Source organism: Pseudochaenichthys georgianus, chromosome 4 (genome assembly GCF_902827115.2).
Source record: "Pseudochaenichthys georgianus chromosome 4, fPseGeo1.2, whole genome shotgun sequence".
NCBI classification, from domain to species: domain Eukaryota; kingdom Metazoa; phylum Chordata; class Actinopteri; order Perciformes; family Channichthyidae; genus Pseudochaenichthys; species Pseudochaenichthys georgianus.
Genome location: NC_047506.1, coordinates 29,089,172 through 29,233,350, shown reverse-complemented (window position 1 = coordinate 29,233,350; position 144,179 = coordinate 29,089,172). Strand labels below are relative to the sequence as shown.

Here is a 144,179-nt window from a genome sequence, read left to right as displayed (position 1 = left end):
TGGACCACACTAAACCGTCTACGAACTGGGGTCGGTCGCTTCAAAACATCAATGAAGAAGTGGGGCCTGGCAGACAGTGCTGCATGCGAGTGCCGTGACCCTGAACAGACTGCCGAACATATAATAACCACCTGCCCTTTATATAGACCACCCTCGGAAGCCAGTCTCTTCGACGTAGGACCAAAGATGCGGGCAAGGCTACACAACACCGAGTTCGACCTCTGACGTTACACGAAAGAAGAAGAAGAAGAAGAAGAAGAAGAAGAAGAAGAAGAAGAAGAAGAAGAAGAAGAAGAAGAAGAAGAAGAAGAAATCAGTCGCATTGACCTTAAGACACATTTTGAGTTGTATAGTTGGAAAGAGGATATTCCAGGGATTGCTGGTTGTACTCCAAATATTAAGCAAAATATGTCAAATTATATAATGACTGTCACAGAGTCATAATTTTGAGAAAAAGGCCTTCAATGTTTCCTCTTCTCTGGAATCCATTGATGTGATTGATTATTAGCGGAGCAAATTATCAAAATAGTCCGGAGGGAAAATATTTTCGTTTGGATTACTGGTCTGGGGGTTGTATTTGTCCTCTGAATTTGCCGAAACAAGTTTAATATTCTGAAAGCCAAGACTTTGTTTATTTGAAATCAGATGAAAAGAAACTGTAACATACCCTGTTATCTATGAATACTATACGCCTTACATTCATAATTTCAGCCGAGGGAGGGGGAGCTGCGCTGAGGAACAGAGCTGTCATCTTCCCTTTACAAGCTTCAAAAATGTATTTATCCTGTGATTTTAGAAATAAAAGTTTCATATTCTGAAAGCCAAGACTTTGTTTATTTAAAATCAAACAAAACACCCGAACCCCGAAAAACTATTTATTTATTTTTTGGGCCTGGGCCCACCCACATGCACGTCTGGCCCACCCACAGCCAATCAGCGCTTCATAGCGCAGAGCCGGGAAGCCCAGAAGGAAGTGCCACAAACTGCAGTTCATCTAGTGGCCGACAGGGGATGGATGCAAAAAGGAGCAATTCCCATAGACCCCCATGTTAAAATGGCCAACTTTACAGCAGAAATAAACATGTTTCTAGCCTGGATCCAATAAAACTTATTCTGGATATAGTTAGATTCCACCTTCATGACAATGGAATAGGGAGTGCATTTTTTTACCGTGAGTTTTTATAGTAAGTAAAGTAACTTTTGCCGTGAGTGAATGAAAGTATTATTTCTTCTTGAGGTCTGCAGTTTAGCGTGTACACATTTGCTGAATATGAAAACACTCAGTGTGCCCACTGTGCGACTGTCAAGTATAAACAACCTGTGGCCCCCGATATATGTTGTATGTATTATTGCTATAGTGTCGCCAACTCCGTTTCTAACATGCAAAAAGACAGCAAAATGCGTCTGATTATTTTTAGCATTTTAGATCTTTCCAATCCAGACAAGAGATTTCTCCCCCGTCTGTGTGCGAGGGGGAGGGGCAGTTTACACACACGCAGCTGCTACATGCAGCAACATACACACACGGAGGAGATGGCGGAGAGAACGCGCTCCGAGGTGTGGTTAAACTATAGCTGTGTCGATGTGGACAATACTCGTTACCAAAAGTGGAATAAGAGTTTAGCATGTAAGGGCGGTAACACGAGCAATTTGTCTAAACATTTAGCAAAAGTGCTCCACATTCAGACGGAGAAATGCACCGGGTTCGACTGTCTTTCTAGTAGCTCTGTAGCCCCATCCACGAGTAACGTTTCCACGTCAGGTATGTTATGTATGCTAGCAGCAACACACCGAGTTAACTACATTATACAAACATGGGTTAATGATTAGAGGTAACTGAGTTATTTATTTTGTTAAAGTTTCAGCTATTCTGTTTACAGTTCTGTCATCACATTATTTAATACGACTTGTTAAAACATTGTTGTTTCTTTTGATGTGAAATATTATGTATTTAATTGAAATAAAAAGCAATGTTAGTTTTGTTCACAATTTGTTTAGTTAGTTTACCTTATTTTTTTCTCCAAAAGAACCGATAAAAGTAATGTTAAAGGACCGGATCGATAAGACATAGACATACTTTATTGTCATTTCAACAAGACACAGAGTGTACTATTAAAACGACATTTCGTTGTACTGGCTTACAGGAACAGGACAATATAAAAACTTGCTAAAATTGTACATATAAATAAATAATAGTAACGTGGTGCTGATAAAAATTAAAGATAAAGTGTGCGTTTCAAATATAAAGACTTACTATACATATAAATAAAATAGACATACTATATAACATATGTGCTCTTTACACAGCGTAATGTAATCTTTATGTTACTGGTCTACTTGCTGTTCAGCAGTCTGATGGCTTGGGGGAAAAAGCTATTGCATAATCTGGCTGTTTTGCTCTTAATGCTGCGGAACCTCTTGCCGGAGTGCAGCAGGGAGAACAGCGCATGGTGAGGATGAGTGGGGTCTTTAAAAATGTTCTGGGCTTTTGTCAGGCAGCGTTTCTGAGCGGTGTCTCTGATGGGAGGGAGATAAACTCTGATGATCTTCTCTGCTGTCCTGACCACTCTCTGCAGAGACTTCCAGTCTTTGGCGTTGCAGTCTCTCGACCAGATGGAGAGGCCGCCGTGCCTATGTTTTTTGTTTTCACTGCTTATTTATGCTTATGTTCTATTAGTGCATTACAAAATCATTAATGAAGCTTCAGCTCAGACCCCACGCTTAATATGTCTCCCCCTGGCCCACCTACATTTCTCCAGGCCCACCCACACAATAATTCCTGGCTACGCCACTGGTCGTGGCTGAACCTTTCACTGTGGTCCTGCCTGACTCTCATCATACTACTTCTCTGATGGCTCCCACAGGATTGTTGACATCCTCCTGGATTCATCTTGTTATTATAGACACATGCATTTCCAAACATTTGGACTACCTATGTTGTAAATGTATGTGACGAAGGTAACTTCGTCACTGTGGACTTGTATATTGCACATGTCTTTTATTTTGAAAAGTGTTCCCCCTCCCTTTCTTTCTGTTACTCCTGATTATGTTCACCTGGTGCCCTGTGTTGTCTCCTCCCCCCCCCAGCTGTGTCTAATTGCTCCCCCCCCCCACCTGTGTCTAATTGCTGATTAGTGGGTGTGCATTTAGGCTCTGTGTTTCCTGTTTGGTGAAGGCTGGTAGTGTAGGTGAGATCCTTGTGGCTGGTGACTGTGTTCACCTGGGCAACAATATTGAGGCTGTGTATCCTGTACCACAGCGATGAATATATGCCCACACCGGGTTATATTTTAATTCTCTGCCTCTGCCTCCTTGCTTGGTCGGGCCGCTCAACGGTCACCCTCACAATGTATTATCTTTTCAATTTACACACAGCATCTATTGCACGTCTGTCCATCCTGGGAGAGGGATCCCTCCTCTGTTGCCCTCCTCGAGGTTTCTTCCATTTTTCCCCATTAACTATGGGGTTTCTTCTGAAGTTTTTCCTTGTACGATGAGAGGGTCCAAGGACAGAGGGTGTCGTATTGTCATATTGATATTCTGTACAAACTGTGATGTCCACTGAGACAAATGTAACATTTGTGATATTGGGCTATAAGTAAACATTGATTTATTGAGTATTATCTTATATAGCATGACACAATCAATTCTGTGCTTAGGATACTTTCTCTTGTCAAAGTTTGATAACTAATATATGCTACTGATGCTTTGAATGCTGTGGTCGTTGATATAAAGGATTTATCTTACTCCATTTATCTTACTCCATTTTGTTATCTGTTATTTTTTAGCTGTCTGCAACATATTTCCATGGCAACTATGAACTCAACCATGGTTACGCTTTGGCATCTTAAACACTTAATTAAGGATATTGGACATTTGTAAAGACATTTGTTGAAGGTGTGTGACAGGACAATGATGTCATCCATAGGTCTAATACAACCCGGCGCCTACACTCGTACTTTGTTTCTCTCTTCATAAAAGATCACAATATTTCCTGCACTAGTTAGTATGTTGGTACACAACATAACTCGGGATATGCTAAATTGTCTAGTATACAGTAGATGCAATTAGCAGGATTACTGGTCTGAAAAAGTCTTCAAATGTAATTAGTAAGGGTTCAGTGTTTAGTCTGACCAGTCTAAATCCCAAATTGGACATACTTAGCATCTGGAAATAAACAAAGCTCCTAGCATTCATCTTTGTTAATGTCTTGAGCAGAAACATTCTCTGAATGGTGTGCAGATTCAGGAAAGATGTCAGAGAGCAATCTTTTCAAGAGAGACATCAGAAAGCAAACAAGTTAATGGACACACATTGCATAGCACTACAAAACTTACAATACAAACTTTTATGCTTTTCTTGATGTCTCTTGTAGAGTTGTACATTGTGTTCCATAAAGTGTGAATGGCTCTGTTCAAATGAAGATAAATCATAACGTTTCAGTGTCATCCTGCCTGAACACATGCTCAAGGAAATGCTTTAAATCACCACAGCAGGATGTAAATTCACCCTCCTCAAAGTATTCATTTAAAGACTCAAACATTCGGCATTTCGTCAGAAACAAGCAGCCAACCAGTGGAACATGCTGTGCATTGTGGTAGGTGGATGAAGGCAGAACAGCGTCAGCTTGTCATTGTTTATTACCCTTCTAATTTTGTTTTGCTCACTGTAGAATAAGCGTCTCTTGCATGGCCTTGCTTTTGTTTTCAAGAAGGTGAACTTATGCTGTGGAGTAAGCTCTATCAATCAATTGACAGTAAAAAGCTGTTCAATGTCTCTTAATGGGAAAAACAGAAGAAGCAATTACGAAGTTGCACAATGGCGAAGAACTTAATGGAAAAAGTGTTTTCACTAAAAGCAACCTTGTTTTCCAAAGAAATGAGGCACATGTGTTTACATATGTCAGTGTGATAATGTGAGCAGGTTTTTATTATTATTGACAAGGAACAACAATACTTTAAAGGTGGAGGGGTATGGAGATGGTTGTCCTCAGATCTTCCTGGGCCCCCCTCCGGGAAAACAGAAAAAAAACATCTACACAGGCAAAACCATTGTGTGATCATCGCTTTTAAAAAAACTGTCATCATTCTGAAGATTAGTCAAGCAGATTTAGAGCCTCTTAGAATATGCTTTAGAGGGAGCAAAGCACAGCAGTGACAGATGCCTTCATGCCTTTTCCCATCAGGCCCTGTTTTAAATTGTTAACAATGAAAAGTGCCAAAGGTTGATTTCAGGGTGTTTATGTTGTTATGGATTCCAGCTTCAATGAGGTTTATGTGAACCCGATTTCTGCATGTGATGTGCAAACATAAGCGGGATTGGGCTCTAGGCTTGATTTCCTTTTGTCATCTCTCATCTCTGATCCCTGAACTCAGCGTCTGTGCAGCCTCCACCTTCTGAATTTCTCCACAAGTTTTTTCCAGCAACAGCAACAACACAGGCGAAAGATTAAAAAACATAATTGCAGCTTTTAAGATATTTGAAGTAAAACCCAGAGAGATCTCTATGCAAAACTAATTGAAATAAGTTGATTCCAAAAGCACACACTGAGAGTATATTTTCTTTGCATTCTTAGAGAGTGAAGGTGAGGGCGGGGAAATATTCTTCAAACGCTGTTGCTGAATGTGTCTGTATTTGAGAGTCGGCACAGCAGAACTCGCTTGGAAAGGGAAATAATTGGCTGCACTGAGCAAAGGCATACATGTCAGTCTTCCTCGGTGCTGCCATGGATGGGATAACGCATATGAGTTGTGTATCTTTCAACACTGGCTCTCTTTAGATGTGTTTATTTGCAATACATAACCTGTTTAAATGAAGGTCCATAAGCAAATAGATATACTTTTCTACTTTGTCACGCTGTAACTCAACAACTTTTCCTTTTGATAAATGCCTATCCTTGTTTATGTGTGTCTCCTAATGGTTGCTCATTGTTGTGATTCACACTTCTGCCATTAGCATTTATGACTTATGATTCAATGCCTCAGAGAAGACTTTAGAATAGCAATGCAAGAAAGGAGCTTGAGTTAGAAATTGACAGATTGCAGTATGTTATTCCCTGTTGGTGAAGAGTTTTCCTTACTTGCTTCATCTGAGGTTGTTTCATGTGGTTCTAACTTTAGGGGAGAACATATTTTTAATAAAAGCAGAACAGGAAGTCTCTGAGTGAATGTGTACATTCTGTATAAGCTCAAGGCTCTCGTTTTGCTCTTACAAAGACGAAAGACAAATGGGCGCACATTAGTTTTCAATAATGTTATTTCTTCTGTTTTTACAGAATCTTAAATAATGAATTTTACCAGCTTTCTCCTTTTTGCTGGCTCATTTTCAGGGGATACCGTATTTTACCTACCTAAAAAATATGAATACAAAGTATGATAACAAGGGGTATTTAAGCATAAATAAAGATATGCCCCCATAAGTGCTGAATTTATTATTTTTAAGCATACTTCTCATCGCTCCTCAGTGACAGTTCCTCCTCTTTTAATGCCCAGTGGCTTTCCACAGCTTGTCAGATTGTCATATAGAAAGTACCCAGAGCAGCAGCAGCAGGACAGGAAGACACTAATAAGGTGACAAAATACAGAGCCAAGCATTTTCTAGGGGTAAAATGCTGCCACCATGATTTCATATAGAAAAAAAATTAATGTGCTGCTCTGCTGCAATCCTGAATCTTATCTGTCCTCTCAGAATTGTTCAATAGTTATTGCCACCAAAAACGTGCAGATTTCTCCAGGCCCTTTAGAAGGAAAAATAACTCATGTGATATGTTCTCTATTTGCAGCTAATGCATAATGATTCAGAAAAATGCTGGCACAGTAATTCTCATCTTTTCATGACCAATGGATTTTTGCATTGGTTTATTTCAGGAAAGTGATGACAAATTAGCATCCTCAGCTATACAGATAACTGCTCATAAATAGTATACAAATAACCAGATCCATATGGTGTCTAAAACGTGCAAACATATAATAAGAAACTTGTGAAAGTAACTTTAAAGTCGAAATTCTCCTGGCCAATGATAAAGCCGATGTTATAAACGGAAATGTTTAATTGCTGCATCTTGAAACTTGACGTCAATTAAGACACCCCGGGAGACAGTTGTTTTGAAACGTGTTCACCAGAACAGAAATGACGCGTCCGGGCCAACACATAGAAGTAACAGATTTTCTTTTTTTTTAACCGCTCCATTGTGCTAATGAACCTGTTTTCACTGTCAGCTCCGTATCCACGGGAGAATCATTTCTAAAACTGCACTCGCTCATCAGCGCTTTATGGACTTCAACCCCGCAGCTGTCAGTTTGATGCACAACAGTCTCCAGCTTGGCATTGGAAACATAAACACTAAGCAGTTTAATAGTCTCTGTAATATATGTATTTGCAATAACAAGCACCCTAGGATTAACTTGCATTACAGAGGACAGTGAACCAACTTTTATTCTAACAGGCCTTTGGTTTGAGGTAGAGCCTATTTAACTGACTAACAGGTTGGCATATATTGTTCCAAAGTGTGAAGATATCCGCTCATTTCTTTTATATATATTCAAACCTGGTGGAGCATTCTCAGACTACCCCTGTTCTCCATCATGTAGAATGGATGTGTAATACCCAGAGTAGATTGACCAGTCTTGGGGTGTTTGGCTGAATCCTAAGCCTGTCATAGATAAGAAACAATTTATTTGGAAAGTCTGGGTGTATAGGGGCAACTTTTCTTGAGGGACCTCTATGAGGGCGATCATTGTATGTTATTAAGCTAAAAACATCAATTTAATCTTCAAATGTTCTAATCAAATGTTTCAAACTTTTCCACAAAGTATTGAATGTACAGCCAGTGTGTTGTTATGCATGTTTCCTTTCATTTATCTTGGTTATTAGGTTTAGGATTTGTTACTTTTGCAATCATCACATTTCCATATTAGAATGGTGCTGCTTGAATTAAAAGGGACAACACGCCTTTGGCTTCCCAGAAATGTATGATGCAGTGGAGCATGATACCAATTGGTGTGCTATGCATGAATTCTTAAGGGAAAACTTGGTTAAAGGCTATGTGAAACACCTGCACAGCCTCCTGCACCATCTATTATATACTAGAAAGTCTCAGGTGGGCTATTCTCGATTGGTCGAGATCATTAGTTTAGCTTGAGCCCCTATCTCTACATACTGTAGACTTAACAGTTATCTCACAAGGGACTCCCACCTGCAGTCCTGTGCATCGCTTCTCCCACTGTGTGCCTTCCAATCATCCTTTACCTTACTGCTGCTGCCTTTCTCTCCATCTCTATTCCATGTCATCAGCTTTGTTTTGCTATGTTTTTATCCTCAATGTTCCACCAACTCTCCCTTCCTTTCTCATCCTCTCCACCCACATTCACTCTGTCCATTTGTTCTCCTCTCTATCATCTGTGCCTCTCCTGTACACCCCTCCTCCCTGCTTCTTTTCTAACCCATCTACTATTTTCTCCTGTCCTCTCCGCCTTAACAGAGCCCCACATTATCACCCTCCTGCTTCTATTAGGGCTAGCCTGTCAGCCCCAAGCCTTAGTTAATCACTCAGGCAGCCAGGCAGCTCACTGCTAGCTCCCTGGACACTAATAGCAAGACAAGCAAAGAGCCAAAGAGGGGGGCGGGCGGACTCATTAGGAATACAGGTATTTAAGGAAATGGTCCATTTCAAATCAAAAGATAATTTGCGTCCCGCTCAAATAAAGGCTTTTGTGAGACAAAAAGTTATAATAGGTCAGCTCACATGTGAAGTGGTTACTGCTGGCTACGCCTGGCTGTTGACATTATCAATTTGATGCCTGATAAATACTTCAAGTGTACAAATGGCCGATTTTATCCCCAAAGGGAGGTTAGGTTTGCTATCCGAAGGCGTTTTTTTATGCTGACTCAATGGGGCTATGCTGATGGGGCAAGACTGGATACAGTTGAAATATGACCTCCATATGCCCATTGACATTAATTCAAATTAAGAAAAGGTTGCTCTCAAGCCTCTGAGGTAATCAATGTCTTTCAACAAATATTTGTTTGCATGGCTAAATCAAGACTCATAGCTCAGGCAAACTAAGGTGAATGACAACACTTTTGATCAAATAAGACTTTTTTGTATTACTTTTGTCTTACATAACCCTAACCCTACTTTTCGTGGATTCATTATTTACGTTTATGGTTGAACACTAACACCTGAACTTCAATACATTGGACAGGTGTAAGGTGAGACCATTACCACTTTGAACAAAGAAGAAACAAAACACAGCTCTTCCAAAATAAATAGAATAACTAGTAATCAAAGATAAAGTAATGTCAACACATTAATCACAATAATAATCTTCACAAGTTTGAAATACGAGCATTTTGAGGGAGATAAAACGAATACATCTGTGTTGGTGTAATAAAGTACTGCACACCTAATTTGTAAGGGAAATCTTAGTTTTTTCTTTGTTTTGGTTTTACTTTTTCATAACAACATTTCTGAATTATTGGCCTGAAGTCCATCAATATTCCAACACTAAGCATCTACTAAGCTCCTTTCAAGGAAAGCCTCTGCAATTCCCCTCTGTATAATGTGCCAATTTTAGCAAATGTAAGATACTGTTGTGTACCTGATCCTGGGCCAGAAAAAAATAAAAGGAAAAATAGCCTATCAGTATATTCATTGTGTGCCATGTGGGCAATAAGCCGGAGGAATCTCATGTTCATGCTGTGTGGGACGAGAAGCATTGATGCCTGAAGAACATTTTCAGCAAAGGGGCCAGACGAGCAACTTAGTCCCCTCTGAGAGTCAGGTAACCTAATGACATCCTTACAGCAGCTGACTAAAGAGAAACTTGGGAGATAAAGAGAATGAAATGTGACATTATTCTGTCAGTTACTTGTGGTGCTGCTCATCAACAGTAACACTAGTTCTCCCTGCCTACAGTAAAGGTGATGACATACAGAGAGAAAAACCGGGAACTTTTCACCAAAATAACCCAAGATTTGAAAACTGTCACTGTTGACATATACATTTGGATGTTATTAAGGAGAGTGGAGGTTATTGTATCCACCCCATGCATTCTAAAAATGTGTCCATTATCAATTAACAGTGTGAGTAAGTGAAAAAAGAAAGAAAAAAGAGCAGTACAGTGGGTACAGAGGAGGTGGACCTGTCACCATGTTGACATCCCTGCTATTAGAGGAACATTCTCAGGTGCAGTGGCTGGCAGTCTCCAGTGTTTACCGAAGAGCATCATTAGCCAGCCGTCTCACAGCCTTAAAATGTCATATATCCACAGTAATGAACTGTGAGAGCACGTACCATTCCCAAACCTCCCCACAGCAGCGCCCACATTAATCCAAGTGTTCAAACTCTGCAACTCGAGTCCCTCCACTCATTAACAGTGGCAGATATCAAGATAGGAATAATGAGAAAGTGCCCGCAAGTCAGGATATATTAAAGAAATTGAAAGAGCAAGGGAGAGAGAGAGTGAGAGAATAAATCCTGTCATAAATGGAAAAATACCCCGGAGGAATGGCATGGACGGCATGGATGACAAACAGCTGGATTCATTTTGTTTGGAGACGGTGACAGATTCTTTTAGAAACATAATCATAGGAATGTAGTACTCACGGTCGCAGAACAAAATGATGCCGCCCATAATAAAAATGCTTTCATACATAGTTTGTTTGTAAAGAAAGTCCGTAATATTCAGCTATAGATGCTACGGGGTGAAATACAGTTGTTTCTAGAAAATAAGAATACAAGGCAAGGCAAGTTTTTTTATATAGCACATTTCAACACAAGGCAATTCAAAGTACTTTACAAAAATGAAAGACATTAATAGCATTTAAGAAACATTATGAAATTATATATAAAAACACTCATTTAAAAGCAAAGATACATGAATCACAGTTACAGTGCAGTGTGAGATACACACATCTGAACGAACCCCCCTTTGGAAAATTATAATCTGACCCCATGGTACCTTTTAGTTTTCGCCGAAACTATTCCTACAAGGTTGTATACAACTCTATTTCCATGTCCTGGCACAATAATAAAGTGAGTATGAAAATCAAGTTCTACGGAAAGCAACATTTATTTTATAGCACGTCATTCCGGATGGAAGCACATTGTGCTGCACTATGCTGAACGTACAGCAAAAGTTGTAGCTGCTAACATTACAAGGCTAGAATAAAAGACGAGACATATGAGATGTAAACATAATTAAAACTTGCAAATATGTGCAATGGAATTAAAACCATTAACAAAGGGGAATACAATTAAACCAAATTATATTAGTAACTCATCACAGAGGTATAGTAATAAGCAATAACAAAAGTAATATTAAACTTAAATCATTGATTATACAACAACAGTTGACCAAAATAATATTAAGAAAACCAATAAAAAAGGTTAATAAAATAACTTATGTTCAGCAAACCACATCAAGCTAAAGGCACAGTTTAAAGGAATGTTTCTACTTTAGTTTTAAGAGACCCTTAGTGTTCAATGTGCTCCATCGTGTCTGAGCGCACCAAACGAGATTGGTTTGGATGTTCCAGCAGCTTGAAGCATAAAAAGCTAAGGGCAGTTTCACCAATTATAGTTGGGACCCAGGGAATAACCAGATGGCCTGTTCCAGTTTACCTGAGGGGTCTAGCCGGTTCATAGCTGACAAGCATGTCGGAGAGATATAGCTGGACCATGTAGGGGCGAAAAACACAACATTTGTAAATCAATTCTAAAACGCTCTGGAAGCCGGTGTGACAACCTCATCAAAGGTGTTGTATTCCCGTTTTGTATAGATAACATATCAGTGTTTCAGAGTACCTGCAGAAGATTGAGATTTGTTTTTCACAATCCCCAGCATGTTTGAGTTGATTGAAATTACAATTTGATTATTTATTTAGCACTTTTCTTACTTATTATAAATAATAGACTGGTGGGATGCTAATGCGAGATGATTAATATGGCTCTTGGTTATGATTACACACACATTTCTAACTTAACTTTTGCTCACCAAATAGAAAGATTGTTTATTCATAGGTTGACATTATTTATACACTAATTTTGAAAATGTAAACGGTTTGAGGTCATCATAGGTATCAGGATGATATATGGTTTTATTTCAGAGCATCAGACTGTCAAGAATAAATGCCACTCTGCACATCTCTTCTTCAAGAAAGTATCACATTCATGTCACATTGAGACATTGTGAATTGAATGAAGAGTAAACATATATAATGTCACAAATGCTATTATGCTCATCTGACAGATATCATAAAATACAGAGGAATAACAAAACAAACGGACAGCTGATGCGATGTGCCACACGTCATATTTAATCAATCTCTTTAACAGTCCTTTTCTCACCTCCTTTGCTTACATCTCCTGTGTGTGGGAAGAAAATCCAAGGAAGCAAATGAATCAAGGATATACGAATATGGGAATGTTTTTAGTGTATGTGTTCAGATCAGCTGCTGAATGATCTCAGAACTAACAAGGTCTTTATTTGACCAAATCACCCTCCTCTTTTGGCTAGTCATTTATGCTTCTTAAGTTTATACATAAAGCCCCAGGATACTCTGATTTGTGTTGTTTGCTGGTAAAAATAAATGGTTCCCACAAAAATATTGTATTAGTTCAGGAACATCCTGCATTTACTCAGTCCCAGCCATGATGAAAATGATACAAATATACAATTATCTGACTCTGAAGGACTATAGACAAACAAATTAGCCGTAGTCAGGTCTTTAAATGAAGTTCAATGTTCGGTGTAACGCGTAGCCTGAAACCTAGGTAATGGTTGGGAATAGTTTTTGGAAATGTGTTTATTTGGAAAAATGAATATCTAAACTGCAGGAAAGGCTGCCACTGTCAACATTTCTGTTCTATGTGAATGATTGATTAGAAAACCAGTCAATTTTTTAAAGTTGTATTATTGAGTTATATGGTAATCTCCCAGAAAAATATAATGTTAATATAATTGATATTGTCCATGAAGGCCCTCTTTCCAGGATACATGGCAACACTCTCACAAGAATGTTATGAGAAAACTGGAGTGTATACAAAGTATGTTTGGATTTTGTTTTCCAACTGATTGGGAATGACAGCAACTACTTATGCAGACCATGTTTTCATCTAATCTAGACTCCAATCAGTCTATCTCCTCACACTGACAACTTGTTCATCTTATCTCCTCGACACTCAATCTCCTGTGTCTCAGGAGGATGGGGAAAAAGATTTAGACTAATTTACATCCAGGACAGCGTTCAATCAGTTGGCTTGTTTTGATCAGCTTGCTGAATTATTGTGATTTGCGAATGCAATACATCCCTGAACGTGGCTTCAAGTGAAAGTGAAACATAAGAGTTTTGGGGCTTTAGAGACATTTTTGAGTTTTTGATACACACCAATACTAAATGATGCCCTTATTTGTTGCCATGACACTCAATTTGGCTGGGTATATGAGCAAGTGTTGTGTGATTTTACCTTGAGATGACATTTTTTGGAAAGTCACAGTGGCTGGGCTCTCTCTTGTTCTAAATTCACTCCATCCCACGGACAGATGCCCAATAATGCGTTTGCCAGTCAGGCAGCATGCACCACATTACTCAGTCCACTTGCTGCAGTAAGACTGTACACACGGAATTTTCAAAAATGCTATCTACAGAAATACAAGTGTATAGCAGCAATGAATGATTGAGATGATTAAAGACAGAGTGTGGAGGCCAAGAGGAAGCAGGACATTGGGATTTTGAAATGGGGCTGATTACTGATTAGGGCTAGCTGGGAGTGAAAATTGCAACCCTTTTAAAATATCCAAACATTAATACAAACATGATTTTGTAAAAGAAAAATGTACTCGTTGAAATAATAGAACTAGAATGCTGGCAGTTTAGGACATATCTGAGGTAGACTGAAACTCACATTATGTTAAAGTGGCTTAGGGCTATCAATAAATAAATGTTTGGAATGTCTAGATTTCCCCCCGAAAATAATTTTGTAAATGGCTATTCTCTTTTTGATCTGCAAGTATTTTATCCATTCATAACCAGAGATGGCAAAAGTACACACATCCTTTACTTTGTAGAAGTACAGATACTCGTGTTTAAAAATACTCTGGTTAAAGTAGAAGTACTGACTAAACGTATTTACTCAAGTAAAAGTAAAGAAGTATGGGCTTCGAAATGTACTTAAGTAAAACAATACCCATAACTTGCTCCCTTACTGACGCAGTTTGAAAATAAGGTGCCGCAGTTGCTTCCTGTTCAGAGGAAGATGGGAATAGACCGAATAGACTCGAGCCAAGTTCTCATTGGTGCCTCTTCTTTATAGAAGACCAGGAAATGATGGATAGACGGATCGTGGCACGCAATGATTCAAAATAATAATGATCACTCACGCCACCAAACACAGATTACAACTAAAGTAACGAGCCTGTTTTGAAAATGTAAGAAGTAGAAAGTACAGGTATTTGTGTTAAAAATGTAAGAAGTAAAAGTAAAATGTCATCAGAAAAATAAGTAGTGGAGTAAAGTACTGATACCAGCAAAATGTACTTAGTAACAAAGTATTTGTACTCCACTACTTCCCACCTCTGTTCATAACACAGGAATAAATACATGTCTTTTTATTTTAGGTTTGAACATTCTTTTATTTTTTAGACTTCAATGCATGATTTGCCAATGCAGGTAAAACATTTGAACCTTTTTCATTATATGCCACCACAGCTCCGTTAGTTAGCCATCAGCTCTGATTGCTCCCTGGCCTGCGGGGGAGCTGCAGACTCGTACTTGGCGGAAGTGGGCAGGTGCAGGAAGAGGCCTTGATAATTGGCTGGCTAGTGTGGCTCGGTCCTCCGGTGGGGCTGGGCTCTGACTCCTGAGGAAGACACACAAAGCTACTGCATCAAAAATTGAGGTTGGCAACCTCCTTGCACGTCTGGGCGATTTTTCAAATGAGCATTTCTCGGGCCCCAGAGGAGACCATGGTGCTCCTGCTACAGTATCATAAGCAATTGAAATAGAAATGGACACAAAATACTTTTTTGCTGGCATGCATAATTAGGTTTGGCAAGAGGGCAATCTGTGATGTTGAGAAGGGCGGATGATAAGAGAGCGGGACGTGTTTTATTTTCTAAAGGAATGAGGTTAGTATATTTTTGTTGTTGTAGTTTTTTATTCTGAGCCTCACATGTCTGTTTTCAGAAGAGATCAGAGAAATGGTACTCAAGTTCTAAAAACAACTGCAAGGGCTCTGTTATGTGTCCTGCTCCCAATGACAGAGCTTTCAAAGACCCAAGCAGAAATAGCGTCATTTTCACATCAGAGCTTTAAAACCTCTTTGAAAAGTTTGATAAATGTTATGCTAAACATCTGAGCTTTCAGCTTTCTTTAATCAAACGCAAATATAATGACACATGTTCATTATTTAAAGACGCAGTGATTTTTGTTTACATTAAAAGTCGAGCAAGATTTATTAAATTGTTGAGAAATGTGACTGCTGGAAAGTGGGTTTGACATCAAGCATGGAGACTTTGCCTCTTTCAACCACACCTGGCTCACCACACTGCGAAAAGAGGTTGAGAAAAAGAAAGAAAAGATGAAACAATTAGATGTCAAATAAAAAATGTATGCCTACTGAGAAAGAAGACACACAATTAACACCCAACAACTTGGTTGTTAACTGAAGTTCTTGACAGACGGAAACCAAAACTATGTGCTAAAAGGTTCAGGGTTCTTCATACTCCTTGGAGTTAATTCAAATGTTATGTGGTCTATAAATGCAAACATAACTTTCACTTCAGTACAGCTTTAAAGGACACCAAGGATGAACTCAGCATTGCTGAAACTATAGGGTTTGCAGTTGGTAATTCTCAAAGCTTTCTTATCTTTCTACTCCATTATCCCAAATATTTTATTCACTTCAGGGCTTTTCTGAAATCTGATGATGTGAGGATAAAATACTTGCCCTCGATCGAGTTTTAAGCCTTCATCACGCTTGAACAGAACTTGGCAGTTGATTGAGGGACAAATTTGCATTTGGCCGAGCAAATCACTATTTTTATAGACCCCCTTTCGCAATTACATATTCTCTATGTTAATGTTACTTTAATAAAGAATTAGTTCTTTATGTGCTCCGATGCTCGCAGTCCATTAATTTAGTTTTATTGCCTCTAAATTATATTCACTTACCCCCTCTAGCAAAGAAGCACATTGTGCATAAAAATAACTTATAACCCTAAACATTTGTTCTCAAAATATGCAGTTCAAGTACACTGTAGGTAGGCCAATTGAATATCAATAACCTTCACAACTCCTTCATGTTTCAGACGCTTATTGTGATATGAACAACATTACTCTGCCCCTCTCTTTAGATTTAAGAGGACATTGTGTCCCACCTCCTACTTTGTTTCTAAGGGAATGTTTTCTCTGAGGATCGGGCATAGAGATGATGATAACATTATCACCTTCACCCACCATATTCTCTTCAGATGACGCTCTTTCACTTTCATCCTTTCACATTATGTTTTAGTGCTACTATTAAGGCATTATGAGCATGCATGAGTGTTTTCTTTCTCTTGGAGAAAAAAAGACTAAGACGCCCTGGGTCACTTTGGGAATTGTGTCTGATTGCAGCTTGTGTGGTGAACTATGAAGTACATTTTCAAAGAGCCGTGCAGATTGCTCTGTGGGGAACTGTGGCTAGGACTAGGCTGAGGAGAAACAACACAATGCTGAACAATAAAAGCAATGCAGCACATGCTGATTGCGGAACTATTTTGACTCTCAAATCGCAGAACATCTGTCTCTTGAGGAGGCAAATGGTTCTACTTTTGGCTCATCATGCAAACTAAAAATGTACCCACTGTTTTGTTGTACTAAGATGTAGAAGTAAATATTTCATTTAATGACAAAGAAGCTAGAAATAATTCATTATAAAAACAGAGGAGATCTAATTATCAACATTTTTGCTATGAATTTAAGAAGTGGACGCTGTCACATTGTTAGTCAATGTTTTTTAAGCATTGAGTCTGGCAATTTGGCAGTCCTTAGCTTAGAAGGGACACAAATGTTTAGCCTTTATATCGCAGAATAACTTTTAAGGTGACTCAAAGGTTACATTCAACTTCCATGAAATGAAAACACGCTGTGATATGGTTAATCTTGTCAGACGAATACACCGAACGCACCCATCACAAGTTAGCCATTAGTTATTTGCTCATTTACTCAAAATATAAAATAAACAACATGCTGTGCGATCGAGATGATTAACCTTTCAGTAACATGTTTGCAGAGGTAAAACACTTTGGAAAAGTAAGGTCACTTTCTCTTGTAATACATTTTGCCACCAGAACAGTTGCACCGTGCTGGCTATTAGAGGCACTTCCGCTTGGCATCTTTTGATTCTCGCATATTGACAAGATCCACTCATTAAACGCCTTCAAGACAGCACAACTAAAGCAACTAAAAAAACTCCCCAGGGGCCTCATTTATAAAGGGATATATGCACAAAAAATGGCGTACGCCAGTTTCTACGCAATGTTTGCGATTTATAAAATATTAACTTGACGGGACCTCCACGCAAACTCTAACCCATGCGTACGCACTAAGCACAACAACGGGATGGACAAGAAACTGCGTCACCGCGTTGGCAGAAGGAAGAATGGGTGGAATATGTGGAAATAATACCATAAATAAAATTACCTCTCATTTATCATATATGAAGAATTCATTTTCAAACATTGATTAAAGCCAATCTTAAAATGATTTAACGAACGCCTGTTTGCGACTCCTCAGTGCACACAAAAACATAACTTGGAGAAATAAATAAATACGGATATGTTATTTAAAACCACCTCGAAATGTTGTGTTAATGTTATGAAATGTTTTCTCATAAATGATGCGGTAAGCAGAAGGACAGAATTACGTCTAAACTGACGACGTTTTGCATTTCTATAGGTTGTAGATACGAGCATGGTTTTATATCACGTTTAATCGTGTTTTATGCAGTTTGTCAATACTGTGGTAAATTGTACAGCTGATATAACACAACACATTGTATTTCCTTTAACTGGTGGATATAGGGTTGCTGCGGGGGGGGGGTTGAGACGCACAGGCTGCAGTGGAGACGCTGCGCACAGCTGATCGACAGCTGGAACACAAACCACCAAATACAAAAACATAATTCAGATCCAGTCGTCATGACTCCACACCGGGGGGATTCCCCGATCACTTCTAACAGTCTCTCATCAAGGGGGGGTCTCCTGTCCCCGGTACAAACACACTGCCTGAGGAAGGCTATGTGTATGTTTTTTGTCATTAACCTTTTTCGGGCCATTTATTTATTTATTTTGGTGACGATCCGACCTGCTGCTACTCTGGTTCAAACTGCATCCACCAAACAATATGATTTATCTCGACCTCCCCAAAATAACCCAAATCTGACACGGTGTGAGATGTCTTTTTTAGCTGTTCTGTCGTCATTTCCTGCTATCTTCTTCATAAAGTCAGTCAGAATGAATGAATGAATGGGCGTTTCTTTGACTATTTATAGGCAAATATGGGCGTTACGTGAAGCCCGCAAAAGCTGCACCGCATTTCGAGTCGGTTGTGATTTATAAAGGGAAACTGGCGTAGGAAGTGCTGTACGCACTTACTCGCCGGTGCGCAATGTTTGGTGAATCGGAAAATGTCTGTACCTATTTTTTGGATTTCTACTACGTAAACAACCTTCCCACGTGAATCCTACGCACGGCGTTATAAATGAGGCCCCTGGGAAGGATTTGGTGTTGGTTTTTAATTTGGGAAGAGTTGCATGTTAACCGCAGCCAATGTGATTATTATATTTGTTTACTCATCATGGTGAGTAGAATTGTGTATAGCTTTTAGTGCTCTTAAGCTAGTGAGATGATGGAAATAGACACATTCTAAAAACCATATCTTGGATCACCGTTCATGCTTTTCCCACAGCCCAAAGCACTTTTTTCATTACATGCCACCAAATCTCTGCTAGCCTAATAAGGTTGAGCTGAAAATGTGCTTTGATTGCTCACTGGTCTGGGGCCTCATTTATAACGCCGTGCGTAGTAGAAATCCAAAAAATAGGTACAGAAATGTTCCAACATTTTCCGATTCACCAAACATTGCGCACCGGCGAGGAAAGTGCGTACAGCATTTCCTACGCCAGTTTCCCTTTATAAATCACAACCGACTCGAAATGCGGTGCAGCTTTTGCGGGCTTCACATAACGCCCATATTTGCCTATAAATAGTCAAAGAAACGCCCATTCATTCATTCATTCTGACTGACTTTATGAAGAAGATCGCAGGAAATGAGGACACAACAGCTCGTCTCAAAAAAGACATCTCACACCGTGTCAGATTTTGGTTATTTTGGGGAGGTCGAGATAAATCATATTGTTTAGTGGATGCAGTTTGAACCAGAGTAGCAGCCTGGAGGTCGGATCGTCACCAAAATAAATAAATAAATGGTCCGAAAAAGGTTAATGACAAAAACAATACACATAGCCTTTCTCAGGCAGTGTGTTTGTACCGGGGACAGGAGACACCCCCTTGATGAGAAACTGTAAGAAGTGAACGGAGAATCCCCCCGGTGTGGAGTCGTGACGACTGGATCTGAATTATGTTTTTGTATTTGGTGGTTTGTGTTCCAGCTGTCGATCAGCTGTGCGCAGCGTCTCCACTGCAGCCTGTGCGTCTCAACCCCCCCCCGCAGCAACCCTATATCCACCAGTTAAAGGAAATACAACTAATGTGTTGTTATATTAGCTGTACAATTTACCACATATGGTGTTCTTAGTTTCCATACCTCCTGTGTTTTACGAGCGACTTATCAAGTCTTGGCAAACGGCATAAAACACGATTAAACATGATAGTATATAAAACCTATAGAAATGCAAAATGGCGTCAGTTTAGACATAATTATGTCCTTCTGCTTACTGCATCATTTATGAGAAAACATTTCATAACATTAACACATCATAGGCTATTCGAGGTGGTTTAATAACATTTCCGTATTTATTTATTTCTCCAAGTTATGTTTTTGTGTGCACTGAGGAGTCGCAAACAGGCGTTTGATTAATCATTTTAAGATTGGCTTTCATGTTTGAAAATGAATTCTTCATATATGATAAATGAGAGGTAACATTTTATTAATGGTATTATTTCCACATATTTCTCTCCATTCTTCCTTCTGCCAACGGTGTCGCAGTTTCTGGTCTCTCCCGTTTTTGTGCTTAGTGCGTACGCATGGGTTAGAGTTTGCGTGGAGGACCGCACATTTTCCCGTCAAGTTAGTATTTTATAAATCGCAAACATTGCGTAGAAACTGGCGTACGCCATCTTTTGAGCGTATATCCCTTTATAAATGAGGACCCTGGAGTGGAGCTTCACATGGGAATGTTATCTAATCTTGGCAATAGTTTTACTCTACTAATTTTTCTTCATTGATTTTTTTAATTTATTTCAATGTATTGCTTTGAGCGTATACAGAATGTTCTACTTGTGGCATTTATTTAAGAGCATGCCTTGTATGTGGCTTGGTTATATTTTTATGACAAAACAATCCCTTGAATAAATCAACATTTTCATTTATTTTAACCTTGCAGGAAATAAAACCTTGAACAGTTATTACATTAAAATATGTTCCAATATTGACACTGCCTTGATCAGCATTTGCTTTGAATTACATTTCTGTTCATTTGAAACGAAAGAGATGAATGTTTTGGCAATAAATATAAATGATTCTGTTTTCTGTGTTACGGTGAGTGAAGCAGGCAGGACCCAAATGCAGAAAAAACTGAAAATACCTTTATTTCAAGGATATGGCAGACGGACAGTCAGAACACTCCCTGGTGAACACAGTCACAGACAAACGACGAACCAACACTGAACACAGGAAGAGACGATACTAAATACAGGGAGGGGTAATCACAAGACGAGAAACAGCCAGGCAGGGGAGGAAAAACACAAGGGCCACAGGTGAACACAATCAGACAACTAGACACACCAGGGAAACTAATGACAGGAGGAAAAACACAGGGAAAAGGACCAGACAAAATACCAAGAGGAAAACATGACAGGGAGAACAGAAAAACACCCAAAACAAGACATACAAAACGTGACATAACACAATAATCGTAACAGAACCCCCGCCTCAAGGGACCGATTCCAGACGTCCCTAAAACACCAAAACAGTCCAATAAACGTAAAAAACCCCCAAAAAAACCAATGTCCAGCAGGGTGGACCCGGAAGGGATCACGGGCGGACGGATCGGGGGCAAGGCAGAGTCCAAGGTGGGGCGAAGGCCACAGCGGGCAAACTCAGGGGGCCGAGCATGAGGGTGAAGGCAGCGGCAGGAAGAGTCAGGGGGCGCCGAGGGCGAAGACCGCGGCTCTCAGGGGGCCGGGCTCGAGGTTGAAGACTGCGGCTCTCAGGGGGCCGTGCTCGAGGGCGAAGACCAGACAGCTCCGGAGGCCGGACAGGACCCGGTGTCGGCCGAACAGGAACCGGAGCCGGCGGGGCAGGCCTCGGCAGGATCCCCCACGGAAGAGGACCAGGAGTTGGCAGGACCCCCGGCGAGACAGGTGATGGCGGGGCCTCCAACGGAACAGGACAAGGGGTTGGCAGGACCCCCGGCAGAAGAGTTGTCAGTGGTACCCCCAGCGGGACTGGACATGGAGCTGGCAGGACCCCCGGCAGAAGAGTAGTTGGCGAGACCCCCAACGGGACAGGACATAGGGTTGGCAGGACCCCCGGCAGGAGAGTAGTCGGCGGGACCTCCAACGGCACAGGACATAGGGTTGGCAGGACCCCCGGCAGAAGAGTAGTCGGCGGGACCCCCAACGGGACAGGACATAGGGTTGGCAGGACCCCCGGCAGGAGAGTAGTCGGCGGGACCTCCAACGGGACTGGACATGGGGTTGGCAGGACCCCCGGCAGGAGAGTAGTCGGCGGGACCCCCAACGGGACAGGACATGGAGTTGGCAGGACCCCCGGCAGGAAATTAGTTGGCGGGACCCCCAACGGGACAGGACATAGGGGTGGCAGGACCCCCAGCAGAACCTCCAACGGCACTTCAGTAGGGACTTGAGTAGGAACTTGAGTAGGGACTGGAGAGGGAACTCGAGAGGGGACTCGAGAGGAAACTGGAGAGGGAACTTGAGAGGGGACTAGAGAGGGGACTAAAGAAGGGACTAGAGAAGGGACTAAAGGAGGGACTAGAGAGGGGACTAAAGAAGGGACTAGAGAAGGGCCTTGGGAAGTGACTAGAGAGGGGACTAAAGAAGGGACTAGAGAAGGGACTAAAGAAGGAACTTGGGAAGGGACTAGAGGAGGGACTAGAGAGGGGACTAGAGGAGGGACTAGAGGAGGGACCATGGCTGCTGGGGCCGGAACCAGGGCCGGAACCATGGCTTCTGGGGCTGGGAACCTGGCTGCTGGGGCCGGTACCGGAGCCGGAACCATGGCTGCTGGGGCTAGGACCGGAGCCGGAACCATGGCTGCCGGTGCTGGAATCCTGGCCTTGCGTTTCCTTCCATGCTGCCTTGAAGACTTGTGTAAACAGGTTTGACCTCAAAGCTACCGAAAATGTCCTCCACCCACTCGGGAAGTAACTCCTTTAACCAGGGCCTTGAGGTTACTTATTGGTGTGCCGTTGAGATAATTGACTGCCTCTCTTCACTACTGGAGGCATATCGACAGTCGTTTTTAAAGCACATTAGGTTGTACGTCACCTCGTACAGGCTGTCTGCTGGGTCCATCTTTTGGTTGGTTGGTTCTGCTACGGTGAGTGAAGCAGGCAGGACCCAAATGCAGAAAAAACTATAGGTTACTTATGTAACACCAGATTTCAGAGTACCATGAAGTGAGATGTCTCACTATGGGATGCGCCTCATCGCGGAGCAAACAGAAGCATCAATCTCATTACGCCAATCCTGATTGGCTGGTGATCTTGACGTCAACGTCAGGGAATCACACCCTATAAGTAGCTTGCGCCACGACGCATGCGTCATGTTATGGAAATCTGGCTCCCAAACACGGCTCTGGAGAGTATAAAACAAATAAATGGTGAATCAAGCAAAGCTGTCTTTTGGTTATTTATTTGAAGCTTCAAATACACGACATAATAACATATTGTCACCGGTCGGGCAGAGTATGGAAAGTCTGCCCGAGAGTGCGCAGAACAATGGAAAAGCAAAGGTTATATAGAAAAGGAGTGGGAAAGAGAACAATCTGGGTTCACACAGTCAGATTGTTGATGAGACACCCAGTGGCCTTGAGTAGATAGCATAACGGAACTTTGTGTGACTGTGTATGAGTCTCCCAGTCTGCTGAAACAGCTGTGGCCTTGCAGAGACTGGGAAACTCATAAGAGAATATAATAGAATAATAATGGTAAAAGCACAACAAGAGGAAATAAGAAGCATTTGGTTTAAACATATGAAAGATATAATAAGGATAATAATAAAAATGATAATAATAAAATTTTCCACTACATTCCCCCCTTTTGATCATACTTGATCAATAGAAAAAACAAATGATAGGATAGACTGATATAACACATCAATGAATACACTCCATCGCTGGTTTAAGTAAACACATCACAAATATATCATAGAAAACTGGCTGTTTTTGTGGAGGACAGACTCCAATATAATGTAAGCATAAGAGAGGAGATACACACATGATTATATTGATGAATCGGAATCAGACTCTTCTGATTCTAGCTGATCTATCTCACTGTGGCGCAAAGGATTGTCTTGTAATGGAATAGTAGTATACTGAACGAAAGCTGAGGACACCATGCTGGAAACGCACTTCTTCAGTATTGGGATAATCAAACAGGTACAACTGATTAATAGGCCAAAAATGATCGCCAGGGGTGTAACTATACTAGCCAGCCATGCTTTCCACCCGCCTGATGTAAGCCAGGCCCACCAGTCCCAGCCCCCTGCGTTGGATATGTCATCAGCTTTCATGTCAGCTAACAGGTTGTTAAGATGCAGCACGGTGTCAGTGATGTTCTTGGTGGCGTCGGGAATGTAAGTGCAACAGGAGTCACCGATCACATGACACAGGCCACCCTTTGAGGCGAACCTAGAGGCTATTATGAATGGGGTCAAAGCCTGGAAGCCTTGCGTCCTCTCCTAAGTGAGGTTCTCTAGCCGGACGTGTAAGGTATCTATTTTATGGGCATTGTTTACTGTACCCCACCATGGGAACAGGCCACCCATGAATTTAGCTCCAGCGGACGTCATATCTCTTTTTACCTTGTGGTGGTCGGGGTGTTGGAACTCTGGGTAATGATGTGTCGTGTGCATTAAGGACGTGAGTACAGTGACTGCTGGATTCAAATCCACTAGAGTGCATGTCCCTATCCAAAGGGGAGCCAGAACTTGATAGAGCTTGTTGCCGCACAACCAAACGTAATCTTCTGGCGCGCTAAACCCAGAATCACTGGGCCACGCCAGTTGGAGGGAAATATGTTTAACATCAGGGAATGCTACGTTAGAAAGGATTCTCTCAGGGGCACCAGATATGTGACAATACGAGATTTTGTGAGCACCGTCACCGCATGTGTTCCGTAGGATGCGAGTACAACCAGTAGTAGTGCCTAGGAAAAAATAATGTGGTGTAAGAGACGTTTTGTGGTAAACTCTCTGGATGCAGAGGTTTTGTTTCATCCCTCTCAAATGACTGGGGTGCACATGGCGGGTTGGTACTTTGCGTATGTGGTGTCAAGCGTGGATGCACGCAAAGAGGAGTCAGATCGATTGCTGCATGGTGGGGGAAGCTGCCTAGCATAATGCCACCCGGTTACGCTGTCTTCATCCTTGATGGGCTTTGTCAGAGCCATAAACGCGCAGAGGTGTTCAACCTGGGTCAGAGAGCGCGGACGAACTGGCACGGACATTGATGAGTCCTGGGGGAAAAGAGTGCATGCATAACATGACCCATTTTGTCCTGCGGCCTGCAAGAATGATCTCAGAGTGTGCCACCAGACGTTACCGGTGATCCCATTACTGGTCTGACCCACATCAATGTTGCTATGGTCGTTATCGCCTATGTATAGATTAAATGTAGATGTACCTATGGATGTCAACAGTGGCGTCAAAGGTTGCTTACGCTTTTCCGGGGTCTGAGTTTTGGGCGCGATGTCTATGTAAAATGTGCCACACGGGTCGGCGCCGGATACATACATACAGACAACAAAATAACCCTTGTCTGATATCTGGGCAGCCTGTAGTTGCAACAGGATAACGGGGCTCGATGAATTGACCTTGGAGATAGACAATCTCCCTTTGATGTTTGTTTTGTCGTCCCATAAGGTATAACCCCAATCGGTGTGCGCGGTGGTCCATAAAACAAAAGTCCAGCCCCCCGAGCAGTGAGTGGCGGTGTAACTGTCACTCTCGACATAGCAAATGTAGGCGTCTGCCCCCCCCCAGTTTCTTAGGGTCGGGGCAATGCATGTAGTTGCACGGGTCTAACTGCACTGTGCTATCTTCCCCATCCCTTAGAGTAATGTTACCAATCCCTGTCTTGACCAGCCCCTCGACCCATGTGGTTCGCCCTGCTTTCCCCCGCCCCTCGACCCATATGGTTCGCCCTCCTTTCCCCATGAACCTCTTAGATACCTCGATTTTGGCTGACATGCTGTATGCTGACCCTGGATACATAAAATATAGGACTAGTCCTAACACAACTATCATGGCAAGTATGCAGAGGAACCATTTTATGATTGTCCAGGCTCTCCAGTAGCATTCACATTGCTCACGGTTGCGTTGTCGTCTCTCCAGGCGAGCCCTCATCACGAGGGGGAAATGTTCCATGGAGTGTGTGTGTGTATTCTCTCGGTCGATTTCGTGACCCGGACCGTCAGACTTCGCACACTGATAACACAAACGAGGAACCAGAGAGCATATGGAACCGCTCAGCTGGCACTCGCTCGTGACACCTTGTGTGTAGTGTGTTTTGGTGTATGTAGTGCAAGTGTGGTGCTGGTGGTGACTAGGACACGTCACTTGCTGTCATCTGTTGGTGACTCGGACACGTCACTTGTTGTCATCTGTTGGTGACTTGGACACGTCACTTGTTGTCATCTGTTGGTGACTTGGACATGTCACTTGTTGTCATCTGTTGGTGACTTGGATATGTCACTTGTTGTCATCTGTTTCTATCGTTTCTCCTTTCCTGTGACCACGACCTTGCAGTGGCTGGCGTGGACCCATGTAGCTCTCTCGGCGACCTTGACCGCTGTCTGGGTGACGAGAAGCACCTGGTAGGGACCTTGCCAACGATTGGATTTCCAGCTCTTTCTCCGGAAATCCTTGACCAGCACGAAGTCGCCCGGTTGAAGGCGGTGAAGCGGACCAGTGGCAGGGGTAGGCAAGGCTGCGGCTACCTGACGTCGGGTGGATGATAGGTTAACACAATATGACAACATAGCATCCTCACACAAAGTTGTGGAGGGAAGAGGAAATCCTGGAGCCTTGAGTCCAATCTGTGGAGGTGCCCCAAAAAGGATTTCAAATGGGCTGAGTTGACTCCGTGTTCTTTTCCGCATCCTCATGTACATCAGCACAATGGGCAGAGCTTGTGTCCATGACAGATCTGTGTCTGCACAGCATTTTGCTAGTTTGTTTTTGATTGTGCCGTTCTCTCTTTCCACCCCACCCCCACTCTGTGGGTGATAAGCACAATGCTTTCTGATGTCCATGCCCATGTATTCTCCTATCTGCGTAATGGCCTCATTAGCAAAATGTGAACCGTTGTCACTAGAAATTTTGTCTGGTAGTCCCCATCTAGGAATGATTTCCCTCAGTAATGCCTTTGCCACAGCATTTGCTGTCTGTGCTTTTACTGGGAAAGCTTCAACCCATTTGGACCACATGTCGACCACCACTAAGCAGTGCTTCTTCCCCTCTGATGGGCTAAGCTCAATGAAATCCAGCATTAGGTGCTCAAATGGCCTGGTGGGAGGTGGATGTGCTCCGGGTCCTGTAACCTTTACTGGTCTACCAGAATTTTGCATGATGCAGATTAGGCATGCTTCACAGTGCTTTTGAGCTGTTACTGTGAATCCCCTTGTGAACCACTCCTGATTTATAGACTCTAACATCCCCCCTTTTGACACATGATCCCACCCATGTGTCAACTTAGCGAAATGAGGGAAAAAATGTCTTTGGGCCAACCCAGATGCTGGATTTTAGGTCAAAAACAGCCCCAGCAGCCTTCCATTGAGCCTTCTCAACTGGCGTAGCTAGCTGCTGCATGGAAGTCAGTGATGACATTTTGTCAGTAAAGGAGGAGACAGGGATTTTAACAAATGAGTGTGCGTGAGGTGCGAGAGGAATCAGGCCTTTGCGGCTGAGTCAGCAGACGCATTTCCTAGGGAAACTGGGTCTGTACTGCTTGCGTGTGCGGCACATTTACAGACTGCAACCTCAGATGGGAGCAGAATGGCGTCTAGTAAGCCTGCAACCAGCACATGGTTAAGTACTGGTTTGCCATCAGATTTAAGAAATTGTCTACACTTCCAAATAGCCCCAAAATCGTGTACTACCCCGAAAGCATATCGTGAGTCAGTGTAAATAGTCACGGTTTTGCCTTCTGCAAACGTGCAGGCTTCAGTTAGTGCGATGAGCTCTGCTGCCTGTGCTGAGAGGTGGCATGGAAGCGGTCCAGAACGGAGAACAGCAGAATCTGAAACAACAGGAAAAAAAACAAAAAAAAACAACAAAAAAACAAACAAATAAATTAGTGCCCCCTTGGTCGCGAGAGGCAGACCCATCAACATACAAAATGAGGTCAGCGTTGGTCAGAGGAACGTCTTTTAAGTCCAAACAATAAAAACCTGTCTGTCTTTAAGTCCGGTCTAGGTGTGCACACAATGGAAATTACGTCAACTGTCTTCAGGCAATATTCAAACTAAATGAAGTCTCTCCTTTTGAAACATCATGTGTTGAAATAAACACCTGCAGTTCAAAAAAAATAAAAAATGAATTGCCTAATATTTTTGTTGTGGAATCAATTAATTTCTTTCTTTAAAGGCAAAAACATGAAAAAGCTAAGAGAAAAACCCTATTGAATACAATATTATTTGGAGCAACTTAATTTATAAATAGTTGTCAACTTAAAAACATGTGTTCATGTTCAACATGTGGTAATTAAGTACATACAATTTAAGATTATATTTAAATAATACGGTAAAACAAGTTGGAACTTTGGAGTAATCAACTTAAAAACTTGTGTTTATGCTACCAATTATTAAGTGAGTGGTAATTGAAAACACCTCTGATTGTAGAGGAAAAGCCTTCTCCCCTAACCCAAATAACTTTGTTGCTTTAACAACATTTCAATAGAAGTTGTCTTAACTCAATAACCATCGATGCAACCTATTGCCTTGATTTTCTTTGTTAAGCCAAGGCATTTGTTGTTAGAGTGTACGTAGACTGGGCCTCCCATATAACCTGGCTGAGCCGATATAAAAACCAATCAGCAAATAACTTTTCAATACATTATTGATTACTATTTTTGAGGTACTTTTAGGTTGGAAGTGAACATAAGTCATAGGTACATGGTGTACTTTTCCTTCACTACATGTATGTAATACCTTTAGTTACTTCACAGATGTGGATGAATGATGTGAAATATAATCAAGTGTTGAATCAGACTTTAGTTCCACCTGGAGTAAATCCACAAGCTACTCTGCAGAATAAAAAGCCATTCAAAGTAGCTGCACCTTCACCAGCTTTGAGAACACTTTCATGATCAATCATTATAAAACATATCATATATATTATTCTGAAATGGACCAATCTGCACAACGACTACTTTTACTGTCTTTACTTTCACTATATTTTTATAATACTTTTCTACTTTTACTTGAAGAACATTTTGAATGCAGGACTTTTACTGTAACACTCTGGTATTTCTACTTTTACTCAAGTACAAGATCTGAGTACTTATTCCTTTACTCAAGTACAATATCTGAGTACTTCTAATTTCACTACAATATCTGAGTACTTATTCCACTTCTGGTAGTGTATTAGTCTGAATTGTAGCTACAAAATCACACAGAGCTGCATAAAAATAGAATAATATGTACACGTGTGTACAATGATTTGTAGGTAATTTTGACTACTCAAGACACCTCACTTATACATCTTCAAAGTATTGGCTTTCAGAATATTAAACTTGTTTCGGCAAATTCAGATGATAAATACAACTTTGAAGCTTGTAACGGCATAATTACAAGCAGAGAACGGACTAATGTAACGTCACAGCAAGCATAACAACAGCCGTGTGTTATGAACACATACGCAAGAATGACATCATCTGTTGCTTAGTGACTTTTTTAACATTTAGTCTTAACACAAACGTGTGAATGTGTAAGGTTTACCATTATATTCAAATGTGAACAAAAATTGACTGTCTTTGTGTACCGGAACACTGAAAAATGCATTTGAGACATCTATGGCAGTAAATATGTTGCAGAGGCTGGAACTTTTGGAGTAATCAGATAAGAATTCCGGACGAGCGTGCATGCACAGCTGCATTTACATCGTAAATCCTGGACAAATCTCCACTCGTCAGGAGGTTTGTCTCTGATCTTTTTGACAGGAAACACTGGAATCGTTACACGGAATAATGACCCCTTGTTTAAGCAGAGAGGTAAACACTGGCCATCAACAGCTTCACGTTTCAATGGGTACGGTACGTGAACGTGGACATTAACCCTACGTCATATCTGTGAGCTGCCCAGAGTGAGTATGGCACATCTGAAAGCGCGGCAGGAAGCTCAGAGATATGAGAATTACCTTATCCTCAACCAACAGCAATGTGCGCAGAACGGCTACGTTCGTGCACATTTTCCTTTGATACAGGTCACGTGACATAGAGTACATGACATATTCTGTGTGTGTAGGTGCCCAATCAGTGACTGACTCCCAATCCTTAACGATTGGACCCAAATCCCTCCATCTATCAGTGGGGCCCCCTGGCTAGTGAAATGTGTGGACCGCCCCTGGGATTTGACACAGCTGGTTGTGTCTTGTGTGTGTGTGAGTCTAACAGAGATAGTGCTACCCAGCGAATTCCAATACATTTTTTAAATATGAGCTCATCATTCACACATTCTAACAGTAAAACTCTCATCATAGCATTTACACGGATCTTTCAACCCCGTTAGCAGTACAATGCAAAATGAGAAGTTTCCACACAGCAGGTGGAAAACCACGTTGACCAGTCAAACGCAACAACTCCTGAAAATCAGGATATGTCAGCAGCCCATTGATACACATTCACCAGTTCTTTATCATCAAATGACACTTTTTGAACCATCGTAGGAGATGGCTGTCGGACTTTAAGACCCTCATTTGTGGAAAAATGAGGTCCAAGCCGAACCGGAGAACCAGATCTCTGCCCAGTAAATGTATTGGGCAGGCAGATGATAAAATAACTGTTTTTTACTGATGTGGGAAATGGATTACTGTCAACACCGTTATCTCCACTCTGAAGTGGTACAGAAACTTCTCCTTTTCATAAACCCAGCATATGAATAAATCTATCACTACATTTGCATTCAGGCAAATCTACCCTTTTTTTTACCACAGAATGTGTAGCCCCAGAATCAACCAAAAATGTGTGGGACATTTCTTAACGCAAACATTCACTGTCATATTTCAAATATGTACCCTTTTTAATTACAGACATGTCCTCTAATTCTTCTAATTTCTCAATAGCATGTATGATGCGTGTGTGTGTGTGTGTGTGTGTGTCACTTCCCTGGTTAGATGCTGCTTGGCATGGGGTCCGTCTCCCCCGACCGAATTCCTTCCTCCTCCACTCCCTCCCTCGACTGTTAGTTTGAAGAATTGTCTTTGTTGTGGTCCGATTTATCCGATCAAAAGTTATTTTTCTTCTTCTCGTGTGGGCATTCAGCGAACCGATGACCCGTCTGTCCGCAGTTAAAACAGCGATTGTAGTTATTGCTCCGGCCTCGGAAACCCCCTTGTCTGCCCCGGCCATCACTTTGGGTCCAGGTGGTTGTAATAGCCTGGACCATGGTCAGCTGGCCAGGGAAAGCAGGGCATGTAGTTATTCCTTTTTGGAGGTGTTCTTTTCTGTAGAGTTCAGCTTTCTTCGCGTCTCTTTTCTTTTTCTCTCTCTTGTCATGGATCTTTTTCAGTCCTGCTTCTTCTTCTTCATTTTCTTTTCTCTGTCTCTCTTCGTCTCTGCTCCCTGTCTGTGTGTCTTGCTGCGCAGCTGCTCCAGCGGCGGCTGGTATGTTGACCTCTGGTCCAGCAGCAGCAGCCCCTCCAGGAGCCTCCACAGCAGGTAGCAGACGGGGGGAGGAAGGGGGGAATGGGGAACTTAGGTGAGGGAGAGGGTCCCGCACGCCTGAAACCAGAGGATAAAGGGAAGCATGTGATTTATATTCTGGAGGAAACACAAAACACTTTTTATCTTTCTTTTCAGTCTTATCCTCAGCCTGTATCTTTTTTATTGCCGCGGCCAATTGCCTTTCACGGCACTCTGCTTCATCCTCCCAGTATTTTAAACACTTTCTATGAGTGTCCAGTCTCTCTAAATCTTTTACTTTAATTTTACTCTTCTTCTTCATTCCATCTTCACACTCTTGTAATTTATCCCTTAGGTTTTTGATTTTTAATTTACTCAAAGAACCTCCCTTAGGAAATCCGAACATTTCCGTCCATATATTTAATTTAGCCAGACTTTCTTCACCATATTTTGCTCGCATGACATCAACTATCGGACCCTCAGGAGGCTGTACATACCCCCTCCCCTGCTTTGCCCCCATAGCAAAGTCTTTTAAAGTGTCACCAAAACACTCCGTGTCACCAAAACACTATTAAAGTGTCACCAAAACACTCCGTGTCACCAAAACACTATTTTTCATCCGTCGATGCTAGATATGCCAAATATCTCTGTTTTCGAGCAGTCCCTCTCCTGATGTCATGGAGTTTTAATTACGTTTAACTTTAAACAATTTAGACTTTGCACATCTCACCGAGTATTGAAAGCCCTTTGAGTTCGTTGGATCTCGTGAAGTCAATCGGTTCCACCCCTCGCGCTGGTCCCCTCGTCCTGTACGTTTTATGTCGGGGTAGAGGAGGATCCAAGATCCCGGAGCAACCCACCAGCGTCCAGAGGTTTCCCCGATCAAGCATACAGAGATCCTGCCGACAACGCCATTTGTTATGGAAATCTGGCTCCCAAACACGGCTCTGGAGAGTACAAGTCAAATGATAAAACAAATAAATGGTGAATCAAGCAAAGCTGTCTTTTGGTTATTTATTTGAAGCTTCAAATACACGACATAATAATATATTGTCACCGGTCGGGCAGAGTATGGAAAGTCTGCCCGAGAGTGCGCAGAACAATGGAAAAGCAAAGGTTATATAGAAAAGGAGTGGGAAAGAGAACAATCTGGGTTCACACAGTCAGATTGTTGATGAGACACCCAGTGGCCTTGAGTAGATAGCATAACGGAACTTTGTGTGACTGTGTATGAGTCTCCCAGTCTGCTGAAACAGCTGTGGCCTTGCAGAGACTGGGAAACTCATAAGAGAATATAATAGAATAATAATGGTAAAAGCACAACAAGAGGAAATAAGAAGCATTTGGTTTAAACATATGAAAGATATAAGGATAATAATAAGAATGATAATAATAAAATTTTCCACTACAGTCATTCAAAATAAGCACCTCTTCTCACGTCACCATAGCAAGGAGGGCCGTCTGGTGAGACATCTCACTTCATGTTACTCTGAGAACTGGGGTTACGTAAGTAACCTATAGGTCTCGTTCATAACACTCCGTTTGATGTCTCACTATGGGAAATTGTAGCTCCCGTATTGCCAGACGAGCTTATCTCGAAAATCACCAACCAACCAGAACTTAACAGGTAGAGTCCCGACTCAACAAGGTGCCCAGCACTGCTCCGGCCACGCTTGGAGCGGAGACGTCTAGCCTGTAAAAGCGGACAAAAGTGAGCGACGAGGACCAGCTCGCCGCTGCACAGATGTCTTGGATGGAAACACCCTTGAACAAAGCCCAGGATGTAGCCAGGCCCCGAGTCGAGTGAGCCCGCAGACCCGAAGGTGCTTGCAAACTCTGACTCGTATAGGCCAAACAATTGCCTCCACAATCCAGTGGGAGAGCCGTTGCTTAGTAACAGGCTTGCCCTTGTGAGGGTTAGCCCAGGACACAAAGAGTTGGTCATTAAGACGAAGCTCCTTTGATCTGTCCATATATGTCTGTAAAGCACGGACTGGACACAACAGATCCTGCTGCTGTTCCCCGGAGGAGACCAGCGGCGGAGGAAATGCCTCAATGTCAATTGGGGTACACGAACCAACCACCTTTGGTGTAAAGGCAAGGTTGGGCTTCAACAACACTCTCGTTCGCCCAGGGGCGAACTGAGTGCATGAAGGATGTACAGACAGCGCATGAATATCACTGCCCCGCTTGGCGGATGCCAGGGCCAGTAACAGCACTGTCTTGAGTGACAGATGTTTCATGTCAGCTCCTTCCAGGGGTTCAAATGGGGTTATTCTGAGCCCATTTAAAACCACTGCCAAGTCCCATAAGGGCACCAGCGACCTGGAGACAGGGAGGAGCCTGCGAGCTCCCTTCATAAAAGGGCAGACCAAAGGATGTTGGCTAGCCCAAATGGCATGCAGCAATAGCAGCCAGGTACACCTTGATCGTGGAGAAAGCTCTGTGTTTATCGATCAAGTCCTGTAGAAATGATAAAATCACCCCGACAGGACATTGAAAGGAGATGTGTCCTTCTTGAAGGCACCACTCCTCAAACACCCTCCACTTACAGTCATAAAGAGACCTGGTGGAGGAAGCTCTCACACTCTGAATAGTGTTTATCACCTTCTGAGGGAGTCCCACTGTATTCAGATTGTACCACTCACGGGTCAGGCCCATAGTGCCCCGCACTCTGGGCGTGGGTGAAGGATCGCCCCCCCCCCCCCCCCTGAGACAATCTGTCCCTGCGTAGTGGGGGCTGCCATGGCTGCCCGCACAACAGCTGATATATCTCCGCCAGCCCGTACGTTGCGGGCTAGGGCGGAGCCATCAGGATAAGTGTGTGGCGTTGCTCCTTCACTCTGGCCAGAGTTGGGGGTATCAGAGCCAGGGGTGGGAACGCGTACAGAAAACCCGGAGGTCAATCGTGTACGAGTGCGTCCACGCCTAACAGTGCGTTTAAATCGTGCATTAAAGAGAACAGCTGTCATTGAGCATTTTCTCTTTATGTGAACAGATTTAATGCGGCTCTGCCGTAACGCACCCACAGCGGACTCACGATCCTTGGATGTGGAGTCCAGTCTGCAAAGAGTGGTGCACCTCTGGACAGTAGTTCTGTCCCGAGGTACATCACTCCTGGTACATGCGTCGCTCTCAGAGAGAGGAGACGTCTGCCGCTCCAAGGGATCAGTTTGTGTGCCAGTGTGTGTGACTGGAGACAACGCAACCTCCCTTGGAGGTTCATACACAATACTGTGGTCGTGTTGTCTGTCCTCACGAGGACATGGTGTCCTCTGAGAGAAGGCAGACAGCGTTTTAGGGTGGGGAACACCGCTAAAAGCTCCGGATGATTTACGTGCGCCCGCTGGAGGTCTCTGCTCCAGAGACCCCTCACCGGGCGACCTTAAATACCCTATCAGCCTGTCAGACATGCGTCCGTGGTGACCACCTTCTGTGAAAGGACAGCACCCGTAGGCGCGCCCCGTACTAGAAAATTCGGGTGCGGCCAGTAGCGTAGTGCCACTACGCATTTCATAATAAACAATACTCTCCGCACGCTGTGGCGTATTATGAGACCCATGTTGAGCAGGTGCTTTACGAGGACATTTGTCTGCGTAATCTGACTCTGCTCGGCGGGCATTATAGATAAAACCCTCCTTTCTAGGAGAGAGAGAATCTCTCTCTCCAGAATATGGGTTGACTCTCCCCGGGCTTGTGAAAACAGATAGCCCGAGAAGCGAGGGGGGGTGACGGTGACTTGGAGTCTCTAGCTCCGTGTAACTGTCTTGAGAAACCCAAGCAGATGTCGTGAGCATCTCCCGCTGTATGCTCCTTAGATCAGCTGAGATGTCACGTCTCTTCCCCTCTGAGTCTCTATTTGTTGTGTTATGGGGCCCTCCAGTGTCTGAGCACTGTGGTGCCCCATTTCGACAATCCCCACCGACACAGCGCATGCGTGTGGCGGTGGTGCCCTTATGGCTCCAGCCGGCACTGCGCATGCGCGTGACGGTGGTGCCTTCACTACCCCAGCCGGCACTGCGCATGCGCGTGACGTTGGTGCCTTCACAGACCCGTCAATTGTCCGCCCTTTGAGAGAGGCCGTAGCTGCTCTCAGAAGGGGAACAGTTGACGGACTGTTTATTGTTTTTATTGTTTTTCTTTTCATTTTTTCAAGCTGCGCCCTTGGCTCGAAGCCTGGATGCTTCAGCGGAAAATGTTTTATGACAGAAAAATCAATAAGTGTGTGACATGTGTTTATGCGGATTTGAGGATGGTGTTGAGGCATCTCTCGAGGCGGCGGGAACACATTTAGAGCTGGGGAACCGTAGACTTCCAGCTTCCAGCAACCGTAGCCGCTCGCTTCTTCTTCCTCGACTGCTGGCCGACATTCTGGGTTGGCTACGCCTCGGCTGCAGCCGGAACCGGAGATTTTCTAGGCCAGCTCGCCCTCGTCCCCTGCCTGGGCTGGGGACTCGGGGCGGACTGCGACCTCTGCGAAGGCAGCGGCTGGGCCCTTCGAGGGAGTCAGAGGTGGAGGGCCTCGTCCTCCTTCTTTTTCGACTCGCATCTCCTCTGCATGGAGGCAAGAGCGGAGCCGGAAATCCCCTCGGGAACGATGGGCATGTCAAGCACATCCTCCTTTTCCCGGTCTGGGAGGTTGGTGAGGTTGAGCCATCTAGCTCTTTCCTGCACCACCATGATCCCCATTGTTTTGCCCGTGGCCTGGACGGTGCAGCGTTGGACACGGAGACAAATGTCTGTGACCGCGGCCAACTCGTCCAGAACGGCCGGTCCAGGATTACTCGACATATCCTCACAGAGCTCCGCTTGGTATGCGGTTAGCAGTGAGGAAACGTTCAGAGCCCTGGCGGACAACGCTGCGGCTCTGTAGGACCGTTCAGTCATGGTCGACAGGAAACGGTCCACCTTCGCTGGCAGCGTGGGGTTCCTGCTTGGTGACGGGCCCATCCTCGGTAGGAGGTGGGCTGCCACCAGCAGTTCCATCGGCGGTATGCGGAGCAGGCCGAGCCTCTCCATACCGTCGCAGTCTAGGGAGGAGGCACCCTGGATTGGGGCCTTGTTGCTAAAGGGTCGGTGTCCTCCACGAGACCGAGACCTCATCCAACATCTCCGGGAAGACCGGGAGGAGTTGCCTCCTTGTCCTCGTTGCTTGGGGAGGATGTTTCCCCTCGTAACGGGACCTGGCGGTCTCCTTGGCCATTTCGGGCCACGGGACCACGGGATGTCTAGCCTGGACGCAGTGCGCTGACACGCGGCCTGCAGGTCCATGCTCAGACAGGGCGAAGCTGGAGTGCTATCGCCCGGGAGAGCAGCCATCGCTCCCGGCTTTGCCGTTTGAGCCGATGACATGAAGATATCTTCTTCTTGCTCATCCGAATCAGACAGGAGGGACTCAGAGGTGTCCTCTTCGTCCTCCATGTAGTCTAATTCCAGGACATCCTCCGCGGGCGAGACCATGGTGAGGTCTCGCCGGGAGCTCCCGCCTGGTGAGACGTGGGGCTCCGTTCCCGCGTCTCTTGCCGCCACCGGGTCCCGGCGTGGGATCCCGGTTCCGCAGCTGCCGCTGTTAGTGAGCCCCAGACCAACACAGTGAGGGGCTCAGTCTCTGCGGCGGACGCCCCCGTGTCTTGATTGCCACACGGCGAATCAGTGGACATGAGGGAGTCCTGTTCCAACAAGCTAGCTTGGTGTGCTAGCCGTCGGTGGAGGCTCTTTCGGGTGAAACGGGCACAATGCCCGCACGAGCCGGGGTTGTCGATAGCCTCCTGGGCGTGTTCCAGCCCAGGAGGCTATCGACCGAAATGTTTTGGATTTGGGTTCAGTCTGTGGACTGTTAAGCTTGTCCGGCTACTGTAGAGATGTGCTCTGAAGCGAGAAGAGGTGTTTGAAAGACGCATGCGTCGTGGCGCAAGCTACTTATAGGGGGTGATTCCCTGACGTTGACGTCAAGATCACCAGCCAATCAGGATTGGCGTAATGAGATTGATGCTTCTGTTTGCTCCGCGATGAGGCGCATCCCATAGTGAGACATCGAATGGAGTGTTATGAATGAGAACTGACAATACCTTTATTTCAAGGATATGGCACACGGATAGTCAGAACACAGTCACAGACAAACGACGAACCAACACTGAACACAGGAAGAGACAAGACTAAATACAGGGAGGGGTAATCACAAGACGAGAAACAGCCGGGCAGGGGAGGAGAAACACAAGGGCCACAGGTGAACACAATCAGACAACTATAGACACACCAGGGAAACTAACGACAGGAGGAAACACACAGGGAAAAGGACCAGACAATATACCGAGAGGAAAACATGACAGGGAGAACAGCAAAACACCCAAAACAAGACATACAAAACGTGACATAACACAATAATCGTAACATTCTGTTTTCATCAAAAGGCCAAGATCTGACTCCCTTAAGAAAAGACAGAAACATCACATACGTGAGCTCCTCTCTGAGCGTCTGATGATTGGTATGAGAGGTCGGTAGCGATTCTTATCACCAAAGCAGCAAAAAGTCAAAGAAAATCTTATCTTATCTTTTTAAATTCTTGTGGCCCAGAACACATTTGCCTTAATAATAATAATAATAATAATAATAAATTACATTTATAAAGCTATTATAAACAATTAAGACACTCTTAACGAAATTATGTTTCTAGTTACCACCTGTGCCACACTTAAAGGTCCCCTATTATACTGTTTTTCATCAATATATAATAGGTCTCAGATATATACAAAACATGTCTCTGAAGTGTTTGGCTTGAAATACCAAACAGATCATGCATTGCAGCATCCCATAAACCCCTCTGTTTCAGCCCTGTTTCCAAAGTGCAGATTCTCTGTCTTTTACTTTAGATGAAAATAAGGAGCCCCTCCCCACGCCCCTATGAGAGATATTTGGTTAAAAAGAACACAATGGTGCTCTAGGAGGAGATTCAGGTGATAAGGGGGGGGTTATAAAAGACATGAAAAAGTGGATTTTTCACAATAAATGACCTTTAATGTTCCATTACCACATGCAGGAAAACTTACATTTTTCTATTTTTACAATCTGTTCTGTCTGTCTAGACTGGTTTAACACTTGGACTCCTTTTATTTTTCTTCTTCTTCATTTGTTGTGTTTTATGTATTACTATGACTGCCTGAGTGTGACGAAGGTAACTTCACTATGGACTGACGGCTTCATGCCGGGTAATGTGGCACTTTATTAGCGTGATTGCACAGTGTGTGTTGTCTGTGGCTGATGATTGTGTGCACCTGGTGTCCTGTGTTGTCTCCTCACCTGTGTCTTGTTGTGGTGATTGGAGTGTGGGTATTTGGGCTCTGTTGCCCTGTCTGTGGGGAGGGCTGGGTGTGTGTGTGAGATCCTTGTGGCTGCAGGATGTGGATGAGGAGAACAGCAGGATTGAGGCTGTGAACTTTGTGCCCATGTTTTTAATAAATGCCCACGCCCGGTTATATTTTTGGACGTTCTGCGTCTGCCTCCTGGCTTGGTCTGGGCAGCTCAACGGTCAGCTTCACATTGAGCATGAAGAAATCCCTCATTGAAAATAATGCACAGGGTGTTTCTCTGGAGCCATTGAGCAAACTTTCCACACAGAGCTTTCTTTATGATTGTTGTAATTCATGGATAGTTTCACAGTAAATCACAATTCAGAAAATAAAAAAACACCCAACACTCAGGTGCATGGGGGTGACGCTATGTTCCAATAATTGCTAGAAGCTGGAACATGCATGTAGGGTGTAATTACAGTATTAGAATGCCACAGGGCTTTTTTCCAGAAAATGAGTGAATGAAATATTGATGTTTCCGAGATTTGATTTAACCAGCAAAACTGTATGTTTTCCATGGAACTAACCCGCCTATGTTACACTATTGATCAATGTCCTAGTCTCTTGTTCACGGATGCAAAAGCAAAGCAATGGTCATGCAGAGAATCAAAAGTGCTGATTATCCTAAGTTGAGTACAACTTCTTAGATATATCTTTTTTGTGCTAATTCTGATTGGATCTTAAGGGAAAAATCAAAGTGCATTTTAACATGGGAAGGATTTTTTTTAATGCAATGCCAGTTAACACATGTCCTGGAAAACTTGTGGTTGAAAAATATTTCCTATTCTACCTGTCATCTCCACTTGATCTATTTTTTCATTCTAATGTGCTAGCAGCAAGAAACCATTTGCATTTTTCTGACATCTCCGACAGAAAGCATTATTGCCGTCTTATCATGTGATGGGGAACACTCTGGGCGCTTTGAGTCTTTAACCTGCATTTAAACAGTCTGTGCTTTCATCCTCTGAAATGGTTAAAGATCAAGGGGTGTAAGAGAATGGTTTTGTGTGGAGCAGCTGCATACTAGACGTGTACAGCACAAAGCAATTTAGGGTCACGCTTTATTTTCACGGTTTGTGGAGTAAGACATAAACCCCGGCAAATTACAACAGACTGCTACACACCAGTTAAAGAACCACCTGAGATAAAGGGCTTTGATGCTGGGTCCACCCCACACCCCACCTGCAGCAGCCATCCATCAGCAAAAATCCAAAGGCAACCTTAGGCACAGAAATCCTCTTCTTATTACCACAAAGCATTGGCATTGCTGAATATCTTGATAATCTGCCAAATGTGGTAGGTTGTAGCTTTAATCCCAAAACAAAACAATGATATAGTATCGAATGCTCTGTAAAGAGCTATCATACCACGAAAGAAAACACCCTTTGTCTTTAAACCTGTTGAACCCCATTCCTGTTTTTCAGGTCTCAGGCTCGAAAATGACATTCCCAGAACAAATGACCATATCTTCCCTTCTAAAAGGGGAAAATTAATACATTTTTTTCTCAAAGTAATGATAAACCTCTGAGTTGGATGTAGAAGAATCAGAATCAATATAGATGTTTTTTATTTTAAAGAAAATTCAGATTGAACACAGTAAAAAAACTGTAAATGATGGTGTCCGTCCAAAAAATATAATAATAATAATAATAAATTGGATTTATATAGCGCTTTTATAATACCCAAAGACGCTTTACAATATGAGGGGGGGGGGGTAGATAGACTGGGGCAGGTAGACAATAGACTAAGAAAAAACAACAAAAACGACAAAACAAAACACAGTGGCAGTCAGGAGGAGGTCGAAAATGAGTGGGGGGGTGTTTTACGGATAGAGAGAGGTGAAAAGATGGGTTTTGAGGCGGGACTGGAACAGAGTGAGGGACTCGGACTCACGGAGGTCTTGGGGGAGGGAGTTCCAGAGTTTTGGGGCGGCCACAGAGAAGGCTCTGTCTCCAAAGCTCCGGAGATTGGCAGTGGGGGTGGAAAGCAGGCCGGCCGAGGTGGATCTGAGGGTCCGGGGAGGATGGTAGGGGATGAGAAGGTCAGTGAGGTACGGGGGGGCCAGATGGTGGAGGGCTTTATAGGTAAGGACCAGGAGTTTGTAGTTGATGCGGTGAGTAACGGGAAGCCAGTGTAGTTCTTTGAGGACCGGGGTGATATGGTGCCATGATTTAGTGTGGGTGAGAAGTCTGGCGGCTGCGTTCTGAACACGCTGGAGTCTACTGAGGGAGGTGGAGCTGATGCCGTATAGGAGGGAGTTACAGTAGTCGAGGCGGGAGGAGATGAAGGCGTGAATGAGTCGCTCAGCTGCGGGGCGGGTGAGATAGGGACGGATTTTGGCAATGTTGCGGAGATGGAAAAATGAGATTTTGACAACTTGGCGGATGTGGGAGTCAAGGGAGAGGGTGGGATCGAATATAACCCCGAGGTTGCGTGCCTGGGTTGAGGGGGAAACAGGGGTGCCATCGATGGTCAGTGTGAGGTTGGGGGTTTTACTGAGGGTGGATTTGGAGCCGATGAGGAGGAGTTCAGTTTTATTGCTGTTTAGTTTAAGAAAGTTTTTTTGCATCCAGGATTTCAAGTCAGTCAGACAGGATTCAATGTGGGTGATGGGGGGGTTATGGAGGGATTTGGTGCTGAGGTAGATTTGAGTGTCATCGGCGTAGCAGTGGAAGTCCAGGTTGTAGTAGCGGAGAATCTGACCAAGGGGGAGGATGTAGATGATGAAGAGGAGGGGGCCGAGTACTGAGCCTTGGGGAACACCTTGGGTGACTGTAGCGGTGGCAGAGGAGTGGTTGTTGAGGGAGATGAAGTGGGATCTGTCGGAGAGATATGACTGGAGCCACCTGAGTGCAGTACCTTCGATACCGATGTCTTGGAGTCGGGATATGTTGTACTTATAGTGAAAACTACCCTTGGATGATGGGTTAGTAGACTAAAAGCTTTAGGAATCCAAAGTACAACATATAATAAGTACCCTGTATCAAGATTGATGCAAAACAAGTGACATTTCACCTTTTTAGAGGGTTTTAGCAACAACAAAAAAACACCTTTTGGGGTCATTTGGGTGGATTTGCCGTTTCTCTGGAACTCATTGGTCAATTTTGGTGATTGACATCTCTTTTGAACCGTTAGAGCCAATATAATCAAAGGGGAAGTTCCACATACACAAACACGTTACCATTGAGGAGTGAGAGTGACACGCACGCAGTCGAAAGCTATGTTACGCTCTGAAAACTGAAAACTGAAACCTAGGCTCAAACTAGTAAATATGAAGATGGATTATCAGTAATCATTTCAAAGTGACACAGACACATTGGATTAACCATTGGATTAACCTTCAGCAGCGTTTTTATCGTTTTGATGCCATTGAACACAACTTTTGATCAGAAACAGCAAAAGGTAAGACATATTGGCCGTGTTTGCTACCTAAAGCTGCGTTGTGTGATGTCTGTTTTTGCTTCCGCTGTTGCGAGTTCTGATCGCTCAGTGATGATACTTATATTTCAGCTTGCTAATCGATATCTTGTTTGTGAAGATCTGATAAGTAATAAGAATACTTTACCTTGAGTTCTGTGCTAAGTGTGTTAGCAATTTTTCGCTCAGGGCTAATTCAGAGCCTTCGTTATTACCCTTATGTTTCGTTTTGCTAAAAATTGTTAATATTGTCTGTTGGCTGAGTTTCTTCCCGTTAAGTGAGTATGACACATTCATAGTTTGTTAAATGTTAAGAAGCCCTCAGATGCTGTTTCATGGGGCTTAACTGGAATGGCTCCTCATTATATTCACTTACCACCAGTGGCGTCTCCAGAGTATTTATGTTGGGTAATCTATGGTAGGGCTAACCCATGAGTGGTGGGGCTCAAGTCAGTATTTGTAATGTAATTACATACACGCTATATCGCACCCCTTGACGGTGAAACGCACACGTGAGGCTTTTATTAGTCTCCTTTTATCAGCTAAATTACATCGAGAGCAACAGGTGTGAGTTAAACAATACAATAGCCTATTCTGCTAATTCCACGTTGTTACAACATGCTACGCAGCGGCAGAAACAAGAAAAGTTGGCATATATAATTGACACGGAGAGAGAGAGAGAGAGACACAGGTAAACAGAGAGAGACATACACAGCACACAACAGGTGGCCTGTGTCTCTATTGTCATACAAAACACTTTTTCAAATTACCCATTATTACAAAATATATTCAAAACTCACTATTCACTCTTCAGGTGGGTCGTGTGACTCTGGCATCTGTTCGACTTGTACCTCAATGCGAGGGCGTTTAAGAACAAATCTATCCATCCGACTGCAATTTACTTAACGCGAGTTTGGGGTCACTGTGAACGTGACGTATCGACGTATCAGTAATGCATGACGCAGCAGACCCAACGTTTCGTTGCTCTGATTGGCTGTAGGTCTGTTCAAATTGCATTCGGAGGCATTTTGATCCAACCGCGGTCGCGCTGATATTATAACGCGAGAGCATGTTCACACCTTTAGTGTATAAAACTCCCCCACTACTTAGACTATTCCTTGCACCCCTCTAGCATAAGCCCGAATGGTCTCAACCATATTGCGTCAGTAACGTGCACTTCAGGATCAGTTTGTGTGTTGTGGACACGACCAGTAGATTTTCGCAATCCGTGTTCTCAACATGCTTACTTTAACATAATTTTTCATGGCGGGCTAAGGTAGGGCTAAGCCATTTCTTGGTATGGCTGTAGCCTACCCCAACCATACCCTGGCACCGCTACTGCTGACCACTGATTTTTCTTTTGCCGGATGAAATGGATCTTGAATGCAGCTGTCTCAATTGTGGCAATTGCACTTAATCTCTCTGATGTGACACATCTCTTTTTCTGCTTGAACAAGTTATTTTAATGTTATATTACTTGTTTTATACATTTAAATACAAAATATAATATGCCATCTCCTAGAAATTACATTTACTCTGTCTGCCCAGAATTGGAAGGGACTTCAGAGCTTGTCCCGAGAATAGGTGTTGGGACTGATCAGGGAATTTGCTGGAAAATTAAATGTCTATCTTGCGGATGTAAGCCCCAGACAGAAGGCCAACAATGTGTTTTTGTGAGGTCACAGCAGACTTGACCACTGAGTTCTTATTAATTCAAGTTGCATTTGTGCCAAATTCACTCAAGGAGCTCCTGAGATAGAAATACCAAAATATAATTCCTACAAAAAGCAGATGATACAAAAACAATCTTCTCTACTGTACTGTTTTCCCACTTTAATCTGCTAATGTTGATGTCGTTCATAACAGCTGGCCTCTATGGTGCGAGCATTTTAACTGAATTTGAATTGTCATAGTAGGAAGAGCACAGGTGAAATTGATAATTAACAATGACACAGTCCATTAAGTGTCACAGTAAGCAATTCAAGTTAACCAGCATGCACAACACCAGGGCCTCCCCTAAGTGTAATGTAGCTCATTAAAGTTGTTAAATACACCTGTACTTCTCCCACAATGAGTCGTCAACATGTTTGCCGTGAAAACACTTCTATTACAAGTGGTGGATCAATACACAGCGCATTTAGACCCTTTTTTCCAATTGTCAAATCACTCAATACCGTATTGTGACTTGGGGTTTTACATTTTGCTAAATCTATTACAAAGAAAAACTAGAAAGATCACATCATGGACATTATTATTATGACCCTTAACTCAGTACTTAGTTCACATTTGGCAGCGATTTCAGCCTTGATGCGTTGCACACTTTTATGTTCGATTGGTTTCAGGCTATGGCTGGGGCTCAATGACATAGCAGAGTTGTCCCTAAACCACCCCAGCATTGCCTTAGCTGTTTGGGCCACTGTCCAGTCTGAACACTCTGAACCAGGTTTCCATTATAGGAACATTTGAGTACTTTTGGTTTTGTACTTTTCTAGGGCCCAATAGGCGCATTCACACATACAAAGGTTCATGAGAACTTAGTTCATGAGAACTCTTTAGTTCTCGAGAACTCTTTAGTTCTCATGAACTAAGTACAGATCGCGTTCACACCGGAATAAGTCCCTGGGGGAGGATTAGGCAAATGAAGCTGCTGACGTCACTTCTTCTTCTTCTGCTTTGGGTTTACTGGCAGGCCGCAAACCACTTCACGGCGTATACTGCCACCCAAAGTCCCCGGCCGGAAGTCCCCGGAGTTGGGGACTGGCTTCAGTAGAAGCTGCTGGGACTCCCAGCAGCTTCTACTGAAGCCTTCCGAGTAAATCGCCAGAATGCCGACACCTCTCATCTCCACCGCTCCCATGTTTTATTTTGTGTTGCCATAAGTTAGTCTCTCTGCGTTTCTGCGCTGGGCTAATGCTAATGCGAGGATAATAAAATGGCGGCTTCACAACACTTTTTGGGAGTTTTACGGGGCGTGGTTTGCAATCCACCCAGCCAATCAGACATAGGAACCTTTTTCTCCCACGAAAGTCCCTGCTCTCTAGCAGGGACGGAAAAGGGGGTGAACAGGTTCTCATTAACTAATTTTAGTTCCGGCTCTTTTTGGTGTGAACGCAACATTTCGGAACTATATCGGAACTAAAGTGGGAAAAGTACTGCGGTGGGAACGCGCCTATTGTGTTCTTTGCAACCTCCAATGCAGCAGGATCTTCTTTTGTGCCTATAGATACAACCGTGACTCTGAGCTATGCAGGCTGGTCCTTTGATAACATGCTTCTCTTTTTTGCTTTGATAAGCATTGTTGCTGTGAGACCTCATATATACAGGTGTGTGGCTTTCAATGAACGGAATTGACAACAGATCCGTTGATGACGCTGTCAACCTGGCAATCCATCACACTCTACAACACCTGGAATCCCCCAACACCTACGCCCGCATCTTGTTCCTGGACTTCAGCTCCGCTTTCAACACTATCAACCCGGAAAAACTCTTCAATAAATTAATGGACATGAACACTGACCCCTGCATCTGTCACTGGATCCACAGCTTCCTCTGGAACAGACAACAACGGGTCAAAATAAATAACTCCACATCTCTCCCTCTGCACCTCAGTACAGGAGCTCCACAAGGCTGCGTCCTATCCCCCTGGTTATTCTCACTCTACACAAACCAACTCATATCCCAGCACCCCACAGTCAACATATATAAATACGCAGATGACACAACAATAATAGGACTCATCTCAAATAATAATGAAACACAATACCTCACTCAGATCCATCAAGCAGTCACCTGGTGCTCAGAAAACAACCTCCTACTTAACACAGCAAAAACCCAAGAAATAATCATCGACTTCAGGCGAAAGCCACAGACCAAATCACCTCTATCTATCTCCGGCAAACTCATTTCCACCACAGAATCACTCAAATTTCTTGGCACTCACATAAGCAATAACCTCAAATGGAAGACCAACACAGACCACATCTACAAAAAAGCCAACCAAAGGTTATTCTTTCTGCGGCAGCTCAAGAAATACAGAGTGAGGAAACATCTCCTAATCCAGTTCTACACAGCCATCATCCAAAGCATCCTCACACTATGCATCACCGTCTGGTACAGCAGTTCAGACAACCTCTCCCGGAATAAACTTCAACGAATCATCAATAAAGCATCAAAAATCACCGGCAGTCCCCTTCCATCACTCGAATCACTTCACCACCAACGAACTGTCACAAGGGCAAAGAAAATAATTTCTGACCCCTCCCACCCAGCTCACCATGTCTTCCAACTTCTGCCCTCAGGGAGGCGCTACAGGTCACTGTCCGCCAAAACCGCTCGCTTAAAAAACAGCTTCTTCCCCTCTGCAATACGGACACTAAATAACCCCAATGAACAATAATAATCCACCACACCTTGAATTTTAAATTATGATATGTCTTTGCCCTGTGCTGTGTGTTGTACTTTTTATTGTCTGTTTATTGTATGTTGAACTGTATGGAACAAGCTGTAATACTCTGCACTGAACACGAATTCCACCAGCCTGGCTGTGTGGTCATTAAAGATTCTAATCTAATCTAATCTAACAGGTTGACTCCAGTCAATGTTTACAACCAGCTTTAATGTGTTCAACGGCCCGTCTACACAGCAGCGTTAAACAAAATCTTCCAACGCTTCTGCCCATTCACTTTGAATGGGGTGACGTCATTTTGCCTCACTTTTCGCCGAACTGCATTGTGGGAAGCAAAGCGGAGATTTCCAGGCATCTCAGGATTCAAAAGTTGAGCAATGTTCAACTTTTGAAGCTGAGGTGGAAGCGTCAGCCAATCAAATCCCGTGTATGCAAATCTGACAGTACAAGCGTTAGCCAATCAAACCGCGTGTAAGCTGGGAGTGACATACCGCAGTTCATTTTCTATATTCCTAAAAATGGAGGAGAAATTAGTTATTGCGGTAGCAAATTTATGACCAGTCCCTATTAACTTTACCGGGATACAAACCGGAGGAACAGGCATGGAGGGAGGTGGCAGAGACAGTGGGTGAAACTGTAGGTTTTCGCCTGTTTGGGGAGTTTATATCCAGTTTACTTCGTTTTAACATTGCTATTGCTTTCTATGTCAGGGGCGGGAGATTCATGTGATTGGTTGTTGGTCGCGTTGCTCGCCTAAAAAATCCCCAAGCTTCAGATACGCACATTTTGCCTCGATCCCAACTGTTTGTTATCAGCTTGCAGCCAGGGAGGATAAATCAGCAGATCTGCCTGCACTGAGTGTGTGTGTGGGGAAGTCCGTGGATTGGTCAATTTGGACCAATCAGCGGGGGCTTAATGTAACGGCTCCACGGACGTAACGTAACGGCTCCACGGATTAGTCCATTTGGTTCCGGGTACCGCATGACCGTATCGCGTCATAGCTCTGGGCGTGGCTACTGGCCATCCTTACGTCACGATACCCAGGAAGTAAACAATGGAAAATGAGAAATCTCCAACGAGGCTTTTGGGGAGGTTGTTAGAGTTTTACTCGCTACAGGGTGTACTTTGAGGGTTTTTGACTCTGCAGACCGTTTACATGCATAAAAAACCTTCATAACACACAAGGGGACGGGTAATAACCGGAAAAGCATGACATGGGACCTTTAAGCCTTTGCATTTGCATGTTTGGCCTTGAATAGTCAGTAGCCTGACAACAGATCCAGATGCATTTGAAAGCACCTCAGAATAACAGAACCATATCATAAGCATCAAATGTGACCATGTACGACAGACAGTGATGTGCCATAGCGGAAAAAGCACAGGTGTTATTAATGACCTTAACGAGCTGCTGCTATCAAGCTTGCTGGGAAAAAGTCCTTGTATTCTTGTATGAAAAGTACACCATCTATAGACCACACATAAAAATGTTTTTATTTAGTGTATTAACAAATTGTATTATACATTTTATAGACACTTTTTTTTTACCTTTTCACAAACAACAGCATTATAAAAATAAAAGCACATGTAACATATATTGTGATCATGGTGTCGTTTTTATCAGCACATCTGGAATAATACATTGTCTATTGAGTTGTTGTTTGTCATTTTCTTACAAAAATGTGTAGTACAGTTTAAAAAGTGTATTGTTAAATGGAAAGCTAAAAACAATGAGGTGCCCATCATGTTCCAGGTTAAAAAGGGAGTTCAATGGGTAGTAAAACAAGGATGTATGTTTATCTTTGTACTGGGGGGGGAGTACATGTGATGAGGAAAGTACAAACAAAAAAACATGCTGGTGTTGAGATGTTTATATCTGTGAGATGCTTACATTGCTTGGGTAATTCTTCAGCAAAAGTTTTTGTTTACGTACATGAGCGATTTTAAATGTGTGCAACCTACAAACGTCATCACACTGGCAACATATCAGTGATGGCAGAGATTGAACTTATACTATCAACTGTCAAAGTTATTATTTTCATCCGTAGAGGAAAGAAAAAAGCTACAGTATGAGGCAAGTTTGGTGCTCCTTAAATCTACAATGTTGTACAAATGTATACGAAAAGCTGACATGAGGATCTAAAATGCACTCTTGAGATCCATGACGACAACAAAAATGTCCCCCAAATGTCCCCTTCCTCGACTCCAGAATTGTTCTTAACCGTCATCATGCCTGTGTGATAACTGCTCTGCCATCTGTGCACCTGGCCGCCTGCCCACTTATTAGCTACATAATTTGGTAGTTTCGTATTCCAACGAGTTGGGCTGCTTGGCACTGAAAGTCTGCAGCGCTGCCTGGATCCTGGCAACGTCCGTGGTGGACAGTTTGAGCCGGTGGCGCAGCAGACAGGAGAAAAGGTCCAGAGGCTGAGCTCCGGGCGGGGAGAGCCTGTTGACCCGGTCCCGGATCTCAAGCAGCTGCAGCAGAGCGGAGTCCTGCGATCCCTGAGTATAAGGGTAGTCAAGCTGTAAAATCAAGTCCTGGATCGCATCTTGGTCAAAATGCATACTATAGCCATATACCTGGATGCTGTTTATCTTCATGTAGCCGAGATTTTTCCCCGATTCCATGTACTCCAAGGGTTCATAATATACAGTTCCATTCCCGGTACTAGAGGCCCTCTGATCCGGCTGCGCAGGTAAAAGTGGACCGTCTCAAAAAATGTTTTCCACTTGTTGCCCAAAGTCAAAGTCCAGTTGTAGCAATCATAGGGAAGGTCTAATTTAGTCCTTTCCCAGTCTGGGTAGTTGTCCTGTTCAATGGTCATGATCCAACTCTCCGAGTGGCTCCCCCCAAACGGATTGATGTACACAGACAGCAAGGGGGTCCAGAGTGCTGTTCTTGGTAAGGCAGATCTGTAGAGACATCCCCAGGAGCATGTGGACATGGTTTTGGACTTGTATTTATTACTTTTCAGCGTCAGCAGCATCCTCTTCCGCCATGACGGGTCGAACCAGTTATTCAGCCTGACATCGTTGCTGACCAAAGATCCCGTGTATGCTGATGCGGTTGTCACGTCTCTGCAGAAGGTAGCGCAGCTCCAGGTCCTGCAGGTCTGTCTCGAAGCCGATGTAGTGATCCGTAGAGTCGGGCACCTCGTTGCGGCACAGGCCCTGACTCAGCATGTAGCCCTGGTTGCAGGTGGCGCAGCGGGAGCGGTTCTCGTAGGAGCAGGAGGCGCAGGAGGTGCCTTCGCCCACCGTGCAGGGGATCACACCCTGGCAGGGGGGGTGCTCGTAGGGACAGGAGCAGCTCCGGGTGTCCTCCTGGTAGGAACCGATGTGGTTGTTCTCACTGCAGTACATGATGGAGAGGATGTAGTTCAGCCAGTAGGTGAAGGGCCTGTTAAACACAAATAGAAGTATGTAAGATTTACCGGTAATACAAGATAAGCTACTCAAAACCACATGATTACTAGTATTAACTTTACATGGGATTTTTTTTAAATGAAAACAAAAATGTAAAAACACGTTTACCTTTTTCTTTTCTTTCATTTTATGTTGTATTAGTTTTCATCTCGTGCCTCTTTTGTTATTTGTTCTTTAACCTATATTTAAACAAGTTAATTAAAAACATAACATATATAATTTTGAGTTAATTATCAAGTTCTCTCTTTTCTCTTTCTGTCAACACAAAATTACTTTCATTACACATCCAAAAAAGGTTAAAATCAAATGTAATAAAACCATTGCTCGGAACCACATACATAAAACCTCCTGGGACTCGAGGAAAAAAAGTGTCTTCCTATTTCCTTTTTTTTGTGATTTCCTACCTATTTAGGCTTACAAAAACATTTTGCAATTTAGACTTTTTTTATTTTATTTTATTTTTAAAATGTTACAGTATGTCCACTGTAGAGGACGTCGGGATCATATTAGTTTGAAAAGACAGCCAAAATTAACAGATTGACTATGTAACGTATTATGGTTATAGAGTGATATTAATACAATAATACATTCACCTTATTTAAACATGAATAAGTAATTGATCTGAACATTGCTGTTTATTTGGTCAATACAAAACTAGCTTGTTTTTTGGTGAATCTTTCCAGATCTTCAAAGACTTTGTAGTCAATGTAGTGGGAAAGTACCTCATTGGACTCCAGTCAGCACGGGCTGTAGGGTCATCTGGACTAGTTTTATGGATGTGGTCTCCATTTGACCTGCTCATAGAAACAAACTAATTTTCCAGGAAAAAAAAGCTCCACTGAAAATAAAAACAACAATAAGACATACGTGCTACTCTTGGCCCACAGGGGGCCATGTCTTTCCAGCTCGTCCCTATCTGTCTCTATAGCCGCGTTCACACTGCGGTACTTTTCCCACAAAGGTTCATTGCAAACTTATTTCATGATCGCGATCACACCAAAAAGAGCCGGTACTAAAAGTAGTTCATGCGAACCTTTTACCCCCTCGAAAGTCCCTGCTAGAGAGCAGGGACTTCAGTAGAAGCTGCTGGGACTCCCAGCAGCTTCTACTGAAGCCAGTCCCCAACTCCGGGGACTTCCGGCCGGGGACTTTGGGCGGCAGTATACGCCGTGAAGTGGTTTGCGGCCTGCCAGTAAACCCAAAGCAGAAGAAGAAGAAGTGCCGTCAGCGGCTTCATTTGCCTAATCCACCCCCAGGGACTTTTTCTGGTGTGAACGCGATCTGTACTTAGTTCATGCGAACTAAAGAGTTCGCATGAACTAAGTTCGCATGAACCTTTGTGGGAAAAGTACTGCAGTGTGAACGCGGCTAATGTATCTATCTGTGCGCTCATGGAGCCTCCTGCATCTTTCCCCCCCTTCTTCTTGACCCTCTTCTATCCCAGGTGTGAAATCCTCATCTCTCTCATCATCTGAGAGCTCAAAATGTTAATCTTCCTGAACTATCTGGTACAGAAAATGTCTGCTTCAGTTCCATCTCCTGCAACAATATTGAGTCATAAAGTCCATGAAGATGGTTCTGACGTCCACTAGAATGGACATTTATAAAAGGGCTGTTATTTGAAAACTTGAATTATTTAATTGCTTTCAGAACTAATTATATAGTTCCTCACATGTTAATATACAAGAACATATATGATTTTCATTGAAAAAATTACAATTATTCAACAATATTTGACTTCTCCTCCTGCTTCTATACAATTTTGTTTTTCGTATGCCAGCCATTTTAGATGAAAAGAAAGAGGAACTTCCCAGCATGCAATTTTAACCAATGACATATCACTGGAAAGACCAGGATGTCCTCTGTACAGTACATCAGGAACTGATAGAGTAGCTCAAAAGAGTAAAGGAGATTAAATGTCCACTACAGTGGAAATTTCAATGGGCTGGGTCCCAGGAGGTTAAGGCATAAAATCCTTCAACAAATGCTTCTCTGCCCACATATTCTTTGGTCAGATATATAAAACCTAAAGATGTAATGTCAAAGAATAACAGTCCTTAACTGTATATTTTCGTTTAGCACTTAAAAGTTAGCTAATTTGCTTCATCAAATGACAATACCTCCTGGTGTGATAAGCTCATATAGCAGAACAATTCATTTGTATTTGGATTCTGATTGCTTTGTTGTTACACTTTGATTGATGCTGTAAAAGAAAGGGTTTGTTTTGTTAAAAAAAGAAAGCAGATGGCCAACATGCCAAGAATATAATGTTGTAGATCAGTCTTTTCATTCACTTTGTTCCACATCTGTCATATTTCTGAGACCCTCCTTTTGTTCTTGTGCAGAGTAAGCAGTTGCGTTAGTTTGGTCATTTGCAGCTGCTAAATGAAATTAGGGCAAACAAAGGCGCAGGTATCAGTAGTTTACATTCAATAAATGTATTTTTGAACATTGTTCCCAGCAGTTGTTTAACTATTTAACACACAGTGAATTGTATCTTTAATGATGAATATTAGATCAAAGTCATTGAAAGTGAGCCACATTTATTCTCACAACTTTACAAACCCGGTTTAGAGCAAACATAAGACATTTTTGTAGCACTTCTAAATAGGGTCCACATCAGTGAATTTCCCATTTATACACATACATAATTACTATAGCAGTGTGTGGTGCTGACTTTTCTTTACCAAAATGTGATGAGACAATGCAAACTGTGTGCACACAGCATGCCATGGCCAAATAAAACAGATGAGAGCAATTTGCAATCATTTATAACAAAACGCTCGAACTCAACTAATGACTACATTTTATATGAAGCTCTGATTTGAAAACTGCTCCACATAGCTAATCAGTGCAGAACACAGAATGTCCTCTAATAGAATAATCATTTTTGTTTGATTTTAACAAAAACAACATATTATACAACATATTTGAATGCAATCATTTTTAATTAACTGTATTACAAAGTAACATTAATACCTCGGCTACCAGAACCCATCATTATTGCATGCTTTGTGATGATATAAGTACAATTGCATACAAGCAGATAGCATGTTCAGTTCACTTGTATGTTGTATTTTAAACATAAAACCATTTTACAATCTCAGACTCCAATTACTGCGAATGAGTCTGATTTGCTGCATTTATTAAGCAGTACAAACATTGGAGAAACACTGTCTTATATTCCACTGCCTTAAATATTTGTGAGCAAGAGGCATTATGTATTTTTTAAAAGGTGCCCTAATATAATTGTTGGGGACTTCCCAAATCCCAAAGTTCACAAGTTGTTCTCCCACACACTCCCCCCCTTTCAGAAAATGCCTCATTTATAGTACTTTGTATACTTTTGCTACATAGTGACATCACTATGTTAAACTTCCGCTTCAGCACTCCACATTTTTTTTTTGTGATAGGCTAAGGGGCGGGATATCTTTAAATGGTTGAGATTGCCAATCACAACAGACCAATCACTGGGCTCTTGCTGGCAAAAAGAACTGAGCAGAGGCAGTAAAACACAATTATGAAACCTACAAATGTGCATAATAGGGCCCCTTTAATAGGTTTTTAGATTTAACATTTTAATTAAAAAAATTGTCCATGCAATCCTACTGTTTTGGGAGAAGTTTGATTTTATTTTTTTATTTTATTTTTTTAAGTTTGATGTTAACACCATTTAGGATTCATTAAACCAATGCCTTTTAAGTCTTGTTAAGGATCTGTGTGAATCCTGAGTGGTATACAACGTGTTAACACTACCCCAGCTCCTCTGAAACTCATCAGTTAGTCAGCTGTGCATATCTCACCTCCAGAGCGTGGGCTGTGCACAGCAAGAGAGAGGAAGCCTCCCCACCACCATAAAGCGCATTGTGTCAGCAGGACATGTAAACTGTCATGCAGACGCAGTGTGCAGCGCGGGCCAAAGAGAAGCCGGGTGTTCACTCTGCAATCTGTTCATTGTCTGCCAGCTCATTTCACACTGATCAATGCGTCACACTAACTTTCTCCTTCTGCTACATATCCAATTTCCACTAGTGAGCAAAACTTTCCCCCTAAAGAAGATGCAATATTTGTTTGCTTAATGAACCAAAAAAACATTAGTATGGCGGCTCCATCGATGATATTCTGACACCTTGTAATTTCAGACAGTGCAGCTTCCGAAAAAAGCATTACTATTTTATAATTTCCAGACTAGGGAGTTAATCTACTGTAGAACCCTTAAAATGGATAAGTCATAAGCATATCATATTTCTGTTCCCCTTTTTCCTTAATTTTCATACTGATGCAGAGATACATAACGTTTCTTTTCAATCAAAAGGAAAATATATATTATTCTATTAAAACGGTCTTTAAATGCAAGGTTATAGGGAAATATGTTGTAGAATATGGAAACTCATTGTACATTTTTTACGTGTTAAACAGTAAAATGGCTCATTATTACAGACCGTGTCAACATTTGACATGTCATTTAGCACAGCATTTTGTGCAGATCTTTTTAAATGCAAAGTTAATAAATGATTTCCCACAGTTCATAGATGTGAATCTCTTTAATGAACTAATGGACTCCTGCTAGATCTTTTGAGAGCACCAGGTTACATCACAGCAGGATCCAAAAATATCCAGTTGAAGTATTTAGTCCACTCTCAATATATGTTTTTATATCTGCTCCTCCTACTCTCAAGCTGAAGTGTTGAGATTTATATTAGTTTTAATGCAGAGGCACTTATGGATGTGCCTTTTTATTAACTCATCACTTGCACATCACTTATAACTGCATCGTCTTATTTCATTGTGATTAAATAGTGCTATATATACTGGCACTTGCTTTTGAACGGGGAGTCTTTCTGCATCTGACTAGAATAACCCTTTCAAATGAAAACTGTAAATAATTAATCCAAACCAGACAAACAAAAACACAGCCTAACAAAAAGACTAGAAGACAGATAATTTAACTATGCTGAACCACAAGTGAGGCAATTTACAACATTCAAAGGAATATAAGTCAATATTAGGTAGATTATAGGTTAATATATGCTTCAACAATTATATATGTTCTTGGTTTCAGATCTGAAAAATGTTATTCATGGTTAAAACTGCCGAGTGAATGACTATAACTGGCTCATTCAATCATAGTGTACTAGATAAGAGTTGCTGTGATCCATTCAGAATCATGGGGGAAAAAAGGGGGACTTGAGGTATACAACAAGTAATGTGAAAGATAACAAGTGTTGCATTGCTACTCTTCTGTGGTGCCAAGAGGAGATAAAGTAACGGTGTAATGCATACGCATTTATCTATCTATTTCTCACTGTGCCTGGCTATAGTCTCACTGATAGATTTCACAGTCCTCTCTCAGACTTTTCAGATGACGTTTCCTTTGTAGAATTGTCCATTTTAGTTGTTACTTATGTCTAACGGTTATTTGTATAACCGCTCCATCCGTCCTACTAATACATGGATTAGTGAGCGACCTAATTATATACAGACGAAGATACACATATCAATAATAATGAAATGAAAACTGACTACAAAGAGACACCTAATGACCACAAAGTGATGCAAAATACACATATAAACACATAATGACAACAAAGAGTGACACAACACATCTACAAAGAGGACAACAAATGACCACCAAAGAGAGAGATGGTGTCCATTGTGTCAAATATTTGCACCTTTAAACATGATCACCCTAAAATACATGATGCAGGAGACCCAAACTTGCAATTTGTCCAGTGGTAGCTAAACTCTTGGTGCAGTCTATTAGGGAAATAAGGACAAACGGGTTTACATTCATTAGAAGTATCCTAATATCTCACACTAAAGCATTGGTATTTGCTATGTTGAAAAGTAAACAAGAAGGAGTTAAAGCAACATAGGTTAAAAATCCATCTTGTGCATATATGTTTGGTCTGATATGATTGTATAAGTGATAGGAAAATGTGGGGAAAATAATGAACTAGTTATATTCCCTTTGGTGTTGGGCGATGAGATTGATTGAGCAGCTAACATCCCATTTGCAGAGTTTTTCACCTGAAATGGCCCTCCCCTAAAATGAGCCTGGCTGCATTAACCAGCACTGCCTTAAATCATATTTCTTTTTCATAAGCTTGTAGTCTGCAGACTATATGACTTTGTGTGAGGAAAAAATAGATTGAATGATGTACTGAGGAGACGAGGACAACTTTTTTTTGTCCATGATTTAATCTCAGGCTAGTTAACCAACAGGAACATCTCCCAAACTTAGCATATTCTTTTAAAACACAGCAAACTTTAATTTCACAGGAGGGTGGCTTTGATTCCCTGCATGTAGAGGAGACCTGTGCTGGGAGTACAGCCAAGTCATCAAGGTGTGACACTTTAGCAGGACCTCGTGGAATATCAAAGCGCTAGTACATTGTGTGCATTATTAGCATAATGCGAAGTTGAGGGCAGAGCAAAGCGTGTGCGGAGGAAAATAAATGAGCATTGCCGTTCAGAGCTTGCTTGAAAGGAATCGCGACGTGGCAGCAGGCTTTGGGAGTTTGTGCTTAATTCCATACATGAACAACCTCACACACACACTTGCACATCCGAATTAACAAGAAAGTCAGCAGGAATACTTATCAGCTTCTCACCTCTCCCTCAGCATAATGATTTTGGGCTGAGTGCGACACCTCTTGCTGAGGGTGAATAGCTTGTTGATGATTCGTTGGGCTTTGCTCAGGAGCTGCTGGGTGCTGAGCTCCAGCTGTTTGTAGCGCTGGTGGATGGTCGGCTCCGCCTTCCAGAAGTATTGGATGGCCGATGTGTTCAGGGCGTAGAACGTGGGGAGCCTTCGAACGAAGTTCTGGAACTCATCTTGCATGGCAAGGGGGACATGAAATGTTAGAGTTGACACTACTCCGCCCAAACTAACTCTCCCCAACTCCTTCCAACTATATTTGGCTGATTTTAGTCAAACCAAAATGAGAGAATTATTTTGTGGAGGCCATCTGTGCTGAAGAGCTTTAGGGTATACTGGATTGTGACCTGTTTGATGCATACTTTAATGCAAAAAGGCTGGGTGAGTGAGTTTTTACTCTATAATGAACGGCAAACCAGTTTTTTCCAGTGCTTATTGTGTTTGAACAAAAACAAGGAAACATTTTTTAAACCAGTGCCTCACACAGCACAGCCAAACCGATTACATTCCAAGGCACTCAATAACCAATCTTGTCATCGTTGTCATGATCGGTTATATGGAAATCAATGTGAAGTGCAGCCCTGATGACAAAATGACTGCACTGTTTGTAATTAGTTCACGTTTTATCTTGATAACACAGCATCTGATTATAAACCCAATTAAGTGCCAATGGCTTCCCTGGTGATTATGCAAGGTGTTTTACATGTTCCTGTCAAATTAATAAGCTGATTAAACAGCTTGTAATAAATATATGAAAAGAGTGTTGGGGGGGAGCTTTCCATGGCCTGCCTTTTGAAACGAGAGCTATTCTCAGGGGGTGAATCATTTGATTTCACGACTTCTGTTCAGATGTTAGCTTTTGACATTTGTACTATAACATATCATAACATCATATTGGGGGGTTAAATGGATAATAGTTTTTCTATTGTCAACCAATCCCCTGAAAAAACCTATTACATTTAATTAGTCATTCTCTGAAAATGAGACATCCACTGATTTTTGGTCATATAAACTTTACATATTCGAAATAGGCTCAGTCAACGTCACCAAGGGGGCATCGGGGGCAGTACATGATCATTGCATTAAAAGCTACACAGATCTCAAGATCTTAGCTTAAATCATGGTAACAAATATTGCTCAAGAGAATATATTGGACTAAGTTGCAGTACACAAAACTATAGGTTACTTACGTAACCCCCAGTTCTCAGAGTACATGAAGTGAGATGTCTCACTATGGGATGCGCCTCATCGCGGAGCAAACAGAAGCATCAATCTCATTACGCCAATCCCTGGTTGGCTGGTGATCTTGACGTCAGGGAATTCACCCCCTATAAGTAGCTTGCGCCACCAACGCATGCGTCATTCAAATAAGCACCCCTTCTCGCTTCACCATAGCAAGGAGGGCCGTCTGGTGAGACATCTCACTTCATGTTACTCTTAAAACTGGGGTTACGTAAGTAACCTATAGTTCTCATTCATAACACTCCGTTCGATGTCTCACTATGGGAAATTGTAGCTCCAGTATTGCCAGACGAGCTTATCTCGAAAATTACCGATATCAACCAGAACTTAATAGGTAGAGTCCCGACTCGACAAGGTGCCCAGCACTGCTCGGGCCACCGCTGGAGCGGAGACGTCTAGCCTTGTAAAAGCGGACAAAAGTGAGCGGCGATGACCAGCTCGCGCGCCTGCACAGATGTCTTGGATGGAAACACCCTTGAACAAAGCCCGGGATGTAGCCAGGCCCCAAGTCGAGTGAGCCTGCAGACCCGAAGGTGCTTGCAAACTCTGACTCGTATAGGCCAAAGCAATTGCCTCCACAATCCAGTGGGAGAGCTGTTGCTTAGTAACGGGCTTGGTCATTAAGATGAAGCTCCTTTGATCTGTCCATATATGTGTGTGAAGCATGGCCTGGACACAACAGATCCTGCCTGCTGCTCCCCGGAGGAAACCAGCGGCGGAGGAAATGTCTCAATGTCAATTGGGGTACACGAACCAACCACCTTTGGTGTAAAGGCAGGGTTGGGCTTCAACAACACTCTCGTTTGCCCTGTGGCGAACTGAGTGCATGAAGGATGTACAAGACAGCGCTATGAATATCACTGACCCACTTGGCGGATGCCAGGGCCAGTAACAGCACTGTCTTTAGTGACAGATGTTTCATGTCAGCTCCTTCCAGGGGTTCAAATGGGGTCATTCTGAGCCCATTTAAAACCACTGCCAGGTCCCATAAGGGCACCAGCGACCTGGAGACAGGGAGGAGCCTGCGAGTTCCCTTCATAAAACGGCAGACCAAAGGATGTTGGCTAGCCGTCTTACCCTCAAAGCCCACATGGCATGCAGCAATAGCAGCCAGGTACACCTTGATCGTGGAAGAAAGCTCTGTGTTTATCGATCAAGTCCTGTAGAAATGATAAAATCACCCCGACAGGACATTGAAAAGAGATGTGTCCTTCTTGAAGGCACCACTCCTCAAACACCCTCCACTTACAGTCGTAAAGAGACCTGGTGGAGGAAGCTCTCGCACTCTGAATAGTGTTTAGACCTTCTGAAGGAGTCCCACTGTATTCAGATTGTACCACTCACGGGTCAGGCCCATAGCTGCCCCGTGCTCTGGGCGTGGGTGAAGGATCGCCCCCCCCCCTGAGACAATCTGTCCCTGCATGGTGGGGGCTGCCATGGCTGCCCGCACAACAGCTGATATATCTCCGCCAGCCTGTACGTTGCGGGCTAGGGTGGAGCCATCAGGATAAGGGTGTGGCGTTGCTCCTTCACTCTGGCCAGAGTTGGGGGTAACCGAGCCAGGGGTGGGAACGCGTACAGAAGACCCGGAGGTCAACCTCCTAACAGTGCGTTTAAATCGTGCATTAATGAGAACAGCTGTCATTGAGCATTTTTTCTTTATGCGAACAGATTTACCGCGGCTCTGCCGTAACGCAACCACAGCGGACTCACGATCCTTGGATGTGGAGTCCAGTCTGCATAGAGTGGTGCACCTCTGGACAGTAGTTCTGTCCCGAGGTGCATCACTCCTGGTACATTGCGTTGCTCTCAGAGAGAGGAGACGTCTGCCGCTCCAAAGGATCAGTTTGTGTACCAGTGTGTGTGGACTGGAGACAACGCAACCTCCCTTCGCGGTTCATACACGATATCGTGTTGTCTGTCCATCACGAGGACATGGTGTCCTCTGAGAGAAGACAGGAAGCGTTTTAGGGTGAGGAACACCGCTAAAAGCTCCAGGTGATTTACGTGCGCCCGCTGGAGGTCTCTGCTCCGCCTGTCCGACATGCGTCCGTGGTGACCACCTTCCGTGAAAGGACAGCACCCGTAGGCGCGCCCCGTACTAGAAAAGTCGGGTGTAGTGCCACTACGCATTACATAATAACCAATACTCTCCGGACGCCGTGGCGCGCGGGGTTTAGTTTTATTATGAGACCCATGTTGAGCAGGTGCTTTACGAGGACATTTGTCTGCGTAATCTGACTCTGCTCGGCGGGCATTATAGATAAAACCCTCCTTTCTAGAGAGAGAGCACCTCTCTCTCCAGAATATGGGTTGACTCTCTCCAGGCTTGTGAAAACAGATAGTGTGTAACTGTTTTGAGAAGCCCCAAGCAGAATGTCGTGAGTATCTCCTGCTGTATGCTCCTTAGAGCCAGCTGAGATGTCACGCTTACGGCTCCAGCCGGCACTGCGCATGCGCGTGATGGTGGTGCCCTTAAAGCCCCAGCCGGCCACTGCGCGTGGCGGTGGTGCCTTCACAGACCCGCCAGTAATTCCGCCTTTTTGAGAGATGCCGTAGCTGCTCTCAGAAGGGGAACAATTGACGGGCTGTTTATTGGTTTTATTGATTTTTCTTTTCATTTTTTGAGCTGCGCCCTCGGCCTGAAGCCTGGATGCGTCAGCGGCAAATGTTTTAGAACAAAATAATCAATCAACGTGTTGTGACATGTGTTTGTGCAGGACTTGAGGATGGTGTTTAGGCATCTCTCGAGGCGGCGGGAACACATTCAGAGCCGGGGAATAAACTTCCAGCTCTGTCACAGAGGGGAGAAGGAGGGGCTGGTCACGCCGCTCGCTTCTTCTTCCTCGACTGCTGGCCGAAATTCTGGGTTGGCTGAGCCTGAGCCTGCAGCCGGAACCGGAGATTTTCTAGGGGTGGGCTGCGACTCTGCTTGTCCGGTGCTTTAAACCAAGCAGAGTTCGAGGGCCAGCTTGGGCGAAGGACTGCTGCTGCGAGGGCAGCGGCGGACCCTTCGAGGGAGGCAGAGGTGGACGTGCCTCGTCCTCTTCTTCTTCGTCTCACACCTCCTTTGCATTGGAGGCGAGGAGCGGAGCCGAAAATTCCCTCGGGAACGATAGGCATATCCAGTACATCCTTTTTTTCCCGGTCTGGGAGGTTGGTGAGGCTGAGCCATCTCACTCTTTCCTGCACCACCATGATCCCCATCACCCTTGCCCGTGGCCTGGAGGGCGCAGCGTTGGACACGGAGACAAATGTCCCTTACCGCTGCCATCTCGTCCAGAGTGGCTGCCCCCGGGTTACCCGACAGGTCCTCGCAGAGCTCCGCTTGCCTCGGGCGTGTTTCCAGCCCGAGGCAGGACGAACAGACCTGGTGTGCGTCTGTGCCCGAGATCTTCAACCCGCAGCTGCAGAGTCGAGCCACCGAGTCCCTGACTCCTCTGGTGTGAGGGAGAGGGGCGTCCATCCTTGTCGCCTCGTGGCGTGGAGAGGGCCCGCTCTCGACAGGTGGGATGGGAGAAAAAAGATGTTACCACCTTGTCCTTAATCCGGAGAAAAGGACGGTGTGGGTCTTTTATTCCCGGAGAATACTGACTGGTGTGGCAGTATGCTCCTTTAATCCTTTCTTCCTCCGTGGAGAAGAGAAAATAAAAAACGTCCTCGGTACCGTGGTGTCGGTAGAGAGGGAGCGAGCTAGCAACAGGTGTGCTGCTAGCTTAAGAAATCGGACCTACCTTACTTTCTCGGGTAAGAGAAGGGCGAGGTCGATTTAAATACTAACAGCGTTAGTACTACCGTCTTCCTGCGAAGCAGAAGGAGTAGCCGGCGAGCGCCCGTCGACCGAAATGGGTATTTGGGTTCAGTCTGTGGACAGTTAAGCTTGTCTGGCTACTGTAGAGATGTGCTCTGAAGCGAGGAAGAGGTGTTTGAATGACGCATGCGTTGTGGCGCAAGCTACTTATAGGGGGTGCATTCCCTGACGCTGACATCAAGATCACCAGCCAATCAGGATTGGCGTAATGAGATTGATGCTTCTGTTTGCTCCGCGATGAGGCGCATCCCATAGTGAGACATCGAACGGAGTGTTATGAATGAGAACTATTACTATATCTATTCATAGTGTCCAGTTTCCTGCGGCAGCTTGAAACTCAGAGTTACTGCTGAGCTCGACCATTATTTTATCACCAAGACAACAATCCCTCATCCCAGGGAATTCACTCTCGGCCCACCATTATTATCTTGTCAGCAGCTGAACCCAGGAAACTAACAGCCCTCCCTTTTAGGTATGATTTTAAAAATAGAAAACACTGGGAGATTTCGAGGAGCACAAGTACAGACAGATTCTGGGCATTGTTAAATATATATCAGGGTTGGATGGTAACGATGTGTCTCAAGATGCTCATTTTGCCGATTCTTCTTTAATTGTTAAATTATAAGGTTGCGAATAAAGATTTTCATTGTCTTGATGTTGGGTTCATTGTAAGATTCATATAGACTCTTAGATCCGTAAATGTTGTACCCACTGACTTGATATATTCTATACTGCAACTGTATAGATATAGAAAGATAAAAACTGTATGCATCCCGAGGAAAATGTAGGCAACCAATATCTTATACAACACATAGGGGAAAAACAGAAGTGTAGTAGTGAGGACATCTTTTAAAACTGTAGATACTGATCTATCCATATAAATACATTTTCCAAATTAAAGCATCACACAGTAAAAGGTCAAAGCAAATGATGTCCGCCATCAAGTAACTGTGATTACTAATCTATTTGCGGCTGATCTTAGTTGTTCTCATTATATCAAATATACAAGTGGATCCCCAGGGCTTTTCAAAGGAACTTACTTATTTTTCTTTATTTAATACAACACCGCAACCACAGTTCTCAGGGCACCTTGCTGCTTAAGTTATTGCCAGCTGTGTGCTAATCAAATTGTCCTCAGTACCAAAGCATGTAGCCAGTAATGACACACTGAGCCATTGAGGTGCACACAGAATGGCTTAAGGCTGGGCTGTAAACGACTGAAACAGCAAGATGCCCTGAGAGCCTGTGGATACATTACATTACATTGCATTTAGCTGACGCTTTTATCCAAAGCGACTTACAATAAGTGCATTTGACCAGGAAGACACAACCTTGAAGAACACAGAATCATATAAGTACATCAGGTTTCATAGAGCCAAGTATTTTCAAGCTGCAGTTTTGACCAAACCCACAGAAAATATGGTTCACTTGTAAAATGTGAAAGTGTTACAGAGGTTACATCATAAGCTTCTAACAGATTACAGCAACTGTGCTTTGTTTCTGAGGTGTGACAGCGTCCCACCTATACGGTACTTAAAAACCTTAATTTGGCTGACTCACTGTTGACCTAGTCACATTACAGCAAATGCTACCCTTTCATTTTCTGGACATCAAGATTTTCTCCATACAATTTCAGCACACAGCCAGGCTCAAATGGTGGCCAAAGGTTGTTGTTTGAGTGGTGAGGAAGAGTGTGAGGTGTTGTGACAACGTACACTGTAAGATGATATTATAAAATGACATCATGACTTATCTATATCAAGCTGCAACATAGTCAACCATTTGTTTGCAATGATGTTTCAGTCAAAGTCTAACAAAGATATAATAAAATAGATAAGAGTGCTTAACATTCATGCAATACATTATTTGTAAAATACATGTGTGGCTTTGAAAATACATAACACTGGGACTTTGGGTTGTGTATATAATCTAAAGTCCCAGTGTTATGTATCTACCAAATGTACAAGTCAATACAGTTAATAAACAAGTCCTCTGTGTACTGTTGCATTCCCAATATATCTATTGGATGGAATTTGTCCCATGTTTCATTGTTTTCTTTGCCCATTGGCTTCACTAAACAATGGGGTCTACTTTTCTGTCAGTGGGAGATCCACAACTATTGAATGAGTGCAAATAGGAAAACACTTGACCTGACTCCTCAAAGTCTCGGTTGCCATTTTCCAGGAATCTCTGATTTTCTGCACACTGGCTTCCATAGCTCTCAGAGCCACCTCAGGGCAATTACACTGTGGGTAGTCCACGGCGCAGTGGCACCAACAGTCATTGTCCCGGCACACAAACTGGCCCTCCTCATTACATCCGATGTAGCTGAGAGCTGCCTGCACAAACCTTGGCTTCAGGTACTCTGGCAGAATGGCTTGAAGGCCTGAGACAAGAACAAAACATGGAAATGTCACATGGCTGAATGAATACGGAGCTCTTCAGGTATAGCAGTAAATTCGTTTAAATGGCTATTGTACACTAGAATCTGTAAATCACTAAGTGCCGACGCTCATTTTCTCTGCTTTTATCTTGCCACGCTTGACATATGCTTGGCGTCACATGCAATGTGCTAAGATTCACTTAAAGTTTTATTTGTACTGCACAGTGCTGCTACTTTTGTTGTGAATCATTACTTGGATTCACTTCAGAACTCTGCAAGCATGCATGGGCAAAAAAGAGTGATTAAAGCAAAACTCGTTCTGACACTCATGCTGCTGTTATAAGCTCGCTGGAGAACAGACACTGCGACAATTCCATCAAAAATTGGAGGAGTTCAATTATGGATGCCCAACCTTGCAAATGAATCTTGTTTTCAGGGCTCTGAACCAAAACGGAGCTGACAGAGTCGAGGTTGTCATAGTTACTGCATCCAAGAGGGCCTGTTCTTGTTTCGGTCACCTAAAGGGAGAAATACAAAGGAACATAACAATAATCCATATTGAGAGAGTAATCCACCAATGGCATTACAAATAAACAGGGGGAGGGTGAGATAAAGGAAAAAGAAAAGGGAGAGTATGTATGACTTGTCAAGCAGAATATTCTGAGATGTATTGCGAACATCTTAACTAGGAGAATGACGTGGACTTGAAACGGTGTCGTGATATCTCTGGAGAAAACCTTAATGAGCAAGTTGTGTCATCTGTCAAATTTGTCTCAACATTGTTTGTCCCCATTACAATGCCCCCTGACACCCATAACATGGTCAAATCTATTTTGATGCTGCTGTAATCATGTCCTATTGAATCATACATGCAACTGAGGATTTGTGTAATTGCTTGGTGCAAACTTTTACATGGGGTGTGCATATTGTTTCAAGACTTCACATGCCTACACGATGAGAGGATTGGCATACAAATATATATATAAAAAAATTAGTTTTGGGTATTTTTCTTCAAATGCAGCTAAAAGAAGACTCCATCAATACGAATGTCACTCCTGTTACAATTTCAATCACACAATGGACAAAAAGTATCAAAATGGATGAATTAGAAGTACCTATATAATGTCATTCTTATTGATACCATATTTTCTGCTTCCTTGACAAATCATGCCGCAAAGTGACATGAATATGCTTTAGACACATTTTTCGTTGTAACCTGTAAAGATATGTGAAATTGGCCAAGTCCCTTAAACTAATCAAGGCTGCATGTTACATGATGTAAGCTGAATCATTTATTCTTTCTCAAGATAACAAGGTTTCTTTAGTTATCACTCTGCCAGGGGCTTGAACAGCCTTTTTATTGATGTGCTGTTATACAACTAAACATCAATGCAAGTAGTGGATTGATTTGTTAATCCCAGTTTGGTATAGTATTTCAACAAGACAAAGAGTCTACTGCCATGCTAGCGGATTAGGGTTAGGGTTAGGGTTGGGGGGTTAAGTATTGAATTCAAATGACAGCATGCTAACAATGACAATGCTAACATGCTGATGCTAAGCAGGATTGTTTACGATGTCCACTTTGTTTAGGCGAGTTGGTATGCCACATTTTAAATATCACAAGTGTTGCCGATATTTTGTCAAAAAACTAAGAACTAGATAGATGAAAGGACATTTTAACAGACAATTACACAATGTTATAAATATTTTCTAATGATCTCAAGATACTTTTTTTAAAACTACAAATGTGGAATTTATGGTGGTACTAGAGCAACATTGTAGGCGTTACTAAAGTCAGTATGATTTATGCAGACTAAGAATGTATGACAATGGCAATCCATCCAATAGTTGTTGAGATTTCTTTCTCTACCAAGGTTTGTCCGACCAACTGACATTGCCATCGTGAGATTCATTCCTAAAAAAAAAAAATTACAAACTTGTGCTAAGAGCAAGGGTGAATACCTTTGGATATACTGTATCTGCCCTTTTAAAAGTTTCAGTTCTTCATTAAAAGTAGCTTATAGTATTATTGATGATAATTGTGATGCTAACTTTCCACATAAATTAAAGTAAATGACTACATGATATTGGTTCCAAATTGTTGCTGGTGATTATAAAGGTAACCCTTCAACATAACTGGCTTTGTTCACTTAATCAGTCGCACAAAGCCCTGTCACAGTTGTATAATAGGAGCTCACATTAAGTGATTTTGTGGCGAAGTTGAAAACAGAACTAGAATAGGATTATTATCACCAGGTGTGATTACTTCAATCATGTCAACGTCACCTCTGTTAACACCTCTGATGATGGGGGCGGTTTGAACAATGACAGTCTGACAATGTGGTGAAGGGAGGAACAGTTTGGAGCAAGTTCCACCACAGACATTTTTTTCCCTGAGGGAACTTGAGCAAGCGGGAGGTGTACAGTTTGGTGTGAGCATACATAGCACTCTGAGGTTTGTAGAATATGTATAACTACAGCTTGAGGGATTAAAGCACACTTGGTTAGCATGAGTTTCTCTTGTCCAAGGAGAACTCATGTATAATATAAGGAAACGGTTCAGTGACACGAAGAAGGGCGCCAAACATGTTGGCAGAAGTTGATTGTTTGGCACTCAGAGAGGGTTATACCAACCAGCCTATAGAGGATATAGACGTCTTATTTATGTAGGCTTAATGCAACATTTAGGAATTATTGTATATGTGACAATCTGTCACACACAGCTATGTCTATATAATTAGCAATGAAGAGCTTTCCTGCAGGTTTAAGGATTTTATATCATACTGGAGAGCTTCAATCCACACAAAAGACACAGCGAAAGAAAATCTGTGATGACTGGGAGATTTGGAAGAACCATCTGGAGGCGAAGAGGTGACTCGGTTTATCACACCTGTTCAGAATAATGTAATTTACTCGGAACAAGTTCAACCACGTAGGAGTAGGAGAGAAAAATCAATTGACGCACATCAGACAACTCTGTCCACCAGGCTTCTGCTCGGGAAATTAGTGTTTATTTGAGGAGAGATATGAACAAGCGGAGGCCTGTGGACAGTAGCAGTGACTTGTGTGTGCAGGGACCGTCCGGAATGTTTAAAAGCTGTTGTTTTTCTTTATAAACAAGCCCAGTAAACATCACTTGTGTCCTGCTGCAGAAGCCTGAATCACCATAACTCTTAACACCCAGTGTAGCAAAAAAGAAGTAAGAGAAAAGCTAATTTCTAGTGGAATGTATGCATTGCATGTACCATATTGTACCACAATAGCTACATGACAGCATACCTAACAGAGTTTTATAGGATCTGTTGCTTGCTCACATTTTAATAAACAAGCAGTGTGCCAGGAGGAAATAATTTTCTTGGCACAAATTAAGCTTTAGAAGCTGCTCAGGCAGATAACTGATACACAGCTACACTCAAGCTGAATGTGTTATTTTCTATTACCAGTTAGGTGATCTATTAAAGCTCAGTTTTTTTCTGCCTTGATGTCAAAACAAATTCTAGATTCAAATATATTCCAACGTATTATGTGGTGAGTCAATGTGTGGTTGACTGAATACAGTAATATAAGAAAAAACATCTTTATGTAAAGTGCTTCAATTTTCTAAAGACATTAGGTTTCGCCTGCTGCCAACATTAATCATAAGTTGAAGTATTAAGATGCACTGTTACAGAAGTAGGACCAAGTAATTGTTTTGCAATTCACAAATAAGTTGAAATGATTTGCACTCTAGTCCCAAATTGAGTCCTACGTTGAGTTTTGAGTCCTGAACAAGATCTTTCCCAATTTCTGTTTTCTAAGTTGTTTTTCGTCCTCGGCAACGTTGATGGATGCTGTTGGTTCAAACTAAGTGGATCTGAGGTATTATTAATTGACACATTAATAATGTTAGTTGATTTAGGAAATTGATTGATTGTGGCACACGTTTTGAATGAGATACATTTGAATCTCTGGGCTTGATAGATAGTAGATGTAAGTCAAAAGACTTTGGTGTTAAAGTCTAAATCGATATACAAGCAAACATGTGTTCAATTGAGTCCAATGCCCTCGAATGTGTTAGTCTACGCTTCTGCATTGTAGAAAAGGACACCTAGACAGAAAAATGTGTACAAACATGTGTAGAAGATATATTTTACTATTCCTAAGCTGACCATGTAGCAAAAGTCAGTCTGGTTATTCTTTCAGTAACACAGTAACTATAAGTTATACTGAGAAAAATAGCAAACATATATTCATGCCATGAGGGCCTTTTGTTGAAAGTGGTTTAAAAACTGTGCATGCATTGCTGGATTTGTCAAGGTCTTCTTTTTTGGGCTCTATAGTTGGACTGTCAAACCGTTTAGGGGATTATGTCCTACTGTACTAAGAGCTAGTGCGTCATAGGTTAAATGCCGGCTAGCTTGAGAACATACTTTTGGAAGCTGCTGCCATAGTTTAATTACACCGAGGTATCACAATGAGAGCTTTTTAATTAGAAGAAATGTGAAGAGCAGCAAATACCGGTCAAGAACTAAAAAAGTAACACTGCAAACAGCAAACCTATAAGAGGGAGTCATGTACCGACCATAATAATTTCCCCAAGTGTGGAAAGTCAACTAAATGAAGCTGAAAATAAGCTGCCTTAAAGATTAAGGTCAAAGAGACATACTGCATGAATACAACTGAAATTAATTGGTAAAAAGTTGGAGGTGCGAAACTAAAGTTAGCTAAAAACAGAATACCTTCTGAGGCAGGTATATAAATATCCCGGAACTTTTGACGTACATCTTGAAAGTTGCAACTATATCCAAGCTTCAAAGACATCAACACAATAATTGTGCTGACAAAACACCCACAAAAGAACAGTTTGGAGTCTCTCCTCTCGGTTGGAGCTCCTGGTTAGATTGTTCGCAATCTCTGCTCAATCATCCTTGACAAAAGCCTGATTTGGAGCATGAATATATCCAGGCTCCACGGGCAGCAAAGATAAACTGCCAACCTGAAGGGAAATCCATCTCCTTTGCTGTCACTTGGGAATTATTGCCAAACACCATGACGGTGTCTTCTTTTAATATTTCCCCAAAGGTCCAATAACGGGAACAACATCTCCTTGCTAGATTAATGACGGAAACTATGGTATCCAGCCGGGAGGAAACGGAAGATTTTTGCCGCTGTGGGCAAAACAGTTGTCATTCTTTTGACATCTACTTTTGACAACTACAAGGTCATAGAGGAAATTAAACACAGAATGACCTGAGGATGAACATTAGCTGGGAGCTTTGAATGTACCTTGTGTGTCTCTTTCAGTCTCCTTCTTAAAATACTTCATATGTCGACTGTTTGTCAAGTTGCTATTGCTTACATATTGTCTTTAAATACACATTTAGGCATGACAGTCAGACAGAGATGGGTGGGAGAGGGAGAGTAACTGACTTGCATTATTTTCCTTTTTATGTTTGACGCATTAACACAATTAATTAAAATCCTAGCAGCTTCCGTAGGGATCAGCAGATTCATTTTTAACACAGACAGATGTCCAACTTAAAGGGGAAAATGGACTAAATGCAATTCTCAAGATGTCTTTTCCATGCATAGCAATGAGACCATCTGCAAAAAGAACCCAGTAGAGCAGAGCATGTGTGCACAGTCAGCCTTCACTATTAGAAATCGACCCCAAAATTACAAATATTTTTATATATTCACTACTTCCAAGGCCCTACTGGGCATTTATTTATTTATTTAAGTTATTGCAAGAATATGATATGCAAATGACATGGATCAGTTGGAGGGGAATTATTAATGTGCCATAATTGAGTACAAGATAATTGTGCTGACTGTTGAAATAACTAACAGCTGCATTTAATTGCACTTTAAGGCATTCCTAGAATAAGCAATGTGCTTACACACATTGAGGACGTGACTTGTTTATTTAATCGCTGAACTTCCCTATGCCCTCAAGCATTATCATTTGATGTCTCCTATCTGTCTAAATGCTCCTTCAGAGAATATTTTTAATACATTTCTTAGAGCTGCCTGAAATACAAAACCACCAAAATAATAGAAGAGGGTATTTTGTCACAATGTGGCTAAGTAAAATTGTGACTTATCATATTGATCGATCCTGGTGGAGTATCAGCTTAACAGAAACTAATCGTTGAAAAGCAAATGGTAATTTTTCATAAATTCGCAGACGCTAATGCCTATTTCAGTTTTCCATTAGGCTGAGTTTTTTTCTTTTCAAAGTATTTTGCAGTTTGTGTCTGTCTTCCGCTGATCAACGTTGTGCACAGAATCCTTAAACCTGCAGGCTTATACTGTAAGCTGGCAGGGAAAAAAGCTCATTGGCATCAGATCAGTGCTTAGCTTCATATTCTGTATACTGTAGGCTTTAATATGTTGTCCCAAATTAAGGATGAAAAGTGAGGCAACAGACAGTAGCGCACTACAGACAGATGACAAATGATACTATAGAAAAATTCACATAATGTGTATTATCAAGGTGTTTGATTACCACAAGCTGTTGCTGATTAGTACATTTTCAAAAGTCTATCAGAAGGGTGAGTACAATTCCTCCCACATAAACTGCAGTCTCTTGGTGTCATTATGGATAGTGTTGTCAAACATTTGCACACTTAAATATTCCATAGGTCACCGATTTTGAATGTTATCTGCTATTTTAAACGGGCCCTTTAATGCTTTTGGGGTTATGAGGGAAACAGGCAGTTTGAGGAAAATAAAGCAGTTTTTGAACATTATAGACTGTAAACATGTCACTGTAAATTAGCAATAACTGATACATGTACAGTATAAGTGTTAGAGTTATGGATATACTAATTCAGACTGGACCACTACAACTAGTTTGTCAAAGTGAGTATAAAACATGAAAAACAATGTGTTATGAAACTCATTTGTAAACATAATTATTTTGGGTTAGGCCACCAGGCTATAACTCATTTAAGTTATTGCACCATACTATTGTATAACCTTGTTGGGTTCTAACAACACTATAACAACTAGATTTGTAAAATGACATGTTAACATTTTGAACACCAACACAACATGACTTTATTGTTTCTTGTGGGACAGGAACACCAGCCTCATGGGAATGTGCACTAATGTCATTCAACTTCATTTAAACTTTTGGAGAAAAATGTACACCATACAACAACAAAGTGCAGTACATATTGGCTACCAATCATTGCAATTAAAAAGTAACATTGGTGGCAAAGGACTCACGGTTGGATTCTTCAAATGATATTCTTGCATGATCGGATGTTTTCCGTTGTTACTGTATCTTTAAATGACCTGACTGCCTCCTTTGTTCCTTTCATATTTGCTAGCCATAGAGGTGCATGACCTTTTCTTGTGTTTCTTCTTTTGGTGAAGGCTGATAACATGGATAACATTGTAACTGGATAAATAAATGCTCAACTGAGGTGACATCTGGTAACATTGCCATAGCATATTGAATTAGCATACTATATATCATTCATCATTGTCATCAAACCATCCGTGGAGCTCAGGTGCCCTGCTTGGAAGCATCAGCATTTATTATGTTTTGTTTATTCGTCACCAGTCTGTGTATTCAAGCAGGAAGCAAACAATCCCAAGTGAGCCCTGAAGGCATCCTTTTTTAACTTCACATTGCACTCTGTCGCTGAAAGTGTAGCTCTACCAGACACACTGTTCAGGGAAAACTGCTGCTTGGAAAGTTGACATATTTCCACTCTCAGACTACACTGTGGCCCAACACACGAGTGCAGTGGCTCAGGACGTGTCGTTTCGACAGTTGGAGCAGGTGAGAGCCGGAGATAGTATTTTGGCATTGTAAACTACTCAGCTGCTAGTCTCTTCTGCAGACCGAGGTAATGTTGGGACAAGTGTTCCAGCAAGAACACTCTTCATTTGAAATGTGGTTTATTTGGGAAATAATAGTTTTGTTGCAAAGCATTGAAACTGGAAGGAAAATGGGAAACTCAGAGCACACATTAAACACATGACTAATTAATAAGAAACGTTAACTAGATCATAATATTATTAAATAAATTAGTAGCAGGTAGTAATCAATATACATAGAATGGTAATAAGAAAGTTACATAGTTAGTATAGTATGTGACGTCACCCATTGTTTTTAGCTTGGACTTTGGTTTTGACATTTTGGACGTCGCTATTTTCTTTTTCGTATTTTAATTAAATGTGTGGAGAGAAGTCTGAACACTGAAAGTACACTGTGAAAGGAATAAAGTTTGTAAGGCAAAAACTGGACCATGCCCCAATCACAAAGCTAGCACCGCCTTCAAATATCAGCTTTATTTAGCTTTTAATGAAAGCATGACTTATAAATGCATCGTGCTGTTAAAAGAAATACTTGAAAATAGCATTTGAAACCATAAACTCATCAGAAAAATGTCCACCCAGGGTTATAATAGGAAGTAGGGTAATGTTCTCATTGACTTTAAGACATACAACCTTTTTTTGTTCAACCAGTGGAGGTACTTTGCTAATGAATGCTGTTTTAAAAAATAAATAAATACATAATTCAAGGAAATTATGCTAATAAATTGATAACTTAAACACCTGCATCATCTAAATAAGATTATGCCCTCATCTTTTCTCGCACAGATTTTAGATTGGTGGAAAGCGTTGTGTTATCTGCAGGGCAAAGCAGCAACTTATCCTGTTAACATGGTCTACTAATATATATAGCTAAGGCACATCCATTATTTAAAAAAACGGATGAACATGTATCAGTGCTGCAAATCCATCATATGAATAATTCCACAAAAACAGCATAAAATGTCACTTAGTGTTAGCTTGTGTTGTCAGAATGAGCAACAATGGGCTTTAAATGGCTGCACTTTCTGGAGGAAAAAAAGTAGGCCTTCAAGATAGCATTAATGTTTCATGAAAATCGCCGTTCATTTCAGAATCGCCTCATTCTCTGCACCTTCAAGAATTGTCGCAGGCTTAATCACCACGGCATAGTAGATTTGCAAAAATGTGCATCCCAGATATGTTTCAGGCTGTTTATTTAGCCACTGAGGATTTCAATGCATGTATTAAGACCACTTTGTTGCACTGGCTCACAGACTAATATCAACCAGCGAAGGATAAGCTTACTATAAGTGAGAAAAGGGGGAACGAGAAGAAAATAGCATCAGAATGATGAGCAATTATGTGTCTACGAGAAAAAAATGTCACTCCAAGCCACAGAGGAACAGAGGGCAACCTTTGGTAGAAGAAAGTGGAATTTAATCCTCTGTGTGGTGTTATATTCACTGAGACTCTCTAAGGGAAGCTAAGCTATGCAATTTACAGGAAGTACCAGTCAGTTGAAAAGGGGCCAAGGGAGCAACATTCTGTGTATTTATTTTTGCTCTCCAGGCTTCACTTCTTTGAACCAGCTGCAGATTAAAGCAAAATAGCTGGAAGAAGTTAAATTCTTAAAAAGAATCGGAAGTGAGACATAAGGCTCGAGCCAGGAGCTACAGTATCACACAACTATTTCTAAGGAGGAATATTTTAGGATTATTCCTCACTCCCACACATATCAAGGAAGGAAACCTATAGATCTTGTTAAATGTTAAAGACGAGTTGAAAAGAAACCAAGCAGGATGTTTGTTCCTTTTTGAATAATGTAGATGCGAAAATAAATCTACTGTAATTAATTATTCATCAGAGCATGCGATAACACTGCGTTGTTTTTGTTTATCTTGCCATCAAAACTGCCCCGAACTCAGGGAACCGTGTTCCCTGCAACCGCTCCTCAGCAACCATTATCTAATTTCTGGGGCTCGACTTTTACTTGTGTGTCCTTCCACGCCAACAAATGAAGCTTGACGCTGCACAACTGACTGAACAAACACGGCTCGCGTGGCAAATTGGGTCAAACATCCCTTAACACTTCTCCTCCCCGTGATCCCCAATGATATTCTCCTCCCAACTTTGGTTTAATGAATCTTCAATACAGAGGGAGCCTGGGCTGCAAATCAAGGGTAAGCGCGTTGATTGATGTCGCATTTCCTGCGCAACTGCCTCACCTCCATCCTCTCCTGAAAAGCCTTTTTAAATAACACCTGTCTATCCCCGTCTCATCTCTCCTGTTCAGTCGCATATGACACCTTAACTCATACCGCAAAACGTTTGACAAATGATGGAGGCTCTCAAAGGAAATTACAGAAATGGAAGGGATGATTCATGACACTATGTTATAGCAGAAACCTTTTATTTTGGTACTACTATCCCTTTTCCCCTCATCTTTGATTATTTTGCAGGTTTTGCTTTACTTGAGGTCTTAATGCCAGGCATATCTACTATTTAAAATTATTATCTCTTAGAACCAGGAGACCTGTGCTCTTCTTCAATGCAGCTTTGTTTTGGCATCTGTCTTCATCAGGGTGAGGTAAAAACCCATGTTCCCAATTAAGGGCTGCTGACGTTGTGCATATCTTACATCAGTCACCTGAAAATGCCTCACAAACAAATGTACCCCAAAGGACTACTTCTTTATTCATCTCAATCACGTTTTTTTTTAGCAGCACTTTGAGCTGATTTGGCAGCAGTCACTGAACCAATGTCTTCTTGCCAATTCACTTTAGAGAATGTACAGTTGTATCTCCGATGCGCTGTAAAGCAAAGGATGAGTCAATGAAAAATGGGCTGGAGCTCAGAAAAAACCAAGGGACTTAATGTTTTAGCTGCAGCTCCACAGTCAGAATGAGGGATTCAGACCCATCTTCAGTTTCTTCAATGGAGAAAGAAATCTCTACTCGCTGATGACTGTCTTTGTACAATCTAGGCATGCAATGCATAGATAACTATGTGTTTGTGTCAGGAATCATCAAATAATATTATATTAGGGATGGCCAGTTTTTTCTTATACATTTAATTCCACCCAGTTAATCATTTGATCATCAGTTTTTGATGAAACATGGAGTATTCAAGTCTTTACATTACGTATTTTTTATGCAAATGCATGTTCAGCTTCTCAAATATTAAAGAGGCCCTTCATGCGTTAAGGTTTAACCTTTCCTGTAGTGTGTTATAAAGGTTGTTGTGCATGCAAATGTTCACACCAGAGGGAATTTATTCCACACACACCCCCCCCCCCCCCCCCTGCCTGAAACGCTTCGATGGACTCCTTTGTTTACTTTCTTAACATAATCATATCACACATGATCCTATTTGCTAGATCTCCACACAACATGTGCTTGGTAGGGTGGTACTTCATTGGGTTACAAGTAAAATCATGATACTACACAAGCACCAATACATTTATGTTGTTTGAATTACTAAATGTATAACTATATCAGTTTGATTATCAATTACTTGCTTAGATGATTTAGGTGATCAAGCCAAAATCACAGACTCTGCTTGTCGATAAAGGATTTGCTATTTATTGTTTTTGTCATTATTGTAATGAGGTCTGTTGTTTGAATGCATCACCCTGGGCTACGGGAAATTATGGATGGTATCTCATATTTTCTAAATAATGATTGGACAAAATATATTCACTGGCTTCTTTTATTTAAATATGATTATCGCGTTAAGCTTAACAGGGCTGGTAGATGGAAATACATTGTTTATTTGACAGAACAAATGCATCCAAAATACATTTTAAAGGATTATTTTTAGGTTATATGATGAAACCTGAGCCAGATTGTTGATAAAACATTGAGATGCTCATTAAATATTTTGAGATAATTTCCAAGGTTGGACGTTAGACTTTCATGTTCAAAAGTTAGATGTTGTCATTGTGGTCATATTCTGTCAGATGTACTGTAATGCCATGTAATCTCAGTATTTCAACCTTTTTGATATGCATCAATATTATTTCGCCTTATTTAACGCCAGGCATCCGCTTTATTAAAGCACAGTATAAAATGTAAAAGAAAAAAGGTCCCACTCAGATCTTAACACATTCTAATCCAAAGCAATGAATTGTGATGTATTTAGACCCTCCAGAAAAACGCGGGCAAAAATCCTTGATTATGCGGGCTAAAATCCTTGATTATGCGATCAAACATGCGGGGTGTTATGTGATTTTATGCGGTGAAATTGCGGGGAGTTGCGAAATGTGCGGAAAGTTGCGAAATATGCGGAAAAATAAATATTGGGCTGTCTTATTTATTTATTCTCTCTCACACACAACCTGCCACTAACGTTAAACCTCTTTACTATTCAATTAAACACATTCAATGTGTATTTATTGTAAAAGCAATTGGGCTATTTTAATCACACTCTCACACTCTCTCTCTCTCACACACACACACACACACACACACACACACACACTTCTCCGCCTCATTCTGTTTTCATTTACTCGTTCGTTATCTGACCAGCTTCAATTTTGTAGGCTTCTCACCTCGTTTCTTGTAGCCCTCGAAAGGGTTTTGGAGGCCGATGCCTCGGTGAACGTGGGTTGTTTGGCTTTCTTGTCCGCAGCAGCAGAAAGCATTTTCGAATGTTTGAATGAATCAAAGTGGGTCGTCACCGTGGATTTTCTCTTATGCTCCAACACAGTTGCACGGGGTGCAGACTAGTTTCCCCCCAGACAACGGGGAACTGCTTTGCCCGGTCTTTAGCAGAAATGTTCGTCGGTAAATGAGATGTATTACATTTTTTCATCTTGGTGTTTTCTCTCTCGTGTGAGCTCCACACGTTCACTCTACGGTGTTGTTTACCTTCTGTGATGCGCGAGCTGATGACGTCGCGTCAACATCATCTTCACTCACTTCACGTCAAGAGGAATTCACTTTTTTTTTTCTCAACTTTGTGTGGAAAAATGCGGGGATTATGCGGCCTTTTGATAAATATGCGGCCTTTTAATAATCTGCGTCATTTTGCTGATTATGCGGTAAATTCTGCAATCGCGTTTTCCTGGAGGGTCTATGTATTAGCCATGTCATGTGTCGGGTGAGGTAAATCCAATCAGAAAACTATCACTGCAGAAGCAGCTGTCATCACAGTATACAGCAGACTGAAGACGATGACAGTGTCTCAGATTGTGTTTTTGCAGGGAGCTGATATAACCTAGACTCTGTGACGTTAATCTGTTGTTTACAACAAGCCAGTGCAAACTAGGGTGACCAGATCCCAACAAACCAAATGTGGGACAAGGAGTATGGTTGTGTGGGACAATGTGGGACACCCTCTCAACAGCACCCCCCAACCCCCGGAAAAAAAAACCGTAACAAATATATAACAGAGCAGAAAGTGAAGTCAAAATGCAGTTGTTTAATAAAGAAAAGTAAACTAAGGCTAACCAAGGCAGCAGGCATTATTCACTTCAAGTGTTTAGAAATGCATCTTCTTAATTCAACTAGTGTATTACCTGTACAAGTAGGCACAACATAAATTAATAGATAAAATAAAACCAACACTGGCCAGGAGGGAACAGAAACATAATAATACATAAAATAAAATAGCTTTCAGTTTTGTCCATCACAGCAACAGAAGATGGGCCCCCACACAGTGTGTGGGCTATTTTGTCACCAAGAACCACTGGTGTCTTTGACTCTGTCAAACAACTCTCCACAGAGGCAGGGGCAAACACATCTGTTATTATGGACGCTGCTTTTGTACGACCACATGACATTTTCTTTACTATCTCAGAGTCTAGAAAAATGGTCGGCGCTAGCTTGTTACCAGTCATTTGACCGGTATGAATGGGAGTGTTGCACTGTATGGTAAACACTGGTTATTTCTGCTGCTGTTACCTTGTCTGAGTGGCCATCATGTTTTGGTTTTTAGTAGGAATGTCTCCATAGAGTGGGATGTCTCTTTTTGAGCGACACGTTTCTTGTGAGAATCGCATTCTCTGTGTCTTTTGACGTCGTATTCACTGCCATGTGAAATTTAAAAATTACTCTTGCAAAGATTGCAAAAAACTCTCTGAGAGTCGCCCTGCACTGGCTTCACCCACGGGTAAGTGTCTTCCCAGTCTTTGTTGTAGTAGTATGTGCACCTTCTTTTCTTCTTAGCTGTAGTTTCAGTTTCCTCCATTTTCCATAACCTGCTGCGTCGCCTGCGTTCGTTGTTGTTGTTTGGCGGGGTGGGGGGGTGTGTGTGTGTGTGTGAGTTACTCTCATTGGTTAACACTTGACCAGCACCCGCCGTGTGTTACAGTTTGATTGACAGCAAACACAGCCCCCTGATGATAGCCTTCCCTGCTTTCTCAACAGCCATTGGATGAATCTGATTTTAAAGAAAAGCGTTTTAGCCAATCAAAATGAAATATGCGGGACATCGTCTCAATATGCGGGACGCACCAAAAGTCGTGAAAATGCTGTGCAGTCCCGCGCAAAGCGGGACAGCTGGTCACCCTAGTGCAAACACATTAACGGCACGCGAGGGAATAGATTCTTCAGAAAGCAAATAGAATTCAGTCTGCGGTGCGAAGGGCAAACTCAGCCGATTCAATTCATTCTGCTTGATAAAAACGGACAGAGTGATGAATGAACACACCCCGAAGGTATTAAGAAGTAAAAGATGCAAGGTGATATTTACATCATAAGCATATCTCGATATGCATTGCATGCTGTTCCATATAAAAGCCTTCACTCGCCTGGTAGAGCAAGGACCGGAATAAACCGTACTGCTCGCTTCATCTCTTCTCTTGGTTGGAATCTCGTTTGCTCATTGAGTGTGCATGTGAACATGTTTACTCCAGTGTCACATTAAATAACTATAGTGTCAAGGAAAAGGACAATATGGTTTTAACCCACCAGCGAAATGAAGAATTTCAAGTAGATTTGTTAGTTTACTTGCCTATAAAGTAAGTATCTTCACTAAAAATAATATATGCTTTACATTTTCTTCATTGTTGTGGTCTAAAAGCACTGCTAAGTTGTTGCTTTATCAGTTATTTATTTAAATAAAAGCAGTTTTGTCATAATAGCACATGGGATGATAGCTGTATGACATGGTTTCCAAACTGCGTGACAGGTTAACTGAAAAAGACAACCTGATCTCACCAGAATGGGTGACTCCACCACGACTCCTTAACACCACAATGCGTGGTGGAGTCACGAACTTTGTTACATTTGCGTGTCGGCACCACGCAAACAACCCCAATGTAAAGTGAATGAGGCTCCTTTGTCGTGGTGCACACAGGCATTTCTACAACGTGCATTGTGTGTAATGCAACTGTTATTTTTATTAAATTAGTTAGTTTTTAAGGAAGGCCAGAGCTTCAGCTGTGTCAAATAGATTGTTCCCTTCAGTTAACGTTATTTAAAAGATAATGATCATGTCCCCTGTATTGTATTACGAGCGTCCATTCCCATTGGATAACGGAGCATTTTACACCCGGAAGTAAGTAGCCTATTCTCCTTACTGTCGATTGATTTTACAGTGATATCTGCACTACTCATCGACTAAAAAACACCAAATTGTCCTTGTTAATTACACAACATTGATTGGTTTGAATTGTGTACAATGCTTTTGTATTTTCCCCCTTCGATTCGGAGAAACAAATATTTTTTCGGAGTTTTTGGACGGCAGAAGACACTACACTACCCAGAATCCTCAGCTATCGTTTGGGACTACACCATGTGCTTAGCTTGACAAACCCCGTGATCAGTCCTCAACCTCTGTGATTGGATGCGCGACGTTTACACAGAGCGTCCAAAAGGACTTTGAAATGGAATGAAACCCATCTACGGCACACTATTCAAAACAGGAATCGAACGTGTCCTACCCCCCTCCCCCCCTTAGGTCACAGGCTCCTCCAACAGTGCTACGCAATAAAACAGATGCACAGAAAAAATAGTGAAATAGTGCAATAAGAGTCTATATACAAGTGATTGGAATATGATATATTAGATAAATAATTTCTAAGTAGCAGCCAGATGAATGTTATTTCTAAGTTCAGGTGTTTAATAGTCTTCTGGCCTGTGGGATGAAGCTGTCTCTGTGTCTGGTGGTTTTAGTCCGAATGCTGTGGTACCGCCTGCCAGACTGCAGCAGACAGAACCGTTTGTGGCTGGGGTGATGGTGGTCTTTTATAATCCTGAGGGCTTTCTTTAAGGTTAACCTGGTATTTTTAATCCACTACATTTATTTTAGTTACTTTACAGATTTGGATTAATGATGTGAAATATAAACAACCCTTAAATCAGACTTTAGTTACACCTGAATGAAATTCAGTGAAGGTGATTGTCAAGTGCCAACAATCAGGCGAGATATTTGATAGTTGGTTGCTTGAGAAGACTAAATATTTATCTGCAGATCCGTTTAAAGCATATTCATTACTCGTTATTCTCTAATAGTTCATTAAAGACTGTATATAATTGCTATTTTGCACATCCCTTTCAAGATTTTCTAAGGTTTATTGACATATCATATACACAACAGTGTAGTTATGCAATGAATGAACAACTTGGGTCACAGGTTCATCAACAGTGCATTACAAGACATCTATCAATGTGTGTATACTTCCACCATTACACTGTCGTATTCTGCACATTTCTTTAATTAAAGCCTTATTAGTTAGCACATCCTCCTATCAGGCACTAAACTGTTTTACTCTAGATATCATTTGAGTATCTTCTTGATATTTTCTATTCTATATTTATATAATTGACCTTCTACTTTCCCACTATTTTGTATGTACTCTTAATATTTGAATGTTTTCATAAAATATAACACATTCAAAAGTGCGTTACAAAAATGAAAGACATTAAGAAAAAGGCATTTTAAACAGTCATTAAAAAGCAACACAATCTTCCTGCATTGCAATTACTCTAAACGTGTAATAACGTGCTTTAACCAGTAGGTGGTTTGGGTTAAAAGCATAGGTTAAAAGGCTGTCAAGTTTACAGTGTTAACAAAATAAAATATACTGCTGTTTCCGGTTTAGTTTACGACAAATATTATTTTGTTATTGTTTTGATATTTGTAACACAAAAGCGATGGAAAAAACCCATAGCAACGAAATAAAGATGGTCTTAACATGACCCAGTCGTCTAGTAGTTAATAAAAAACAATAATATCAAAACAAAATATTACTACTAACTTTATTGTGAAATTAAAACAGAACGGTAAAAGAATAGTTTCCGGTGTATTCTGATGCCCGATCTCTGTAGATAAATAAAGAACTAAGACAGATGTGTAATATTTAATGCAGCCAAACCATTTATTACAATGCATTCATGTGATGACTTTCAAAGAGTAAAGCAAGCACTGCTGAATAAAGTATGATTTTCTCTTTTACGAAACGTTTTTTTTTCATATGGAATGCAGTTGGAGGTCAACCAATCAAAGAACTTGAGGACTGATCACGGGGTTCATGGTGTAGTCCCAAACGATAGCTGAGGATTCTGGGTAGTGTAGTGTCTTCTGCCGTCCAAAAACTCCGAAAAAATATTTGTTTCTCCGAATCGAAGGGGGAAAATACAAAAGCATTGCACACAATTCAAACCAATCAATGTTGTGTAATTAACAAGGACAATTTTGTGTTTTTTAGTCGATGAGTAGTGCAGATATCACTGTAAAATCAATCGACAGTAAGGAGAATAGGCTACTTACTTCCGGGTGTAAAATTCTCCGTTATCCAATGGGAATGGACGCTCGTAATACAATACATGATCATTATCTTTTAAATAACGTTAACTAAAGGGAACAATCTATTTGACACAGCTGAAGCTCTGGCCTTCCTTAAAAACAAACTAATTTAATAAAATTAACAGTTGCATTACACACAATCCACGTTGTAGAAATGCGTGTGTGCACCACGACAAAGGAGCCTCATTCACTTTACATTGGGGTTGTTTGCGTGGTGCCGACACGCAAATGTAACAAAGTTCGTGACTCCACCACGTATTGTGGTGTTAAGGAGTCGTGGTGGAGTCACGCATTCTGGTGAGATCAGGTTGGAAAAAGACCAGGGGCAGCCAAGGATTACAAGAAATAACGGCCATCGGCGAGAAATGGAGGTATGGTGTGAGGAGAACCAGTGGAGAACAGGGCAGCTGTCTTGGTGAGTGACTGGTGTTCCGGATTAACTGGTTTCTCGATCAACTGGTTTACAGAGGTGGGGCACAGTTTAACCTGGGCGGATCCCATTTTTCCCTAGGCGGATCGCAGTTTACCACAGCTGAAGACTTCTCCACGCTGCTTTCAAACTGAGTAAACAACGTGTGCTTCACTTGGAGGCTGTCTGAAGGTGTACACAGGTCTCAGATGGACTTGGTATCACATTAAGAACGATATTCAGTAATTAGTCTGGCAACAATAGCTGGTTTAAATGATTTATTGGAGTTTGCAATGTTTTGAACAGACATCCCCAGTCAACTCGTTTTTCTTTTTGTAGTCCTCGCTGTTCGTGTCCGGATATCACCAACGTAACCACAACATCACACACTGGTACTGAATGTGCATCAAAGTCTTCCGACCGAGCCAAATATACCAACATATTTATGTAAACGACAGAAGAAGCGGTCGAAATGTGTATTTCAGTCAAAGGCCACGCCCCCCACCTCTGTAAACCAGCGGATTGGGCAGAGAACGAGTCCGAGAAAGTTGCTCCCCCATGTGACGTAATATGACGCGTTTGACGTATGACGTTAGAAAAAAGCAGATTTTAGTAGCAGAGCTCAAAACGGCTCCTTTCCCTCTGAATTCATGCCCTTATGTCTTGTATAAAATATCAAATTCTGCATTAACTTTTTTAATTGTAATTTTCAGGCAAGGTTAAGCATAAATCTATTAAAAAAAAAACCTGCAAGTTGCTCTTTAAGTGTCAGACCTCTAGCCATCCTGTCGATTATGTTGGTCTGTTCAGAATAAAAAGGAGAGGGATTTGGCAATTGCACCAAGTAAGCTCAATAAACCTTCTTAAGACAAACCTATCTGTAGCCAACAAAGATATCAAGCAACTAAATAGAAATTAAAATGTAGTGATCATGTGCTTTGATGTTCAAGATGGAAATGGCCAAATCATCAAAATCAAGGCTTTAAAACAGTAGTCAACAAATCAATTGGTGACATCACAATGATGACATCCTCATCTGATATAGCAACCCAGTCTCATGGCATTTCGTGTTCACCAACACGATTTTTAATCTATTGATTCGTGTTCACCAACACGATTTCCCCCTTTTTTTCGTGTTGCACAGCACGATTTTAAAAGCAATGTATTTCTATTGGTAATGTGTTTCGTGCCTGCAGCACGTCTTTTTCTCCGGTCGGGTCGTGGAAGACTGTGTGGTTCATAAAAACATGTTCTTACTCAATATCAAGCCACAATTATTGCTTTTATCTTAAATCGTATAATTTCTGACTTTTGTTGACGTCTGTGAGGAAAAGAAATGGGGCTTAGAGCCTCAGGATACTGAAATCTGTATTTTTTAAATATTTTTTTCCTTCTAATTTGTTATTCTTTTCAAAATAACACACTGTTATTTACTCACCAATAACACACAATTATCCTTGATTTATTTATTGGTTTAATTCCATAATCTCGGGCTTTTTTGGCGTCCGTCAGGAACTGAATTTCAAAATAAAACTAACCGGAAACAGACGTAGTTATTTAGAGCGATTACCCAAGATCCTCAGCTATGGTTTAAGCTCGCTGATTGGATGTTTTAGCCGCAATACATGCTGGGATTTGGTGTTTATATTATATGAAATCCGGAAAATATCTTAAAAGAATAAAATAATACTTAATTCCGAGTGCTCTTGCTTTTCTCTTTGAAAGTCATCACATAACGGCATTGTAATACACGGTTCGGCTGCATTACATATTACAGATCTGCCGTAGTTCTTTATTTATAGAGCCCTGATGAGAAGACCTTTGGAAAAACTGAAGAAATGCCGCCGAAACTATAGGTTACTTACGTAACCCCAGAGTTCAGAGTAACATGAAGTGAGATGTCTCACTATGGGATGTGCCTCAACGCGTATGCAAACAGAAGCATCAATCTCATTACGCCAATCCTGATTGGCTGGTGATCTTGACGTCTACGTCAGGGAATCCCCCCACCCTTTAAGTAGCTTGCGCTACGTCGCAGCGTCATTCAAAATAAGCACCTCTTCTCGCTTTGCCTTAGCAAGAAGGGCCGTCTGGTGAGACATCTCACTTCATGTTACTCTGAGGCCTGGGGTTACGTAAGTAACCTATAGTTCTCATTCATAACACTCCGTTTGATGTCTCACTATGGGATATTGAAACTCCTGTATTGCTAGACATGCTTATCTCGAAAATCACCAAAACAACCAGAACGTAATAGGTAGAACCATGTCTCAACACGGGGCCCAGCACTGCGCGGGCCACACTTGGAGCAGAGACATCTAGCCTGTAAAAGCGGACAAAAGTGAGCGGTGAGGACCAGCTCGCTGCTACACAAATGTCTTGGATGGAAACACCCTTGAACAAATCCCAGGATGTAGCCAGTCCACGAGTAGAATGAGCATGCAGGCCCGTTGGTGCATGCAAACCCTGACTCGTATAAGCCAGAGCAATCGATGAGGGTTAGCCCAGGATACAAAGAGTTGGTCATTGCATCGAAACTCTTTTGACCTGTCCATATAGGTGCGTAAAGCACGGACTGGGCACAGCAAATTCGGCCGCTGTTCCTCAGAGGAACACAGTGGCGGAGGAAATGCCTCAATGTCAATGGGGGTACATGAGCCAACCACCTTAGGTACAAAGGCAGGGTTGGGCTTCAGCAACACTCTCGTTTGCCCCGGGGAAAACTGAGTGCATGAAGGATGTACAGAGAGCGCATGAATGTCACTGACTCGCTTGGCAGATGCCAGAGCCAGTAACAACACTGTCTTCAGTGACAGGTGTTTCATGTAAGCTTCTTCCAGGGGTTCAAATGGAGGTTGAGTGAGCCCATCTAAAATCACTGCCAAGTCCCATAAGGGCACCAGTGACCTGGACACAGGGAGGAGCCTGCGAGCCCCTTTCATAAAACGTCAGACCAAGGGATGTTGGCTAGCCGTCTTTCCCTCAAAGCCCACATGGCACGCAGCAATAGCAGCCAGGTACACTTTGATCGTAGAGAAAGCTCTGTGTTTATCAATCAGGTCCTGTAGAAATGATTGAATCACCCCGACAGGACATTGACAAGAGATGTGTCCATTTTGAAGGCACCACTCCTCAAACACCCTCCACTTACAGTCATAGAGGGACCTGGTGGAGGAAGCTCTTGCACTCTGAATAGTGTTTATCACCTTCTGAGGGAGTCCCACTGTATTCAGGTTATACCACTCACGGGCCAGGCCCATAGTGCCAAGCACTCTGGGTGTGGGTGAAAAATCATCCCCTCCGCCTGAGACAGTATGTCCCTGCGTAGCGGGAGCTGCCACGGCTGCCTGCACAGCAGCTGATATATCTCCGCCAGCCAGTACATTGCAGGCCAGTGTGGAGCTATTAGGATCAGTGTGTGGCGTTGTTCTCTCACTCTGGCCAGAGTTGGGGGTATCAGAGCCAGGGGTGGGAACGTGTACAGAAGGACCGGAGGCCAAACGTGCGCAAGCGCGTCCACGCCTAACGGTGCGTTGAAATCGCGCATTGAAAAGAACAGCTGACATTGAGCGTTTTCTTTTGATGCGAACAGATCCACCGCGGCCCGGCTGTAACGCACCCACAGCTGACTCGCAATTATTGGATGTAGAGTCCAGTCTGCATATAGTGGTGCACCTCTGGACAGCAGATCTGCCCCGAGGTTCATCACTCCTGGTACGTGCGTCGCTCTCAGCGAGAGGAGACGTCCGCAGCTCCATAAGATACTTAACATTGCAAAAATCAGGCATATCTTGCCTCAAAACGATGCAGAGAAACTAGTCCATGCATTTGTTACTTCTAGGCTGGATTATTGTAACTCTTTATTATCAGGGAGTACCAAGAAGTCAATCAAGTCGCTTCAGCTGATTCAAAATGCTGCGGCTCGTGTACTAACCAGAGTTAGGAAAAGGGACCACATTACTCCTGTTCTGGCTGCCTTACACTGGCTCCCTATAGAACACAGGATATAATTTAAAATTCTTCTTCTCGCCTACAAAGCCCTTAATGGGCAGGCGCTATCTTACCTTAAAGAACTCATTATACCCTACTGTCCTACTAGGGCATTGCGTTCCAAGAATGCAGGGTTGTTGGTTGTTCCTAGAATCTCTAAAAGTACAATGTGAGCCAGAGCCTTTTCTTATCAAGCTCCACATTTGTGGAATCAGCTTCCAGTTTGTGTTCGGGCGGCAGACACCCTATCCGTTTTTAAGAGTGCGCTTAAGACCTTCCTTTTTGATAAAGCTTATAGTTAGGGCTGATTAGATTCAGCCCCTAGTTTTGCTGATATAGGCTTAGTTTGTCGGGGAAAAACTTACTTCTTCCTTCTCTCTGTCTATACCCGTGTACACTCATGTTCCGATTAACCCAGCTTCCCCAAATGTCTTTCTTTTTTGTGTCTATATACGCTGGGATCCGGAGTCAGGGATGATCCTGCGGTCCTGTGTCCTGGATCGCGAGTGCTGGATCTTGAGTCGTGGCTGTGGTCCTGGATCATAGGTCCTGGATGGATATCCTCGTGGATTCATCTTCCTATTATACACACATGCATTTCCAAACATTTGGACTACCTATGTTGCAAATGTATTATCTTTTCAATTTACACACGGCATCTATTGCACGTCTGTCCGTCCTGGGAGAGGGATCCCTCCTCTGTTGCTCTCCCTGAGGTTTCTCCCATTTTTCCCTTTAAACTGGGTTTTCTTTGGAAGTTTTTCCTTGTACGATGTGAGGGTCTAAGGACAGAGGGTGTCGTATTGTCATACTGATATTCTGTACACACTGTGAAGACCACTGAGACAAATGTAACATTTGTGATATTGGGCTATATAAATAAACATTGATTGATTGATGATTGAAGATCAGTTTGCGTGCCAGCATGTGTAACTGGAGAGAACGCAAACCCCCTTGGCGGTTTATATACGATATTGTGGTCGTGTTGTCTGTCCTCACGAGGACATGATGTCCTCTGAGAAAAGGCAGAAAGCGTTTCAGGGTGAGGAACACCGCTAAAAACTCCAGATAATGTATGTGTGACCATTGGAGGTCTCTGCTCCAGAGACCCCTCACAGGTCGACCTTCGTATATACCCCCCCAGCCCGTCAGACATGCGCCTGTGGTGACCACCTTCCGCGATAGGACAGCACCCATAGGCACGTCCCGTACTAGAAAAGTCGGGTGCAGCCAGTGGCATAGTGCTATTATGCATTTCATAGTGACCATCACTCTCCGCGCGCAATGACGCATGGGGTCCAGTCTGAGGGCAGCTACCCAGCGCTGAAACTCCCTCATGTGTAAGCGTCCCAGTCATACCACCAGGATGGCTGACGCCATGAGCCCCAGTAACCGCAGACATGATCTGAAGAGAACATATTTGCGTGGCTGGAAATGAGCGAGGCAAGCCCTGAAGGCTTTCACTCTCTCTGCTGACAGGTGGGCTGTAAAGGGCACCGAATCCAGGCGTAGGCCCAGGAAGAGTACAGTCTGGGCTGGGGAAAACATGCTCTTTTCTGTGTTTATTACGAAACCCAGGTTGAGCAGGTGTTTTACGAGGACATTCGTCTGCGTAATAGCCTCTTGCTCCGACTGTGCGAGAAGGAGCCAATCGTCCAGATAAGTTGCCAGGCGAATTCCCTGTTGTCTTAACGGGGCTATCGCGGCTTCCGTACACCGTACACATACTTGTGGGCTGAGAGACAGACCGAAGGGAAGTACTCTGTACTCGTAACAGACACCCTGAAAGGCGAACCTCAGATATTTCCTGTGTGGATAATATACTGAGATGTGGAAATACGCGTCTTTCAGGTCGACTGATGTGAACCAATCATTTTGGCGCACGAGACGCAACAGAGATGTGTGAGTGAGCATTCTGAATTTGTATCTTTTGAGATATTTGTTGAGAGCCCTCAAATCTAGTATAGGCCGAATCCCGTTCCCAAACGGGGAGGGAACGAGGAAATACTTGGAATAAAAGTCGCTCTGACTCTGTTCGGAGGGTATTATAGATATAGCCTTCTTGTCTAGTAGTGAGAGAATCTCTTGCTCCAGAATATGGGCCGACTCTCCCCGGGCTTGCGAATGCAGAATGCCCGAAAAGTGAGGGGGGGTGACAGCGAATTGGAGTCTGTAACCCTGTGCTATTGTCTTGAAAACCCAAGCAGAATCTGTGAGCATCCTCCACTTTTTGCTTCTCAAAGCGAGTGGAGATGTCACATCCCTGTTGTCTGCCCTCTGTGTCTTTATTTGTTGTGTTATGGGGCCCTCTAGTGTCTGAACACGGTGGTACCCCAGGTTGACAACCCCGGTCAACACTGCGCATGCGCGTGGCGGTGATGCCTTCACAGCCCCGTCCGTCGTCCGCCTTCTGAGAGAGGTAGCAGCCACTCTTAGAAGGGGGGTAGACGTCAGACTGTTTATTGTTTTTCTTTTCATTTGTATTGACTGCGCCCTTGGCTTTAAGCCTGGAAACGACAGTGAACAATTATTTATTAAGAGACAATAGTTATGACATGTGTTTGTGTGACTTAAACGAGCAGCGGAGCTTGCTGTCGTTGATGTTAAGTCCATTTCCCTCATGGCGCGAACATGAGGATGACGTTCTGACATCACTCGAGGCGGCGTGAAGATGGGGGCATGGTTGCACCCCGGAAACACATGAGCATCTAACACTGGAACGTGTTCTGGAGCTGGAGAACAGGGAACTTCCAGCTCTTTTATCGAGGAGAGGAGAGGAGGATGTCAGGCCGCCCTCTTCTTCTTCCTCGTCTGGTGGCTGAGAAGTCTGGACCGGCTGTGCCTGAGTGGCTGCTACCGGAACCGGAGACTTTCTTGGCCAGCTCGTCTTCGCCTCGTGTCTGGGCTGGAGACCCTGGGCGGGCTGTGGCCTCTGCTGTTTCGGGATCTGGAAATGGGCAGGACGTGAGGCAGCCTGAGCAAAGGACTGCCGCAGGGCCGTTGAAGGCGGCGGCTGGACCCTTCGGGGAAGACAAAGCTGGAGAGCCTTATCCTCCTACTTTTTGGATTCACACCACTGCTGTATCGAAGCTAGAGCGGAGCCAACTATGCCCTCGGGAACAATAGGCATGTCCAAGACTTCCTCTTTTTCCCGGTCTGGAAGGTTTGTCAGGGTAAGCCATCTGGCTCTCTCCTGTACCACCATTATCCCCAGTGCTTTGCCCGTGGCTTGGACTACACAGCACTGCACACGGAGGAAAATGTCCGTGATCGCTACGATTTCGTCCAACACGGCAGGCTCAGGTTTGATCGTCATGTCCTCGCAGAGCTCCGCCTGGTAGGCGGTCAGCAGCGAGGAGACGTTGAGCGCCCTGGTGGACAAAGCTGCGGCTTTATAGGCTCGTTCGGTCATTGCTGACTGGAAGCGGTCTGCCTTTGCCGGTAGCGTGGGGTTCCTGCTCGGTGCCGAAGCCAGCCGCGGTTGGAGGTGAGCTGCCACCAGCGGTTCCATGGGTGGCATGCGGAGCAGGCCGAGCTTCTCCATGCCGACACAGTCCAAAGAGGAGACATCCTGGATTGGGGCCATGTTGCTGAAAGGGCGGTCTCTCCACGAGACCGACACCTCGTCCAGCATCCCCGGAAAGACTGGGAGAAGCTGCTTCTTCATCCTCGCTGCTTGGGGCAAGTGTTTCCCCTCATAGCGAGATCTGGAGGTCTCCTTGGCCACTTCAGGCCAGGGGATGTCCAGCCTTGACGCAGCGTGTTGGCACACGACCTGCAAGTCCATACTGAGGCAGGGCGAAGCTGGTGTGCTTTCGCCCGGTGGAGCGGACATCGCCTCCGGCTTGGCATCCAGGGCAGATGAAACGAAGATGTCATCTTCGTGCTCATCCGAGTCGGATAAGAGGAACTCAGAGGCATCCTCTTCATCCTCCTCCATATAATCCAGCTGTAGGACATCCTCCGCTGGTGGAACCACGGTGAGGTCTAGTTGGGAGCCCCAGCTTGACACAGCGTGGGGCTCCGATTCCGCGGCTACCGCCGTTGTTGAGCCCCAGCTTGACACAGCGCGGGGCTCAATCTACGCGGCGGTCGCTACCATGTCCCGATTGCCGGCCGGCGAATCAACGGACATGAAGGGGTCCCGTCCCGACAGGCTAGCTTGGCGCGCTAGCCGTCGGCGGAGGCTCTTGATGGTGAAGCGGGCACAATGCCCGCACGAACCAGGGGTATCGATAGCTTCCTGGGCGTGTTCCAGCCCAAGGCAGGACGAGCAGACCTGCTGTGAGTCCGTGCCCGAGATCTTAAACCCGCAGCCTCCGAGCCGAGCCTCCGAGCCGAGCCTCCGAGCCTCCGACTCCTCTGGTGTGAGGGAGAGAAGGGTCCATCCTTGTTTGCCGGGGTGTCGGCGCGGAGGGACAAGCTAGTAACAGGTATGTTACAGAAAAAAAATAATCCAACCTTATCGTTATTCCGAAAGGGGTAGATTTTTCTTTAAAAAATATTAACTGGTGTGTTACTAACTTTCTTATCTCCGTCTCCTCTGGTGTGAGGGAGAGAAGAGTCCGTCCCCGCTCGCCGTGGTGTCGACGCGGAGGGATAAACTAGCAACAGGTATGTTACTGTTTGAAGAAAATCAAACCTTACCGTTATTTCGAAAGAAAAACGGCGGGGCAGATTACAATATTAACTGGTGTGTTAATATTTGTTCAATTCTTCTGCAAAGCAAAAAAAGTAACGGGCAAGCGCCCGTCGACCGTTAAGCTAGCCCGGCTACTGATATTAGAGATGTACTCTGAAGCGAGAAGAGGTGTTTGAATGACGCTGCGACGTAGCGCAAGTTACTTAAAGGGTGGGTGGATTCACTGACGTAGACGTCAAGATCACCAGCCAATCAGGATTGGCGTAATGAGATTGATGCTTCTGTTTGCATACGCGTTGAGGTGCATCCCATAGTGAGACATCGAATGGAGTGTTATGAATGAGAACTGAATACTTGACGTGGATCATAAATATATCAACAATTAAACATCTTCAATTTCTCTTCACACAATACGTCTCCTTGCAGTATCAACACTAATTCGGCTGACTTTTACATTTGATCTAATTCATATATAGGTTATATTTACACCATAATGGTGCACAGCTGATTTAAAAGGACTTGTAGTTTGTAAAGATATTATTGATTTTCTTTGAATGAAAGAATGTAAATACTGAGTCTGAAATAGTATAGCAATATGCTGTAAAATTATGTGAAAACATGAATAACACTACACATCTTCAGATGTTGTACATACATAAGTGTCCTACACTAATAATACAAAGTTATTATGGCTGTGTGTACCTTGTGTGCACTGCCTAGTGGTTAAAGCACGTTATTGAATTATTGTTTTTTTGTGTTATATTTGATTATAAAAATATTAAGAGTACGTACTTTCATAGGGGGAAAGTAGAAGGTCTGTAATAGAAATATAGAATATAAAATAAGTGATCTCTACAATAAAACAGTTTAGTGCAGGATGTACAAAGATATTGATAGGAGGAGGTGCAAAACATAAACATGAATTAACCTTTATTTAAACATTAAATAACAGATAAAGGTCTTCTTTTAAATAAGAAAAAAACTTTGGGGGTATCTATCTACAGATAAATATTAAGCCTGACAAAGTACTTAACGTCTAATATATTGCTTTCCTGCAATGTTAACTATGTTGAAGCACTTATTTTAACTGATATTATACATATGAATGAATGTATGTAGATAGTATAAGAAATGTGCAGAATATGACAGTGTAATGGTGGAGGTACACACACATATTGATAGATGTCTTGTAATGCGCTGTTGAGGAACCTGTGACCCAAGTTTTTCATTCATTGCATAACTACACCGTAGTTGCGTATATGTGACCCGCTCTATCGAAATCAGTCGGAAGTCGCAACGGCTCATTTCAGAATAAACGTGGATTTACGTAAAAACAAAAGGGACGAAGACAAGCACCTCTCACTCGCAATCTGCTCTTCCAGCAGCGCCGCCCCCCCTCCCTCCAGCTGAAATTATAAACGTAAGAGTATAGTAATCATAGATAACATGGCAGGGTCCGTTACAGTTTGTTTTCATCTGATTTAAATCAAACAAAGTCTTGGCTTTCAGAATATTAAACTTGTTTCAGCAAATTCAGATGATAAATATAACTTTGAAGCTTGTAACGGCATAATTACAAGCGGAGAACGGAGTAATTTAACATCACAGCAGGCATAACAACAGCCGGTGTTTCTCGTGAGGGTTTTCCCCGGGAGAAAAATATGTGCTGCAGGCACGAAACACATAACCAGTAGAAATACATTGCTTTTAAAATCGTGCTGTGCAACACGAAAAAAAGGGGAACATCGTGTTGGTGCACACAAAATGCCATGAGACTGGGTTGGATATAGGGTGTGAACCCTTCTTAAAGTAGTTTGAAAAGTTGAAACTTTTCAATATAAATAACACTGCCATTCAAATTTCACACCGCTTTGTACTGTGTATTCAAATAGACTGACTTTCTCTCAGCACCCCCAACTCCTACTGACATCCCTTCTAAAAAATATGAAGTTCTGCTCCTGGAGTGGAGTGCACCAGCTGGGCGTAACTCTACGTCCGACGTAGAACCGAAGGTTAAGACCAAACTAAAGTTATGACTAGTGCACCACTTAGACTTAAGCCCTGTATGCGTTGCTCCCGGGTGTAACTTTTACGCCTAGTATGGAGCAGGCGTAAATCGGAAAGACAGACTAGTATCCATAGTAACGTAAAACAGGCAAGAAAGATATTAACGATGTCAGGGCGTCTTGTTTACATGTTTAACAATGAAAGGGCATTAAGAAGAGTCTCAATTTCTCCTTCTCCAGCTCAATTTTTTCGTGTTCCGCTCTCAATTTGACGGTCTCCTCTTCCACACGAACGATTTCTTTCTCCGTCAGTTCCCGCTGTAGCTCTGACAAATCCCTCTTTCTCTTTCGGGGTGTGGCAATTTGGGATTCCCCTTGAGTCATCGCTGCTGTGTGGGTGTGGGAATTCCCTCTTCTCTGCGGTCCTCTGTGTCTGTAAAATGGTAAAATGGCGTTGCTTGGCAACAATTACTGTTTTGCGTGTATTCACGTGGACGCGCATCTTAAGACCAGGCGCAGCTACGCCCGAGACTAGTCAGGCTTGGTGCACTCGGTGTAAATTTGAATCACTTCGTCGGACGTAGCTAAGCCCGACGTTAGAGTTAAGCCCTACTTTTTTACGCCCAGCTGGTGCACTCCACTCCTGAAGACCCGAAACTACAAAACTGCTACCGCTGTCAGTGAGTAAACGAAACATTAGGTGAGGTCTTAGAGTGCATTCACGATGAAAGGTTCATAAATCAAAAATAAAGTAGCTCTGTTCTAGATAAAGGGTTGAGTCTGCTTTATGTCCCTTAAAGTTATGTATTATTAATCTGCGGCATTATGATTTTCTGAATATGAAGCAGGCTAGAGTGTCCGCTAAGTGCCTATTGATAGGTTGCCAACTGCATCCAGTAATTGTTAGTAAGCAGTAAGTACTTGGCAGGTACTGACCGCTCTGGAGTCTGTTTTTCTTAATTTGTTCTGATACTTATGCACAGAAGGGAGCACATGTACCATAATTATCTCGAAAACACAAGAATATTAACAGAAAACAGAAAGAACAAGTGTTGTATTTAATGTACAGAACATTTATTCATTTTCAACATTCAACATTGTCTTATGTATGGACCAAGGAGCATCAATAGCTTCCCACAGAACAATTAACAAAGCTATAAAACTACAGAACGACAATGTGAACTTGACTGTCTTCATTAGGGATGCAGGTTTGCATTTATAGTCAAACAATATGAGATAGTAAACATCCCATAATACTATGTGATCATCATAATGTTTTATATAAACTCCAGTGTCATGCAGGTCAGCAACTCACTATCTTCAATGTTCGTAATATTTGCTAGTTAAAAAATATGAATAGTTGTACATGTATAGTGAGTGAATATAAAGAGGGAGAAAAACAGTGGACCCTGATTGGTCGCTTGAATCGCTTGTCTCATTAAAATCAGCTAAACCTGCTGATTGTAGGGTTCCATTTCAAATGCTTAATACTGGCCATTATGTATTGGATTATTTAGTGAATGAGCAAATCAAGATAATTTACCAATGTTTTTAAAAATGCAATTATTACATGTATCCACTGAAACATAATCTCATTGAACGCATTAAACAGATGGGGGGGAAATCCAACAATAGGGTTGGCAAATGAGCACATGATTTTGTGAATGTTTAATTGTTTGTTTTTGTGTTTGATTCAGATCAAGCTTTTTACCTTGATGGCAGTGGAGGCGATCTGGATGTGGTGCAGCTTGTGGAGGGTGCTCTCCCGGTCGATGAAGTAGGAGGCCGCCAGCTGGTGCAGAGCCTCCAGGGTCACAGCGGTGCCGTTGGATTCGCTCACTTCAGATGTCCGACTCAACTTCCGCTTGTCCACAAAGATCATTAATGACTCTTCCCCTATGAATACACACACAGTCAAATAAGCACACTTCATTAATGACTCATCCCCTGTGAACATGCATAAAGTGGTGTAGTGGTAAACATTAACCCATTCACACCTGCCAACGTTAATTATACAGTCCCATAGGCAAGTTAGCCCTGTCTGACGGTTGTATACTGTGTTCTACATTGTGTTAATTTGGTGATTCCTCTGCAGCTAGAGTGCAATTGAGATGCTTCATGGAACAAGTCTCTCAATGCTAACAGAGCAGAATGTATTGACAAACAGTAGACAGACTGAGATCAATGTTAAAATCCTTTCTAACAGCATGAGGTTTTATGGGGATTTTAATTGTGAGAGGCTTTAGAGTGAACATACAGTACATTACCACTGGGGATAGATATAACATTGAATTGTTTTCCACAATAATTTGAAAGACAATCTCAAATATAATAACTGTTTTCTATTAGTGAGTCTTTGAAACTTTTAACAACAATGTTTTTTCCAATCATAATGAAGTTACAATAGTAATACTTGTCTTAATTGTATTGTAATAATATTGTTTATTTAAAAACCTTTGTTATAAATATGAAACATTTTTAAATTAATCAGACGTCCAACTCAAGTTGAATGATTAATAATTATTACCAGGCATCACTTATTTCAACACATAATAATGTTTAAATAAGCTTTATTAATCACCTTTAATACACTTGCACCATGCTCCTAAGATAAAACATTTAAAAAATATAAACTCTATATCCATTAACACTGCCTACTGGTCATATTGGAGGTTATATAAGGCCATGCTTCCGCGGCTTTACTTCTCTCTATTTGTTTGCAACACATGACGTACAGGATTGTCTTGCCAATCTATTTTAAATATGGTTGGTATATATCATGGTTCACTAGAGACAAAGATGAAAAGAGCCAGCAGAGAAGTTGGGAGGAAATAGATAACCACGGGGGCTCTGCAGCACAAAGTCTAGCCAAATTACATCTATTGTTATGGAATCGGGGGATCGACTAACATTCTTGTTTAACAACTCCAAACATAGATTTTACATCTTTAATCAGATATTATGAGCCCAAAAACAAAGGCTCAACAAACAATCCGACAGTCACAGCTGAGACCACTCTTTGGCAAATATTTTGCTGTTTGAGCATTCAAACTTCCAACAAATAGATCTTTCTGGGAATTCATCACCATTTCAAAAAGCTCAATGCCTATAGTAAATATACCAAAAGTATGATCTGAGACAAGGTCCAAAATATAGATAAAATGATCAATATTCAGGATAAATAGAGGAATAAATACATTCCGAACAAAAAAAAAGAAGTCACTTTAGCCCTTTCCTAATTGGGGTTCAGTTTAGTAGTTAGTAGCTTGGTTCTTGAATTTGAATTTACTGCTACATGAATATTAAGTTGAAAGAAAGGTTTGGATAGAAGATGTCCAGAGGTCTCCTTTGATGGCCACTCCTACAATCAATACCACACATTTGATTTAAAAAGTAAACTTTAATTTGCTTGTAACCTGATATTATTACGTTTATTTTCACACATTTTAGCACAGTTTCCCAGTATTTGTTTGTAATAATAACTTTCTTTGTCTTTGAGTTACCGTGATCGTTGGAGGAGGTTGCTTCATGGTTCAGAAAAATGCGTGGGTGAGAGCTAAATTGGAAGATAACCACATGCTTCTACAGTATGTGAAAGGGGGGATTTTGGTTTTGTCAGTGTCCTTTTGTATTTTGATAATTGTAATCAATCAATCAATGTCTATTTATATAGCCCAATATCACAAATGTTACATTTGTCTCAGTGGACTTCACAGTTTGTACAGAATATCAGTATGACAATACGACACCCACTGGAAAAACTTCCAAAGAAACCCCCACAGTTTAAAGGGGAAAATGGGAGAAACCTCAGGGAGCAACAGAGGAGGGATCCCACTCCCAGGATGGAAGGACGTGCAATAGATGCTGTGTGTAAATCGAAGAGATAATACATTTTACAGCGTAGGTAGTCCAAATGTTTGGAAATGCATCGGTCTATAATAAGAAGATTAATCCACAAGGATTTCAACAATCCTGTGGGAGCCATCAGGGAAGTAGTATGATGAGAGTCAGGCAGGACCGCAATGACCACTTGTTTACTATTTGGTTTAGTCATATGTTCCATTTGCGTCATTGTGGCACGTAAGTTTGTTCGGTTAACACCTGTTAAATGCTTTTACATTTATTCAAGTTATTTTCTGTTTACCTCTTGTATAGGCCTAGTTATACATCTGTATATAAAGATTATTGGTTTATAATGCGTTTTGTTTTTGTTGGGTAAATACAAACAAAAAAAGTTTCTACATCTCATGTGTCCTGTTGCATTTCTGCTTGACTCCCAGACATCTCCTTAGTATAAACAATGGTATACACCAGGGGTGCCCAATACGTTGATCGCACAGGTAGTGTGGGTAGGTCGCATGGCATTGAAAAAAAAAAAGATTTAATTTGTTTCCCTTTTTTTTAAGTTAGCCTTACTATAGCTGTAGGAGCCATATGTTAAAATGTATAGTTTTATATATTTGAATATTATAATCCTTTGTTGTTAGCGCTATCGCTATCATATCATTTATTTGAACCAGCCGTGTGAAATTGACGTTATAGACGACCGCAGCTGTTTGTGATTACGAAACGTTATAGCCGACGGCAGCTGCTGGTGATTGTGTGTGTGTGTGTGAGAAGGAGAAAGAAGCACATAGCAACATAGTTTTTGACCTGAAAAATATGTGTTTGTATTTGATACCTTTTTGTATAAGTAAAGAGTCAAACAAACTATCCTGAGACGTATCTTGTCCGAGTCAAGCTTAACCTGTGAATCAAATGTTGGATTACTGGAACTACATTAACATTTGCCACTTGATTGATGTACAGGTAAGCCAGTCTGAGATCTCATATGTTCTAACACGCAGTTCACCATGCATGGGCTGCAAATCACAGACGAGTTGATTACCTATTAGCCTTCCAATTTATACAATTCTACTAAAGAAAGGGTATAACAATTACCAAAAATGTATTGAGTTGTATTGTGCCATACGGGTTCATGCAGTTATGAGGGGGCCTCACCTCCGCATCTGAAACTATAATGCGCTAATGCGGTGCAATTAGTGTAAGCGTGCCACAGTATATCCGCCGCTGCGAGATTTCCGGTGCTCGTAGTCCCCCCCCCCCGGTCGCGACACAGATTGGGCAGTACCTACCCTCTAGGTAGATCATGTGGACTTGGTCATATTAAAAGTAGCACCCAAGCTGAAAAAGTGTGGGCACCCCTGGTATACACAGTATGGCAACATTGATTTTCATTGACTATTGAATTTAGACCCTGGTTCCTCAAGTTGAAATACACGTAAAGTTAATCAAATCATTAAAAAGGTTCCTGGAAGTTATCCGGTTACGGATGGGCCACATGTCCATCCTGGCTTTAGGCCACATGGATTTCTCCATCACGTAAAGGTTGGTCAATTAATAAAACAACAAACAATCAAAGAGAACAACAAGCTGTTTATTTACCTCCCAGTGTAGCAGAGAGCAGGAAGTGGGTTCCGTATTTCCTGATAATGTTGTCAGTGATGGAGCTGAGACTGGGCCTTCTGCCCAACTGCCTAATGGTCTGGAGGAACTCGGGGTCCAGTGGCAAGGAAAAGCCATTGTTCTCTTGTCTCTCCAGGGCCAAGCTGTTCACCTTCCAGCGGCCAAATTCCCTGCAATATCACAAAAACACATGCTAAGAATGAGCACACAAAACATGAAAGCTGCATGCAGGCGCAGAAACCACATCCAAATGGACAATGGAAAAACAAATGTGCACCAAGAGTCACTGAATAATTGTTTTCTGCTTCTTCATTTTGTAAAATTGGTGACCTATTGGGATTTTGAAGTGGACAAGTATTTCGTTTTATATCCACAAACCATCTACAATACAATCTACAGTTACAACATATTACAACCTTTGTCCTTAGTCCTTTACAGAGGCTAAGGAAAAACTCCGGGAAATCTGCACAAACTCAAAGTGAATCTTATGTACTTGACTTTAGAACATAAATAGGTTTCTGTTTTACCACAGCGCCTAATATGGGTCACATAAGAGGAAAAAGTGATTGTGCTATTTGTTTTAAATTGGTGGAGAAACAACGCTTTTGTCAGTGATGTAAAGCAATTGTCAAGGCTGGATGGCGAAATACCATAGGGATTAAAATTGTGGACAATTACGCTACATTAATAAACTCATACAAATGTCCTTATAGCTGTATATAAGTGTATTTAAGTGTTACAACTATATGTTATGGTCCTTTGTATACTGCTTTTTATTATACTTAGTATCTGGACTTCAAGTTAAGGTTTTTACTGATGACAGGTCTCATGCCATTTGTACCTCCGGCTCTGAGAATTGCTTTGCAAGATAGCGGAAAACATTGTGTTAGTCCTGCAATTTTGAATAATTGCGTAATCTTTTTTCATCTTGATACACAAATGGAGACGCTGTTACTGGACGGGCTATAATCACGGATGGAGTCATGCTGTTTTCAGGGCCTCTTTTGGTAGGAACAGGCTTCATCTGAAGTCGTTTCATATTCAGCCTGGCCTTGGAGCATGCCAGCTTCCTTTATCTACCAATTGCAGGCAGAGTTTTGCTGCTTGATTCAAATGCAGCTGTCAATGAATATGGTTCTACTCGCACCTAGCAGGCGAGAAATTGAAGACCTTTCAATCAATTTTTGGTTGTTGGTGGACTCGTCTTTTGGGAAAAGAAGAATAATCTATCATGGATGTGAGTTTGGATGTGTTTTTGTGAAGCTGTGAAAGCATGCCATGTTAGGTCAAAGCAAAGGCTGAAACACAAATGCTCTCCTCAATATTTGTACATCTACCCTCATGTTTGGAATGACGTGTTGTCTGTTAAAAGAATACCAACGTACAAATGAGAAAAGCAAACATTTTAAAATCCAATCTAAAAGCAGGTAAGAAAATACTGAAGGATGCAGTTACCAAATTTATTTGTAGTCCTGTGACCAAAAACTTAACAAAAACATGTTCGGATTGAATACAGAAAGAAGTAAATATATTCGATGTTAACTGAACAATAGCTATGAATTTGAGCACTTGAAAAAAGACAATGAAACAATTGGTTCAGACTTGATAACAGTCATTTTAAAGAGAATCAACTAATTATTAATTAAATTCATTCAACACTCGTCCATTCAAACATTCATTTATAATACACTTGATTTGATTATACATAGATACAGTCTGGTAGATAAGTTAGAGTGTAGAAATGGCAAAGAAAATGGTATGTCCTGAGCTCCTCCAACAATGCAACATAGTTATATAAGACATAAACAATAAAACAAAAACAAAAAGGAAGTGTGCAAGAAGTATTACACGTAAAATATAATATGATAAATACAAGAACAGATTGTTAAATTAAATAGTGTGCAGTAAGATTAAATAAAATATGGTTTATTACAGTGATAACTATTTAGATAAATAAATTGTAAGATGGCAACAGCTGTCCCTGAGTCTGGTGTTTTTTGCCAGACGGCAGCAGACAAAACAGTTACTGTATAAGTGAGACAAATAAAATTAGTCAGGTGTTAATCTATATGTTTGACGTTACAATATATATCACATCCAACCTGATTCAATCTATTTTTGGACACTAATGAGATCACTTATTTTTGAAATGTTTGACTACTGTGAAACTATTAGTGCTAACAAAGGATAACGTGTTGCCAAACAAGAAATAAATCATGCTGACATGGCTTCATTTGGAGTTTCTGTCTACTGAATGAGTGATTGATGTGTAAACTCTGGTTTGGTCTTCACCAACTTCTTAGAAATATATCTGGCCTTTTTTTTCTAAATGTTCCACTTCTTTTAGCAGTTAATTTTGTCTGTCTGCTGTTTGTTGTTGGGCAGGTAGCTTACAGGGGATTTATCTGGGCTTGTTTGCTGAACACAGCTGTCTGCTGCTGCTGCAAACAGGATTGATGAGGGCACTGAGACAGAACAATACAGTACTCACGCTGTAGGAAAAAAAACAACAACAATGAGCTAAAAGAAGCAAAAAAACACTACTTTGTGTGTGTGCATTTTACCCAATTATAATAATACAACTATATATGACCATCAAATATACAAATTATAAATACAATTATAAGCCTACCAACCAGTATTACTAAAAAAGCTAAATATATATTTTATCTCGGTTCACTGGCTGTCCTCAGGTCATGACATGAGGTGATTAATGTAATCACATTTGGGCATTTCTCCTCTAATGTGTGCAAAAAAAGGTTGTTTTTATATTATATGGAGACAGTATTGTATTTTGGAGCATGAGGTGAGAGGTGATATAATGTAGTTCTGACTCCATAAAGGGAGCCTCCTCCTCATCTGTCTGCTGTTATAGTTGTTTTATTTCAATATGTGGAACCGCCTTTCTTTTAGTTTTTTGATGACCAGCAGGTTGAGGAGACTCTTGGTTCAGTTCCTGGAAGGTTATGGCTTTGTGATGATTGATTCTTTAAAAGTTTAATATGAGGGGAGTATTGGCCAAGTTTTGCCCTTCAGGCATTGTATGTTTTATCTTGCTGAACATGCAGGATGTTCTATGACATGCAGGAAGTTTCACTGCCATAGAGACGTCTAATCTCTAAAATTGGATATTGTTTTTTTTTTTTATTTGAAATGTCCAATTTCATATTTCTTCTAATTGCATAGAAAGGTCTTCCTGCTTTTTTCTCTTTGATCTTGAGTGGCCAAGGTGAAGCTTTCTTTATACATGTCTCTTTCTAATGCATGCAACCCCCAACACGGCCCAGACACACACCAACCCCCTCATGCAAAGACACTTGCCCACACACATGCACATTCACACACCCTGCAGCTGCAAACATCTAAACAAAGCTGCCCTTGCTGCAACAACTTTGCTTTCTCCCAGAATATCACAGAGCCCCCTTTGGGAGCTGGCCAGCTGCCAATCAATTTCTCACCAATAACAATGACCCCCAGAGAAAAATACAAAGCAGAAAACAGCTCATCAAGGCCTATTTCATGTCTGGATTTCTCGATAACGAGCATCCATTAGTGTTTCCCTCCGTCCGCCGGGACTGGCTGAAGAAGGGAGCAGCGCAGAGATGAAGAGGGAGAACTTAACTGTGATCGACACACTGCCTCGCTGTGCTGCTCCCTGATGGACATTTATGAACTTCACTGGAGGATACAGCACCCACACACATACACATCTGTGGATGAAGACCTCCATTTTGCCTCACCTCCTGCATCCTACGCACATACACACTATGGCTACACAATACAGTACTGGAAATCTTTTTTCTTATCCCCATTGAGATGACCACTTCGCAAATTCATGACACTTATCTTTAGTTAGTTGCAAAAAGGGACACAGTTCAAATGTGCACTCAACAATTTAACTATCATCTGTTTTTTTTCTCTTCAAGCCTTTTGGGTTTCAGTTCAATGTTGAATGAAATGAATAATGTTGCTGTATTTTTGCATTATATTCAAACCAGCAGCATGAACTGAATACACTTCTTTATCTGCTTATATATCTCAAATATTATAGTTATTGGTGTTAATGTTGAACGTTTAATATTATAAGATTTATTATTTTCATCATATTTTACACCCCTCACACACAACACAAAAATGGATGTGCCTGTTTATTTCACCCTGAACTCCTCTCAGTGAGATGCCGATAGACTGACATAGTCAATCAGACACGCGCGCGCACACACACGCGGCTTTTTTTTCACCCGTAGCTCGGTGCAGCAGGGGGCTCGCTGCACATCTACCTGTCAGCCCCCCCTCCGAGCGAGCGGGAGCGCCGTGCAGCAGGATGTGAGGAGCTTACAGGGGCAGCGATCAGAGCGTTGGAATGGTACGCTACTACCTGTCCATCACAGCCTAGGTGTCTCAGATCCATCAGAACGTAAAGGCTGCCTGAGGGTGCCGCTTGGTAACAAACCAATTCATAACAAATCAGGGAATCAACCCGGCGGATAAGCTGATGAAGTCGAAACACGCTATCATGCATAGCAATCCAGGTTGTGGTAGAGCACAGTGTGGTACTGAGCAGGCTATGGGAGCGTGTGCTACTGCTAAAGTTATCTCCAAGGTTGAGGAAATCTGGAAATTATCGTTCAAAAATGTTTAATTAAAAAGAGTGCACAAGCAAAATCAATTTTACGGCAGCAATACAAAATATATCTTATCTTATAGCAGCCTTTTGTCATTTAGTTCCAACATTTTAGAGGATAATAAACAGAATGTATAACATTGTTTTCCTCATGTGTTTAAGCACCTCCTTTTGAATGTTCTACTGTAACTATGTGATACTGTATGTCACATGAACAATAACACTGGTGCTGACCTACATACACTATTGTTTAGATCACCCTTGATGTCATTATTCTTTGTGAAAAAGACCTAAGGGAACGTCTATAAAAAGGCCTTCTGCAGGGTGAGAGGCTGACCCCCTGTTAATAAAATACCCACAAGCTATGTTGCTTCTGTTTTACAATGCAGTTAAATGATAGAAATGCACACAGGACCAAACCATGTATTTCAGACTTGGGGCAAAATAGCATGAAGGTAAAGTAATGCATGGTCAATTTAAAATTCCTTTAGAGAGATGTTCATATGAAGTAGTATACTGTGGCTCTCTTCACAAAACAGACACAGGTCAGAAAAAACAAACTCGAGAAACGAGAGAGTTGACCGCAGAATCGCTGTATAGTTTAAATCTCCTAACAATGTTGTCCATTTTAGACATAGGCTTATTATATTTACAGCCCTTAATAACATTAATTTTCTGGGCTCAATATGTGTCTTGGCCGTTTTCGTTGTGATCGCTAAATTAAATGTAAACATTGAATGCATGTGCATGAGAGCAAAATGTATAAATATGAGCGTTAAAATATATGAATATGAGAGCAAAATGTATACATATGTGAGTGACAATATATGAATGTGTGCATTGAAATATGATAATATGAGAGCAAAATGTATGAATGTGTGAGTGTAAATATATATGTGTGTGAGAGTGAAAATATATGTATGTAAAAGGAGAACGTATGTGCGTGTGAGGACCAGTATGAAGTACGGCCTGTACGGCCCCTCATAAGAAACAACATACACTTACGCATATTGGTGAAACATATAAAACAAAACTGTATTAAATAATGCCATATTTTAGCAACTTTTAATATTACATGAAATAAAGTCTTTATTTATTGAATTTAACTATGAAATGAATTATGTTATTCTTTTTAAATAAGGCAACATTGTTACGTCATTTACAAGTAGTGTGTTCCTCTTAGCCTGAACAATTATTTGGCCCATTTATAAACTTCACAGAACAAAGAGATATACCACTAAACATGGGGGGAAATCATATATGAAATAAATACATAACCCAAAGCTCTGTATCAATGTGCACAGAATATTGAAACCTACTCACATTTCCGGTGTCTCTTGTGTAACGTATAAACTGTCCAATTGATCCTCTCCGATAAGCATTTGTGCAAATGTTACCATTAGATTACCAGTAGATTAGTTTTGAATGTAAGAATAATATATCATTTAAGGTTAAAATCCCTCCTCGGCTGTTAATTAGTGTAGCATGAATGAGCTCTGTGATCCTTCTGTTGCTGCTGTCTCAATCATGCTAATGTGTCGAGCTCCAATGCATTCTCATTTTAACTAGAGCAAAAATATGCAGAGTTGTCTTCGCAGGTGTTCGGGATATTATGTTACTGACTGCGAGCTGATTACCTCTGAATACAGTTTTCTTCCATCTGTCATGTCCTCGCTGTTTCACTCAAATACGGTATAATGACTGTACAGCAGTTAGGTCCAGATCAATGCTCTACATATCAAAAACTCTGAGTTTGAAGCATGATCAATAAAGCAAATGCACAATATTTACATACTGGCGAAACTGTGGATGGCAAAAAAGGCCTATCTTTTCTTTTTTGTTTTCATATTTTATTCATGCACATTTACTTGAGCCATATCAGTGGTTTAGAGGGGTGGAAGTTAATTAAATTACCCGACTGACTCAGAAAATACTAATTTCACACTGACTTCACTCAGAATTGGGCCTTTAGCCTTTATTTGTACTCAATAATCTGTTTACATGCAGAAACAGACAACCCAGTCTCCTAGGAATTATGTTTTATATGTACTTTAGATTTTACCATTTAGTTTATGACAGGTCGCTGATAATTATCCTCAGTGAAGAAGTTTACATTGATTTTACAAATCGTAAAAATGTAACACACAAAACTGTGTGACATCATCTTGAGTCCCATATACATTAAGTACATTGAGTATAGGCAACAAAAGCTATTTAGGGTTTTGGTTGCATGCTGAATAAACTATTTATCCAGTTGCTGTTGTATGTCATGGTGGACTTTTATCAATATTCAACCACAGTTTCCTTACATTTTAGAAAAAGCTCTGAATGCCCAAACAAAACTATGCATATACATGCAATGTCAAAGATCTGAAATGTTAAGAATGAATATTTTGCGTCTCTCAAATAATGGAATAACGTACTTTCTAGGAGAGAAGGTTGAACCAGATCATCTACATGAACTGCTAAAACACTGGTTTGCAGTTGGAGTTATTTCAGATGTAATCAAAGCTCCGGGAACACTTAAATCAGTTCAAGTAAATAAAAATGCATCAACAATTGGATCTAAAAATCACTGTGAAAAGAAAGACAAAAATCACACCTCATTTACTGTACCTTTTATAGAAAAAAATGTTCTCATCATAAAAAGGCCTCAAAACAAGAGTGTGTGTGTGTGTGTGTGTGTGTGTGTGTGTGTGTGTGTGTGTGTGTGTGTGTGTGTGTGTGTGTGTGTGTGTGTGTGTGTGTGTGTGTGTGTGTGTGTGTGTGTGTGTGTGTGTGTGTGTGTGTGTGTGTGTGTGTGTGTGTTTGTAGCTGCGTTACCCCAGATACCAAAATAACCGGTTGTGCAAAACAGTTGGTTGATTCAAGACTCAATGTTATTTCAAGGACCTCCCCAAAGAGAATTGCACAAAATGGGTCCTTCATGCTTCATTCAGGATGATAAACCAAATAAAAAAAATGTGAAAGACCTTGCAAGCAAACTGTAACTGCTATGCTGGATTCAATGTTCTTATTATTTTTCACAGTTCGTTTTTTCCCTACTCTATGTTCAATCTGATGTGACATTGATCCTTCTCAATATGCATGCACCAGCAAGATATACAGGATTATAGAAATTAGAAATGACAAATAAGGAGGCTTTTCATTGGTGCAACATCAAAATAAATTCTATGCATGCCAGTTGCATGTTGGATATTTTCATGAAAGGCACCTTTAGAGGCAATTTTGTTAATTGAGCTTATGATGATCACAAGTGGAGAATCAAATCAGAATGAAAGTAAGATGAGTGGAGAAAATATGAAGAGTCTTGTCATTTTATAATCTACCCAGCATGGAAAGATATGCAACGAAAGCCAGATCAACACGAAAGAAGAGAGTGTAATGATGTCCTTATTAGCCGCTGGTTTGGGAAGGCTACAAAAAATCGACTCCAACGGTTCCCAACATCAAACAAACATCAGACCATTAATCTGTGAAAATCCTATTACACCTGCTGAGAGGTCCTATAAACAAGAACCCTTACTGTTCCCTGCTGATTTCACTTTTTCTTGCCTTTGATGCTACGTAGGGTTCAAGTATGCATTTCAATGGCTTGATTACCACGTAAGACTGTGACCATTGCTACAGACATTTGAAAGCTCATGTTGAGGATAAGGATACAGTGCATTGGGGGATGTTTAATGGTTTTAAAAGCAAATATAGATATGCTGAGGGACTGAAGTAGATTTTCTTTATAGAAGTACTTTATAGAATAGCTGTCAAATAAACTCTATGAAGACACTGTAATGCATGTATATACTTTTGTGTCTTTAGCGTCATACATAAACATTAGACTTTCAAATGATTGTAATGAAATAATATTCATAGGTGGACTAAAGAGGCAATGGAAATGTTTAAAAAAAAAAAAATCAGGAAACGCCATGCTTGCCTGTCAACACTTACAATGATAACAAGAGCCATAAATTCACTGCTCCAGCCAAGAAATAGTCAGGTGCATAACTCACGATGAAACCAAAGCTTGTCTTTATAAAATAATGCATTAATTAGTGAGCTACCGAGGTACCGCTATAATGATTTATTTGGAAAGATCCATGCTAGCGAGTCCCTGCCTACAAGCATTATGCTAAATTGAGCTTATTACTTAATGGCTGGATCTAGAATACAGATGTGAAATACTATCGATCTGCTCAGCTTACTCCATGGAAAAAAAAGAAAGACAAGTATTTATTTAAAGGACTGGGTTGAGTGTATAAGATAGAAAAACATCTAAATGTCTCTGAGAAGCAAAAGTACGCCAAAAACCTCCTTTTCAAACAACATGATTGGGCACACTCATTGACGCACAGGCACAAGCTTGTCAGGAAAACATAATTGGAGCATACTTTATTGGGATAAATATAAATCATCTTTGAGGTTGCACATTTCTTCATGGGATGACTATGGAAGTAATTAAATGAACACAAACAATCTGTGTTTTTCAAATTATGAAGTTAACTGTCACAGAAGTTTAGGCAAAGCGTTGAAGTCAAGCTTTAGGCCCCAACCACACAAGGACGAAAACGGCTAAACGCATAGGATTAACGCAAACACAATCGCAAAAAAGCTTCCGTCTACACGCAATATTGACTGGATAGTGTCTGTCCACACGAGACCGCTCCGTTTAGCTCCAACCGCTGGAGAATCTGCAGTACATATGCAGGAGCCTGTACGTGGCGCTGTAACTTCCTCCACAAAAGCAGCGAAGAAGCATGGTTGTCATGGTTGCCCTTCTGTTTATTCTGCACGGTGGGGGCCGAGGGAACCGGGCAGAGTGTTTCGCCAGTCAACGTGTATTAAAGTCTAAATCTTCCGGACAAAATTATAAAAGTGCCGGTCAAAGGTCTTCTTTGTTATTTTTTGAGCTTTAAAACAAATGAATAACGAATCTATAGAATATAATAATAAAATACATGGAGCCTCTCTTTTTCCTCCCTCTCTTCGGACAGCGTCAGTGTCTGTTTCATGCAGCAGCTGATCCAGTAATCAGTGACCCGGCCGACAGTAAAAATAAACATATTTATAACTAGTTTAGGTAGTTTGAGAGGTGTCTCCGTCCTGTCAGATTAGACTTCACTCGCGTTTAGGTCCATATCGAGAGAAAGATAAATAATCTGAATTCAGTGTGCAGTTTACTTTGACGCGGGGGTGAGCAGCAGAGGTGGGGAGAGGCGGGGCTATTGCCTCATCATTATCAGAAAATGATCTTATAGGGCGTACACACGGAGCCGTTGGACCCCCCAGAGCGTTGTGTGTGCCGTTCTATCCACCTTGGGACCCGTTATCGTTTCCGCAGTTGTTTATGTCAGAGAATATTTTAATCCGATCTCTTTGTGTCTAGAGGTTCTCAGCTTTTCTGAGAAACTGTTAAATTACAAAGATATGCTTTTCGTTAAGTCGCCTATGCTCCTGCCTGTAACTTGAGGAGGACACAGGTCAAGAGGTCCTCTGCCTTCCTGTGGGTGAGAAGTTTGGCCCATGTGAGTTTGTAATACAAACGGGTCTTTGTTCCAATGTCTGGTAATGATTAATGTAGGAAAGGCGGGCTTTTTAGGTCCCTCCTTTATGGATATACAGATCTATGTTTCTACTTTATGTCTTCAGAGTTTGCTTGGTTGGCTCACATGAAAGTGTGATATACTTTGTGATCTCTCCGGCCGTATTATACTCTCAATAAATAACAGTGTTTGACTAAAGCCGCTCCAGCTTCCATCCTTTCCTGAGCCTTGACTCTGCATTGCTGCACAGAAGTTTCCATCACAGTTTAGTGCCGTATTCGGTCTTCCTCGTCTGGCCGAACGGTCTATATGATACTAAACAGTAACGCAAACGACCGTTTTCGTCCTCGTGTGGCCGGGGCCTTAATTAGATGATCAGCATCAGCTGCTTCATGCATGCTTTACCATCAGTGGCTCATTAATTAACTGATTGGCTACAACATTATTTGAAACGTCCAATAATACAGTATGAGTAGATTGTTTTACACAGTGGTACGCAGAATCAGATTGTTTTCACTATTAACTCTAACAACTCCTTTTACGGTATATTTTGTTAATATTGACACTACTATTGTAATGTGTGTGTGTGGCCTGGTTTCCGAAAATTATCTTCAAAAAACTTTATAGAGATAATTCCAATAATACTATATCCTATTAATGGTCACTTACTTGACTTGAATGGGTTTGACTGAAATGATTTCCTGCTTTCCCAACATAACCATCTTTACAACATTTTAAATGAACCCTAGTATATAATGGTGACTACTGAATCTCTTTTTGTCTGCCTGTTGGCAAAGATTTAACATCTACAGTTTTATTGGAAGAAAAGAAAAGACAACAATCTTACCATTGAATCGTATTATAGCCCACTGAGGCCTTTCAAACTTAAGCCAATTTTGTATTACGCTGAAGTACTGCACAGTGTTGGAAAATAAAACTAAAAGGGTGGGTTTTGTTAAAAAAAGCAATTGCTTTATTGATTTGTAGCTCCAATGAATATCACAACACTTCTGATAATAGAAAGCAAGGGCATGTTGTGGAGAGAGAGAGAGAGAGAGAGATAGATAGAGAGAGAGAGGATGATTTGCAGGAGGGTTTGATGACATGAAGACTGCCGATCCCTTTTGTACTGCTATTTGTCATAAACATGTTGACAAGAGATTCCTCTTTACACAGAGAACAAGGAATGCCTGGAATCACATTGTGTACATAATGAGGCATGCACATACTGTTAATACACGCTGTGCACACACTCAACCTCATCTCACACACACACACACACACACACACACACACACACACACACACACACACACACACACACACACACACACACACACACACACACACACACACACACACACACACACACACACACACACACACACACACACACACACACACCCCAAAAGAGCCACCAGCTACGCTAAATCCAGAGCTCCTCGTGACACAAATGCTTTCTGTCAATGCCATGCCTGGTATGGGCTCTTTAGAATTATAATTACTGTAACTGCACATAATGCGTAAACACACACACTTGCAAAAGCGGCATTTTTTCTCTCACATAGGTCTTTAATGTTACAACAAATAAACGGCTAATGCGATAATTTTTTTTCTAATCTGTGTATGCTGCATGTGGTGACAATATGTTTTAAAGGTGCAGTGAATAAAAAAATGTCATTGGATAGGTAATGGACTTTAACACGGTTTCATCCTCCGATTCTATTCTATAAGAGACGGCAATATCTGCAAAATGCAAGTTGCTACTTTATACAGGTACTTTTGTACTAGAGAGTCAGGCCCTTTTTTGCTTCATGCGCCACTGAGCAACTTTCATAGGGATAACCGGGGTCCCGCCTCAATGCTGTATCCAGTTCTCTTTAGACTTTGATACATTGCATACGTCATTGACGCTTAATGGTGCCTAATGTGTCAGTATTACGACGCTGACTGCCAAAATGTAGTGCACTGGGAGTTAGAATTATTGGTCTTACTTGCACTGAGAATATATCCTTCTATTGACCACTCAAGACATCAGTTTAAATAATGGTAATTGAATATCCAAGACTTGTTTTGATGATATAGTGAGACCTTTAGGGGACAAAATAACTTGCAACTACTAAATCGGGTATGCAATTTCTGCCCCAATGATCATGGCTCAAACTTTATGCAGTCACTCTTTCATAAAAGCCATTTTCATGGACCTCTGGCCCCGATAACTCCCCCATCACACACTTGTCAGAAGCCATAAGCTCTGCGCTGGGTGAAGCCCTAGTCACTGCCATCGCTGCTGCTGGTGATCAAACGAAGAAGAGTGCTCAGCTTCTGTCCTGGAGACATATTCAACCTCCGAGTTGAGGACGTGAAACGTGTCTCTAACACAACAATGTCATTGAACAAGGCATGCATGAGAGAAAACTGCAGTTCGATAAGAACTCATTATACAGTTCTGCTCTCTCTGGCTCTGTTCCATCATGTGTTTACAACAAATCTTTGCCATAATCATTTCCAGGCACTCATATATCGATCATGAACAAACAAGAATATTGCAATGAGGATCATCATCATCCACCTGCATTTGCATTCTACATTGTGTGCAACAAGGTCATATTTGATTTGGTTACGTATGCCAGGGAAGTGGAGGGGCACAGGGGAAGAGCTGCAATGTGTTCTGCATTTAAAAGGAACATAGCACCAACAATAAATGAAGTGTGAAATGAACTAACGTCTATTGGCTAATTGTCTATTGTAATTATACCAATGCAGGAAAGTCTTATTGATGCATACAAAAGAAGAGTTGCCTTTCTTTTTATCTCATTATCCTCAAATTGCTTGGAATAATCTATGTTTGTGATTGTGGGACAAGGAACACAGTCTTGGAAGAAGTGCTGCATTGTTATACTGCCACATATCTGTGCATCTGACTTATATGTTTAAATACACAAGCAATAACTGTAAGTGTCTTTTTACACTATTAACAAGCAATTTAAAAAGGCACTTTTGCATCCCTCAATACAAATTGTCTTTGTTTACTATCGGAAGTTGACCCCTCCAATGTCAGAGGGACAGATGCACGTCAAAATTATTGGGAGTCGCCCCAACACAATCTCCAAACTGAACACCTCAATAGTTTTATCATTGCCTTCTGGAGTGTTGATCTGGAGTCCTAACTGTGTGTCGGGGCTCTCCAAAACCATTAAAAGAAAAAAGAAAAAAATGTGCCTTGTTAAGGAAGTTCACCTTGCTTAGGAGCACAACTTGTTCACGATAAGGAAAATATAATGGGGGTGCTATAAAGATAACAATGTTATCTTTCATAAAAATAGGGATTATAACTCTCAGCACGTAAAAGTCTTGCTGACCATAGCTGACCTTTTTGATAGGAGGTTTTGTGATGCAATTCCAGCAATAGCCCTGCATTCGGGGACAACAGCTATTGTCATGGACACTTAAGGTCTGCTTAAACTGAAACAAAAGGCACATTTGATCTAAGACTGTATTTTACAAATATAAAAAGAAATACTTTTCCTCTTGCCTTTTGAGCTATTCATCTATCTAGCTTTACCACCGACTGTTAATCACTAATCAGTGTACCTTTAAACTGCATGCTGCGATATAACAGTATATGCAAATGTGACAAAATATTTCCTTGTGATATTATACATGTATACTACATTTACAAATGTTATATGAATTGAAAAGGCTCTGAGCTGTACATCTGTCTTAATAGGGCATACTTCCCTGTGCACCTACTTTATTATTTACTACAATTTGTGTTTCATCCCTGCACATTGTGATATAATATTCTTTAATTATCCCTTTTCAATTCTGGTTATTGCTGCCTACACGCCATGCAGTTGTACAACCATGTATTCCATCCAATTGTATAATCTATTTAAAATGTGTGTTCTCGTTTAAAGCATTTAAAACAAAACAAAAGCAAACCATACATATGAAGCACATAAAGCACAACACTCCCTCTGAATCTTAATGACATGATTAAACACTGCAGCACACACATTGTTACATTATACCATGGCAATGCGTTCTTTCTACAAACGTTTTTGCATTCTATTTTCTCTACAAACATGTGTGCATATAATGAAACACTAATCCCTCCATAATTACATTGGAACGTCTCCTTACTTCACATAAAGTCAATTTAATAGCCAGTGGGTTGACAGGAGAAAAGATAGGAGAAAACACGGGAGATGAGGCGTGATATAAAAGTTATGGCCCATGAAGAAGAAGAAAGGAGGAGCTGACATTTTGACTAATATGCTACTTTCTATGGATATGGCTCGACTACTAGAAACCATGCAGCCAGGACTTCTCACATTCACAGGAATTACTTTTCATCAGCACAAGCTTCTATACTATAAAATCAAATATGCTTTTGTTCATTACACACCCATTTCCACCTCTGCACAAACTGCACGAATATGTCTTTAATTGGAAGTCATGCTTTCATTGTGAAAAAGCACAGCAGTCAATGAAGAAATTCCGCTAATTGCTTTAATTGTGTATTTTTCAAATATACCCAGGTGTATCTGTTGGGTGAGTGAACACAGCAGACAGCATTCATTATACAATTAAAGCCACAACGCTTATAAGAGATTTGCCAGCCCCACTAGAAGAATACAAAGAATAACATAAATGAACAGATGTGTTTTAAAAACAGCCATTTTCACATCCTTTTTCCTGCGATTACAGCTAAAGTAATAATGCTAAGTGCCTCCTGTTCCTGTTTTTCCACTGCCTTTGAAGCCGATACATCTATGAATTCATTGTTCTCATCTCCTTCAGTCTCTAAAGATGTGTTTATGCTATAAATTATGCTGTGACAGAAAGCTGTAGCTCTTTAAGCTTTTAACCCTCCGGTTATCCTCAGATTTACTTTACACCCTTTATCCTCTGGGGTCAATTTGACCCAGTAGTTTAAAACTCAAGACAATGATCATATTCCAAATGTTAACCAACATGTATGTCTCTGGTGCTTTAGGTATCTTAGTTGAAACAAAGTTACATACTATCAAGAAACAGCTGCGGGTAAAATGTACCCGTTGGCGGTTCTAGTGTTACATGTCATGTTTGAATTAGAATTATAAATGGCTACAAGCTGTACTGGTGCAGTGGCTGGCCAGCAGGGGGGGTAAAGCTCTAGTTCCTCTCATGTCCCCTTCCTCTGTACTAAAACTCCTCCGGTCCTCCCTCTCATCCCCAACTCCCTCTCCCCTGCCTCCTGACTGGAAAAGGCCAACTGAGCTCTGGAGAATATTTATGAGCGAGGGAGAGCAATTGGTTTGAGATCATTCGACAAGGGAGGGAGTGAGGGTGGGGGATGGCAAAAGGGAGGCAGGGGAAAAGAGAGAAAATAAAGATAGATAGACATGGAGATAAAAGCAGAGGCAGGGGTTGGATTTTAATCATTTAGTTTAAACCTATTTTAACCCAGTTGTTAATTAGAATGGATAATCTATGATATGTTACCATCTCAGTATGTGGTTGCATACATGAACTTATAGGAGCCTTTTCTACAGCTGCATTGAGGAAAAGAAAATGGTGAAACTGCTCCTCAGTTCTATAAGAGACCAGTTTGGGTTTCAGATTAAAATTACAACAAGTAGAAGTGACGATTCAAGAGCCAATAAGAAAGCTTTGACTGACCCATAAAGGAAACGTAATGTGTCGGCAAGAATCAAACCCCTGTTGTTGATCAATACGAATGACTCAGAGATGACTTTGCCTAGATTCTTCTGGCTTTTTGGGAGCAACAGAAATAGAAAACTGTTCAGCCCGTTGCATTTCGGAGGCACTTCTGATCTTTTCAGTTCTCAGATAACTGGCATCCTTGATATCTCAGCGATTGATGAAAGTGCTTCGGTTGCACGATATTTAAAGCTTGAAAGGACTTGTTTTTCAAAGCAAGGGAAGCTAAATGATGGTGCAGGAACATTGTTCCACTTTTAGAAATGGTGATAATATTCCTCCTCACTTGAGTTACTATTGGGTTCTTGTTCTAATTGGTCAGCCTAGTTCTCTTAACAGGAAACCGAAAAGGCCACTGTAGCTCAAGGGGAAAGGAGGGTTGCACACTTGTCAAGATTGCATTTCTGATTGGCTCATCGAGGTCAGTACTGTAGGTTACAGACTGCTTAAATAAATGTATAGTTTGGAAAGTAGTCAGAACAAATCGGTGTGAGTGAAACTGTGAACGCAAATATCTGTTAGATTTGCATGCCAAGGGTGGAGACAGGAAGTCAAAAACACCTAAGGCGAGAAAAGAAGGTAGAAGGACCAGCAGAGAGGCAGCAAAGGGAGCAAGTGATGGATGCGGGGGAGCCAACAGCGCTACATTCTATATCTTTGCCTGGTATTGTCACTCCTGTCAGCTGCTAAATGCCAGTGTCACTCAAACCTCTGTTCAGCTGGCATCGGCCCCTCCACTTCACGGCTGCTGACGCTCCCCAAGCATCGCTATCATCAACGGGTATCACAACACTTACCTGGCACAACAAACAGCCACAGATACAGACACTCAAGTATGCATCCTTTTGGGCTGCTCTACATAATATATTTTTTTTTCACTAGATAAGAGACATTTCTCAACCTCTGGAGGACCATGAGACTGGAGTGAAAATAAACCAAAAATATATCTCACACACACACACACACAGAATGTTGTCCCTACAGTAATATACTTTGTGTGGGTCATGCTGCCTTAATCAGACACTTAGCCAAAGGCATACATTATTTCATCAGTCTGAATGTCAGTGTTAAGATTAAATGCTAAAGAAAAGACAAAAAAAAAACAGTGGAATATACCCGCACAAACACACACCCAAGCTCGCATACACACAGACACATATTTACAATTGTGAAAAGCCTGCTGGGTACAGTTAATGTGTACAGCTGTTAAACTGTGGTTTGTGAATTGATGGAATTGCAATAAACATTCTTTCTTTTGAGGTATATTTGAAACGGCATAGATGTTCTTTTTTATATCTACATGACATCCAAGTTGCTAACTTGCCTGTGAATGTATAGGTGGGAGTTTGCATCTTGAAATGCTGTCCCTTAATCCTGTAATTTCTATCTAAATAGAAGAACTGAAGAAAAATATCTTGGTATGGAGCTTTCAAACAATCCCCCTTCAGCTCCTAAGCAACACACCCACTACACTTCACATCACACACTTCTGAAGCCAACCTTTCTTCCCACTGTCACACATCAACTGGCTCAGTCAGATATCTGTTATGTCCCGCTGCTTTGCCCAAACCCTCCTGCGGTATCTCCGCTTGAATTTAAACTGATATGCAGCATTCGGAGGTTTTGTATCGTACTCAAAGCATATGTCTCTGCTGCCGACAAAAAAAGGAAGCAGTCGCACCCAGTAGTACATGCAGAGCTTTGTATGCAAAACTCCACTAAGTAATTGTCTCAAAGCTTCATCCCACAGCGTGCCACCCACTTAATCTGCATATGTTATACTAAAAAAGTGCGATGTGACTTTTCTGAAATCCCTTTTTTTTCCACGAAGTAAGACCAAAAAAAGGCTTTTGGTCCATTTCACAAAAAAGCATCTCAGCTTTGCAGACAGTCATCCCTGACCCTTATAATCACAGTTCCTCACCTGTATATCTTGTACTTGGTGTTGAATCCTTGCTGGTAGCGCTCTGTGAAATCAACAAACTCCTGGGAGTGGTGAAAGGGTCCCTTGTCTGACAGGAGCCAGCCCAGTCGCCCACCTGAGCCCCCGAAGCCAGCCCCTGCATGGTCCGCTGCCCCGGCCCCTACTGTCACCCAGCTCTGGAGCAGGCTTAGTGTTAACCACGTCCATAGAAACATGAGGGCCGTCAGTCTAGTGGAGATGCACGGGCCACTCATGCTGCTTCCCCCGGCCCCGGTGACTCGTCATTCTCCCTGCACTCTGGATGAGTCCTGCTGGGAAGGGAGGAAGGAGAGGAAGAGTGAGAGGAGTTGAAGCAGGGCATGAGACAGAACAATAAGGTTGTAATTTCGTTTTGGGCGTGTGTGGCATGAAGATGAACTGAGAGGAATGATTTTCTTCTGCATGGCTGAGTCAGAAATCATTTAAAAAGGTCTCCATTTCTAAATGTTGGACATTTTAATGTAGTCTGTCTCGGCTACAATTAAAAGCAAATGCAATTTTAAACTCTTGTAGGCCTACCTCAACATTTTAAATTGAAGAAAATATTCCAGAAGAGAGAAAATAATGACCTTGTTGTTAGATTATGCTGATTTGTTACCTTTTTCTGTAAATGGTGTGGTCCCTGGTTAGTCTCCTCAACATCCCCTGATAGGACCGTGAAGTTGGGTTCGGTTCCTCACCAAAACACGACGACATTGGGAAAGGACTTTTTTTTAGGTGAGGATTATCGCCGAAATGCAAACAGACTCACACTTATGAGCAGCCGAACTTGAGCTAAACAGAATATGACATCCAACCTTCCGAGAGTGCACTCTTCTCCTCTTTCTCACAGTGGCATATTTCCAAGCGGAGACGCGATGCGCAGTAGTTTCTGTAGGTCCAATCCAACGGAATGAGTCGCAGCGGACCCTTCGGCTTCCAGAGCGCGCAGGTGAAACCTTCCAAGTGGACAAATGATTTTAACAGTGCAGTATGTATTGGAATTCGGTGCATGTGCAGGGGCCAAAGGACCAACCGCACATGAGAAGCGTCGCTGGGTGCTGCCTTCTAACTCATTGTTGATCCTTATTGGAGAGTCGCGCACAGGGCGCATGCAGGGAGCACGGAGACCCGCTGATGCTGCTGACGGTGCCTGGACTCCCAGCGCACTGAATGTGTGAATGGATATCGCGGCACTCTCTCCCTCCCCCTGTACCATACCCCCGCATTTTAATGTATTCCAGTACACTCGAGCACACTCCCGGTTGGCTGAGGCGTAACTGAAGGAAGTGAGAGTGGGAGGTGTTCATGTTCAGAAGAAGAGGGGGGGGGATGAGGCAATGGTCAGAGGGGGCCGACGTGAAGAAGTTACCTGCTGTTGAGATTAAAATAAATGAAAGACAGGAAAACCGGAAAGAGGTCATTTACAGTATTATTATTTTTATTTCAAGAAAATAGATGCGAAAAAATGCAAAATCTATTCTCTAATTTAATAAAAAGAAAAATGTATTATAAAAAGACACTATATAATATGGAAAGTTAAGTTGTTCAAAGAACCAGGAGAGGTGTAATTTGATTAAATGCATTAATATTCCAGGACTCTGCCAGATGTAGAGCCAATTACTAATTGTAGATTGTTTAAATGGATTTAATTTGGTCTCAATCAAAAGTTTGAGCCATCTGAATAATGACTTTAATGATGGCCGTGGTGATGGTGATGCTAAATAGGATGATGATGACGATTCTGTGGAAGCAGAGGGTGTTTTCAGCCCCCTGCAGTTACTCTTGTTATCTCCATTGCCCTCATCCTCCTTCTCCTTCTCTTCCTGCAGAATAATCATCACTTTTACCATCAGTAAACTTAATTAGATCTGCTCTATCCCCGCTCTATCCGCGCGCCTGAGTCGGACACAGCGTGGATCAGAGAGGCAGAGAGCAGGGAGGGATATGTGCTGCCTTTCAGCTGTCATGCAGACGTTCAAAGCTGGGGTTTATACAGGGATTGGATTAGAGAAATGAACACCATTGAGTCGCGAGATTCACTGGGTCCCAAACTCAAAGAGAAACTGAAATCCCGTGGCATTGGGACTTTCACATTCTGGGTGAAAGAATGAGTTGATTTGTCACGGTTTCATCATCACGTCTTGGGATTTGGTGGCTTTTCCTTCTGACCCTGCCTTGAAGCCATACAGACTTGTAAAGGACAACTACCTAATAGGAAGAGACATTCTATGGTCTATAGCAGTGGTACTCAACCTTGTCCTAATCAGGAGCCACATTGACGAAAACATATTTTTGCAAGAGCCACAATCCAAAAACGCTCCTTTCCTCCCTGAAACCATTATGCATTTGAGAATATGGATAATAGTAATATGTTACTAAGGAATGAAAAGCATAATGTACAGTGCAATAACTGTGATTTATTATTTTCACTGCAACCACAAAACACACATTGCTGACTGCCCATAACAACAGATAACAGACAGCATGTTTACTGATCATCACAGGATGCCTCTGTCGCTCTTTCACTCGTATTAGTGTGGAATACGTTTTTTTTAGCAGTTCGGTTCTGTTTGAGTTTCGCCAGCTTTTCCGCCCTCAACTCTCCACCTTTCGGAAAGTCGGTACTGAACTTCGGGTGTTTTGTGTCGTGATGGCGCTGCAAATTGGACCTTTTAAATTGTGAAATGACTTGTCACAAAGCAGGCAGATGCATTTTCCCGTGGAGACGAAGAAAAACTCGAGTTCCCAGTCCTCTTTAAATGTTCGATATTCCTCTTCATATTTTCGTTTCCTATATTCCTTTACCATTTTTGCATAGTGCTGTAAGCTAGTTTTCCCAGTGTGACGGAGCAATTATCTCGCGCACCTGCAATCAGAGCGCGAAACCTGAAATAATTTAGAGCGCGAAACCTGAAATAATTTGTGATTGGTTGTTCAGAGGGATGGGGGGGGCGGCTTAATAGACTGATGTGTGTGATGACTGGTGTGTGACTTGTGAGTGATAATGAAATGTTGATGAATTCTGCTGACAATGTTTTTTTTTTTTTTTTTTTTTAAGTGGGACTTAAAAGAGCCGCAACTAGTCTTAAAGGAGCCGCATGCGGCTCGCGAGCCGCGGGTTGAGTATCGCTGGTCTATAGTGTTTTTTTGCATGAGGAATTTTTCTCCGCTTTTTATGTTGCAATATAACTGACCATTATAAGTTTGCCTGCAAACACATAGTGAATAAAATATAATTCAGCATCATGGCTCATTACTTTCATGGATTGACATTGCATTTTAGGCAATTTTTTGAATGTTGTTTTCATGTGTCAGAGCCCCAAAACTCAAATGAGCAGAGTGGAAACAAGTCCCTGCAGCACATATTTACCGGCTTAAATAAATCATTCATCAATTTGTGTGCGTTTGTGTGTGCGAGATGAGATGAGTTTCCACTATGTGATGCGGTCGCAAACAACTGTGCTTGTTTATTTAGTTTTAGGAGTGTCATTCAAGGCAACATAATCGATTGCCAAATGATGCAAAACAAAGATCTCAATAGAGACCAGATTTAAACCGGCACTTCACAAGAAAAAAAAGATTAAAGTGAATGTTCCAGCAAAGGGCTCATTATCGCTCCAGAATGGTAGAAGAAATGTGTAGGTCACAGTGGCTGAGCAGTGACCTGCAGTATAACAAGGGTTCATCTTAAGCTCTTTGAGGCCCAGTAACCAAAGATTTCAAATGTGGAACCTTGGCAACCGCATTCAGTAGAGGTCTGGAAATGTGCAAACCAAGAAATGCAACTTGGAATTGAATGCGAGTACTATCCAGCAATGGACCCCATAAATGATCATACATTAGTTATTGTCCTTAAATAGATTTGTGCAGCCATTATTAGTGAACAGAAAATGTATGCTCACTAACCCCTGCAATAACATAATATGCATTTCCCACTTGGGGGCAGCTGAAACAAGTTATGAATGTAATCATCTACATATTATGATTGAAGCTTAATGTTAGTCCAATACCACTATCTATTCAGCCCTGTTTGTCTTCTCTACAGTACTAATTTATGAAGGAAACATCTTGCTCTTTTGATGCCAAATGTTCAACAGCAAGTCACTAACTGTGTCTGTCTGCAGTTTGGTGATGAGCCACATGGTTCACAAACCCAGTATCATTGTTATGATGGCCCACCCTTCTGTTTCTCGGTGCGATGCACCAGGTTTTTAATTAAATCCTATCTGTGTTAACACAAGATGCTCAGAGCAAGTTCCCCAGAGTTTAGAAGTCGTAGTTTAAAAAGCACAAAAGTTGACGTTGGAACACACTGGATGGTACGATCAACAAACCTTCTCCGTAGTAACCCATGGGTTAAATACGGAGCCCAAAACACTTCCATTGGGAGAAAAATGCTGTTTCAAAAACGATGCAAATAAAACAGCACAAATTGAGGAAACATGAAGCTTTTACTAAAATGTCTCAAGTCTCCAACTGTTACCACCACAGGAAACTAAACTAAAATCTATGTTTTGATTGCATTATTCCTACTGCCAATATTACACATATGCTGTAAGCTAGCTAGCTAACAACCTAGTAATTTCAAATATACTGTCAAAACACATACAATTATGAAACAGACTAATAACTCTGTGAGAGCAACAGATATGTATCAGGTACAGCTAAAGTACATGGCTTCATATGATAAATGCAATGTAACACACAAGAACATCTATAGTTCAACTAGCCACTGTGTCCATGTTTAAGTCATCATCAAAGGCTCTACCAGCAATTGTTGGGTTATGGGACAGCAAGCCAAAGGGAAAAACCCTGGTCAGCTAATCCACCACAGATACAGAAACATTCACATTCCTACTGTATTCACACACGCTATCGTCCACCTGACTGGAACCATTTTAAAGAAACAGGAAAAACCATCATGCAACTCTTAGCAGACAGGATAGAGATGTGTACTCTAATAAGAATTATTATTTTTGTTAAGCAACACTGTGTACAACTGATCCTCCGGGCAGTCCAACAATTATTACGCACTGCATAATAATAACAACCTGCAAATGTTTTTTATGTTGGCACACAGACCTCGGGCTGAGCTCTCGTCTCTGCGTGAGTGTGTGTAACCGTCGCAGAGAGGACTGAGGCAGTTGCATTTACTCAGCACTGAGACAGATAGTCATTAGGGGAGGTAAACATTCACTTAAGCTTGGGCGTGCTCATTGACGCCACTCAAGGGTCTTTGTGTGGACTGATCAGGGAACTGAGTGAAGCTGAGGTTTTAATTATCCTGAAAACCTGACAGCCTTTGTCAGTGCTTTGTCACAGCAGTGTTGGCTTTACTCATTCTCTCATCTTGAATTACTGGACGGGAGTAATCCAGAGTTTGCTTGACACATTAAGGTGCTAGATGAAATATGCGCCTCGTCGTATTCCGTGCAGATGCGTTTCTGCTCAGAAAATAAAGCTTCAAAGTTATCCACCTACAGGCTTTGACAGATAAAGTGTCTTCTTTGTTCAGATAAGTAGTACTAAGTTGTGGAGCAGAATGCCAGCTAACTGATTTTTTAAATGATAAATTGCTATCAGACAATTGTGAAAAATGAAACTCATCCTTACTTAATGTTGTCCAGAGTACAGATGTCAGCGCGGCCAGAGGCATGCATAATGTGGTGATTAAAAGAGCCAATTGCCTGACAGCGCTTTAATCAGTATCTGCATTACTTATTGCTCATCTGGGTCACCCAACTCGCCATTAATCAATTTAAGAAAACGCTGAGGTTCTTTTTAGACTTGAGTAGGATTGCACACGTTTTTCTTTGTTTGAGTACAATAAATACGGTTTCTAATTAACTGTCTGGTGCACTGTGAAAACTTGTGTTGTTCTTTGACTGTACGAGTCATCATTGTGTTGCGCACACAGAGAAGAGTCAATAGATAAATCAGGGCTGCAAGGCTGTTTCAGGGATTAACAGCTGATGTTTCAAGGTTTTAGGGTATGCTTTTCATCAACGGGGCCCTATTATGCTCATTTTCAGATTCATGTTTGTATTTTGTGCCCCTAATGTGACATGTTCAAAAAGTGCTTAATTTTTGTATAAAGCACTTTGGACCCTCTGCCTAAAACCAGAGCCAAGTGTGTTCTGATTGGTCAAATGGCCGGCTCTGTAGTGATTGACAAACTACTCAGAGATGTCCCGCTCTATACATATACTTATAACGCTAGCCAATTGGAGTGCAAAACGTTACATAGGGATGTCACTATGTTATGGAAGTAAAGAAAGGAGTCCAATTGGGCCTTTTTTCCCTGTAGTTATATTCTTCTTCCTGCCAACAAGCAGATTTGTTCATGTAAGTTTAGGGGCATGTGTTTTATTTTGACTAGTAGTTAATTATTTCTGAGGTTGTGGATGTGTGAAAAATCTGCCACTTGAGTTGTGAGGAGAAAGCGTTGATTAAGCTGCGTGAAAATACATAAATAACAGAAATATCTGCACATTCCAATCTCACCTGTCATCAGCCCATATGAAAACAGATGTTTGAAGACACCGTGTTAACCCCGTTATACAGAAATATATGCAATATGTGTTCACATGACCGTATTGACAATATGTAAATCTATAAATGTAGTGTATGTTGCAAAATAACACATTCTTGTTGTATGATAATTTGTTGAAGTCTTGTTTCTTCAAATTTGTTTTCAAGCCGGTCTCCTATACAAAATAGCAAATGTCTTTCAGAGGGAATGGAATTGCCTACTGAATAAGGTTTACTTTTCCATTATAGGCAGCATTGCTTATATAACATATATTTGCTCTTGCATCTCAGCTATATAAGACTGCATTGAGTTTTCTCAAGAGAGAACATTTCTAATATTAACCCTGCAATATTCAAAGCATGCAAGAACACTGTCTCGTACAATACATAAATATGTGTTTTGGAAGAAATCAATGCATAGGTTTTGCATTTTAAGTCTTTATTTATGATACATTTTAAGCTATATCTTATATCTATATCTTCTCATGTACACATTTGAGGTATGTTCTTTTAAAGATTCTTATGTATTTCGTTGTCATTGGTTTTCATTTGTGTCGTGCAAAAATGCATGCCGTAGATGTGACATACCAATTGGTGCAAATATAGTATACTGGAATAAAAAGGAAGTCTGAGAGAGAGGAAAGAAAATTAATAAAATGTGTCAGTCTAAGCACATTCCTCTCCTTACTGCCTCCCCAGATGCTCAGCCTCTCCCTGTTGTTGCTCCTCTCATTGAATGATTCTGACATTAACATATTCAGTCAGGAATGCAGTGACAGACGTTGTGTTTGTGTGCGCTCGTGCATGCGTGTGTGTCTATGCTATGATAGGGGGCCCTTGTCAAATTGTTCCTCTTTGTTAAGGCTCATAGACTTTTTCACATCATCAGGGAGTTGGGTTCATTTGCAGGAGCACAATTGTTATTTGCAAATGTGGCCACTTCACTTGGAAAACCATTAACTTCAGAGATTGAAATATATACACGTGTATAAATGGTACAAATTATTTCATTTTATAGATGGAGACAACAGTGGTCTAACAAGTGCAAACTCCAACATGTATATTCTTGTCCATAATATACTTCATGTCACTGGTTGTGGGTGTAATAGTGAGTCAGGTATTCACTAAATCTTCCAGATTGTTGAAACAATGTTGCATCACCCTTTTACAGTGCGCATAAAGACAATGTAAGATTCTGAGAATACTACGACGGTACTTTATCCAGAACATATTTTTTAATTACTAGTAATCATCAAATAACTATCACAAAATACATATAGTAAAAGTATTGTCTAATTTAATAAGTTAGTAAACCCCGTAATGTCTGCTTTGGAGGAATGGATAAAAGTCTGACAACCCTCTTTACACAATCTTTATCCTGCCATGACTCCAGCATTAGTAAGTAATTGTTTATATTTGCTGACTCACAAGTCTGTCTTATGTAATCCATTTGTTGTTTATTCTTTTTTATTAAATTGTTATGTTTGATTGTTTATGTGTGAAGTGCTGCTCTGCTCTTAATAATGTTTGCACATAATTGAGCTTGGGATTTTATCAACACAGTCCTTCTTGTAAATGATTGAGATGCTTTTAAACAGTTGTGTAATTTAGTCATCGGCGGATTTTTGTCTCAGGGAAATGCCATTGGAATAATAAACATTCGGAGATTAAGTATAGATAAGTGAAAAGGTACAGTAAAATATGCAAACCAAAATGACTCCTATTCAATGCTTTCAAAAAAATGTACTGTTTACTATCTAAAGTATGCCTTTACTGTAGTGTATATAAAATAAACAGAAGAAAATGGTTACTTATCTCCCTAAATTATACCATTGCTAACGTTTTTAGCTTCACAACCAGTTAAAATGTTGACTAGCATGGCTGAATGTTGTTAAGGGTCTCATAAAACATGGTAAGAATGCTTATCTGACCATGCAGAGTGCTTGGCCTGCACTACCCGTTGTATAAACTTTGTAAAGTTTTCCTCCCTGTTCTGTTTTACCCTTTTAGTTATTCTCCTTTTAGGCTGGTCTGCATTTGCAGGGGGGGTGGGTTGGGGGTCAAGGACAATTCATTCCCTCCTGGGGAAAGAAAAGCAAACAATTCACCAGTGATAGAGAGACTTTTTACCGAAAAAAAACAGACTCTGCCTGTGCGGCTGGCTGCTGATAAATGACCTCAGCTAACAGCCTCCAGAGTTGTGCAGCGTCCAGCTAAAATACCCAAGAGTTCTGCTCCAATCCTCTCCGTCCAGCAAACATATTCTATACAAGCCTGATTGGATTGTTATTGCTCACCCATTGTGAGTATAACTGCCATAAAGCCCCTGTCACACTGTCCCGAAATTGACACCCGATGGACACACGAATATGGAATTGTGAATTTCGCACGAAGATGGCCCCGAACAACACACGAAGGCAACATTTACATTACATTTAAGACATACAACTGCAATGAAATTACCAAAAACAATTATGTTACTGTACTGATATCTTCAGACTTTGTTCTTTACTTTATCCGTTTTTATATGTAGAAAATATTACGTTTTCTCCGTAATGTTGTTTCCATAGAAACAACAACTTCCTGTCAACTCTCCTTCAAAATAATATATTATATCCTTTTTAGTTTCACAGAACACAAATTGGGTTATTTACATAATATGTTTACATGATTTTGTTGTGCAATAAAACAACCCGATGGACACACGATAAAGGAAATGTTCAAATTCGGCTGTGATCGTGGCAACATCGGGCCATTCGTGAGGGCATCTTAAGCCATCGTATGATCGCTGGTGGAGTTTGTCAGGCTCCGGCAGCAACTTCGTGAGCGGTGGCAAAATCTTTGGCATGCCAAAAAATAGCCGAAGGACCTTGCGAAGGTTCATTTTCGTGTTGAATTCGTGTGTCAATTTTGCCCTTCGTAAGGCCATCGTGAGGCCATCTTGTTATCATCGGGCATTCGCCCCGATCAGAGTGAGGGTGAATGCACCGATGATAACACGAAGATGACACGATTTGACAAGATGCCCTCACGAGTGCCTTACAAAGTTGCTGCTCACGAAGTTGCTGCCGGAGCCTGAGAAACTCCACCGGCAGTCATACGATGGCTTAGATGCCCTCACGAATGGCCCGATGTTGCTACGACCACAGCCAAATTTGAACATTTCCTTTATCGTGTGTCCATCGGGTGTCAATTTCGGGACAGTGTGAAAGGGGCTTTAGAGTTTGCAAATGGCTTCGTACAATCAGTCCGTTTCGCAGTCTGGTAAAAAATTCAACAGTGCATTTAAGACATGATTTGCTCCCATTTTTACTTTTTTAATCAGACTAATGTCTTTCTGGAAATGTTTCTAAATGTGTACCCCTACTATTGTATATTTGGAAACAATTTCCGGGCATTGAATTGAAATTTCCAATATAGCTTCCATCAGTCTTAAACCGAGATTCAATTACATTTTTGAAAGCACCTTATATTCACATTTGCTTGGAAAATGGCTTGCGTAAATAACTAATTATCCAAATTGTTGTCAATGTACTTTATGTCAATCAACTAATTATTTCATCCTACACTTAAAAAATAAAGTATCAAGGCAACAATCATTGTTACAATATATCAATCGTGGATCAAATGACTTCATGTAATGTTATCTCTTATCTCGATGTACACACAAATGTATCACCAGCTCTGTAGTTCCTATCTACAGCGCGTTGTAGCCTCTTGTAGCTCTTTTTGGTTTTGATTTTACACCACAAAGCAATGTTTTTACATCTTGTGAAAGCTACAAGCCTCACAACCAACCATTTTACTAGATTGAGTGCACGTAATCTTGTTAAAATTAGTGATTGTTGTGGAAGGCTGTGTGTGTTGTGGAAGGCTGTGTGTGTGTGCAACCCAGTCTCACGGCATTTCGTGTTCACCAACACGATTTTTAATCTATTGATTCGTGTTCACCAACACGATTTGCCCCTTTTTTTCGTGTTGCACAGCACGATTTTAAAAGCAATGTATTTCTACTGCCTGCAGCACGTCTTTTTCTCCGGTCGGGTCGTGGGAGACCGGAAGCTGTGTGGTTCATAAAAACATGTTCTTACTCAATATCAAGCCACAATTATTGCTTTTATTTGAAATCGTATAATTTCGGACTTTTGTTGCCGTCTGTGAGGAAAATAAATGGGGCTCAGACAATAAATGGGGCTCAGAGCCTCAGAATACGGAAATCTGTATTTTTAAATATTTGTTTCCTTCTAATTCGTTATTCTTTTCAAAATAACACACTGTTATTTACTCACCAATAACACACAATTATCCTTGCTTTTATTTATTGGTTTAATTCCATAATCTCAGGCTTTTTTTGGCGTCCGTCAGGAACTGAATTTCAAAATAAAAATAACCGGAAACAGACGTAGGCCTATAAGGGACATTTCGAGCATCATATCGATTGTCAACATTTCTGAGTTTAGGATGGCCGAAGACACTACACTACCCATAATCCCCAGCTATCGTTTAGGACTACAGTCCCCGTAAGGTTACGCAGAGCGTCAAACAGCTGTGTGAAATGGAACGAAACCACGCCAGACTATCCAAAACTGGAATCGAACGCCCCCCCAGAACTACACATGCTGGCTATTGTGTTTCGCAAAATGTTCTATGGGACGTCTCTACTGAACGTTTTCGTTTTTCCCACAATTAGAAGTTGCCAGTATTAAACACATTGGTGTTATCAAATGTAAAACATATAATTAATAAATGGGTGAAAATCGCTTGTGTCCATAATGCGCAGCAATGCAACAGCTCATTGTTACTTTGTAATTCTACTCCACGACAATTCAGAGGTTAACCTGGTATTTTTACTCCACTGCATTTATTTGAGTTACTTTTCAGATTCTGATTAATTATGTGAAATATAAACAACCCTTAAATCAGACTTTAGTTACACGTGACCTGAGTAAAATTCAAGTAAGGTGATTGTCAAGTGCCAACAATCAGAAGAGATATTTGATAGTTGGTGCTTGAGAAGACTAAACATGTATCTGCAATTGACATGAATGGAAACGAGTAATAAAGTATATTCATTACTCGTTATTCTCTAATAATAGTTAATTATGTATATTATGGCTATTTTGCACATCCCTTTCAAGATTTTCAAAGGTTTATTGACATATCATATACACAACTACGGTGTAGTTATGCAATGAATGAAACACTTGGGTCACAGGTTCCTCAACAGTGCATTACAAGACATATATCAATATGTGTGTACCTCCACCATTAAACATATTTATATTCTGCACATTTCTTATTCTATCTACATACATAAGAGTATAATTCATATGTATAATATCAGTTAAAATAAGTGCTTCAACATAGTTAACATTGCAGGAAAGCAATATATTTATTTATTTATCCTTTATTTATCCAGGAATGTCCCATTGAGATACAAGATCTCTTCTTCCAGGGAGTCCTGACCAACACGGCACACAACAAGTTTCAACATAAAACAAAGGCATTAAACAAAAAAAACATACAATTCAAATATAAATCCAGAAGGCCATGTGTGCAGTGGCAAGAAGCATAATCACATCAGCAATAGCATCAGGTAAAACAGTTACATGTTTCATGAAGGGCTAATCGTAGCATACCTTTAAAAGCATTTACAGTAGGAAGTGCCTCTAGACAAAGTTTTACTTGCAGCGTATTCCATAAAAAGGGAGCATAGTGGGAGAATGCAGCTTTACCAAGCTCTGACTGCATCAAAGGAACATTTAAAAGCATCCCATTTGCTGCTCGTCTAGTATTAAAAAAGCAAGTATAAAATGACAGAAGTCTGGAGATATATAAGGGCAGCTTACCTAGCAATGACTTAAGGATAAAAATCAACATGTGTGATTGTCTTCTTTGGTACAGAGAGGACCATCCTAAGGACTGATACAAAGTGCAGTGGTGGGTGCGAGAGCCTGCACCCGTTACAAAACGTATAGCAGTATGGTACGCAGAGTCCAGCTTTTTAAGCAGGGAGGAAGAAGCATGCATATAGATCACATCGCCATAGTCTAATACAGACAGAAAGGAACTCTGCACAATTCTCTTCCTGGCTTCAGAAGAATATAGTAGAATATATTAGACGTTAAGTACTTTGTCAGGCTTAATATTTATCTGTAGATAGATACCCCCAAAGTTTTTTTCTTATTTAAAAGAAGACCTTAATCTGTTATTTAATGTTTAAATAAAGGTTAATTCGTTTTTATGTTTTGCACCTCCTCCTATTAATATCTTTGTACATCCTGCACTAAACTGTTTTATTGTAGAGATCACTTATAGTATCTTCTTGATTTTTTATATTTTATATTTCTATCACTTCACACTCGGTTGCGAACCGATCCAGTGAGTGCTGAAGGTCGCAGACCGATGAAGAAATCAGAACCACATCATCTGCAAAAAGCAGTGGTGCAATCCTTAGTCCACCGAACTGCAGACCCCCCCCCCCACGACTACGCCTCGAAATCCGATCCATGTATATTACAAACAGGATTGGTGACAAAGCGCAGCCCTGGCGGAGGCCAACCCTCACCGGAAATGGGTCCGACTTACTGCCGAGGACCCGGACACAGCTCTCGCTTTGGGAGTACAGAGATTGGATGGCCCTGAGTAGAGACCCCCTCACCCCATACTCCCGCAGCACCTCCCACAGTAACTCCCTGGGAACCCGGTCATACGCCTTCTCCAAGTCTACAAAACACATGTAGACCGGATAAGCGTACTCCCAGGCCCCCTCCAGGATCCTTGCGAGAGTAAAAAGCTGATCCGTCGTTCCACGACCAGGACGGAATCCGCATTGTTCCTCCTCAATCTGAGGTTCGACAATCGGCCTGACCCTCCTTTCGAGTACCTTGGAGTAAACTTTCCCGGGGAGGCTGAGAAGTGTGATGCCTCTGTAATTGGCACACACCCTCTGATCCCCCTTTTTGAAAAGGGGGACCACCACCCCGGTCTGCCACTCCTTCGGTACCGTTTCCGACTTCCACGCAACGTTGATGAGACGTGTCAACCATGACAGTCCCTCAACACCCAGAGCCTTCAGCATTTCCGGGCGGATCTCATCCACCCCCGGGGCTTTGCCACTGTGGAGTTGTTTGACGACCTCAGTGACCTCCCCCCGGGAGATTGGCGTTGATCCCCCGTCATACTCCAGCTCTGCCTCTAACATAGAGGGCGGAGTTGTCGGGTTCAGGAGTTCCTCAAAGTGTTCCTTCCAACGTCCCAACACTCCATCAGTTGAGGTCAACAACGTCCCATCCTTACTGTACACAGCTTGGATGGTTCCCTGCTTCCCCCTCCTGAGGTGTCGGACAGTTTTCCAGAACAACTTTGGTGCCGCCCGAAAGTCCTTCTCCATGTCTTCTCCGAACTTCTCCCACACCCGCTGCTTTGCCTTGGCCACGGATGAGGCTGCTGCCCTTCGGGCCTGTCGGTACCTTGCAACTGCTTCGGGAGTTACCCGGGATAACAAATCCCTGAAGGCCTCCTTCTTCAGTCGGACGGCTTCCCTGACCACCGGTGTCCACCAGGAGGTTCGAGGGTTACCGCCCCTTGAGGCACCTAAGACCTTGAGACCACAGCTCCCCACCGCGGCTTCGGCAATAGAGGCTTTGAACACCGACCACTCTGGTTCAATGTCCCCAACCTCCACAGGAATGCCCGAAAAGCTCCGCCGGAGGTGTGAGTTGAAGGCCTCCTGAACTTGGGCCTCCTCCAGACGTTCCCAGTTCACCCGAACTACACGTTTGGGCTTACCAGGTCTATCCAGAGGCTTCCCCCGCCACTCGACCCAACTCACCACCAGATGGTGATCAGTTGACAACTCCGCCCCTCTCTTTACCCGAGTGTCCAAAACATACGGCCTCAGGTCCGATGATACGATAACGAAATCGATCATGGACCTTCTGCCTAGGGTGCTCTGGTACCACGTACACTTATGAGCATCCTTATGTTCGAACATGGTGTTTGTTATGGCCAATCCATGACTAGCACAGAAGTCCAGTAACAAACCACCACTCCGGTTCAGATCAGGGGGGCCGTTCCTCCCAATCACGCCCCTCCAAGTGTCTCCATCATTGCCCACATGTGCGTTGAAGTCTCCCAGCAAGACTAAGGAGTCCCCTTCAGGAGCCCCATACAGGACTCTTTCCAGGGTCTCCAAGAAGGCCGAATACTCTGAACTGCTGTTGGGTGCATAAGCACACACAACAGTCAGAGTTTTCCCCCCCATAACCCGCAGGCGTAGGGAGGCGACCCTCTCGTCCACTGGGGTAAACTCCAACAACGAAGCACCTAACCGGGGACTTGTGAGTATCCCCACACCCGCCCGGCGCCTCACACCTTGAGCAACTCCGGAGAAGAATAGAGTCCAACCCCTATCCAGAAGTAAGGTTCCAGAGCCGACGCTGTGCGTAGAGGTGAACCCAACCAGATCCAACTGGTACCGCTCCACCTCCCGCACAAGCTCCGGCTCCTTCCCCCCCAGAGAGGTGACGTTCCACGTCCCCAAAGCCAGCTTCTGCCGCCCGGGTCTGGTCCGTCGAGACCCTCCGCTTTCACTGCCACCCGTCTGGCAGCGCACCCGACCGAGTGTGAAGTGGCTGGGATGAGGATCAGCACCTCCAAATCTGAGGCCATGGTTCTCAGCAGGAAACCGATGGACTGTCCACTCCAAGTAGGGAATGAGTCCTTACCCCAAGTGAAGGAGTTCAAGTATCTCTGGGTCTTGTTCTCGAGTGAGGGATCAATGGAGCGTGAGATGGGCCGGAGAATCGGAGCAGCGGGAGCGGTATTGCAGTCGCTTTACCGCACCGTTGTGACGAAAAGGGAGCTGAGCCGGAAGGCAAAGCTCTCTACCGGGCCATTTTCGTTCCTACCCTCACCTATGGTCATGAAGGATGGGTCATGACCAAAAGAACGAGATCGCGGATACAAGCGGCCGAGATGGGTTTCCTCCGCCGGGTGGCTGGTGTCTCCCTTAGAGATAAGGTGAGAAGTTCGGTCATCAGGGAGGGACTCGGAGTTGAGCCGCTCCTCCTTCGCGTCGAAAGAAGCCAGTTGAGGTGGTTCGGGCACCTAGTTAGGATGCCACCTGGGCGCCTCCCTAGGGAGGTGTTCCAGGCACGTCCAGCTGGGAAGAGACCAAGGGGTAGACCTAGGACCAGGTGGAGGGATTATATCTCTTCGCTGGCCTGGGAGCGCCTTGGGATCCCCCAGTCAGAGCTGGTTGATGTCGCCAGGGAAAAGAAAGTTTGGGGCTCTCTGCTGGAACTGCTACCCCCGCGACCCGACCACGGATAAGCGGGAGAAGATGGATGGATGGATATTTCTATCACAGACCTTCTACTTTCCCCCTATGAAAGTATGTACTTTTCATATTTTTATTCAAATATTCAAATAATATTTGATGAAAAAAATATTAAGAGTACATTATTGTTTTTATGTGTTATTATAACACATAAAAACAATAATTCAATAACATGCTTTAACCACTAGGTGGTGCACACAAGGTACACACAGCCATAATAACTTTGTATTATTAGTGTAGGACACGTTTTATTCATGCTTTCACATCATTTTACAGCATATTGCTATACTATTTCAGACTCAGTATTTACATTCTTACATTCAAAGAAAATCAGTAATATCTTTAAAAACTACAGTCCTTTTATATCAGCTGTGCACCGTTATGGTGTAAATATAACCTATCTGTGAATTAGATCAAATGTAAAAGTCAGCCGAATTAGTGTTGATACTGCAAGGAGACGTATTGTGTGAAGAGAAATTGAAGATGTTGTTTAATTGTTGAATATATTTATGATCCACGTCAAGTATTCCGTTTCGGCGGCATTTTCTCAGTTTTTCCAAAGGTCTTCTCATCAGGGCTCTATAAATAAAGAACTACGGCAGATCTGTAATATCAACCCAGTCTCACAAAAAAACGTGTAATAACTACGTTGGTCCACAACGTAGGACGTAGTATTTCTACAAAAACGCCTCTGAAATTGTAAGATCCCTACGTTTTTGTTCACCATTCATTCCAATGGCTGGCGTCTATGTCACGTGATCTTCAAATTTCTCCCTGCAGAAAAAAAAAACGTTTTATTCTCGGTGTAAAATGCCTATTTAAAGTTACTTTGGCCATTAAAATGCATTTCGATGTCATTTGATGCGAGAAATATGAGTTGTTATTTCAGATTATGTGTACAGTGGATGTACATGATCTTTAGTTTGCTAGTTATTACGAAGATTACTTCAGGAAATGGTGTCTATACAACGTTTTCATTGTTACCAAGGTGGTTGCTAGGGACGCTGCTATCGATATTATTTCTGTTATGTTGTGTAACTGTTTAATGGTGTTATCTTTATTGTTACCCCATTCCCCGTCAAAGTATAGTGTTGTTCCACAGCGCAAACGTATTAGTTTAACAAAATCCGCATCTAAAATGGTGCAGAAACGTTATTTTCCCCTGTGCAATTCCAGTCTCACATCTCACATCACATCATCATTAACAAATACCGGAAACAGACCGAAAACACTTTATTCCGAGTGTGCTTGCTTTTCTCTTTGAAAGTCATCACATAACGGCATTGTAATACACGGTTCGGCTGCATTACATATTACATATCTGCCGTAGTTCTGTATTTATAGAGCCCTGATGAGAAGACTTCTAGACAAACATGAGGAACTGAACACGTGACGTGGATCATAAATATATCAGCCATTAAACAACATCTTACATTTCTTTTCACACAATACGGCTCCTTGCAGTATCAACACTAATTCGGCTGACTTTTATATTTGATCCAATTGGTAGAGAGGCTGTATTTATACCATAAAGGTGCACAGCTGATATAAAGGGACACCTAGTGGTTAAAGCATGTTATTGAATTTCATTATTTTTATTATTAGATATTAATAGAATCCCTATAAAGTATGTTCATTACTCGTTATTCTCTACTAATAGTTAATTAAAGACTGTATATAATGACTATTTTGCACATCCCTTTCAAGATTTCAAGATTTTCTAAGGTTTATTGACATATCATATTCACAAACGGTGTAGTTATGCAATGAATGTAAAACTTTGTGTATACCTCCAGCAATGTTAACTATGTTGACGCACTTATTTTAACTGATATTATACATATGTATTATACTCTTATAAGATGTATGTAGATAGTATAAGAAATGTGCAGAATATGATAATTTAATGGTGGAGGTACACAAATATTGAAATATGTCTTGTGATGCACTGTTGAGGAACCTGTGACCAAAGTTTTTCATCTCCGGCCTTGTCAGGTATTGACAAATCAATAAATAAAGAACACATAATTATTAAATATAAAACACAGAATTTGTGTGATTATACTAAATGATTTTCAAATAAACACCACTGCATATTTACAACTATACACATGCTGATGTAATGCAAATGTTTCCAACTTGGGATCAATAAAGTACATCTTATCTTAAGATGATTGATGGCTATGCCATATTTGCACAATTTGCCTCTGAACCTTGACAAGTGCATGTTTCAGGCTCATCAATGGACAACAGGAGGGGTCACAAACATAAGACCAGCTGTTAAAATAAAGCTCTTCTGACCTTAGCTGTCGTGTGGGTATATATTAATGCTGCCCATTATGGGCACAAGCAATTTTCACCCATTTATTAATTATATGTTTTAAATGTGAGTGTTTCCTATACCCTAAACCTCCAGGGATGTACACAGTTTAATACTGGCAACTTCTTATTATGGGAAATATGAAAACGTCTTTTAAAACTACAACTCCCAGTAGAGACGTGCCATAGATAGAGAACATGTTGCGAAACACAATAGCCAGCATGTGTAGTTCTGGGCAGAGCTATTTAATAGAAGAGTTACGACACCGGAAGTCCAAAAACGGTTATCGTCACGTGGTTCATGTAGACGAGGGATCGTTCCCCGGAAGTTCATGGCGGGCAATGTGAATGCATTGATAACAGGAGATAGAACTACGATTTTTGGTAATTATTAGTGAATAAAGGTTTTGATTTGCAATATTTATACAACAAATCGATATGTGTATGTATTTACATCAATATGTTTTCAAAAATAAAATCGAATTTGCTAATATTAAGTGATAATATTAGGATTAGTGTGAACAACTAGTTTACATGTTACTAACAGTGCCTTGGTTAAAGAGCCTGTTGCTGTTTATTTATAGCTTTGAATTCTTTCAAACCAATATTATCTTCTTAAACTTGTATGGTAGTCAGGAGGATCACTTTCTAATGTTTATTGATACATTTAGAGGGAGGGGATCTAAAGTAATGCTTTAAAATTCAGATTGGATTCATTTCTACCATTTTCTTAAATTCATGGTAGTTTCAGTAATCCCCTGGTAATTGAGGACACAAGTTATCTAAATGACTAATGTCGTCTTTATGGCTTTCAGAAAGGACAGGAGACCGACAGGATATGATGATGATGTTAAATGTGTTGCTTTAGGAACATCCATTGCAAATACATGGAATTGAATAAACATAGAAGAGCATATCATGCAGTTTGTCGGGGCCTTTTCCTCCGTGTTGTCCTGGTTTGCTGTGCTGCCTCCTAGTCGCCACCATGGTTTGCTGTGCTGCCTCCTAGTCGCCACCATGGTTTGATGTGCTGCCTGGGGATGCTCAAATCGCTCAGAGAAAGGAGTACGAATGTACGGCTTCCCCACTGACACAGAGCGGAGGAAAAAATGGCTGGCTCAAGTCAGCAGGAGCAATTTCACGACCAACAGCAACAAAATATGTGATTTATATACAAACACTGCATTTGCACTTTTTCACAAAACGAAAACCACACCATTGGGAGAGCTTAATGTTTTGTTTAATACAAAAAAACAGGGAAAGGCTTGAAAAACACTGAGAGTTGAGACTCAGGGTGCAGGGTGAGGGGTGAGGGTCTCAGTGCAGGTATTCAGGCTCCATTGAACCCCCCTCTGGTTCTTGTGCTGAGAGAGGGAGCAACAGACAGGAGAAAGGGTTATACACACCTATATAGCACACCTATTGCCTTGGGGAGATAACGTGTTTACTTATATAAAACAGTAGTATTAAACGTACCTTGTGTTTTCACTCTCACTTAAGTCCCTCTCCCTTTGCCATCAATCCAGAATCAGCTGGGCTGCAACATTATACAGACAGGTAATAATCAACAGAATCACAAGGACACAATATGGCTCTGCTAAAAACACTCACTCTTACACGCACCAAAGTTATATTTATCTAATATTTAACTCCCTCCACCCCCGCATACAATCCCGTTTAGAAGCCCCTCTTCTCTAATTCAACATGTTGGACGATATGACATAGAGAGAACGGAATTTACAATTAAAAGGCTGTTCAACGTGTGTTGCTAACTTGCTTCGGTATGCTAGCTTAATCTGTTATCTGTAAACGTTCCCTAAATCTACTAATTTAGGGATAATCCACTGACATCCTTTAATATACATGTTCATTTGAATCAGATGTACTGATAATATCCGCAATATACATCTTTAAACTTCTTCTTACCTTTAAAAGTCCGTCACGAACGGTGTATTATGCTGCAACTCCACAGCTCTGCCAGCCTTGGCGCTAACTTCCGGGGAACGATTGAGAGGCTCCACGATCCGCCATTGCTGTAAAAAAGTGGTCCATTGGAGTGAACGGAGATGTCGTAACTCTTCTATTAAATGGCTCTGGTTCTGGGGACAGGGTGGGGGAGGGGGGGACGCGGTGGACCCGTTCAAATCCAGTTTTGGACAGTCTGCCGTGGTTCCATCCCATTTCAAGTGCTGTTCGACGCTCTGCACACTCTCCAATCACAGAGCTTGAGGACTATCACAGGGTTTGTCAAGCGAAGCGGAGAGAATACTTACTTCCGGGTGTAATATTCTGTAAAGCAAATGAGCTGCTCCGACCCTCGGTCCTGACGGACTCCAACTTGTGTTTATTAATCAAACAAATAAATAAACACAAGGATAATTATGTGTTATTGTTGAGTAAATTGAGAATTGCACAGGGTAAAATAACGTATCTATTGTGGTGATTGACATTATTCACCCACGGATCTATGGGTTAGGGTATTGTTCTGCACGGACATTTTAGTGAGCCGGACTTCCTGTCTCCGCCGGTCTTCGCTTCCCGGTCATGAAGCTGTTTACATGTGTTTTGAGATGCTAAATAAAAGTCTAGCTTGTACCTTTGATACCCCGCCTCCGACTCCCATCTCTCGGCACCACACTATGCCACAATTTTAGATGCGGATTTTGTTAAACTAATACGTTTGCGCTGTGGACCAACACTATACATTGACGGGGAAGGGGGTAGCAATAAAGATATCGCCATTAAACAGTTACACAACATAACATAAATAATATTGATAGCAGCGTCCCTAGCAACCACCTTGGTAACAATGAAAATGTTGTATAGACACAATTTCTTGAAGTAATCTTCATAATAACTAGCAAACTAAAGATCATGTACATCCACTGCACACATAATCTGAAATAAAAACTCATATTTCTCGCATCAAATTACATCAAAAGGCATTTTAATTGCCAAACTAACCTTAAAATAGGCATTTTCCACCGAGAATAAAACGAATGACGGCCATGTTTTTTTTTTCTGCAGGGAGAAATGTGAAGATCACGTGACATAGACGCCAGCCATTGGAATGAATGGTGAAAAAAACGTAGGGATCTTACCATTTCAGAGGCGTTTTTGTAGAAATACTACGTCCTACGTTGTGGACCAACGTAGTTATTACACGTTTTTTTATGAGACTGGGTTGGTAATATACAATGCAGCCGAACCGTGTATTACAATGCCGTTATGTGATGACTTTCAAAGAGAAAAGCAAGAACACTCGGAATTAAGTATTCTTTTATTCTTTTAAAATGTTTTCCGGATTTCATATCATATACTGTACACACCAAATCCCAGCATGCATTGCGGCTAAAACATCCAATAAGCGAGTTTGAAACCATAGCTGAGGATCTTGGGTAATCGCTCGAAATGCCTACGTCTGTTTCCGGTTATTTTTATTTTTAAATTCAGTTCCTGACGGACGCCAAAAAAGCCCGAGATTATGGAATTAAACCAATAAATAAAAGCAAGGATAATTGAGTGTTATTGGTGAGTAAATAACAGTGTGTTATTTTGAAAAGAATAACAAATTAGAAGGAAAAAAATATTTAAAAAATACAGATTTCAGTATCCTGAGGCTCTGAGCCCCATTTATTTTCCTCACAGACGGCAACAAAAGTCCGAAATTATACGATTTAAAATAAAAGCAATAACTGTGGCTTGATATTGAGTAAGAACATGTTTTTATGAACCACACAGCTTCCGTTCTTCCTCGACCCGACCGGAGAAAAATACGTGCTGCAGGCAGTAGAAATACATTGCTTTTAAAATCGTGCTGTGCAACACGAAAAAAAGGGGCAAATCGTGTTGGTGAACACGAATCAATAGATTAAAAATCATGTTGGTGAACACTTAATGCCGTGAGACTGGGTGTGTGTGTGTGTGTGTGTGTGTGTGTGTGTGTGTGTGTGTGTGTGGTGTGTGTGTGTGTGTGTGTGTGTGTGTGGTGTGTGTGTGTGTGTGTGTGTGTGTGTGTGTGTGTGTGTGTGTGTGTGTGTGTGTGTGTGTGTGTGTGTGTCTCTTGGAAAGAAGAGTACTAGATTGTATCTCTTTATATTATAAATAATTCACCTTTTTTTCATTTTGTAACCCGTCCTAAAAACTGTATATATATATAGAAAAATAAATAAAATCCTTGTTTTTTTCAACCTTTACCTGCATTCCTAGTTTTTGCGTACCCTTGTCCTTCACACACCTCTAATTATCCTCATGTCCAGCTGCTCTAGGCAGTTATTGTATGTGTAAAAGTGGTCTTGCACTAAATTGAAAATATGAAAAAAGCTATTAAAGAAAAGAGTTGGTGGAGACCAAACAGGAAACAGAGCTTGAAGGGAGTGGCCATTGAACTTGCATTCATCAGACTGCAATAAACAAAGCTCAAAATATTTGTTTAAGTTGCCCCATTTTGCTAGCTGTGTAAATAGAAAATATTGTGATCGCACATTAAGATTGTATTTACCGTTACTTCGCTGCCCCCAAGTGCAAAAAAAAAATTAATATTCCTTAACTTAATTAACCAGAAGGCTGTTTCCAAAAGCAAAAAACAATGTGTGGGTTTGGCCTAGAATTCAGAATCAATCGAACATGTAATTGCTTCTTTGTTTGCCCATCCTATACCCTTCAACCTAGTTTCAGGAACATTGGACCATGGTTCTCCTGTTATTTGCTAACAAAAGGAATAAGAACGAACCGGCAGTAGTACGTTTTTCACATGCATGGTGAGTGGTGAGATAATGGGCTAGGGAATAATGAGGTAAATATTAAACTTTAGAGTTCTTCAATTGTGCTGCGCAAGATGTTTGCAGTCATTATACGGTCATTGTTGGCTCACATCAGATCTCAATGACCTTGTGATGATCCACAAACATTATGGGGGAGAATCTGACGCGTTATAACGACTTCCGAACTTAATCTGTGGAAAGAAGATTTTCATTGGTTGGTTAACTAATATTTGTTCTTGATAGCATTGAATGTAACCTCCTTTTCTCTCCTTTTTTTATTTTTGAACGACATCCGAAAGCCATGAACACATTAGGCGCTTTCACACCGGAGTACTTTTCCCAGGAATAGTTCCGATAGTTCCTGGGATTTTGCGTTCACACCAAAAATATCTGGAACTACAACTTTTTTTGCTAACCTTTTCACCGCTTTTCAGTCCCTGCTAGAGAGGTGGTACTTTCCTGGGGAGAAAAAGGTTCCAATGTCTGATTGGCTGGGCGAATTGCAAACCATGCCTCTTAAAACTCAGAAAAGTTTTTGTGAAGCCGCCATTTTCTTTGCTCGCATCAGCATTATTAGCATTAACATTAGCCCGTTTAACAGTAAACAGTAAACCCGAAGAAGAAGAAGAAGAAGAAGAAGAAGAAGAAGAAGAAGAAGAAGAAGAAGAAGTAGTGACGTCAGCGGCTCCCTCAGGGGCTTATTCCGGTGTGAACGCGATTTACTAGATAGTTCCAGGAAATCAAAGTTCTGGGGAACTAAGTTCCGGGAACTATTCCTGGGAAAAGTACTTGGTGATAATGCAGCATTGAAAAGGACTGCACTGGTTAAATATAGTATATTCAGCGTGTGTGTGGCAGTTTGTGGGACAGACTGTGTGTGTGTGTGTGTGTGTGTGTGTGTGTGTGTGTGTGTGTGTGTGTGTGTGTGTGTGTGTGTGTGTGTGTGTGTGTGTGTGTGTGTGTGTGTGTGTGTGTGTGTGTGTGTGTGTGTGTGTGTGTGTGTGTGTGTGTGTGTGTGTGTGTGTGTGTGTGTGTGTGTGTGTGTGTGTGTGTGTGTGTGTGTGTGTGTGTGTGTGTGTGTGTGTGTGTGTGTGGCTGTGAGGCATGGCCAGATGCTGTTTTGGGACAAGCTCTCGGGAGAATAAAAGGCTTGGCTCTCTAAGACCTCATCAGCTGCCATCAACACTGGGACAGTGCAAACAACACCAAATTACATGTGATCACAAACACTTACCAAATAAATGGAATGTTGTGATTTGAGGGGGCTGCTGGAAAATGACTGACACCAGGGGAGGCTGCGGGGACCTGAGCTGTCACAACTCAGACCAGGGAGATGTGGAAAAAATAAAGAAAATCATAAGAAGTGTGAGAAGATAAAGGGTGAACACTTATATAGTGCTTTTCTACAAAGCCCTTTGTCTCTCATTCAAAGGCAGATAGCGGCTGGGCTGAGCAAGGTGCTGGCTCTCCTCATAGGGAGCAACCTGGGGTTTAGTGTCATGCTCATGAACACTATTTGCCACAATTTACTCAACAACCCACTCTATCTCCCAAGTCTGATACCTTAAACAGTAAAATAATGTTTTATAATTGCAGGGCCACAAACTCTGGTTTAGTGGGTTGTGGCACCTTCAATGATTTAGTGCATTAGAATCTAATTCAACAGTTAATTGAAAGTATTTTTAAAATAGTATGTTGATGTATTAGTGCAAAGGATAAGAGAAAAACCAAATGCTTTCAAAAGAAGAATTGATTTTCCTTTTCTTACTCGTAGTTGTTTTCGCTCATAATTCAGAGACTGAAGGTCATATTTTCCAGACCTTTTTTATTTGATGTTGCATCATTACCCACAGGTCGCACACTGGTCGTATCCTTACCCTTGGTTATTCAATAATGCATGCAAATGTGCACTTTGAACATTTTGTTTTCAACTACTTACCTTCACTGGATGAGGTGTTGCTTACCAGGTTCCCATGCCTCTCACTTATTATTATTTTCTTAATGCATTTTTTTATTGTAGCTTCCATGAAACATATACAAATCTTAACTTGGAAATCTTGCTGGTGTTAACTACAGTAGGCCTACAAATCAAAAAGAGCAATTCGGGTAAACATCAATAATCCAGATTTAAGATCTTGTTTATTTTCCCAAAATAAATGTCCATATTCTGCCAAATATAACATGTTATATAAATATAATATTTATCACCACCACTAAGAGCCCATAAAGTAAAATGTTCTGTGTTTGTAAGCGGCTCTGCAGTGCGACCAGAATATGTTTTGACACCCTTCCAGCTTCCTCCCCTGCCTTAATATTCTCACAAGGGTTTTATTTTGATCTGGCATGAATACATTAATTACTTGAGAAGGAGCAACAAATGAAGCTCCTCTGTGAAAATAATAGTATCACACACAACCTACCTTGCCCCTGTACAGCACTTTCAAGATTACACACACACATACAAATAAACACACAAAAACATGCACCTGCTCATAAATCTCTCCCCCGGAGGGACCCTCTGTAGCTAATTGCGGTCATGTAACTTGTGTGTAGCTACTTTGTTTGGACTGAAAATTATCTGTGTGTAGCAAGCAACAATGTGACCGAGATCAGATTTATATCCAAAAGCATCTTTATAACCTAGGAGTTTAATGGCCAATGCTATATTACATTTTTGAATATGTCTCTTTGGTTAATATAGTCCACAGTATTGCCTTATCTAGAGAAACTATGAACCGCTTTTGCCCTACTAAACTTGTTCTAAAATATGGCCAATTTGCTTTTTCCTGCTCTATCTTTATAGATAAATATTTCTGCTCCTTTATCAATGGACATACCTCAGGGTTCTACATTTGGACCATTGTTATTTACCAACTAGTCTTTGTGATAACTTATCAAAGCATGGGAACGTTTCTATTCTGATTGTAATGTTATGTATTGTGCTTTACAGACCCTTTAATTCCTTCAACGTTCCTTTCTATTCAGTTCCTTTAAAGCAGCTTTTCAAATGTGTTGACTTTGAAATCATGACTTTGATTCATCCTTACATCTACCTAAGTATGTACCAATCAAACAACACTAGGGGCTGTGTTCTCTCAAAAGTCTACAAATGTCTGATGTTTTAGCTATGCGCTTTGCATATACTGTTGCAACTATGTTTCAATGCCGTCCTCTTGGCCAGGTCTGTCTCAAAATAGAAATATTTGGCAATAATGAAACGTACAGATTGTGGCATTCCGAGTAGTCGTATTGGAAAATGTCTGGAAGTTTATCATTTGGATTTAGACTACTCTATAAAAGCATATAGAGCAAGGCATACAGCAAGGCATTGCCCCAATAATGCTTTATGTTTAAACAAAGGATTGGAAAAGCTTCGGTAAGGACCAACTTTGCCATCTTTTACACCGCATAACCACTTTTAAAACAAATTTGATTTAATGGGTGCGTTGTTACAACACAAATATTGAAAGATGTCTTGTGATGCACTGTTGAGGAACCTGTGACCCAAGTTTTTCATCTCCGGCCTTGTCAGGTATTGAACAATCAATAAATAAAGAACACATAATTATTAAATATAAAACACAGAATGTGTGTGATTATACTAAATGATTTACAAATAAACACCACTGCATATTTACAACTATACACATGCTGATGTAACGCAAATGTTTCCAACTTGGGATCAATAAAGTACATCTTATCTTAAGATGATCGATGGCTATGCCATATTTGCAAAATGTGCCTCTGAACCTTGAGAAGTGCATGTTTCAGGCTCATCAATGAACAACAGGAGGGGTCACAAACATAAGACCAGCTGTTAAAATAAAGCTCTTCTGACCTTAGCTGTCGTGTGGGTATATATTAATGCTGCCCATTATGGGCACAAGCAATTTTCACCCATTTATTAATTATATGTTTTAAATTTGAGTGTTTCCTGTCCCCTATACAAATAAACACACAAAAACATGCACCTGCTCATAAATCTCTCCCCCGGAGGGACCCTCTGTAGCTAATTGCGGTCATGTAACTTGTGTGTAGCTACTTTGTTTGGACTGAAAAGTATCTGTGTGTAGCAAGCAACAATGTGACCGAGATCAGATTTATATCCAAAAGCATCTTTATAACCTATGAGTTTAATGGCCAATGCTGTATTACATTTTTGAATATGTCTCTTTGGTTAATATAGTCCACAGTATTGCCTTATCTAGAGAAACTATGAACCGCTTTTGCCGTACTAAACTTGTTCTAAAATGTGGCCAATTTGCTTTTTCCTGCTCTATCTTTATAGATAAATATTTCTGCTCCTTTATCAATGGATAACCACTTTTAAAACAAATTTGATTTAATGGGTGATCCATTATTAAGGACTGCATTATTAATTCATCCTCTACCACTCACAACCACTCAGTCACCCTTGACATACAAATCTTCTAAGACGCAGTCCACTCGCTGAAGGATTGTTCAGTAAATTAACCAAATCCCCCAAGTGCAGACGTGACAGGTAATGATTTCCCTAATTATAATTTAATTCAATTTTGTACTATATTGACACCCTTCAGTGCATCTCTGACTCTCAGGCTGTCTCCCAGCATTACTCGCTCTTCCCTAAAGAGGACGGGAACAGCTCAGCACTGATGTCTTCCCTTCATGGTCTGTTTGTGAATGTCGCAGTCGGAATCTGACTCCCTGTGTTTCTGTTTTAAATCAGTACTTCCTTTAAGAAAAGGAAGATGATGAAACATTTGGAAGGTTGTTTGATTGTACATTTCTGGAACATCAGCTCTCCCAGCTTGATTTCTGCTCCATCGTGACACTATAAAACATTTACTACCACTACTTATGCCTTTGGGTCATGCCAGTGGCTTGAATGTTTTTATTGCTTGTAAATGCTGAATACAAAATGGAAAAACATCACATGTGCTGCCACCAATTCCTAACTGAGTCACTTTACGTGAGAAACAATTATGAGACACAGCTTTCCTTTAATGGTTTTTGGTCTGTAAATGTATTTACATTTTGTGACACTGTACAGGACACACCTACACACTGTACCACACACACACACACACACACACACACACACACACACACACACACACACACACACACCACACGCACACGCACACGCACACGCACACACACACACAGTCTGTCCCACAAACTGCCACACACACGCTGAATATACTATATTTAACCAGTGCAGTCCTTTTCAATGCTGCATTATCTCTAACCACTCGTCCATCTGCAGCCATTCCATTAAATCTCACTGCAGTCTGTTGTATGCTGTTTAAAATCTCACTGTTGTGTAATTTCAGCATTGCAGAAACATATGGTCTCTATTAAAATGATAATGTT

At 41.7% G+C, this 144,179-nt stretch overlaps 1 long non-coding RNA gene and 1 pseudogene across 1 annotated transcript; both read right to left on the bottom strand.

Annotated features, from left to right (window-relative positions):
- Positions 1-30,166: 30,166 nt before the first annotated feature.
- On the bottom strand, positions 30,167-32,665 carry LOC139433718 (uncharacterized). The gene is made up of 2 exons (XR_011643111.1): positions 32,039-32,665; positions 30,167-31,407 (listed from the first exon to the last, which is right to left on the bottom strand). It is a non-coding gene; the product is annotated as an uncharacterized lncRNA (long non-coding RNA).
- Positions 32,666-47,942: 15,277 nt separating this feature from the next.
- Positions 47,943-117,070, bottom strand: LOC117445217 (BMP/retinoic acid-inducible neural-specific protein 3-like; annotated as a pseudogene).
- Positions 117,071-144,179: the final 27,109 nt, after the last annotated feature.